This window comes from Scyliorhinus canicula, chromosome 17 (genome assembly GCF_902713615.1).
Source record: "Scyliorhinus canicula chromosome 17, sScyCan1.1, whole genome shotgun sequence".
Taxonomy (NCBI): domain Eukaryota; kingdom Metazoa; phylum Chordata; class Chondrichthyes; order Carcharhiniformes; family Scyliorhinidae; genus Scyliorhinus; species Scyliorhinus canicula.
The window spans coordinates 24,851,216-24,981,151 of NC_052162.1; the positions used below are offsets into that span (position 1 = coordinate 24,851,216).

A 129,936-nucleotide genomic window follows, 5' to 3' on the forward strand; every position below is an offset into this window, starting at 1 on the left:
ATTTTAAGGGCCTCCATTAGATCAGCCTTCATCTGCCTTTTTCAAGACAAAAGCGACACAGCCTGTCAATCCTTTCTTGATATGAATACAGGCACATTTCTGGTATCAGTCTTGTAAATCTTCTCTACACCCTTTCCAGTTTTACTATATCCTTTTTATAATATGGCGCCCAGAACTGCATGCAATACTCTGTGCAGTCTAACCAAACTTTGATACAGATTTAGCATAGCTTCCCTACTTTTCAATTCTACCCCTCTAGAAATATAACACAGTGCCTGGTTTGCCTTCTTTATGGCCTTGCTCACCTGCGATGCAATATTTAGTGATTGATTTATTTGTACTCCCAAGGTCCCTTTGTCCCTCAACCCCCACTTAGACTTGCACGTTCTAATTAATAAGTGACTTCCCTACTCTTTATACCAACATGTAGTACCTCTCATTTATCTCTGTTGATTCTCTTTTGCCAATGATTTGCCCATTGTGTAAGTTTCTGAATGTTCTCTTGCAATTTGTTAACGTCCTCCTTAGGAATGATTATCCTCCCACCAAAAATGCCTCTCCCTATTTCCCCCAAATCTGATGACATCTGCAAATTTAGAAATTGTGTTTTTGATGTCAAAGTCCAAATCATTCATGTAAACTGTGAACCGCAGTAGACCCGGCACTGATCCTTGTGAAGCACCACTTTCCACATTCTGTCATTCTGGATAACTACCATTTATTCTCAATTTACGCTTTCTGTATTGACGCCACTCAGCAGTCCATTCTGCCACTTGTCCCTGACTCCATATTTCCGGACCTTATTCATTAGTCTATTATGGGGCACCATATGGAAGGCCCTTTGAAATTCTAGATTATCCTCCTAGTTTCTCGGAGTCTGAATCAAGCGACCAATGAAACAAACAAGTGTATATGTGAACACAGGTTACAACTTTGGCTGCTGAAATACAGGCTCCTGTGAAGGCAGTGAATATAGAATTCTGTCTGTCAAGTATTTTCAGTGATATTGCGCAGAAAGTGTAACTTGAAGATAGTGTACCAATTGAATATTACGTAGATAACAGTTCATTGTGCAGTACACTGCGCAAAATGTGTGAATGAGAAAAGGTTGAGGATTGACCTTGGTGGCTCGAAACAGGTGCTGAAGACAAAGAAAATCTCTAACATTAAACAGATCCTGGAGAGGGTTGTCTCTCAATGTAATACTTTGAACAGAATATGGAAGGCATTAAAAAAAAAATAAAAAAATTTAGAGTACCCAATTAATTGTTTTCCAATTAAGGGGCAATTTAGCATGGGCAATCCACCTAGCCTGCACATCTTTGGGTTGTGGGGGCAAAACCCACGTAAACACGGGGAGAACGTTCAAACTCCACACGGACAGCGACTCAGAGCCGGGATCAAACCTGGGACCTCAGTGCCGTGAGGCAGCAGGGCTAACCCACTGCGCCACCGTGCTGCCCTATATGGAAGGCACTTAATAAATTTTTGTTTTAGTTTAAAGAGAGAGAAGTTAATCTGTCACTTGGCATGTAAATTGAGTTTTTAATTGTATACTGATGGTCGGCATTAGCTGGGGATTTACTTGTGTTCCTATAAATTGCAGCAGGCAGAAACTGACTATTGGGTTAGGAGAGGAGTCAGAAACTTTACCTGAAACTTTTTTATTAATAAAAAGCCGAACTATTGCAAGGTGCGAGATGTTGAGTACCCTTTATCTGTACCACTCGGGAGTGATTGAATTTTGGATTTCAGATCATTTCTGGTATTGGATACGATGTATAAATTTCCATTGCAATAGCCTAAGCCTCGGCAAGCTGGAATCTAAAGTAAATAAGATGGCTAGAAAAGTTATACATATCACTGAATAATAAATACAAGGTACCTGAAAAAAAGTTTCCTTTTGACCACAACAAATGTATAAGTAAACAGTGCAGACAAACAAGTGGGCCTCCCGCTCTAAAGGTCAATGAGGTTCAAAAAGTGTGCGGTTTTGGATATATTTGGTTTTTGGATTTAGGGATAAGGTATGTGTAACTTGTATGGCATTTCTAAACCAAATACGTGGCAGCGCCTTTGTTAGAATGCATAATTTTCATATACAGTAAATTAAATATGTATATATAATTTGTATATCAATAGCTTTTAAAAAATCAATTGTAAAAAGACCGAACTCTTGATCACATTTTTAAAAAACCATTTAGAGTACCCAATTCATTTTTTCTAATTAGGGGGCAATTTAGCGTGTTCAATCCACCTACCCTGCACATCTTTGGGTTGTGGGGGGCGAAACCCACGATGACTGGGAGAATGTGCAAACCCACGATGACTGGGAGAATGTGCAAACTCCACACGGACAGTGACCCAGAGCCGGGATCGAACCTGCAAGAGTCCCCCACCTTTGCTATAATCCCAGTTGACATTATGACTGGACGAGAAGATTCCAGAATAGAACCCTGGTTCAAAAGACTGTAACGTTTACTTTTCTTTAATAAAACGCGGAGGAACAGATTCTCAGAATCACTAATTAGTTTTAATAACAAGAAAAAAGCATATTAACATTAAAAAAGTTGGATTATGTTACAATACTCCTTTACCTCCTGCGTTGCTTCACAAATACACACAGATTTTCAGGATAACACAGAATGTAAAGTATTTATTTTTCTTTATTCATTCATGCGACATGGGCGTCGCTGGCTGTGTCAGCATTTATTGCCCATCCCTAATTGTCCTTGAGGGGGCAGTTAAGAGTCAACCACATTGCTGTGCACCTGGAGTCACGTCTAGGCCAGACCAGGTAAGGATGACAGATTTCCTTTCCTAAAGGACATTAGCGAACCAGATGAATTTTATGACAACCGACATTGGTCTCATTGTCACCATTGGACATTTCAATTCCAGATATTTATTGAATTCCAATTTCAGCCATCTGCAGTGGCGGGATTTGAACCTGGGTCCCCAGAGCATTACTCTGGGTTTCTGGTTTACTAGTCTGGTGACAATACCGTTCTGCTACCGCCTCCTCTATAATGGTCTCAGGGGAGGTGGATTTAAAACAAATTTAAAGTGCCTAATTCTAGCTTAGTCACTGAGGAGGGCGACAGCAGCACATTCAAGCGCCTCCTAATGTTGGCTGACACTTGCCGGCCCTTGACAAACCTTGTCTGCTCCTCCGAAATCACACCCCGGCAGACAAGCTCCAAATGATTTGCCAGCACCTTGGCCAACAGTTTAGCATTATCAACAAAGGAATGGGTTGGTACAATCCACAGTCTGCTTGATCTTTGTCCTTTAATCAAGATCAATGAGGTTGAAACCTGTGCCAGCATGGAAGATCTCCAAAGTGGAACCAGCAGCCCAATATAAAACGCGACAGGAAATCCATCTGGAGCCGGTGACTTACCCGTCTGCATTAGACGAATATAGCTCAAAATTCCGTCCTGCCCAATCGCTGACTTCTCTCCCGCTCCACCTCCACAAAGGTCAACTCTTCTAAAAATTGTACACTGTTGATTCCTCCTCCAGAGGCTCAGACTGATATAGCCCACAGTTAAAGGTCTCAAACACCTCATTGACCTTTTCTGGGGCAGAAGCCAACCCCCACCTGAATCCCTGATCTGAACTATCACCCGGGAGGCAGCCTGCCACCACAGCTAGTGAGCCTACAAGCGGCTGGCCTTCTCCCATACTCATAAAATGTTCCCCTCGTACGACGAAGCTGATACACCGCCTTCCCCGTTGACAATTCAAAGGTAATCTGAAATGATCACAACTGAACACAATATTCCAGATGTGGTCTCACCAACACCCTATACAATTGCAACAATATTTCTCTACTTTTCACTTCAGCCCTTTTGTAATAAACACTAACATTCCATTTGCCTTTCTTCTTACGTTTTGTACCTGCATACAGACTTTCTGCGATTCATGAGCAAAGGCACCCAGATCCCTCTGCCGAGATGCATTTTGAATCTACTTTTCATTTAGATAATAATTTGCCTGGTGGACTGAGCTTTGTCTTTCAAAATGTTGTCATCTCATCCTTAATGATTGATTCCAACAACTTCCCCACCACAGAGGTCAAGCTAACCGGTCTAGAGTTTCCTATTTTATGCCTCTTTCCCTTTTTGAATAGGGGTGTCACATTAGCATGTTTCCAATCCACCGGGACCTTTCCAGAATCCAGGGAAGTTTTGAAATGTCATAACCAATGCATCCACTATCTGTGCTGCCACCTCCTTTAATACACTAGGGTGCAGGCCATCAGATTTAGCTGCCTTTAATCCCATTAGTTTATTCAACACCGTCTCTCTAGTGATGGTTATTGCACCAAGTTCCTCTGCATTAACTACAAGAATCGAACAATGATCCGCTAATCTAATTATTCCCCTAACACCGTTCCAACCTCCACCCACACATACACAAGACACAAATACAGTGGGGTTGGGAAGGATCAAAATAATGAGGATTAAACTTCCCGGGACGCGGAGTGTTGAAACCATCAGATGATTTGGAACTTTGGCTGGAACCTTCATTTAGAACTCTCAGGTTGTAAAACAGTCACTTTCACTTCTACTGATGTGGGCCTTCACACAGGAAATTCCCCTCACGTCTGTGCCTTCAATTAGAACTCGCAAATGTGGAATTTCCTCTGGGGGGTACTGGCCCAGAGCAGATTGGCTCTCCGTCTCACTGAAACAATCTTGGAACTCTCTAACCTGAGTATTTTAAAGAGGGTTTACCGCCCACTCCGCCTCTCAAATGCTTGTCTGCTCTTTTTGCAGGTATTTGTAACTGTAGTGGAAAAAGGAAAAGGGGTTTTCCAAACCGTTAGAGGTCTAGGAGAGAGCTGTTCGAGGTCTAGGACAGAGCTATCAGCACTTCACCTTCCTCAGCCTTTCAAACAGAGGTTAGGCTTTCACAGACCTTACTACAGAGACTGCTTGCAGCCTTTTAACCGAGAGGTTTAACTTTCACAGGACTGGTTGGAGAATGTTTTAGATGGCCAGCCTTAGTGTCCAAACCTGCTCCTTGCTGCCTTCCACCTCTAAGCAGAACTGAATGCAAAAAGTGGAGATCCCCTTCTTCTAAAAGCTTCTGAAGCGCCCTACCAATCAAAATTGAGAACTGAATAGGTCCCGGAATTTCAGAAGAGTTGATTGGCTGCTAGCCCAGTCCATCAAATGACATCACTGGACTATGCCACATAGCACTGCAGTTTAAAACCAAAGTATGCAGAATGGTGGAATCCAGCATTTCAGGACATAAAGGGGATTACACAGGAAAGCAAAATTTAAACATGAGGATCCTTACGTAAGATGATGCAATTGTCCTTTTTACACTTTGTTAGGGAAGAGTCACCATTTCTGACAGGCGTCCAATACGTTAAAGAGTGCATGTGTGGACATCTATTGAGCACACGTTGGTCTTTGACCTCACTTTGTTGAATTGCCTGCTGATGTTTGCTGTCTAGACATAAATCTGGATGAAGTACTATTACAGTGACTTCACTGGCATAACACACTGATATTCTAAAATGGCTTCTCTCCATATGTGGAGTGCCAGAAATGAGGAGATCCTGTGCTAAGTGCAGAGGAGGGAAGAAGCTTCTCCTAGAGAGAGTAGGAGAGAAGTGATGATTAAGTCAACTCGCTCACTTCAAGATTGATGGTTACATCAGCATTGACCGAGGCCTCTGAAAAGCATGCTCACCTGCTGTCTGTCAATGAATTGTGATGGTATTAGGATGGGGATAAATAATCCTCCGATGTGATAGAGGGTGAAAAATGGGTAGTGGTGGCCAGAGTTTTATGTGGACGTGTATGGCACATATTAGCCAAAGTGCTACTTTACCGTCACTGCAATCCCAAAAATTAATCCTGCAATAGCAACCTTAGATCTGCAATTTTAGATTGTTTCTTTTATTTCTTAATGAGAAAAATACTCACTTACTTTATTCATTCATAAGATGTGAGCATTGCTGGTAAAGCCAGCATTTATGGCCTGCTCCTGATTACCTAATAGAGAAGGAGGCGATGAGCCATCGTCTTGAATTAATCAGGGTGACTTGCGAGGCCAATTCAGAGAACAGTTAAGAGTTAGCTGTATTACTGTGGATCTGAAAGAAGAGAGGGGAGGAAAGACCCCTTCAGCCTGGGTATATTTCCCCGAGCCTATGCGTTTTGTTTTGCAAGATATATACCTGTATCCACAACGTGAACAAAACTGTATTTTAAAACAATTATTTTTTAAAAGGGAGGGCATAGGGGGGGGGGGGGGGGGGGGGGTGTAGGTCAGGGAGAGGGGAGCTTGGGGGGGGGGGGGTGGAGGGATGATTGTAAGCTGAGCCAGACGGCGACAGACTGTAAATAGAGAAACCTAAGATGAAGCCTTTGTGCAATACTGTACAATAAATGAAAACGAACGGCAATGTATGTAATTTTGAAAATGCCAATTAAAAGATGTTTTTAAAAAATTACTGTGGGTCTGGAGCGATGTTGACACCAGATTGGGTAGGAATGATAGATTTCCTTCCCTATAGGACGTTAATGACGTTAAAAACCAGAAGGGTTTTTAACAACAATTCGATAGTTTAATCATCACCTTTACTGTGCTGGCTTTTTTTAGTACACGTTTATTTAACTGAATTTAAATTCCCCAGTTGCGGAGGTCCGATGTGAACTCATGTCCCTGGTTCATTAGTCCAGGCTGCTGAACTATTTGTTCAGCAGCTTAACCACTGTGCTACCATGCCCTGAAAGCCTTAGTGAATCTTCTGTTGCATTTACAAAATTGGAAACATTTTGCTTTTCCACGCGTTTCATGTGGCTAATTTCATTCCTGGTATTTTGTAATAAGTAAACTTATTTGGTACTTTTGTTTATAAGTTACCAGACAGTACAAATAGGATTTATCAGCCTCAGATAACAAGTATTGACAGGAGTGCTTTGTTTTCCAAGTTGATTGAATTTGCAGTACAGAGGATGATTTTATTTTTCAAAGGCTTCACTTAAACAAATGCAATATGGGCAACATTCTACCAAATGTCCTTCTGATAAGTCTGAGGAAAACAGCCCTTGCCCAGTGGGCTGGTCTATCACATGGCCACAGCTCAAAATCCTAAAAATCATAGAATCCTACAGAGCAGAAGGACAATATTCGGTCCATCGAGTCCTCACCGACCCTCTGAAACAGTATCTAGCCCATACATCCCTATACACTAAGGGGCAATTTAGCATGACCAATCTGCCTAACCTGCAGATCATTGAACTGTGGGAGGAAACCGGAGCACTCGGATAAATCCATGCCGACATGGGGAGAACGTGTAAACTGCACACAGACTGTCACCCAAGACTGGAATTGAACCCGGGTTCCTGGCGCTGTGATGCAGCAGTGCTAACCACTGTGAATCCTCATTAATGAAGTAATTTAAAACAAAACAAATAGCAGGAGGTTTAGAGTTTTGCAGATACCTTGCAAGTGTGAGTCCTTCTTAATTACTAATGTTCGCTAAAGATCAGTTTAGTGGATGGCAGATGGGAGGCCATCCAGGGGACCATTGAAATAGTTGAGTCTGGAGGTAACTAGGGCATGAATGAGCAGCGGTTAAGCTGAGACGGGGGCAGAGGTAGGTGATACTACGCAGGTGAAAATGGGTGATCCTGATGATGTCGAGAATGTGATGGCGGAAGCTCAAATCGGTCAAATAGGAGTCTGGAGGTTGTCAATAGTCCAATATAGCCTTGGACAGTGACTGGGAGTAAAATAAATGCTGGAAATCTGAAATAAAAGCAAAAAATGCTGGAAATATTCAGCAGGCCAGACAGCATCTGTGCGGAGAAACAATCAACGTTTCAGGTCGATGACGTTCCGAAAATTACTTTTCAGGAGCGTACCATGTAAACAGTGGTAGAAGTTTGGAAAAAAGCAAATTACTGCGGATGCTGCAATCTGAAACCAAAGAGAAAATGCTGGAAAACCTTAGCAGTCTTTTGGGGGGGGGGGGGGGGGGTCATCTGGACTCGAAACGTTAGCTCTTTTCTCTCCCTGCAGATGCTTCCAGAGCTGCTGAGATTTTCCAGCATTTTCTCTTTGGTAGAAGTTTGGAATTCTCCCCCCCCCCCCCCCACTCTCCTCCCCCCCCACTCCCCTCCTTCCCCCCCCACTCCCCTCCTCCCCCCCCCACTCCCCTCCTCCCCCCCACTCCCCCCTCCCACTCCCCCCTCCCCTCCCACTCTCCCCCTCCCCCCCTCCCTCCCCCTCCCCCCCTCTCCCTCCCTCCCCCCTCCCCCTCCCCCCCTCTCCCTCCCTCCCCCTCCCCCTCCCCCTCCCTCTCCCTCCCCCTCCCCCTTCCCCCTCCCCCTCCCCTCCCCCTCCCCCCCCCTCCCCCCTCCCCCCTCCCCCTCCCCCCTCCCCTCCCCCCCCTCCCCCTCCCCCCTCCCCTACCCCCCTCCCCCTCCTCTCTCCTCCCCCTCCCCCCCTCTCCTCCTCTCTCCTCCCCCTCCCCCCCTCTCCTCCCCCCTCCCCCCTCCCCCTCTCCCCTCCCCCCCTCCCCCTCCCCTCCCCCTCCCTCTCCCCCCTCCCCCCTCCCCCTCCCCCCTCCCCCCCTCCCCCCTCCCCCTCCTCCCCTCCCCCCCCTCCCCCCTCCCCCCCTCCCCCCTCCTCCCTCCTCCCCCTCCTCCTTCCCCCCTCCTCCTCCTCCCCCCCTCCCCCCTCCTCCCCCCCTCCTCCTCCTCCCCCCCTCCCCCCTCCTCCCCCCCTCCCCTCCCCCCTCCCCCCTCCCCCTCCCCCCTCCCCCTCCCCACTCTCCCTCCTCCCTCCCGCCTCCCCCCTCCCCCTCCCCCTCCCCCTCCCCCCTCCTCCCTCCCTCCTCCCTCCCCCCTCCTCCCTCCCCCTCCTCCCCCTTCCCCCCTCCCCCCCCTCCTCCCCCTCCCCCCTCCTCCTCCCCCCCTCCTCCTCCCCCCCTCCTCCTCCCCCCCCTCCTCCCCCCCTCCCCCTCCTCCCCCCTCCTCCTCCTCCCTCTCCCCCCTCTCCTCTCCCCCCTCTCCTCTCCCCCCTCCCTCCCCTCCCCCCTCTCCCCCTCTCCTCTCCCCCCTCTCCTCTCCCCCCTCTCTCCCCCTCTCCTCTCCCCCCTCCCTCCCCCTCTCCTCTCCCCTCTCCCCCCCTCCCCCTCTCCCCCCCTCCTCCTCCCCTCCTCCTCCTCCCTCTCCCCCTCCCTCTCCCCCTCCTCCTCCTCCCCTCCTCCCCCTCCTCCTCCTCCCCTCTCCCCCCTCTCCTCTCCCCCCTCCCTCCCCTCCCCCCTCCCTCCCCCCTCTCCTCTCCCCCCTCCCTCCCCCTCTCCTCTCCCCCCTCCCTCCCCCCCCCTCTCCTCTCCCCCTCCCTCCCCCCCCCCTCTCCTCTCCCCCCTCTCTCCCCCCTCTCCTCTCCCCCCTCTCTCCCCCCTCCCTCCCCCTCTCCTCTCCCCCCTCCCTCCCCCTCTCCTCTCCCCTCTCCCTCCCCCTTTGATCCCAGCTATATCTCAGATCTTTGTTAGCTACAGCAGAAATACAATTGGGAGTCATGAGCAGTGTTCTTGTGTGGCTGCATTCCTTTGATGAATTAAGAGTTGTGGGAGGCGTCAGTGAAACATAAAAATACATTTCCAGCACTTATTTCTCGTCAGCCACCTTCACAATCTTTGCTTCAATTGGTTTATGATGGCGAAGTATAAATTATTATGCAGTCCATTTGTGCTATGATTTTAATTCTATAGATTTGAGTTTTAGAAGAAGGTAACATGGGAGTTAATTAATCTTTATAAACAGCACACGGTGTGCATGGAATTTCTGTTTGATTGTGAAGGTAACCAGTGCAAAAGATCACAGAATGCTATGCACAGATATGTTCAATGCCGATCGAGCCTCTGCGATTATCTTGTGTGAGTTTAGAAAATAGCGTGTTAGAAGCCGGCCCCACCTAAAAATGCTTTAGTCACATCCCTAGGCTGCATTAATCATATTTGGGAGATTCCATTGATTAAGCTCATTTGAAGAGCTTCAAGGAGCCGCTAAAATTTAAACTGATTCGTTGGGGCACAAGGGTGCATTTTAAGAGCTTTTAAATATTTAAAAAATTAATTTACCTAGACTGACTACAGTACCCCAGCACTGTTAGTTTTAGAAGTATTTTCAGTTATTTAAAATTGGGTTATTCAGAGGTGGTGGATTGGCTATGTGATTAGAAATGAAGATTGTTCTGTGGTTAACCCATTTTTAGTCACATTCATCAAATTGCACCAAGTTACTGTTCTTAAATACATTAAGGAAGATATGATACAAGCGTTTAAATGCAGCGCTTTGCACATTGGAACTTCTTAAATACCACACGTTCTCAAACCCCCATTGCTGCCCAAGCTGTTAGCATCTGGTGCAACTACATTCCTTTCAGGAACTGCAGTTATGTCATCTGTTTGATCGTGCATGACTATAAACGCACTATAAACAACACCCTAAGATTTTGGTGCTTTTAATGTTATTTTTCTGTGACCTAGTACTCTCTCTGAATTCTACAATAGTAGCCTCTGTTCGCTTAATAGTTGGGTAGTGAAATAGCCCAGAGTGCAGAACTTCCCGGTAGTCAGAATACCGGAGTGATTTTGCACCTGAAAGCCATTGTACTTAGATATTCGTCCATCTGCCCTGCTAAAGTAGATAATAGCAATATCATCAATTATGATATTTCCTTACACAGCAGCAATTTAGGGTAGATTGTCACGCATGCAGCTCCAGTGGGAGTAGAGACTTATTGGCTTTCGTTTCTATCTTCCCTGAATCGAGGAATACGGCGGTCAGGTGGAGTTGAGGTGGAAGGTCAGCCATTGCCGTAGAAAGATCTTATTGAATGGCGAAGCAGGCTCAATTGCCTGTGTGATCTATTCCTGCTCCTAATGATTTTGTTCTTCTGTTTGAGCTGTTTACTTTAAGTTATTTGAAACGGATGAATGCCTTTGTCAAAATAGCAGTGACCAGAAAATATGTGCTAATACTGCAGGATGTGAAAATCCCAGACATCGTAGTCGGGCCTCACGGTAGCATGGTGGTTAGCATCAATGCTTCACAGCTCCAGGGTCCCAGGTTCGATTCCCGGCTGGGTCACTGTCTGTGTGGAGTCTGCACGTCCTCCCTGTGTGTGCTTGGGTTTCCTCCGGTTTCCTCCCACAGTCCAAAGATGTGCGGGTTAGGTGGATTGGCCATGCTAAATTGCCCGTAGTGTAAGGTTAATGGGGGGATTGTTGGGTTACGGGTATACGGGTTACGTGGGTTTAAGTAGGGTGATCATTGCTCGGCACAACATCGAGGGCCGAAGGGCCTGTTCTGTGCTGTACTGTTCTATGTTCTATCTCATTCTATGACCAGATCTATCTGACAAACCATAATAAGACAAGTGTAAATGTCTATTTTGCCATATGGCGATCACCAATTTACTTGTGCTCACGCACAATCAGACACACGCATCTTTTGTAAGCAATAGATAGTCCAGGGTAATCTGTAATTTTGATTGCTCCTCACCCCACATTGGGCCAACTGATAATCATCTGGAACTTGGTGTGCCTCAACCCTTTCAGCATACTACCCATTATCCATAGGCTGGGTCCTGAATGGGGCAGCAGGCACTCTCAATCGCGAGTCCCTACCTCTGGAGCCGATCCCAATGTTACCAGGGGTCACTAGAACTTCTTAATCTCACAATTGACTGACTAGCAGTCCCTGGAATCAGTAAAATAAGGGAACCCCATTGGACACGATAATGACAGGAGTCCAGCACAGCCTCTAAGAAGATTGCATCATTTACCCTCTGATTTTTGTCATCCCTCTCTGGAAAATTGATTCCACAGCTACCAGCTGACCTCCAGATCCAAATCCCAGCGACCATCTTCACGTTTATTCTCTTGTTAGTAAGTGCTAGCTCTTTGATCATTGGGACACACAATCAAATCCAAGGAAAAATTACCAACTACTAAAATCGGTCTATTTAAACTCCTAACGTCTGCACATGACTCCTTTCTACAAAACTTTGTTTCCTGCTGTCATATTTTTGTCAGAATTTCATGTCAGATTTTCTCTCTCTCTGCATTTCAGTGCAGACTGTCTCTATAAACATGTCATGTGGGAAAGGAGTAGGTCAATTAGCCCCTTAGGCTTGTTGCATCATTCAGTCATAGTTAGACCATGGATGATCTGATCTTGATCTATTACATCCTCCTCCTAGTTTTGGGAGTAAATAAAAAATTGGTTGAATAGCAAGGCCACTGGAGGCTTGTGTATATATTTGTGTATGTGATATCATTCAGCTTATTTATTGAGGCGATGTCAATTCATCTTTTTCAATAGTCGTATTCTTTGGTTTCCTCCTTCTGCTAAGATGAGGCAGACCAATTTGATTATTTCAACTATTTTAATTACAACTGCACCATTTTGACTGTGTTCACAGGCAGCACGATAGCACAGTGGTTAGCACGGTTGTCTAGGGTCATCACTAGGGTTCCAGGTTCGATTCCCGTCTTCGGTCACTCTGGGCGGAGTCTCCCCATGTCGGCGTGGGTTTCCTCCGGGTGCTCTGGTTTCCTCCCACAAGTCCCGAAAGACGAGCTTGTTAGGTGAATTGGACATTCTGAATTCTCCCTCTGTGTACCCGAACAGGCGCCGGAGTGTGGCGACTAGGGGATTTTCACAGTAACTTCATTGCAGTGTTAATTTAAGCCTACTTGTGACTATAATAAAGATTATTATTATATATGCCAAAAATAATCTAGGAAATAGTGAAAACAATCTGAATTGGTTCAAATCTACATTTTTGTTCTTGCTTTTGGATTTAAACAAAGGACCCCAAAGAGATGAGAACCAGTACAAGCTCCCACCCGTGCTGTGTCCGCAGGGGTCTGTATTAAAATGTGTAAAGAGCAAATTATAAATTACAAACTGAAGATTATTAAGTAAAACCAGGCAGTGTTTCCTGAGTAAAAGTTTAACTATCTTTAGGACCTTGTACTTTTCAAACTACCACTGGACTGGTATTGCAAAAGCAGGGTTGACATTTGGTAGCCAGCCTTCACCTTTTTAGTGTTTGGCACAAAATTGGATTTAGATCATCACCAGGCAGCCTGTCTTCCCTTTCCCTCTCTTCAATTCCTTACTTGAACTCTTCCAGCTTTTATTCTCTCTGGGATAGGTTCTGCAAAATTTCTCCATGAACCCCAAAGATAATAAAGGAAAACATCCATCCTGAAACCCAGCCAGTTGTATTCCTCAAACAACTTTCATGGTTGTATCAAAATGAAATGAAATGAAAATCGCTTATTGTCACGAGAAGGCTTCAATGAAGTTACTGTGAAAAGCCCCTAGCATCATATTCATGGGATATTGGATCATTTGTCTGTACTTAACAATATTGTTACAGATACAAAGTTTATAAGATAGTTCTGGTTTGGGATTGTACCTCTAATTTAGATAAAATGGAGGCACGTGACCAGTTCTGAATTCTGTTCGACAACATCTTTGTGTTGATAGGTTAAAGGGTTCCCAGGTCATTTTACTGGGAGGAAAGTACGAGCTATTCGTGTCTGTAAACAAAGACCAGGGCAACTGTGCTGACAGTGGATAGACTGTTAATCTCCATGTTCCAGAAACGTATAGGGAATGTCAGGTTTGTAAACGGTTATAGAACATAGAACATAGAACATAGAGCACAGAACAGGCCCTTCGGCCCTCGATGTTGTGCCGAGCAATGATCACCCTACTCAAACCCACGTATCCACCCTATACCAGTAACCCAACAACCCCCCCTTAACCTTTAGGACACTACGGGCAATTTAGCATGGCCAATCCACCTAACCCGCACATCTTTGGACTGTGGGAGGAAACCGGAGCACCCGGAGGAAACCCACGCACACATGGGGAGGACGTGCAGACTCCACACAGACAGTGACCCAGCCGGGAATCGAACCTGGGACCCTGGAGCTGTGAAGCATTTATGCTAACCACCATGCTACCGTGCTGCCCGAATACTTTAAACTGTCTATCTAACATCAAGAAAAAATAAAGTTTAAGATCCAAATGATAGCCAACTAGTATTTCTACCTGGATACAAGACCCATGTGATTCATGCTGTCATGGAGATGGACATTGAGAGGGGAAAAGTCCAGAGGAAGCCATTGTACGATCGGGCTGCAGGTTTTCCTAAAATATCTCTGAATCTTACAAACAGGAATAGTCCGCAAGAATTCCAAGAGAGAGACAAAGTCGAGACTTTTCTGTTTTTCACCACACAGGATGTAGGTGGAAACTTTGTGCTTGGATTATAGAGACCAAGTTCAACAGGATTTAAATTAATCTGAAAGATTTGCCAAACTTTGGCTAGAGGGAAGGTTCTCCAATTTCTCTCTCATCATGAAAGACAGTTTGGAAAGTAGTATTTATCCAACTAGAAAAGAAAAAAAAGTGGCTGAGAAGAATTTTGGATTGGTTTCTGGAGAATGAAGGGAGATTTTTAGTTATCATAAAGATTAAATGGTGATCCTTTTTGCAATTTAATTGAGGGGCTCGTTGGTCTCGGGGTATGATGCTCGCTTTGGGTGTCTCGGGGTCAAATTTATGAGAGGTCCTGGGTTCAAATCCCGGACGAGTCCTTTGATGGTGTTTTCTGTTTTCTTTTTGCAATTTAGAGTATAAATTCTGTGAAACGTTTTATTGACTGATTGACCGCCAGCCCTCCAAGGCAGAACTTCCTTCCAAGGGCAGACGGATGTCCCCCCCTGCTGCCGATCAATGCTAAATTGAACGTGAAATGGCAGTGGACTTGTCAGTGTTGGCAGGGACAGGTTACGCACCGACTCTCCTTGTCATGTTGAAAAATCCAGGCCGTAGTGTTTTGGGCACCAAGTATTCGTGGCTGTTCCATTTATTTATTTAATAAATGCAAATCTCCCAGGTTAAGCGTTCGCCCCCTCATTTGATGAATTAAGGTGATTAGTCCATCACTTCGTCTGGAGAGGGGACACTCCTCGCTAATGTGCAGCACATCTTGCTTCTCTCCACAAATAAATTGGGGGTTTGTACAGAGGCCCTATTGGTGGAGGTTGGCAGCTCAGGGGTCCTGGCCTGTCCTAACGTGTTTAACAAGGACCACTGTCATCGCGGCAGTTCAAAGTCTGCCATTCGACAGATGGGGTTTGTCACGAGGAAGTTGCCCATTCCATAACCCCGGCACAGGGCCCTTTCCAAAACCTTTAAAGCGCGACCAGGTTAGCACATTTAAATCAGCATTTCAATATGCCGAGACTGTTTGGATTCTCCCGGCTCCTGATATTCTCCCCTCCGCTGGCAGGAATCACGGCTGGTCTCCACCACCGGAGACCAGACGTGATGAGCCCCCGGGGAAGGGTACTCTGAGGACGTTGTAATCTCCAGGTGATCAGGGACGTGGCGGGCAATGCCGTCGTGTTTCCCCCTGCCACCCGGGTAATGCCAGGTTAGCACTGCCGAGGGGTGGGGCCTGAAAGAGATGGGAAATGAAGGGCGAGGCATGAAGGGGGTGGAGAGATGAAGGGGGGGGGGGGGGGGGCGGTGATGGTGTTTTTAGGTCCAGCCCCTCTCCATGTCGGTGCAGAACCTGGATTGCGCCAACCCACCTGGCGGGCATTGGAGACCACTTTGAAATTTTTTGGAAGAGTTGCACCCCTTATTTTTAAATGGAATATTCTAATCTAGTGAACGAATGCAGCTTTTCCTGTGATATAATGAATTTTAATGGAAGCCGCATATATTTGACTATGACCATGGATACAGTCCCTTGTGTGCATGTTTAGATCTGCCCCGGGCACCATTCATCTATGTGTGTCACTTTAGGAAGGACTTGACCCTCTTTTTAAGACACTGCTTTGTACAATGCTTTAACTAGTACATGACTTGACAAGAAAATTAAGTGGAAATACCTTGGCTGAGTGTGGACTTCAATTATTAAGATTGTAATTCTTAGGCTGTGTTTTCGAATTTGCATGCTGCTGCAGCTTAGTGAATTCACGTGACAGCAGTAGGAAGCCTTGAGCTGCTTAAAGTACCTAACCATTATAACTATGCTGTTGTCTGATACAGAACTGGCAAACCAAACAGGGGCTGGTTTAGCTCACTCGGCTAAATCGCTGGCTTTTAAAGCAGACCAAGCAAGCCAGCAGCACGGTTCGATTCCCGTACCAGCCTCCCCGGACAGGTGCCGGAATGTGGCGACTAGGGGCTTTTCACAGTAACTTCTTTGAAGCCTACTCGTGACAATAAGTGATTTACATTTCATTTAATTTCATTGGTTAATTGAGATACCCCCCTCCCCCCGCTGGGGTGGGGGAGCATGGGGAGGACGAGGTTTCCTACCCCATAGGCGCCATGCGGGATGTTGCATTCCTTCTCCCCCCCCCCCCCCCCAAAAGGTCCACAGGCCTCGATGAATAATCATGTTGAGGGGGGGGGGGGCAGGTAGGGGATGTCGGAGTCTCTTCGGCTGCAGCAAGTCATCGTGAGGTGGATAGGCTGGATCTGCCGGCTTATACCTCGCTGGTGAACGCCGTCTGCGGCAGAGTGGCGGACGATTGGCAGGAGGTGAATGAACTATGGTGTCGGTGTCTCAGAATACACAACTTCGGACATGTCGGCTTCGAGAGAGACTTGACGCGTCGCAGCAGGCTGGTTCGGCAATGGAGTTGGAGGATCCAGGATAGGCGCTTTCCGAGGCACCGTACGAGGGAGCAACCTCCGTGAGAGAATGTGATCCTGGTGCCTTTCCATCAGTTGCCCCCAAACCTGAATTTTTTGTAGGACTGGTCCTGTTTGACAGATGCCAATCCCAGAGAGCCAGTGAGTACCATCATTGAAGTTACAAACAAACACCTCATCGTCAGGCGTGAAATGTCGAAGAGGTCGGCGTCAAACTGGGCAACTCCTTACAAATCTTGGTTATGGCACACCTTTGCGCTGATATCTGGTAGAATCAAACTCGGTGTGTTAAGCCTACGACCTATTAATATCACAGCGGGGGCCATCCCAGTTACTGCGCGCACAGTGAATACAAATCGTGCCAGTCTTGTGTCTACTGGGCGGACGTCTGTTTCCTAAACCCTCGTTTAACTGTCTGCACAGCCCTCTCTGCCAAACCATTCGATGCTGGATGCTGTGGTCAGTGTGAACGTGGCGAATCCGGTTGTTCTTCACAAAAGAGGCAAACTCGTCACTTGTGAAATAGGTCCCGTTATCGGTCACGAGTACCTCAGGAATTCCGAAGGTGGAAAAAGAAGTGGTCAATCGCTCGATGGTTGCCCGGCAAGTGGTCATCATCACCATCTTATGAACCTCCAGCCACTTGGAGTGGGCGTCCACCAGGATGAGAAACATTGAACCCAAGAAAGGACCGGCAGAATTGGCGTGTACGCAAGCCCAAGGGGACTCCAGCCACTCCAAAGGTGTTGGGGTGTTAATGCCGGAGGTTCCTGGTTCTCTTGACAGATGGAGCACCACTGGGTCAACGTCTTGATGTCCATGTCCAAACCCACCCATCAGACATAGCTTCTAGCTGCTTCTTCGTTTTGGACACATCAGGATGTCTGTTGTGAAGATCCTTCAACACAATACCCTGTCCTTTGGCTGGGACAAAAACCCTGGTGCCTCACCCTGATACCCCACAGTCAGCTCTGACAATTTTGTGGAGAAACTCTACAACTCCCCTGGAGTCACAGCTGCGCACCGTATCGCGCACGATGTGGCACCCTGGCAAGTATAGCATCGGTTTGCGTCCAGTCATGAACACATGAGGCAGTGACGGGCAAGGAGTCCATGCAATTCAGGACAGCAATCACTTTGTCTGTCATAGGAGGGTTCACCGATTTGATCTGAAGGGGAAGAGGGCTCAATGCATCTGCATGTGCAATCTGGGCCCCTGGTTGGTGCTTAAAAGAGTATTCGTAAGCAGCCAATAACATAGCCAACCGCTGATTCCTCGCAGACGTTGTTGGCGGAATCGCCTCGTCTATATGGAGGACGTTTAGGAATGGCTTGTGATCGGTGGCGATAAAAAAAAATGGCGGACATAGACCTAATGATGAAATCGCTTAACACCGGATATCGCTGCCAGACCTTCTTTTTTCGACCTGGACATATCTTATTTTGGCTACAGCCAGCGTCAGGGAGGCAGAAGTGATCAGTCACGGCCGTTGCCATCTGATGGGACAGCAATGTCCTAATGCTATACGGTGAAGCATCTAATGTGGTGGATAATGGTTTTGAAGAGTCAAAATGTGTCAATACCGCTGAAGAAGCCAACTGCTGCTTCACCTTTTTAAACGCCGTACCCTGGGCCTTGCCCATGCCCAAGTGGAGAGGAGCTAGGATAGTAGACAAATGTGGAATAAGTTGCCCATGGTAATTTACTAGTCCAAGAAAAGAGTAAAGAGTAAAGTTGTGTGGCTGCCCAATCAGCGAAGCACATAGACCGAATAATGTTCAAACTTTTCAAACGCCAAAGTTTGGTCTCAACCTTCTCCACCATAGCATTACCCTGTATAAGTGGCCAACGAAGCGGCCGTGTAAGCCAAAGACAAAGTCTGCATCGCTTGTTTGATAAGATCAAATGTGCTCTGCACCACCACAAATTCGGCTGCTCCCCTGTCCATCTCCATTTGGAGCATATGAGCATTCGCTGGTATCGGAACACAAATAGAAGCCACATGGGGTGCGCCCAAACAGTTCAACTACATCTTGCTCTCATCCTCTGCCTATTCTGGGTCATGGGTCATCCAGATACAAGGCCTGGCCCTGGGGCTGGCTCTTACCTCGACCGAGATGCCTGGAGCGCTGGCCCTCCTGCCTGCGGGTGCGCCAGGTCCAACGTCGACGTATTGCACACAGGCCGGAATTGCCTTCAGCTGAGTTCGGGAACGTCGCACATCTTGGTGCCCGGCTCTTCGTCCAGAGGCCAGAGTCACACAGGCGTTCGGTCCGGGCTGCGGGATACAATGGGAGGGGGGGTGGAATGCTCCAAAATGTTCACTTCCATCCCCTGTATCTCCTGGGCTTCACGTTCCGTGCTCTCTTGGGACAGGGAGATCTGTAGCACCCACTGAAAAGTTAGGGAAATGTCACCCAAAATGTTTTTCCGAGTTTCCATCTTATTGATCCCACAGACCAAGCGATCGTGGAGGACATCGAACAAAACAGTTCCATGCTTGCAAAACTCGTCTGTCTTCCGTAGCCGAGGTACAAACTCAGTGATGGAGTCACTGGTGGACCTCGCTTCCATATTAAAACAATATCTTTGAATGATTATCCATGGGGTTGAGTTAAAGTGTTACGCCACAAGTGCCATGAGCTGGTCGAATGACAGAGTTTCTGGTGTGGCCGGGTATGTGAGATTCTGGATCACTCCGAACATTTGCGGTCCACAAGCGTTCGATCTCCGTGATACTGTGGGCCCGGAAGTAATAACGCATTAATTCAGTCTATTGGTTCTAGTCTTCAACACCGGTGTCAAATACATCTCGCCACCCAACAGAGGCCGGAGAGTTAAAGAAATCCAAACCTGGGTCCAGAAAATCGGGGAGGTGGCTCTGCTGAGTAGGTCGCAGCGTTGACAGCAAACCAGTTTACTCCTCGTCGCCAGTTTAATAAGGACACTGAGAGTCCACACCGAGTAAAATAAGATCAACATTTTATTTTGCATCCTAGGAGATCACTACCGGGTTCCTCTCTGGTCGGTGCTTTACTGGCTGACCTTGTATACAGTGATTGACTGAGATACCCCGCCCCTAGCGGCTGAGCTCATACTCGGCACGGAGCACGGGGAAGACGAGCATTCCCATCCCGTCGGTCCCGTGCAGGATAATACAAGTTGCTTCATGTTTAATGCAACTCCTATCTTTTCTTGACTCCATTTCTTGACATCACAATTTCCTCATGTCTCAAATGGGACTCGCATGTCGTCATAGCTAAAACTAGTGCAAACTTACTTAACCCCCTGATACCATTGCCCCAAACACTCATTTTCTCCTCAGCAACTCTTAGCTTTCTTAAAAAGCTCAAGGCATCCAAGGTTTGAAATGTGTTTGAGGAAACTCTTGCAACCTCTGTGGCATTCCTGACTGGAAGATGACAAAAAGATTGATGTCTGACCGACTAGGCTCCTGGTTAAGCAATGCCTCAATTTTAAAACTCACATCCTTCTTTTCAAATTGATCGCTGGTCTCGCGCGCACACCCCATCTCTGTGATCTCCTTTAATGTGGCTTGGAGTCAAACTGTGTTTTTATAACGTCCCTGGGAAGCACCGCAAGACATTTTATTACTTCAAATTTATATTGCTTTTAAATTCATGATGGGATGTGGCCGTCACCAGCTCAGCAGCATTTATTGTTGATCCATAAATGCGCTTGCATGAGCAATAAATGCTGGTCTAGCCAGTGACACTCTCAACCCATAAATGAATGAAAAAAAATATATGTACAAGTTGTTATTGGTTTAAAGAAAGCCCTGTCTGAACCAAGTGCCAAATCCCATAGGAAGCTCTATACTCCAATGAAGACTACTGCCTTCAGGAAAGAGGAGAGGTAATATTCAGAACTGTTTGCATTGATAAGGATGTGTATCGCTCAATTGTAAATCTGGCATTGAGAGCTCTACATCTAGGTGGTGCAGTTTCTGATGGCAAACTTTTAATTTAATAATCTTTATTGTCACACTTTAACACTGCAATGAAATTACTGTGAAAAGCCCCTAGTCGCCACACTCCAGCGCCTGTTTGGGTACACTGAGGAAGAATTCAGAATGTCCAATTTACCTAACAAGCACGTCTTTTGGAACTTGTGGGAGGAAATCGGAGCACCAGGAGGAAACCCACGGAGACACGGGGAGAACCTGCAGACTTCACACAGGCAGTGACCCAAGCCGCGAATAGAACCTGGTGCTGTGAAGCAACAGTGCTAACCACTGTGCTGCCGTGCCGACCTATTATCTGTTTTTAATTTTCCTGTAGATCTATACTTAAAAATCCATTACTTTCTCAAAGCGCTGAAATTCTTGCTCAGCTGTATATTGTCTTAGCAGATAAAAACGCACGTTTAATTTCCTGTTGACTTTTAACTTGGACAGTGCAGTTACTTGCATCAATAATTGTCATGTCAATGCAATCCATTGTGGTCATTTCAGGAGAATGTGAATGTCAGCCTTAATTGATCCCGACAATCTCACAGGTCTGAGCAAGTTTAAATTGGAAACATGCAGTCTCTAGCTGGGACTGGAAGTGCACCCAGAGCTCTTTATGGAGCAAACTACAAATTATGCGAGAGCAGGCTGGGACGGTCTGTACAGTGGGTGCACATACTGCCCTTTCCAAGTACTGAAACGTGAACAAAGAAAGGCAAATGCCAGAGTTTAAAGCTGTGTGGACCAGTTGGACAGCAGAGGTGCACCTGTGGTAGCACAGCTGCAAGTCCCATGTACAACCTTAAACACAAGTGGGAGAAATGCGCACTGGAATAACAGCCAGAGAATGTTCTGGACTGTTGGTGCCTAAAGTGGAAAATGGAAGCCTGTGGAAACAAATAGCACTCTGTTGGAAGAAAAGTTTTTACATTTTGTGCAACAATGGACTTGTTCCTGACATTAAGAGAAAAGCCATTCCATTAGCAGCGTGGAAGCAGCCAGGGCTGATTATTACTTGGCCTTTGATGAGGTCCTTAGAAACACATAATCAAATTCCTCTTCAGCCTGAGGCTTTTAAGATCTTGGAAGCACTTTTTGCAATTAGTTGATGAAAAGCCGCTATACTCTGCAGACAGCATCCTGCTTGAGACCCCCTGCTGGATTGTTGAACCGAGCAATTCATGCAAGACTCTTAAGTTGAACAAGGACAATTGTAGCTCTCTGGACAATGCGCAGTTGGCCTGTTCAGATTTCACATTTTAGGAATTGGATTTCTTTCTGGTTTAGTTGTGTGTGTTTTGAGGTAATTTGTTTATATCTTTTCAGCCCAACTTAGCACAAAAAGTGCAGATACTGAACTTGTCCTATCTAATGTTGCACTTAGTAATGAGGCACAGCCATTGCAGCAAAGACTTTCAGCTGATTTAAAGCTGCCCTTTCTCACTTCCCCATCCCCCAATGCCCCCCACCAAGAAGTTTTAACCACTAAAGTACTGAATCTAATATGGAAAACCAGAACTACACTGCCTGCCCATCACCCAATTGTCTGACAAAGAGTCATCCAGACTCAACACGTTAGCTCCCTCCTCTCTCTGCACAGATGCTGTCAGGCCTGCTGAGATTGTCCAGTAGTTTCTATTTTAGACCCAATCCTAAATGTCAAAGAGCCAGATTTTAAAAGATGTTGGGGTGAATTCTCCGAAGATGGGAATCTCTGTTCCGCGGGCAGTGCACCCCCACCCAGGGGTTTCCCAGCTGTGTGGGGTGGCTACAATAGGAAACCACGTTGGCTGGCGCGGGAATGGAGACTCCCGCTGCCGGTGATGGCACGGCGCCGAGGAACACCCGGCTGGGAAGGTGGAGAATTCCGTTGTTATTTGCTTCATATCTGTGGGTTGAAGCAAACTGTTCCAACTCGCTTTTTAACGAGAGCCTACTTTTCTCTTTCTGTAGTGTTAAATTACTCTTCACTATATCCAAGATTTAGGACCTGTCAAAGGAGGCTAGGTCTTGCTACTCTTTAGCACTTGGAAAATCTTGCAACACCAAGGTTGCCATTGTGGCCTTGTCCAATGGGATGCCCAAGGATACATATTTTGACACCAAGCTGTTATCAGTAATCCTTTTCTGATATCTTGATCCACGGTCTGGCCCTTCAGCTCCTCCAAGAACTTCCAGGCACCTCCTTTCTAGTTGAATTTCAACGTTTGAACCATGTTTGAATTTCATAAATTACTGGAAACCTCAATTCAAAACCTACTAGCTTTATGACATGCACCTCAATGGCCCTTCGAGAAACGCTCCTGATCTTGGTGCTTATTATGTTATATTATTCAATAGGATTACCCCAAATTGGGGTCGGTTCATCCTTTTCATGGGCTCACCTTTGACTAGATACAGTGTAATATTTATACATTTTTGAAAATGTAGGTGAACAGTAGCAGGTCTAAGGACGAACCTTGAGATTTAATTACATTATGTATTGCTATCTTGGTTTATCACGAACCCACAAGGCGTGCTATTAAAACAGCGTGTTAAAGCACATCATTAAAGATATCTTGGCGACCCAGCTACCACATTCCCAAAGTGAAATCCTGCATCATGTCAGTTGCATATCCTTAAATCCTAAGAAAGGTTCATTGTATTGGATTGGATTTGTTTATTGTCACGTGTACCGAGGTACAGTGAAAAGTATTTTTCTGCAAGCAGCTCAACAGATCATTCAGTACATGGGAAGAAAAGGGAATTAAACAGAATTCAAGAAAATACATGAGAATACATAATAGGGCAACACAATATATACAATGTAACTACATAAGCATTGGCATCGGATAAAACATACATGGGTGTAGTGTTAATGAGGTCAGGAATGAGGTATTCCTGGTGGCCGGTAATCTCGGACTATTTTGCTGCACAAAGTCATCGGGACGAAGGGCTACCGATTTAAGTAGACTTTTATATTGGACACCGGAAAATCATCGATAACCAGTTTGAATTGCAGATTTGATTTCTCCAACACTTTCTTTGCTCTTCCTCGGAGATCTCACCTACATATAGGCTATCCTGTACTATATCCTGCCCTTTTCATGGGCTCACCTTTGACTAGATACAGTGTAATATTTATACATTTTTGAAAATGTAGGTGAACAGCAGCAGGAACAGTAAGGGCACCGCTGCCAGTAGAGTTTTAGGGGCAGCACGGTAGCATTGTGGATAGCACAATCGCTTCACAGCTCCAGGGTCCCAGGTTCGATTCTGGCTTGGGTCACTGTCTGTGCGGAGTCTGCACATCCTCCCCGTGCGTCCGTGGGTTTCCTCCAGGTGCTCCGGTTTCCTCCCACAGTCCAAAGATGTGCAGGTTAGGTGGATTGGCCATGCTAAATTGCCCTTAGTGTCCAAAATTGCCCTTAGTGTTGGGTGGGGTTATTGGGTTATGGGGATAGGGTGGAGTTGTTGACCTTGGGTAGGGTGCTCTTTCCAAGAGCCGGTGCAGACTCGATGGGCCGAATGGCCTCCTTCTGCACTGTAAATTCTATGATTCTATGATCTATGATATTCTGCTCAACTGTCACCTCTGTTCTGACTAGCCTCCACTGACTTTTCCTTCCTAAATAATTGATATTAAAACTCTCTTCCTAGATTGTTGGACTTTTGTAATCTTCACCAACGTTATGGGCCGAGATTTTTATCTTTGAGGCGTGTGATGAATGTCCAAATTTCAGATATATTGCATTATACGTATTTGGTGCAGTAGGAGCTAAAAGCCTGGGTTAGAGTGTGTATGACTGCTGCAGTAGTATTTTTAAAGATCTTGGTTTGAAAGACGGCTGGGCTTTTTGCAGCCAGAGGTGCAATTAAAGCATTGTAACGTTTGGGCTAATGGACTTTTATTTATATTAATAGGGTTCACAGCAGAATAGCTAATTAGTGACACTTTGTTCAGCTTTGCAAGATGATGTAGTTAAATGGAGGAGCCAGGGATTGAAGCAGTCAGGTGTTGAGGTTTTCAGAGTTAGCTTTTGGCTGGAAGGTGAGCTGAAAAGGTTTATGAAGAAATATAGCCAGAGATTCTGCATTATTCTGACGGGGTCAGGTCTCTTTCTTTAAGCAGTCTCAAAAGATCTCTCTTTCTCAAAGTGGAGTATTCAAGATATCTCTATACAGCAAATATTCCTGAGTGCAAACTGTATTTCAAAGTGGATTGGGATCTGAGATGGTTTTGTTGTTTGAGTGGGAATAAAGATGGCAGTTAAGGGTTATGTCACGGTATTGATCAGCATTGTTTAAGGGTAATTGTAAGCTATTTTCTTATGTGATGTTAAAGATATTTTAATACTGTGTCAGTAATAAAGTAAATAAAAATAAATAAAATAAATAATAATAAAAACAATAATAAATAAAATAATAACAAAAAAAATAATTTAAAATAAATAAAATAAATAACCTTTATTGTCACAAGTAGGCTTACATTAACACTGCAATGAAGTTACTGTGAAAAGCCCTAGTCGCCACATTCCGGCACCTGTTCGGGTACACGGAGAATTCAGAATTCTCAGCTGGTACGGAAATTGAACCCGCGCTGCTGGCCTTGTTCTGCATTACAAACCAGCTGCCTAGCCCACTCAGCTAAACCAGCCCATAGTTTGTTTTAATATGCCGTATCCCCATTTTGCGTGAAATCGTTCCTGGAGTGAGGTATCCTTTCCACACAGTCTAGCAAAATTGAAATAAAATACTCTGTCCAGTATTGAAGCCACTTTTGGGGTCTGGTCCCAATTGTAATAGGCGAGTAATGGGAGTAAGACAATTTCCCAGTTCCGTCTGCCCAGCTAGGGAGAAATTGTCAGCAAAGGCAGAATTTTTGTTTTGGGAGGGGATGGTTAGCGAATACTACCAGGATCCTAGAGAGTTCAGAGGCAGCAAGAGGAGCTATCCGTTGTTGAGGTGGGCTGTTTAAACGGCCCAGCATCGTGCTCAATAATGGGTGCCTGGGCTCCCAGACAAGAATGCATTCTGAGGCTTTAGCATGTAGAATATGAGGGACCATGGGGGGGGGGGGGGGGGGGGGGGGGGGGTGCATAGCTTGCATCGGTGGCATGCATAAAACCGTTTGAATATATCTTTCAAAAGGTCCCCTCTCCAGACAATAGTTCAAAGTACCTCTTGAGATGCCGTGAACCACAAGTCCTTTAAAAGCTAGCCCGACTCCTTGAAAATCCCAGAGGACTAGCAGATGCCTGGTGGAGCCAGCCAGGTGGGAAGTGCAGGATGTGAATTTGCACCAGTCCACACCTTTGACAAGCACTGGTGAAAATTGTGGCTGCTGGAAATGGGGTCTGAAATCTGGAACTGGGTGAATACAGAGTGGAAAGTGGGTGAATGGGCATGGAAGTGCCATAGGTTGGCATGGAGGAGATGAGGAGGCCATGGGGTTGGACCGGGTCCCGGGCACCATTTTTTACACCTCCATGGCTGTCTCCCTGCCTCAGTGATTATCTAGCATTATCCCTTCCTCCCTGCTGAATCTGGCCCACTCTGTGATCCATGCATCCCATTGCCTCCAATCAACATACACCAGCATTCTGGAATCCCCTCCACCATGCTCCATCTCTCCTCAGATGGAGCTGTTGACCACACCGTTGCTTATCCCACCACCATCCAATTCCTTTTGATTTGTGCCTCTTATCCATTCTCTCGCTCTTTATAGAACAGTACCCGTAAATACAGAGGCAAGTTGTCATTGTTACAACATATTAACTCATTTGACTCTTCGTGCCTGACCAACCCGCCTCCGACCATTGAAATAAATCATGGTCGATCATCTACCTCACTTCACCGCCTTGCAGCGTCCCCACATCCCCAATATAAAAAATGTCGGTCTGAATATACTCAACAACTGAGCATTTATAGCTTCGTGGGGCAGAGAATTCCAAAGATTTACAACCTTTTAAGTGAAGAAGTTCCTCCTCTTTTCAATCCTAAATGGCCGACCCCTTTATTTTGAGACTGTGATCCTGGAGATTCCGCAGCCGGGGAGACATTTCCAGTGAGCGGTGAGGCTGTGGAGCAGTGGGTTAAGTGGTGGAAGGTGCCATCAAATCCTACAACCGATTAAAACTATTTTCCTGTTTCCTTTTTCCTTGCAGCCTGGGTAGGTGCAGTCTCAATGGGGATGATTTTCTTTTGTTCTCCAATTGTCAGCATTTTCACTGACTGGTTTGGATGCAGGAGGACGGCAATGGGCGGTGCAGCAATGGCTTTTATTGGACTTCTTTCCAGCTCCTTCACAAAGTAAGAATGGATTTTTGTCTTAATACACACACACATATACACACACACACACACACACACAATAGAACATAGATAGAACATAGAAAAATACAGCACAGAGCAGGCCCTTCGGCCCACGATGTTGTGCCGAACTTTTGTCCTAGATTAAGAACAAATTAATCTACACCCCATCATTCTACCGTAATCAGTGTACCTAGCCAATAGCCGCTTGAAGGTCCCGAATGTTTCCGACTCAACTACTTCCACAGGCAGTGCATTTCATGCCCCCACTACTCTTTGGGTAAAGAACCTACCTCTGACATCCCCCCTATATCTTCCACCATTCACCTTAAATTTATGTCCCCTTGTAATGGTTTGTTCCACCCGGGGAAAAAGTCTCTGACCGTCTATCTATTCCCCTGATCATCTTATAAACCTCTATCAAGTCGCCCCTCATCCTTATCCATCCTAATGAGAAAAGGCCTAGCACCCTCAACCTTTCCTCGTAAGACCTACTCTCCACTCCAGGCAACATCCTGGTAAATCTCCTTTGCACCTTTTCCAAAGCTTCCACATCCTTCCTAAAATGAGGCGACCAGAACTGCACACAGTACTCCAAATGTGGCCTTACCAAGGTTTTGTACAGCTGCATCATCACCTCACGGCTCTTAAATTCAATCCCTCTGCTAATGAACGCTAGCATACCATAGGCCTTCTTCACTGCTCTATCCACTTGAGTGGCAACTTTCAAAGATCTATGAACATAGACCCCAAGATCTCTGTTCCTCCACATTGCCAAAAACCCTACCATTAATTCCGCATTCATATTTGTCCTTCCAAAGTGGAGAACCTCACACTTTTCAGGGTTAAACTCCATCTGCCACTTCTCAGCCCAGCTCTGCATCCTATCTATGTCTCTTTGCAGCCAACAACAGCCCTCTTCACTATCCACAACACTATCAATCTTCATATCGTCTGCAAATTTACTGACCCACCCTTCAATTCCCTCATCCAAGTCATTAATGAATATCACAAACAGCAGAGGACCCAGAACTGATCCCTGCAGTACACCACTGGTAACTGGGCTCCAGGCTGAATATTTGCCATCCACCACCACTCTCTGACTTCTATTGGTTAGCTAGTTCGTTATCCAACTGGCCAAGTTTCCCACTATCCCATGCCTCCTTACTTTCTGCATAAGCCTACCAAGGGGAACCTTATCAAATGCCTTACTAAAATCCATGTACACTACATCCACTGCTTTACCTTCATCCACATGCTTGGTCACCTCCTCAAAGAATCCAATAAGACTTATGAGGCAAGACCTATCCCATACAAATCCGTGCTGACTATCCCTAATCAAGCGGTGTCTTTTCAGATGCTCAGAAATCCTATCCCTCAGTACCCTTTCTATTACTTTGCCTACCACCGAAGTAAGACTAACTGGCCTGTAATTCCCAGGGTTATCCCTATTCCCTTTTTTGAACAGGGGCATGACATTCGCCATTCTCCAATCCCCTGGTACCACCCCTGTTGACAGTGAGGACGAAAAGATCATTGCCAACTGCTCTGCAATTTCATCTCTTGCTTCCCATAGAATCCTTGGATATATCCTGTCAGGCCCGGGGGACTTGTCTATTGTCAAGTTTTTCAAAATGCCCAACACATCTTCCTTCCTAACAAGTATCTCCTCGAGCTTACCAGTCTGTTTCACACTGTCCTGTCCAACAATATGGCCCCCCTCATTCGTAAATACTGAAGAAAAGTACTCGTTCAAGACCTCTCCTATCTCTTCAGACTCAATACACAATCTCCCGCTACTGTACTTGATCGGACCTACCCTCGCTCTAGTCATTCTCATATTTCTCACGTATGTGTAAAAGGCCTTGGGGTTTTCCTTGATCATACCCGTCAAAGATTTTTCATGCCCTCTCTTAGCTCTCCTAATCCCTTTCTTCAGTTCCCTCCTGGCTATCTTGTATCCCTCCAGCACCCTGTCTGAAACTTGTTTCCTCAGCCTTACATAAGTATCCTTCTTCCTTTTAACAAGACATTCAACCTCTCTTGTCAACCATGGTTCCCATGGTTAAACAATGTTTAATACGATTTATTGTTAGTGCGGCTCGGTGGTGCAGTGGGTAGCACTGCTGCCTCCCTGCGCTGAGGACCCGGGTTCCATCCCATCTCTGGGTCACTGTCCCATGTGGAGTTTGCACATTCTTCCCGTGCCTGCGTACGTGTCACTCCCACAACCACAAAATATGTGCATGGTAGGTGAATTGGTCATGCTAAATTGGCCCTTAATTGGAAAACGAAAGAATTGGGCACTCCAAATTTAAAAAAAAAAAAGATTTATTGTTGAATTATGGAAGTGTCTCTCAGTGAAAGCTGTTTGGAAGCCGTGTCCGCAGCTTTGATAACTGAATGTTCAATGCCACCATGTCCTTAACAAGAGGCTGGGATGTTACTGGAAACTTGAAAGTTAGCTGACTGGAATTTCTTTCACTCTTGAGTGTTGTTGTTATTATGCATCTTCTTATTTAAATCCATCGCTGATGTCATCAGTAAGTGCTGCGTTGTCATGATGTCCTTTGTTCTCTGTTGTTGTTGCCTGTGTATATTCCTATTTAACTGTTGTTAGTTCTGATACTGTTATTGCTATATTTAGCGAGTTGCTCCCGTATTTTAAACATCATTATTTTTATATATTAAAGAAGATTGACTTTATTTATTAACCTTATTAAAAACGCGTATCAACTACCCTTCTGTGGTCAAGTTACCATTGGCGGGATTCTCCGTCGGCCGATGCTGAAATTGCGAAACGCAATTGGACAGAGAATTGGTTTTGATGCAGACATCATGGCAGGCGCTGGGTTCACGCCAAATCGCAATTCTCCGGTGCCTTGACAGCGGCATCAATGCACTCTATTCTGCATGTACAGTAAACTCCGTTTGCATATCATTAGTGGGCCTGACTTAGTATTCTCTGGAACCTCTGCGATTTTCTGCCTCCACTGGGGGGAATTCCCAACGCCGATGTTAACTTGGGCTTTTGAAAATCGGGAAACAGGCACAGTGACTGATGAGGGAAGGAGAAGAGGTAGGACATGCTGAGGCGCAACCCTGGAATGCCGGTCCTGACACTGGCGAGGCTGGCTGTAAGGGGCGGGGGGGGGGGGGGGGGGGGGGGGCTCCTGGGGTGACTCCCCAAGTGACTGCGGCGATGTCCAGGCACGGGCCGACTTTGCCGCGGCCTGCAAGGCAGCCATCTTGCTGCGCACGCCATTGACCACCCTCCTTGGCCCCTGGTTCTGTAGAGTGCCACTGGCTGTATGGTTGCCTCCCCAACCAGCTGCCACCCGCCAGCAGGGCCTCATGCAGCCCTCCCAAGGGCAAAGCCCACAGTAGCCTCTACAGGGGAGTGCCGAACAGGGGCCACGGAGTGCAGAGCTGGCAAGGGCTGTGCCAACCGGGGCCACTGTGTAGCCTAGTGGACATGATTGGACATGGTGGCACGCACCATGCTAACATGTCAGTACCTTTCACCACTTGTAGATATGGGAATACAACCAGCAATGGTGGCCTTACACCTAGTCACCGTAGACGTGGGGAATCCCTGCAGCTCTTTGAGCTGGAGCTGATCGAGGAGGAGGGAGATGCAGCGGGAGCCTGCCCCAGAGGAACAGGAGGCAACCAGTGAGGCTGGAGAGCCGGCCGTCCAAAAGGCCAAGGAGGAGGAGGTGCAAAGCAGGTGCCGCATGAGACCTCGCGTGTACCGGCAGCACCTGTCACTCGAGGACCTGCCAGACCGGACATGCCGACAAAGACTCCGGCTGATTAGGGGGGCAGTGCGACGTATCTGCTGGATTACGGTGCACCTGGCACCGTGGGGGAATGGGGGAGGACACCCACTCCTGGTAGCTGGCAAATTGATGGTTGCCCTGAACATCTACACCAAGGGGTCCTACCCGGCGCTGACAGAGCTTCGTGCACAGCTCTGTCCAGCTGTCATGAAGGCCCTTTATGCCAATTGGCACAATATCTCCATTTCAATATAGACCAAGCCTACCGGGATGCCCGGGCAGTTGGGTTCACTGCCATTGCCGAAAGACCCGGAGTCCGGGGGTGATTGATGGGATGCATGTCGCGCTACGAGCACTTGCAGATGACAAGCCGGTCTTCACAAACCGAAAGTGGTTCCTCTCGTTGAACATGCAGCTGGTGTGTGACCATTGGCTGCATATTATGCACGTCTGCGCCTGATACCCGGGCAGTGTGCATGATGTCTTCATTCTGGCACACTCAACGGTTCCTGGCCTCTACGAGGTGCAGCCCCGGCTGGGTGTTTGGCTCCTGGGAGACGGAGGTTATCCACTGCGGTTGAGGGCTGATCATGCCTATCCAGAGGCCATAGACCGACATGGAGACCAGCTACAATGAAACACTTGCAGCGACCAGGGGCGTGATCGAATGGTGCTTCAGCATCTGCAGATGCAGTTCCGGTACCTGGGCCACTGTGGAGGGGCCCGCCAGTATAGCGCTGGAAGGGTCGCCATCATCATGGTGGCCTATTGCATTCTCCACAACATTGCGCAGAAGAGGAGTGATGTGCTGGAAGTGGAGGAGGATGAACGCCAGGCCTTGTCGAACGAGGAGGATGCAGGGGAAGGGCTGGCAACGTGTATGCCACGGGTCGCCCTGATTGCATCCAGGTTCGCTGACTTTGGGGGGATGGGTGCAATTGGCCAGGGGCACGGACACTGCATCCCACCCCCACCCCCCTTCCCCCCCCAAGGCTCCCTGCAACCCCTTCCATGATACCTACCTGCCTCACTACTGGGTTTGGGCCCTGAACTGACAGTAACAGCAGGTATGGACCATGGGGTGGAGGATGATGACTAGTCGCTCCGGGATGAGCTCTGGTACTCCACATCATTTCACAACGTCTGACTCTTGCCCACGGTAGCACTTCCCATATTTCACCTGGCTGATCCCTGCACGCGAGCTGGCAATTCCATCGTGCGGCCCTATCGATTCTCTGGGGTGGTGGAGGTGGGAGGGGTTGGTAGGGGCACTGGGTGACCGGAGCAGTGAGCGCTGGCTGAACTGTGATCCCTGGGCTAAGCCAATCCCCAACGACCACCCATTCTCACCTGCACCCCCTCTGCGGTCAGCCCAGACCTGCCCACCCCTCACACCCTTCTGACAGTGCACCGAGGCAGGTTGTAACGTTGTGCACAGGTGTTTAATGTGAATAAATTATATACAGATTTGTGCCCTAGCCCTTAACGCTAAACAGCACCCTGCACCCGTGCCAACGTAACTGGTGTCTACCTTTCTGGCTACGTCTAGGTGGATCCCCAGATGGTACATCAGGAGTGGAGGCGGACTGCTGTGATTCCCGCCCTGCGGCCTGGATCCCCTGTAGCGGGGATCATCTGGGACGGCTGGACCTGGATTGGTCCTGCTGTTGCTCGGGTGTCCCAGGTGGCATGGTGCTGCCTTGTTCTGCCCACTGCCAATGTAATGCGCTAGGGACAGGAGGGGAGGGGTAAGGGTGGGAGGTCCGAGGTGCTGCAGTGTTCCAGCACCTCCCCTGCGGGAGTCACTGACATGGGCCTCATTGCCACCTCCTCCTTTGGGGTCATTTCTGACTCCTGGGCTATTCCATGGGATGGGGGTGCGAGCGGAGATTTCTCCTGAGGCTCCCCTGTCACCTGGCACTGGCCAGTCACGGAGGCCCGCTGCAGCCTCGGTCAGGATCGCAATGCTTACGGCCATGGAGCGGACCATCTCCGTCTGGGACTGCGCCAAATCACGCTGCAACTGTGCCACCACCTTTTGGGTCTGTACCACATCGACCAGTGACTGTGCCATCTCCCTCTGGGACTGCGCCAAATCACGCTGCAACTGTGCCAAAACCTTCTGGGTCTGTACCACATCGACCAGTGACTGTGCCATCTCCCTCTGGGACTGCGCCAAATCACGCTGCAACTGTGCCACCACCTTCTGGGTCTGTACCACATCGACCAGTGACTGTGCCATCTCCCTCTGGGACTGCGCCAAATCACGCTGCAACTGTGCCAACACCTTCTGGGTCTGTACCACATCGACCAGTGACTGTGCCATCTCCCTCTGGGACTGGGCCACCTCCCTGCCTGTGCTACATTGGCCAGCACCTGGGTGATGCCGCCGCCGATCTCAGCCATGGCCCGCTGTGACTGGGCCAAACTCAGGAACTCCGCTGCGATGTCAAGGTGGCGTTGGGGGGAGGTGAGTGTAGGGGTGGTTGTGGTGGTGGTGGAGCAGAGGTGATGTGGGGGAGGGTTGACAACATGCCATGGGGAATGGCTACCCAGCGGGTTTCACTTCCTCGCCGGACGCCGACCTCCACTCCAGCGACTTCCCTTTCTTCAGCCCCCTCTTCCAGTGCCCTCTGCTCAGCTGCAGTGAGGGGCTGCAGTTTCGGCAGGTCCCCCTCCAGTCTTCTGCTTCCGGAGGTTATGTGTGGCCTTCTCCTGTGGGAGTGGGGCTGGGAAACAGAAAATGCACAGTGTTAGAGTATCCAATGCCTGCAGCCCAGGGGGTGGGTAGCTGGTGAGGAAACCTGGCCAAGGTGACCAGCATGTGGTGTAGGGTGGGAGTTCAGCCGCCCTCCAGATGTGGGCGGGTCAGGGTTTGTGGGGTGGGGTTAATGCCAGGGGCAGAGTGCTGCCAACTAACTCTGGCCAACCTGAGGAGGTGGTGCAGTTTTTTCTTGCACTGCAGGGCAGTGTTGTCCCTGGCGTGGGCCACCTCTGACTCCTGCATCCAGGCCTGGCGAACGGCGGCTGGCAGTCGGGCCGCATGCGTCTTTATGCGGCCCACCAAGATCAAGTCACATTTTTTTATTTTTTTAAATGTTTTTAATAAGGTTAATGGGGGGGCTGTTGGGTTACTGGTATAGGGTGCATACGTTGACTTGAGTGGGGTGATCATTGCTCGGCACAACATGTGTTTCATGTGAAGTTTCTACTTTAAAATATTAATTAATAAAAATTAATTGCTTTTTTTCCTTTAAACTGAGTTACTTTGTTTTTCAAATAAATGTGTTTCATGTAAAGTTTCTACTTTAAAATATTAATTAATAAAAATTAATTGCTTTTTTTTTCTTTAAAAACCTTTTATTTTGGCTATTTTAAATATTAATTATTTTACTTAATATACTATGCGGCCCTTTAAAATTGTGAATTTCTGAATGTGGCCCTTGCACGGAAAAGTTTGCCCACCCCTGGTATAGCCTGTCCTCCAAGGCATCTAGCAGGGTCTCCAGTTCCATGTTGGTGAACATTAGGGTCGCACGTCTTGCTGCCATCTTGTTGGCTGGGACGGTGTGTGTGTGGGGAGTGACGTGTGTATATGCTGCTGCAGCTTGTCAGCCTCCCGAGTGTCAATCACCGACTGGTGCGAATCCGGCACCATTTCTCATTGGAATAGATTGCGTTCCACGTGGCACCGGTGCTAGCCCCTTAACGGTCACTGGATCGATCGAGGTGTGGCCCTGTTCTTAAAAGTGATGGTACTGTGCCCATATGTGGGGATTACAAACTCAGCATTAATCAGGTTTCCAAGCTGGATGGTGTTGCTGAGGGTAAAAGATATGTTCTCAACCTTTGCAAGATGTTTTCAAAACTGGACACACCTATCAACAACACTTGAAAACTCAGAGCAGTATGTGATCATCAACGTGCATAAAAGGTTGTTCAACTATAATCGTTTGGCTTTTGGTGTATCCTGCAGTCCGACGATCTTCCAAACGAGAATGGAAATTTCTCATGTTGCGGTTTACTTTGATGACATTTTAATTTCGGGTCAGATTGAGGAGGAGCATCTCAGCAACCTGGATCGAGTTTTTAAAAGGTTTTCCGAGGCGGGACTGTATCCGAAGCAGAACAAGTGCATTTTTCAGGTACCGAGCGTAGAGTATGTAGGCCAGAGAATCACTGTACAAGGCCCAACTGATTATTTGACCAATTAAGGAAGGTCTAGAGCCCAGGAATGTAGCCAAGCTCAGGCCATCTGTAGGTTTGATGAACTATTAAGAAAGTTTTTGCCAGACTCGTTCACAGTGTTGGTTCCACTATACTTCCGTCTGCACAAAGAAACCAAATGGAAGTGGGAGTTTGCACAGAAGAAGGCTTTGAAAGATATGAAAGTGCAGTTCAGTCAAAAAATCTGATAGTCATAGATTTTATATAATCGCGACAGTGCAGAAGGAAGCCATTCAGCCCAAAGGTCTGCATCGATCCTTTGAAAGAGCACCCTGCCCAGCTCCACTCCTCTGCCCTATCCCAGTAACCCAACCTAATCTGCACGTTTTTGGACTGCGGGAGGAAACCGGAGCATCCGGAGAAACCCATACAGACAGGGGAGAATGTGCAAACTCCACTCAGATAGTCACCCGAGGTCAGAATTGAACCCGAGTCCCTGGTGCTGTGAGGCAGCAGTGCTAACGATCGTGCCACCCATTTTGATCTCGACAGGGAACTTATTCTGTCATGTGGCGCCTCGCCCTACGGTGTGGGGACGGGACTTTCTCATGTAATGGAGGCCAGATCCGAAAACCCATAGGTTTTGGATCTAGAATACTGACAATGGCTGAAAAAGGTTAGTCACAGTTCGACAAAGAAGGTCTAGCTATCGTTTTTGTGGTTAAAAAGATTCCATCAGTACTTCTATGGTCATTTATTCACCATGTGTACCGACCACAAGTCGCTGTGAGTCTTTGCAGCGAGTCAAAATGTATTCCTTCCATACCCTCAGCAAGAATACAGCGCTGAGTGTTTACACTGTCAACGTATCAGTACAGCATAGTGCACAGGGCAGGGAAGGACAACGCTAACAAGTTATTTCCCTTTTGCTGGCAATTGCTCTGAAGGCTTCAGGGGGTTGGAAGGGGCTGGTTTGGGGGGGGACGGACGGCGGAACATAGGGTTTCATTGTATGCAGATGACCTGCTTTTGTACGTTTCAGACCCGATGGCGGGGATGGATGGAATCATGGCGACCCTGGGGGAATTCGGCCAGTTTTCGGGGTATAAATTGAATATAACGAAAAGTGAAATGTTTGTAGTCCAGGAGAGGGGCCGAGGGGACCGACTGAGGGAGTTGCCGTTCTGGCTAGTTGGGGACAGTTTCAGGTACCTGGGAATACAAGTGACACGGGAATGGGGTTGACTACACAAGCTAAACCTGTCCCGTCTGGTAGATCAAATGCAAGGGGATTTCCGGAGGTGGGATGCGCTCCCGTTGTCGTTAGCTGGGAGAGTTCAGACAGTTAAAATGACGGTCCTCCCGAGGTTCTTATTCGTGTTCCAGTGTCTCCCCATTTTCATTCCACGTTCCTTTTTTAAGAGGGTAAGCAAAATCATTTTGGGCTTCGTATGGGCAGGCAAGTCCCCGCGAGTAAAGAGGGTGATGCTCGAGCAGAACCAGGGGGAAGGGGGGCTTGCACTGTCGAATTTCAGCAACTATTATTGGGCGGCTAACATAGCCATGATAAGGAAGTGGTTGGTGGTGGGGGGGGTCGACTTGGGAGCAGATGCAGGCAGCCTCATGTAGGGGCACCAGTCTGGGGGCGTTGGTGACAGTGCCTCTGCTGTTCCCGCCGGCGCACCTCTCCACCAGTCCTGTAGTGGTGGCGGCCCGTCAGATCTGGGGACAGTGGAGGAGGCATGTGGGAGCAACGGGAGCATCGGTCTGGTCCCCAATATGTGACAACCATCGGGTTGCTCTGGGAGGTTGGACGGGGGGTTTCGGGTATGGCGGAGGGCGGGGATTGAGCGGATGGGAGATTTGTTTTTGGAAGGGAGGTTCCCTGGCTTGAGGGCGCTGGTGACCAAGTTTGGGTTGACGAGGGGGAATAAATTCCGGTATATTCAGGTGCGGAACTTTTTGCGCAGGCAGGTGCCATCTTTTCCACTCTCGCCACTAAGGGTGATCCAAGATAGGGTAGTGACTAGAGGATGGGTGGGGGAGGGAAGTGTCTCGGGTATTTACAAGGAGCTCATGGGGGCAGAGGAGACGCAGACCGAGGAGCTGATGCATAAATGGGAGGAGGAGTTGGGAGGGAAGATTGGGGAAGGCCTGGGTGGACACGCTGAGCAGGGTTAATGCAACTGCAACATGTGCGAGGCGCAGCCTGATTCAGTTTTAAGGTCGTCCACCAGGCCCACATGACAGTGACCCAGATGAGCAGATTCTTTGGTGTAGAGGACAGGTGTGTAAAGTGTCTGAGAGGTCCGGCAGACCATGTCCATAGTTTTGGGTGTGTCCAAAACTTAAGAGATACTGGCAGGGGTTCGAGGACGTCATGTCTAGAGTATTGAACATAAGGGTGGCTATGGGTCCGGAGGTGGCGATTTTTGGGGTTTCAGAGGCCCCGGAAGTCCGGGGGGAGAAAGAGGCCGACGTTTTGGCATTTGCTTCCCTGGTAGCCCGGAGACGGATACTTCTAGCTTGGAGGGACTCAAAGCCCCCGAAGTCGGAAGCCTGGCTATCTGACATGGCGAGTTTCCTGGGCTTGGAGAAAATCAAGTACGCCTTGAGAGGGTGGTTGTTAGGGTTCGCCCGGAGCTGGCAACCATTCATTGACTTCTTTGCGGAGAATTAATCGTCAGCAGGGGTGCGGGAGGAGGGGGGTGGGTTAGGGGAATGTAGTATAGGGGGTCAAATAGTCAGATCTGGGTAGGGTGGGTTAGGGCAATTGCACTGTGTACTTTGTTTATTGTACAGTCCTTTTGTTTTCACGTTCTGTAATTTTACTGTTTACAATGCCAAAAAATACATCATTGAAATTGTTTATCAAAAAAAAAGTTGTTTCCCTTTACTGGATTGGCCAAACCAGGTATTGTATCCTCCCGACACTATGTTCTTACTTGAGAGACTTACCCAATCTGCGAAACAAAGTAAGCAGTGGCCGGGCAGAGATTCTATTCTGTCACAAGTTCGAAGATTTCTGATTATGATGGGCATCTATCATAGAAGATGGTGGGTCGAAGCCTCGTGTGAGGAGCAAAGACAAATTAAATGTGCAGGATGTTTGCATACTGTGGAGATCGAGAGTGGTTGTTCCATCCCCTGGTCATTTGCTAGTAATGGATGAAACTCATGAGGCTCAACCAGGTGCCTCTTGAATCGCGAGTCTAGCCAGGTTGTATGTTGGTGGCCTAATAGGGACCAGCATTTGGAGATCAAAGTGAAATCCTGTTCTGCATGTTAATCTAACTGGAAGGTGTCACCACTAGCACCATTAGATCCTTGGGATTGGCCTGATCATCCTTGGTTGAGAATTCAGAATTTGAAATTTTGCAGGCCCTTTCATGGGTCGCATTTTTAATCTTTGTGGATGCACATTCCAAATGGTGAGATGTGTACATCATGAGCTACATTACAGCTCCTCCCAGTACCATAGAGGAGCCATGCCAAGTCTTTGCAACTAATGGGCTACTGTATTAACTTGTTTCTGATAACGATATAACATTTCCAAGCGAGTTGTTTCAAGAGTTTATGCAAAGGAGTGGAATGCACCATGTGCGTAGCATGTCTTTTCATCCAGCTTCAAATGGTTTGGCAGAGCGAGCTGTTCAGACATTGAAGGAAGGATTGAAGAGGATGGCAGACGATACTTTAGGGACTGTGCTCTCAAAGTTCTTATTTCAATATCGTATCACACCACAAACAACTACGGGACTCTCGCCAGCTGAATTATTGATGGGTAGAAGATCAAAGTCCCACCTGGATCTGCTACATCCAGGTGTCAAAAAAGTGGGAAGGAGACCAGGAAAGCAGAAGGAGAGACATGATTATCACGCTAAGGAGGGGCGTTTTAACCTGCATGATTGTGTTTATTTCAGGTATTTTGGCAGTAACCAGCATTGGCTACCTGGAGTTATTCTTAACTCAAGTGGTCCAGTATCTTTAGTAGTGAAATTGAACAATGAAAGAGTTGTTTGCAGGAGCTAAGATCATATTTATCTCTGCATTAACTCGGACACAGCAAAAGTTCTAGGCAACACAATAGAAGGAAATGGGCTGTGAAAATTCAACAAGAAATGGTTCCTGTTGTACCAGGACTTCAGGAGAGGCACACTCATGCACAGATACTCAGTCTACTCCTGCATCCGCAAGATAAGTTGAACAAAGTCCAGCAACACCAGAGTTGACAGGGTGCCAGTGGTACTGCGAAGATCGTAGCATAGTCGCAAAGCTCCTGAATTTGTTTCATTTATTTCTGTCTTTAAAATAGGACTAAAATAAATGGGGGGTCAAAAAGGGGACTAAAGTGTAACGGGGAAAGACGTGTTATTATTATGCATCTTCTTATTTAAATCCATGTCATGATGTCATTCGTAAGTGGTGTGAAGTCATTTGATATTGTTGCCTCATGTCATGATGTCATTCGTAAGTGGTGTGAAGTCATTTGATATTGTTGCCTGTGCATATTCGTATTTAACTGCTGTTGGTTGTAATTCTATTCTGTTACTGTTATTTTGATGTTTAACTAGCTGCTTCCTTTCTGAGACCATACTATATTTTATATATTAAAGAAGATTAACTTTAACTTTTTTAACAACGTGTTTCGACTACCTTTTTGTGGTCAAGTTATCCTTTCTGGACATCCACCTGATTTACTTAAGTTCACCACACGTTATCATCCATCCAACATAATACTATCCCAAGCAGCCTTTGTATCTGAATACCCAACTTTGGCCTTAGTATTTTATTCTAACCAATACAAGTTCACATGTAACTTTTCATGTAATTGTCTTTAGGTGGTCTATGTATTATTCGTCATCCCTGGGCAATGCACACCCTGCTTTTCAACCTGCAGAGTGCCACTCAAAACCAGCTACCAAGAAATGCTTTAAAGCAATCTGAGATAACTTGCCTTCTAATGTTTTCATCTGAACTTGTGCATTTGACTTGTGCAATGGCTCACCCTGCAGTAATATTACTTAATGAGAAAAGGATTGGGGACATGAACCCGTTTCTTCCTATTTTGTGTTCCTTCATACTAATTCTCCAGTAACCCTTCCCAGGTGCTGAGCTCAGATGACTTAACTGATTATCTTTTTTGCCAACAATTAACCAGCTAGGCGACCCGTGTTACGTCAGAGGATTAAGAGGACAATATTCACCCTTTGGGCATATGGACTAAATGACTTAGCACTAAAGCTGAAAATCCGACCACAAAAGTGCTTCTACGAAGTAATTTATTTTCAACATTTCTTTTATCCAATGGATTTTGTACAAAAATTCACTTAATTGCCTTCTTTCGCACAATTATTTTAATTGATCATTTTAATCCCACAAAGGTGAAAGCAAATATCAAAATTATACTCAATAAACATTATTTCACAAAAAATATTTTCACAGTGAATATACATACTTTCATTTGCTTTATTTTATTTTACTTCATTCTAGTTTAATTAGATTTACAATTTTTACTTTGTGATCTTTCCTAATCATTCTCTATATCCTCAGTGTCACACTCAAAATGCTCAGGGTTATAATCTAAATCTCCACCGGTTTCTTCCATGTTTGTTAATACTCTGAATATTTCATTATCCCTGTCAACGGCAACATCTGCACCATCACTCTCTACATTTTCCTTTTTTAAAAATAAATTTAGAGTACCCAATTCATTTTTTTTCCGAGTAAGGAGCAATTTAGCGTGTCCAATTCACCTACCTTGCGCATCTTTGTGTGGGGGCGAAACCCACGCAAACACGGGGAGAATTTGCAAGCTCCGCACGGACAGTGACCCAGAGCCGGGATTAAACCAGGGACCTCGGCACCATGAGGCAGCAATGCTAACCACTGTGCCACCGTGCTGTGCTTATTCTCTACATTTTCAATGTCACTCTGCATTTTCAGTGTTTGTTGAAACTTTAAATATTTAATGATAGACCACATTCAAAGTTCTTCTTTCTTGAGCCAGAAGAAAGTGATTTCTTGGCAATACTGTTACATTTTCTGATGTTTTTTCAAGAAATGTTGTGATTTTGATGTTGTCTCAAGAAAAGAACATTCATTGAGTCTGGTGGCTCATTTAAGGGGGGCAACTGTACGTTGCAATTTTTGGTGTGAAAACCGATGTTTACCGCCTTCATGTCTCCCTGCCAAGCATCCTTGAAACAGAGTTTTGAAAGTCCTACTGGCTCCGGTAAACCCGCCATACAGAAATTCCTTGGGTATGAATCTTTGTTTCCATCCTGTAAACATGCCCAAGCCAGTAAAGCTGCCTCAGCTCGATTGGGTGCCAGCATAATTGGGAGATTCGTTTTTGGCAGGCTTGCTGCATTTTGTGTTTTTGTCCTTCTCGAAGATCCAAAAAAATATGCAGCAAGCAAGAAAAGTAAAGGTGTTGAGCTTCTCTTGATAGCTGTTTAGGTTGTCAACGTTTCATAAATGTACAACAGTTGCCTGGACTGAGGGATTGACGAGCAAGAAAGCTTTAAATACTGTGATTAAACAGCTGCTTCCTTGCCTAAGTGAAATACTTCTACTCACGGTACTTGTTCTGGCAGTGTGTGTTGTCATGTGAGAGTATCTTTAAGAAATGGGTGTTTATCAGTGATGTCAGAGTGTGGGTGGAGCTGGGCTGTCTGTCAGCTTTTTAAGTTTCGTTTTAGGTTGTTTGCTGCAGGGTGTGTTTTAGTTTCATTTTCATACCTGGATAGCTGCAGTCACAGCCAGATGGTGTATTAGAGTCTCTCTCTGTAATCTAAAGAATGTAAATTGATCCTCTGGTGATTTAAAACTAATAACTGCTCTCAGTAGTGACTTTAAACTGATTTAACCGGGCCTACTTCAAGATCCGACCCCAGGGGGGGAACAGACCACGGGACCCAGCCCAACCTGCCTCAGGAAGCCCCTGCCCACGACCCAGGACCCCCGAAACGGCGGAGACCCCACGCGAGGACCCAAACGTGCTGCAAGGTATTCCCGTGCCCGCAGAACGCCGGGACCCATCTGGATCGCAAACATGCCCCCCTAGCAACCCCTCTATCGCAACCAGCGCCCGGGACCCTGCCAGCCGTGATCCCGGATACGTGAACAGTGCCCTGGTCCCCGCCAGCTGCCTGGACCCCGCCAGACGCAACCACCTACCTTCCACAAGGGCTGACGTCTCCCATCGGATCCCAGGATCATCAAGCTGCAGCCGCCAACCGAAGAAGCGAGGGAAACGCAGCGGTCTGCAGGTTAGACTGAAGCAACGCGGTTTCAAGACTCCTCTCCCCAGCATACTCCTGGCAAACGTCCAAGCGATCGAAAACAAGCTGGATGAACTTAACGTCAGACCTACCTCTCAGAGGGAAGTAAGAGACTGCTGTGTGCTCTGTTTCACAGAGACATGGCTCACCCCCGCCTCACCGCACTGTGCCATACAACCTGAAGGCTTCAATTCACCGGGCGGATCGCACAGCGTCATCAGGCAAAGCGAAGGGTGTGGCTACTCTGGCGACCTACTGCTCTTCGGACCTGGAATACCTGACCGTGAAGTACCGCCCATACTATCTTCCACGTGAGTTCACGTCAGCCAATATCACAGCGGTCTACATCCCAGGCAGAAGTGAGGAAGGCGCTGGACGAACTGTACACAGTTATAAACAACTACGAAACAGAACACCTGGAGGCCTTGTTAATCGTGGCCGGAGACTTCAACAAGGCCAACCTCAAGAGTGTACTGCCAAAATTCCACCAGCACATCTCCTGTCCCACCAGGGGCGACAACACTCTTGACCACTGCTACTCAAAAATCAAGGGTGCCTATGGTTCCATCCCCCGACCGCACTTTGGGAAATCAGACCATAAGACGGTCCCGGCATACAAGCAGAAACTCAAGCGGGAAAATCCAGCTAAGAAAGTTGTGCAGTGCTGGTCCGAGGAGACAGAAGAGCTCTTACGTGACTGCTTAGAGACAGTGGAGTGGTCCACATTTGGGAACTCAGCGACCAAATGAGTATGCCACCACCGTCACAGACTTCATCAGCAAATGTGTGGACAAATGCGTGCCAAAGAAAGCAGTACGTACGTTCCCCAACTGGAAACCATGGCTCAATCGCGAGATTGACTCCCTTTTGAAGGACAGATCTGAGGCGTTCAAGGCAGACAACCCTGACCTATACAGGAACTCCAGGTACGACCTCCGCAAAGCCATCAGAGATGCCAAGAGAGAATATCAAACCAAACTAGAGTCACAGACAGAGTCTCGGCGGTTCTGGAAAGGACTAAACAACATAACGGGCTACAAAGCAAAGCCGAGCAGTATCTCTGGCAGCAGCGCATCCCTCCCCGATGAACTCAATGCATTCTATGCTCGGTTTGAGAAGATAACCAACAATCCGCTGTCGAGTGCCCCAGCAGCCCATAACTCACCCATACCCACCATCACAGCTTCCAAAGTCAGATCGGCCTTCCTGAAAGTAAACCCTCGGAAGGCGACGGGCCCGGACAGGATCCCTGGTCGTGCACTCAGAGCCTGCGCGGACCAGCTGGCAGAGGTGTTCGCGGACATCTTTAACCTGTCCCTACTCCACTCCGAGGTCCCCACCTGCTTCAAGAAGACCACCATTATACCGGTGCCAAAGAAGAACCAGGCAACGTACCACAATGACTACCGTCTGGTGGCCCTGACTTCAATCGTAATGAAGTGCTTTGAGAGATTGATCATGAAGCGCATCAGCTCCATACTCCCAGAACATCTTGATCCACTGCAATTCGCATACCGTTGCAACCGGTCCACATCAGACGCCATTTCTCTGGCCCTACACTCATCCCTAGAGCATCTCGAAAACAAGGATTCCTACATCAGACTCCTATTTATCGACTACAACTCCGCCTTCAACACCATAATCCCAGCCAAACTCATATCAAAGCTCCAAAACCTAGGACTTGGCTCTCCACTCTGCAACTGGATCCTCAATTTTCTGACCAACAGACCTCAATCATTAAGAATGAACAACAACACCTCCTCCACAATAGTCCTCAATACCGGGGCCCCGCAAGGCTGCATACTTAGCCTCCTACTCTACTCCCTGTACACACACAACTGCGTGGCAAAATTTGGTTCCAACTCCTTCTACAAGTTTGCTGACAATACGACCATAGTGGGCCGGATCTCGAATAACGATGAATCAGAATACAGGAGGGAGATAGAGAACCTAGTAGAGTGGTGTAGCGACAACAATCTCTCCCTCAATGCCAGCAAAACTAAAGAGCTGGTCATTGACTTCAGGAAACAAGGTACTGTACACACTCCTGTCAGCATCAACGGGGCCGAGGTGGCGATGGTTAGCAGTTTCAAATTCCTAGGGGTGCACATCTCCAAAAATCTGTCCTGGTCCACCCACGTCGATGCGACCACCAAGAAAGCACAACTGCGCCTATACTTCCTCCAGAAACTAAGGAAATTTGGCATGTCCACATTAACCCTTACCAACTTTTACAGATGCACCATAGAAAGCATCCTATCGGGCTGCATCACAGCCTGGTATGGCAACTGCTCGGCCCAGGACCGCAAGAAATTCAGGGAGTCGTGAACACCGCCCAGTCCATCACACGAACCTGCCTTCCATCCATTGACTCCATCTACACTTCTCGCTGCCTGGGGAAAGTGGGCAGCATAATCAAAGATCCCTCCCACCCGGCTTACTCACTCTTCCAACTTTTTCCATCGGGCAGGAGATTCAGAAGTCTGAGAACACGCACGAACAGGCTCAAAAACAGCTTCTTCCCCACTGTCACCAGACTCCTAAATGACCCTCTTATCGACTGACCTCATTAACACTACACCCTGTATGCTTCATCCGATGCCGGTGCTTATGTGGTTATATTGTATATCTTGTGTTGCCTTATTATGTATTTTCTTCTATTCCCTTTTCTTCCCATGTACTTAATGATCTGTTGAGCTGCTCGCAGAAAAATACTTTTCACCGTACCTCGGTACACGTGACAATAAACAAATCCAATCCAACCCAATCCAATGTGCTTCTGTTAAAAGTTATTTTTTTAAGTCTTATGGAATTTAAAAGGACAGCTTAAGAATTACTTAGTGTTGTATTCTTTGGGGGTTGTATTTGAATTAATGGTTGCTAAGATGTTCACTGTATGTTTTATAAAGGTTAACTTGAGTTCATAGAATAGACATTGTTTTGCTTCAAAAAATACTTTACGTTTCTGCTGTATCACACCTGTAGAGTGGGCCGTGTGCTCCCCATACCACAATCTAGTAAAAGTTGTGGGTCAGGTGAACTCCATGATACACTTTGGGGTTCTCTAAACCCTGGCCCATAACAGTGTCCACTGTTTTACAGGTGATTTCCAAGACTTTAGAGACCTGCCATTTCTGACACTTGGATGGTCTTTGCATTTGATCTATAATTCCCATCTTTTGGCTTTCACTGCATCATGGGAGTCACCTTTGCAGCTCGAGTTGAAACGCTGATGAGAAACAAAAGGATTAGCAGCTGCCTTATCCTCAGCCACCTGCCACTCCACCTGAGACTGGGGATGAGCAAAGAGCTCCCGCTCGCAGGAGGCACCCACCACACAGCGCTGACAGGCAGAGGATTGATTTCTGGACATGACCGAGCACCAGTATCTCAGGACGTTTTCCATCAGATGGTACCTGACACTTGCTGCGCCCAGGTAGGAGACCATCGCCCAAGTGGACCAGATGGGCACACATATTTCCAATGTCGGCCAACATCACCACAATCCTTAATTCCTTCTTTCAACAATGGAGCTGAAACAGGCTGCAACGTCTCTCATTCTGGTGGCCAGCTCCAATTAGCCGCAAAAGCAGGAGGTTGGATATAATGATCGTGGGTGGGTTAAAGAACCAATGACAAACACACTGTTTAATATTCTATTTTTCGGACACCGAGCCAACCTTCCCATCTGTGAGCTGGTGGAAAGTTACAGGGTTTGATAGGTTAGATGTAAAGAAAATGTTTCCATTTGTGGGGGAGCTGAAAATAGGGATCATAAATATAAGATAGTTACTAATAAATCCAATAAGGAATTCAGAGGAAACATCTTTAGCCAGAGTGGGGTTAGGACGCAGAATGGAATATTTGAGATGAATAGCATAGGCGCATTTAAGAGAAGGCTAGATATGACTCATAAGGTTAAGAAAATTGGGGTGGGTGGAGGTTTGTGTGGAGCATAAACACCGCTTGAGGCTAGTTGAGCTAAATGGCCTATTTCTGGACTGGACTTTCTCTGTAAACATGACGACAATACCTCATTAAATGTAACAAGCATCCCCTGTAAAATCGTGCCAGCAGAGTCAGATCATTGAGGGGGAGCACAAACCACCTCCGGGAATCCTGGGAGTCATCATTATGTGAATCAAATAAAGAATAAAGACAATAAAGGACAAACTGCTTTTGGCCATTCTAAGCCATTCTAAGCTCAGTTTAGTTACAAGTCATTGTCTCAATTATCTGACAACATTTCTTTTTACTCCTTGACCTGGAACTCAGCATATTTCAAGGCGATTAAAGCCACAGTTTACTTCTACTCGTGTCTCTGAATGAATTGATGGTCGCATCACTCTGGGAGTGACTGCCCTTGTATCAAGGCAGCATTTGCTCAGCCAACCCCAGCCAGCTCGCAATAATGGCACCCAGGAATGCTGACCGAGACATGGTGGAGGCCAGGAGGGATGTCCTGCTCCTCTGAGAGTCCCGGAGGGTGAGCTACAGGGCAGCCAGTGCTGCCTGGGATGAGGTGATGTCAGCTCGGGCAGTGTGACCAGGAGGACTGGCCTCCAGTGCCAGAAGAAGGTCAACGACCTACACCTGGCAACACAAGTGAGTAGACACTAATGCCCCCACCCCCGCCCCTCCCCCTCCCCCAGGGATCATCTGCCCCCCCAACTCCCCATGTGAGCCCCAACCCTCCCTTCACACCCCACCACTGTGAACCAGGCATGTGGCTAACGATGCCCTCTCTGTGTCTCCACAGGAAAAGCTGTCCTACAATTGGCAGGAGAGGGCCCAGACTGATGGAGGAGTGCCAGACTTGATAATCTTCACCTTGGAGGTGCGTGAACTGGAGGCTGGCAGATGCCGCAGAGGTGAGGAACCACTGGGCTCCACCCGGAGGACCTGTCAAACGTGAGTACTAATCACCTTACTGACTGACCCATCCCTCTGACTGACCACATGTCCATCCTCCCGCAGGTCCCCACCCAACGGCGCCGGCCCATCTCCAGCGGCAACCTCTCCTGACTCTGAGGAGAGCTCCGAGGATGTAACTGATATAGTCGTGGCACAGCTGTCATCCCCACCCTCCACCATCTCTGATACACACACCTTGGTGGGAAATGTTAGTGGTCAGATGTCTAGGACACAACCTAGTGAGCACCACACTCTGATGATGAATATCAGGTGGAGGCAGGAACTCCATGTGAGACAGGATCTCAGCCTGATGCTAAGTCTGTTGTACAGAGATACTCGGAGCTGATGGAGACGATAGGGTGCGCCCGGTACATTTAGAGAAAGATGTCAACGTCATTCCAGCATAACCGATTGGAGGAATCCCAGAGGCTACGTCGCAGGAGAGGTCGCCGGCAATGCGTGGCACCGAGGCTATCACTGCTGGGGTGGCGACTCGAGTGGAGAGCCTGATGCACAACGTTGGCACCAGTAGTGATCAGGAACGAGGTATTGTACCTCACATTAAACACCGTTTTGCACAACCATTATTATGCCTCTGTCACTTCCTTCTGCAGTACGTGCTGACCTCCGGACTCTTTGCTCATCTACCCAGGCATTCCCTCCCCATGGCACTCACCCACCCTCTGGCCCTGGACATGTCCCTGGAGCTGTGTCCCATCCACTGGGTGTTCAGATTTGGCGTGTGTGGTTGCCTTCCACATTGTTCAATCACACTGCCCAGGCATCAGGGTGTGATTGGGATGCTCTGCAATGACCATCACATGCAACATGACCCACTTACCCACGGGAATCCACTTGGCATGTGTGAAGTGCTGAATTATCCACGATTGCCAATTCCCTATTAGCGAAAGCCTTCCGCCCACATGGCCAGAGGCCTCAGCTGTCGGTGGGGGTTATGTGTGATCGTTGGGGCAGACAGGCAGGAATAAGGGTTGCCCCCAAATGGGTACACATGATCGAGGGGTTGGCATGGTGGTGCCCTGAGCCTTAAGTGATGATAATTGGTTTCTTGCCACGCTACGGCAAATCCCGATTTTGTCTATTGGAGCGAACCGGTTGGCCTCTCCCTCTATTCACTGGCCTCATTTCACTCAAACGAGAGCACAGTGAGATCGGAGAATCCCGCCCCAAATCTTTTGTCTGTCCCACACAGACCGTGACCCAGCAAGGAGGCAGGCGAACTGCAACCAATCTTTTGCGAACATGCATTATTGAGGGAGTTCACTGATCCGTTGTTCTAAATGGAATTCCGTTTGAAGGAAGTGCAGGTTGGAGAAGCCTCAACACAGTATTGTAGCCTATTTCCAACCCACATTTGAGTGTGTGTTGGGTGTGCAGCATTTATGAATTCATTCCAATAACTCAATTGCAAAATAAAGTGCACAAGAAACACCTTTTGAGTCAGTGCGCCCATTCTTAAGTGGCTGCATTCGACCTATATATAATGCATCACTAAAGCAACGTGACTTAGCAGGGAATTATGTGTGGGAGAGGTTGTATTCCCTTCTAGTCAGTGAGATGTTTCAGTATTCGATATCTTGCCAGTTAATTTATGTTACAGCTAAAAACAAAATGACACCAGGAGCTGGATTCTCCGGTCCCCCCAGCTGCATGTTTCTTAGGGGCGCACCATTCGCTGGCGGCGGGACCCTCCACTCCTGAAACCATTCCATGCCCCCGGGAAACCCATGGACAGGGCGTGCGATGCCGGCGGGAATAGGGAATCCCAATGGCCGGAGAATTCTGAACAAGATCTCATAGAAATCCTTTTACTCCCATACAGTGCTATTGAATCTATTTTTAAGTGAAGATTTCAGATGTTTGGGAAGAGGGCGACTCCATACTGAAGTTCGCTCTTTCTTTCTTACCTATCATTATAGATTATTCCTGCGGCTCTTGAGCTGGAATGGCTCTAATTGGTCATAGGATCCCAACAGTGCAGATGGAGGCCATTCAGCCCCTAGAATCTGCATCGACCCTCCAAAAGAGCACTCTACCTCGGCCCACGCTCCCGCCTTATCCCTGTAACCCCGTCTAATCTGTTGGACAATTTAGTACGGAAACAGGAACACCTGGAGGAAACTCATGCAGACACGGGGAGATCGTGAAAACCCCACACAGACGTTAATGAAGTTGGGAATTGAACCCGCGACCCTGGCGCTGTGAGGCAGCAGTGTTAACTCAGCAGTGCTAACTCTTAAAGCCCTCCAGTTTTAAGAGCTCGCCTGCCGTTTGGATGGCAATCCTGCCTTCAGGCATCAATTGGCTTTGGGGAAAATCATAGGCGACTATTTCCACCCCTCTGGGTGGGTTTTGGACCCAGAAACAGGCTAAACCGCTGTTTCTTGGCCCGGAGAGGAAATCCAGCCCCGGATTTCTGACAGGAAAACACTTCAGGGAGAGAAGTAAAATATCTTTTGTTGTGTTTTTCCTCTTGTCGCCCCTCGCCATGCCGCATAGCATCCATTCAAGCAAGGCCTATCCCTAAACCTTCACTCACTGCGAAAGATTAGTCTGTGAAGAGAAGTGACTGGTTTATAATTCTTCCCATACCTCCATCCCTGCTTTCCCACCCTTCAATTTGGTCCCGATAAGAAACTGTCTTTCCTCTCGGTGCTTGTCTCCAATAATACAGCAAAGGTTAGGGTCTCAGCAATGCTCAAGTTCATCTCCTATCCTCCGGTGACGTTGTATGTTGCCATGGTGATGCACATTGCTATTACTTAATCATTCAGGGCACTAGCCCCACACTGAATAGTCGGTTGTTATGTTCTACTACTGCAGACCCCGAAAGCTTTTACCTTGCAGTGCGATGCACATATTCTGACTTATTATTGCCTCAACTGTTGCACAGTTCTGTGAATGCCGCTGCTGCAGCAACAAGTCCTTTGCTTTGTAAACAAAATGTTCGGCTTAGCAGCCAGCAAGTGATTTATACTTTCCTTCCTCGTCCCCCAAACTGGCCTCTCGCGCACACACACAGTAGTTCAGTCCACAAAGCACTTCCAGGACTCTTGTTTTTGTGAATTCCTTTGTAGAGTTTTAACTCCTGGTTACCAGGAAGGCTCTTTAACTAAAGATTTATCTTCTTGCTGTCAACTACTTAACAAGTAATACCAACACAGAATAAGGCGAACTGTTTAAATGGGCAAAATGTAGGTCATGCCCAGCCTATTGCCCCTCTGCTTGCCCGCGAATAGCAATTTTTAAAATTTGCTTGCACAGCGGTCTTGCAAGTATTGTGCACAAGAGCTGATGTGTTTAATGGTGATGCCAGCGTGTTCATATTTAATAATTTACCCAACGCTATCCAATTGTATAGTTTGTCATCCACCTGAATCTGCTGTTAAAAGTCTGAGAGGAGCTATGTCCTAGAGTCTGACCACCAGAGATGCTGCTGCTGAAACAACTCTACCAGGATTTTAAAAAAAAATCTTTATTGTCACTTCAAGAGCTCTGGACCTGTTTCCCCAAAGGGCATTGGTGAATCAGATGGGTTTTTATGACGGTGGTCATCCAGATTTATTAAATTCAAATTTCTGCCATGGTAGGATTCAAACCCTGACCTCCAGAGTCTCCTGGTTCTCTGGGTCACTTGTCCAGTGACAATACCACTCCGCCCATGCCTCCCCCTTGTGAATACAAAATAGTCACTGCCACAGCAATGACCACACAGCTACAACCCACAATGAATTGGGCAGATGATATCGTAGAGGCATTTGAGAAGTTTAAATGGAACAGCAGACTGACATTCCGTATCTTCCTAAAAAGGAAATGGGGGCAGCACGGTAGCATTGTGGATAGCACAATTGCTTCACAGTTCCAGGGTCCCAAGTTCGATTCCGGCTTGGGTCACTGTCTGTGCGGAGTCTGCACATCCTCCCCGTGTGTGCGTGGGTTTCCTCCGGGTGCTCCGGTTTCCTCCCACAGTCCAAAGATGTGCAGGTTAGGTGGATTGGCCATGATAAATTGCCCTTAGTGTCCAAAATTGCCCTTAGTGTTGGGTGGGGTTACTGGGTTATGGGGATAGGGTGGAGGTGTTGACCTTGGGTAGGGTGCTCTTTCCAGGAGCCGGTGCAGACTCGATGGGCCGAATGGCCTCCTTCTGCACTGTAAATTCTATGATAAAAGACGCTAGTGAAGAGGAAAGGATCAGGTGCAACATTTCGGGGGCAGGAGAGAAAGGGTTCAATTTGTTTCACAGCCAGAAGGTGACTGAGGACGAGTAAAACCTCAGTCAAAAGTTTTTTTCGAATCCAGAGCACATCTCCAGTCAAAAGTCAAATCATTGGATCCACCGATATGAATTTCCAAAACCTGAGGCAGGAACAACAGGCAGGGCCTGTTGACAATTTCTTAACGAGTTTGAAAAACGCAGTCAGAAAATGTAAGTTCAAGGAAATAATAATATAATAATTGGAGTGCTACATGTCCTGATATACAAAAGGACAAATTCACAATATCACAGGCTGTACACATTGCCAGAGCACATGAAGCCACAAGTAGACGATTCGACTTCCGGCCAGCGAGCGACGGGGCTTGGTGGCGGCAGCGACGGCGACAGAGGGACTCGGCGGCGGCGACAGAGGGGCTCGGCGGCAGCGGCGGCGACAGCGGGGCTTGACGGCGGCATGTCCACCCCCCCCACGCAGGCCAGGAGCGGTGCGGCAGCGGCAGGCCCCCCCCCCCCCCAACGCAGGCCAGGAGCGGTGCGGCAGCGGCAGGCCCTCCCCCCCCCCCCCCCCCCCCAACACAGGCCAGGAGTGGTGCGGCAGCAGCAGGCCCTCCCCCCCCCCCCCCCCAACGCAGGCCAGGAGCGGTGCGGCAGCGGCAGGCCCTCCCTCCCCCCCCCCCCCCAACGCAGGCCAGGAGCGGTGCGGCAGCGGCAGGCCCCCCCCCCCCCCCAACGCAGGCCAGGAGCGGTGCGACTGTGGCAGGCCCCCCCTCCCCACCCCCCCCCCGCCCCAACGCAGGCCAGGAGCGGGGCGGCAGCGGCAGGCCCTCCCTCCCCCCCCAACGCAGGCCAGGAGCAGTGCGGCAGCGGCAGGCCCTCCCTCCCCCCCCCCAACGCAGGCCAGGAGCGGTGCGGCAGCGGCAGGCCCCCCCTCCCCCCCCCCCGCCCCAACGCAGGCCAGGAGTGGTGCGGCAGCGGCAGGCCCTCCCTCCCCCCCCAACGCAGGCCAGGAGCGGTGCGGCAGCGGCAGGCCCCCCCCCCCCCCCCAACGCAGGCCAGGAGCGGGGCGGCAGCGGCAGGCCCTCCCTCCCCCCCCAACGCAGGCCAGGAGCGGTGCGGCAGCGGCAGGCCCTCCCTCCCCCCCCCCCCAACGCAGGCCAGGAGCGGTGCGGCAGCGGCAGGCCCGCCCCCTCCCCCCCCAACGCAGGCCAGGAGCGGTGCGGCAGCGGCAGGCCCGCCCCCCCCCCCCAACGCAGGCCAGGAGCGGTGCGACAGCGGCAGGCCCCCCCTCCCCCCCCCCCGCCCCAACGCAGGCCAGGAGCGGGGCGGCAGCGGCAGGCCCTCCCTCCCCCCCCAACGCAGGCCAGGAGCAGTGCGGCAGCGGCAGGCCCTCCCTCCCCCCCCCCCAACGCAGGCCAGGAGCGGTGCGGCAGCGGCAGGCCCTCCCCCCCCCCCCCCCAACGCAGGCCAGGAGCGGTGCGGCAGCGGCAGGCCCTCCCTCCCCCCCCAACGCAGGCCAGGAGCGGTGCGGCAGCGGCAGGCCCCCCCCCCCCCCCCAACGCAGGCCAGGAGCGGGGCGGCAGCGGCAGGCCCTCCCTCCCCCCCCAACGCAGGCCAGGAGCGGTGCGGCAGCGGCAGGGCCTCCCTCCCCCCCCCCCCAACGCAGGCCAGGAGCGGTGCGGCAGCGGCAGGCCCTCCCCCTCCCCCCCCAACGCAGGCCAGGAGCGGTGCGGCAGCGGCAGGCCCTCCCTCCCCCTCCAACGCAGGCAAGGAGCGGTGCGGGACCGAAGGGGGGGCCAAGCTGGAGGCAGCGACCAGGAGGTCGCGGGGTGCAAAGTGCGGCAGCCGGGACGACCCCCCCCCCCACCCCCAACGGCAGCGACCACCACGTGGCAAGAACAAAGGGGCTGGGCAAAAGCCTCTCTCTCTCTCTCTCTCCTGGGTGAGTGAGGAGAAAGGAAGGGGGAGAGAAAACAAAAAAAAGACTTATATTTCTGTTTTAAAAAAAAAACCCAAAGGAAAACTGGTAAAGAGAAAGGGGGGGAGTATATATTATTTTCTCTCTTTTTACACTCGCTCCCAGCAAAAGTAAGCCCATCGGAGAGGAGTTGCATAAAAGCGGGGAGGAGGAGAGAAAATAATTAAGAAATAAATAAATAAAATAGAGGGGTAAAGGAAAGAAGGGGGGGGGGAAAATAAATTTAAAAAAAGAATAATAATAAATAAAATAAAAATAGGGTGCGGAAAAGGGGGGAAAAGAAAATCAAGGGGAGAAGAAAAGATGAAAGGGAAGGGGGAGAAAAAAATGCCAGAAGGGAGCCAAGAGAAAGGGGGCACCAGAAGTAGACGGGGCAAAGGGCAAGCCAGCTCGGGCGAACGAATGAGCACACGAAGCGGCGGGAAGGATGTATCGCCGCATCAAAAAGAGCTGGACAGACAGGTACCCTCTCCCCTGGGGTTAGAGGGGGGCGTGAACGGGAAGGCAGCCTTTGCCGAGGTGGTGAGGGAGCAGCTGCAGGCAATCAAGGCAGAGTTGAAAGCGGACGGAGAGGCCGCAGTACAGACAGCAGCGGCCAGGGCCATGTCAGGGGTGCAGCAGGCTCTGACCAGATTGGAGGAGAAAGTGGATGCCCAAGGGGAGAAACTGGCAGCCCATGAGGCAACCATTAAAGAGCTGGAGAAAGCAGCGACAGACATGAGCAACCGGGTCACGGCCCTGGAGAGGGAAGTGGCGAGACTGGGTGCAACACAGGGGAGCCTGAAGGGCAGGGTAGACGACCAGGAGAACAGCCCGCGAAGGCAAAATGTTAGGATAATGGGCCTGCCAGAGGGGATTGAGGGCGGAAACCCCACAACATTCGTGGCTGCGATGCTGGGCTCCTTAGTGGGGGGGGGGACACTTTTCCCACCCCACCGGAAGTGGACAGAGCCCATCGGTTACTGCGCCCGAAGCCCAAGACAGGGGAACAACCGAGAGCAGTCATAGCCAAACTGCACCGGTACCGGGATAGGGAGACAATCCTGCGCTGGGCCAAGGAAAATAGAGCCTGCAAATGGAACGGGCACGCCATCCGAGTCTACGAGGATCTTGGATCGGACATAACTAAGAGACGGGCTGAGTTCAACAGAGCGAAAGCAGCTCTCTACAAAAGCAAAGTGCGTTTTGGTATGCTGTACCCAGCAAAACTCTGGGTCACATACCAAAACAAGGAATATTTCTTTACAGCCCCTGCTGAGGCGAATAGGTTCGTCGAGGAGCACGGGCTGGAAAAACGCCATGAGAGGTAGGGATGAGGGGCCCATGGCAAGGAGAAACGACATGCCGACGGGGGGGTGGGGAGGGGCGAGACAAAGCCAGCCCCCTCTCCCCCGGCAGGAACACCCAGAACAAAAAACAACCCACTGCCCAAGGGACCGCTCCAGGTGGGAGGCTAGGCCCCAGCACAAGGGAACGGGAGTATTGGAGAAGGGAGAGGAGAAGCGAGACAGTAACCTCCGAGAGGGGAGCCACTGCGCTAGCAGGAAAGCTAGCGACGGGGGCACGCAACAAAGCAGGGCCGCAGAGCACCCCCAACAGGGGGGAAGGCGCCAGGCAGGGGAGGGGGGGGATCACCCATCAGAGACGGGAGAGCAAATGGGGACAGGAATAGGGGATAGAGGAGCAAAGGAGGGGTATACAGGGGAGGGGGGAAAAGGGAGAGAGCGGGGGGGGGGGGGGCACTCGGGGTGCGAGAGACCAGGGAGGGGAAATGCAGGGACAAAGGGACAAAAGAGGCCAGAAAAGGAACAGGGCCACAAAGTGCCACAACCAAGGGCCCGAAACAGGGAACCGCTGCAAGCACCCACCCAGTACGGTCTGTGAGCGAAGAGGCCCCCCGGAGTGCAGGGGACTACCCGCGTGGCGGACACACAGTGGACGGCCATGGCGAGTGCCCCCGGGACAAGGGGAAACCCCGGAGCGCAGAGACCCGACCGCATGGGGAGAGCAGTGATAGTGGCCATCCTGGACGGCCCCCTAACAAAGGGAAACCCCAGAGGGCAGGGGCGCGTCCACCGGACAAATATGGTTAATCCCACAGGAGCGAGGGGGCAGAAGCCCCCCACCAAGATAGTCACCTGGAACGTAAGGGGACTTAATGGCCCAGTGAAGAGATCTAGAGTCCTCACCCACCTCAGAAACATGAGGGCCGACATAGTCTTCCTCCAAGAGACGCACCTGAGGGAGCAGGACCAACTGCGGGTAAGAAAGGGCTGGGTGGGACAAACCTATCATTCCTGTTATGGGACAAGGGCCAGGGGGGTGGCGATCCTGATTGGCAAGAGGACAATGTTTAGGGCGACAAAGACGGTTACAGACCCAGGGGGGCGGTATGTCATGGTCAGCGGGGCCCTGGATGGGGCGCCGGTAGTTCTAGTCAACGTGTACGTGCCCAACTGGGATGACACGAGCTTCATCCAAAAGACCATGGCAGAAATCCAGGACATAGCGACGCACCGACTAATCATGGGGGGGGACTTCAACTGTGTACAGGATCCAAAAACGGACAGATCAAACCCCAGAACGGGGAAAACCTCAAACATGGCAAGGGAACTCAGCCACTATATGGAGCAGATGGGAGCAGTGGACCCCTGGAGATTCGCCCACCCGGGGGAGAAAGAATTCTCCTTCTCCCCAGTACACAACGTGTACACCAGAATTGACTTATTTGTGGTGGGGAAAACGGTGCTTCCAGGGATAGACAAGGTGGAATACTCCGCAATTGTGATATCAGACCACGCCCCACACTACATGGACGTGCGGCTGGAGACGGGAAGGGCCCAGCGCACTACATGGAGGTTGGACGGTGCCTTACTAGCTGACAAGGCCTTCAGCGAAAGGATAGCGCGGGCCATAGCGGAATACACGGAGAACAACCAAAACGGGGAGGTCTCATCCTCCACGTTCTGGGAAGCGCTTAAGGCCATACTAAGAGGGGAAATCATTGCCTACAAAGCGCAAAGAGATAGGGAGGAAAGGGTGGCTAGGCAGAAGCTGGTCGACTCCATACTGGAGGTAGACCGTAAATACTCCGAGGCCCCGACCGTAGAGCTCCTGGCGGAGAGAAAAGAATTACAAAGGAACTTTGACCTGCTCTCCACCAGGAAAGCAGTACACCAACTCCGCCAGGCACGCGGGGCCCTGTACGAACACGGAGACAAAGCCAGCCGCCTGTTGGCACACCAGCTGAGAAAGCAGGCAGCCAGCAGAGAAATTGCGCAAATCAGAGGTACCAGAGGCACGTGGGAAACAGAACCAGAGAGGATTAATGAAACCTTCAAGGCCTTCTACCAAGAGCTGTACACTTCAGAGCCCCCAACGGGGAAGGCTGGGATGAAACGGTTCCTTGATGGACTGGACATACCAGTCGTGGGAGAGGGCAGAAAACGGGATCTGGAAGCACCACTAGCACTGGGAGAGATCATGGAGAGCATTAGCTCCATGCAGACGGGGAAGGCGCCGGGACCGGACGGATTCCCGGTGGACTTCTACAAAAAATTTGCGACAGCGCTGGCCCCGCACCTGCGGGGAGATGTTCACAGACTCGCTAGCTAGGGGCACACTGCCACCCACGTTAGCACAGGCCTCAATCTCGCTGATACCTAAGAAAGACAAAGACCCAACGGAATGTGGGTCATACAGACCCATATCTCTGCTGAACGCAGACGCCAAAATACTGGCCAAAATCCTAGCCAAAAGGCTAGAAGACTGTGTACCTGAGGTGGTCACAGAGGACCAGACGGGCTTCGTCAAAGGTAGACAGCTTACCGCGAACATCAGGCGCCTGCTGAACGTGATAATGACCCCCTCCGGGGAGAGAACACAAGAGGTGATCGTCTCCCTGGACGCAGAAAAGGCCTTCGACAGAGTCGAATGGAAATACCTCATAGAGGTACTGAAGCGGTTCGGGCCTGGAACAGGGTTCACCGCTTGGGTAAAGCTCCTATACAATGCTCCCATGGCGAGTGTACGGACCAACAATACCAACTCCCAATACTTCCAGCTGCACAGGGGCACCAGACAAGGATGCCCACTGTCCCCGCTGCTGTTCGCACTAGCAATCGAACCGCTAGCAATCGCGCTCAGGGCAGCAAAAAAGTGGAGGGGATCCGAAGGGGAGGTAGAGAGCACAGAGTCTCACTCTATGCGGATGATCTGCTCCTCTATATCTCGGACCCACAAAGCAGCATGGACGGAATCATCGCGCTCCTGAAAGAGTTTGGAGCCTTCTCGGGCTACAAACTCAACATGAGCGAAAGCGAGATCTTCCCAATACACCCGCAAGGGGGGGGGGGGGGGGGGGGGGGCAGCACTATAGGGGCTGCCGTTCAAACAAGCCCAACATAAATTCCGCTACCTGGGGATCCAAATAGCCCATGACTGGAAAGGGATCCACAAATGGAACCTCACCAGCCTGACGGAGGAAGTTAAAAAGGACCTGCAAAGATGGAACACACTCCCGCTCTCCCTCGCGGGGAGAGTCCAGACGATCAAAATGAACGTACTGCCCAGGTTCCTCTTCCTGTTTAGATCCATTCCGATCTACATCCTCAAGGCCTTTTTCAAAGCGCTGGACAAACTTATCACGGCGTTCGTATGGGGGGGGGTAAAAATGCTAGGATCCCAAAGAAGGTCCTACAAAAAACAAAATCCGGGGGGGGCTAGCCCTCCCGAATCTACAATTCTACCACTGGACGGCAACAGCCGAGCGAGTAAGGGGATGGATCCAGGAGCCAGAAGCCGAGTGGGTGCGTGCGGAGGAGGCCTCCTGCATGGGAACCTCCCTCCGGGCCCTCGCCACGGCAGCACTCCCATCCCCACCCAAAAAACACTCCAGCAGCCCAGTGGTGACAGCCACCCTCCAATCCTGGAACCAACTGCGGCAGCAATTTGGCCTGTACAAAATGTCGGACAAGGCTCCCATCTGCAGCAACCATAGGTTCAAACCAGCACTGACTGACGCCACCTTCAAAAGGTGGAGACAGGACGGGGGGACACTGACAGTCAGGGACCTATACACGGACGACAGGATCGCAACACTGGACGAACTGACAGAGAAATTTCAGCTAGCTGGGGGGAACGAGCTACGGTACCTGCAGCTCAAAAACTTCCTACGAAAGGAGACAAGGACGTACCCACAACCGCCACGACAGACACTACTGGAAGACCTACTGGACGCAAGTATCCTAGAGAAAGGGAACTGTAGTGACATGTATGGCCGACTGGTAGATAGGGACGACACCGTACTGGACGCAACAAGAAGGAAATGGGAGGACGACCTGGGGATGGAGATAGGGTGGGGACTCTGGAGCGAAGCACTGCATAGGGTCAACTCCACCTCCACGTGCGCAAGGCTCAGCCTGACGCAACTAAAAGTGGTACATAGAGCCCACTTAACGAGAAACCGTATGAGTAGGTTCTTCCCGGAGGTGGAGGACAGATGCGAGCGGTGCCAAAGAGGCCCGGCCAACCACGCCCACATGTTCTGGTCTTGCCCCAGACTTGTGGAGTACTGGACAGCCTTCTTCGAGGCTATGTCCAAAGTGGTGGGGGTGAGGGTGGAGCCATGCCCGATAGTGGCGGTCTTCGGGGTTTCAGACCAGCCAGATCTATTCCTGGGGAGGAGGGCGGACGCCCTTGCCTTTGCCTCCCTGATCGCCCGCCGTAGAATCCTGTTTGGCTGGCGGTCAGCAGCACCGCCTAGAGCTGCAGACTGGCTGTCCGACCTCTCGGAATCTCTCCAAATGGAGAAAATCAAATTTGCCATCCGAGAGTCGGACGACGGCTTCAACAGAACGTGGGAGCCATTCATGCAACTGTTCCGGGACCTGTTTGTGGCCAACGTACAAGAAGAAGAATAGCCGGGTGGCCAAGAATCAGGGGAAAATGGACGGGAATCGGGGGAGGGTAGCTGGGGGGGGGGGGGGGGGGGGGTTACGGGCTCGTTGTGGGGGTTTGATGGCAAGCCAAGGCCCAAAACCAAACTATAAATAAAGGCCTATAAACATGTGCCTCGGCCATATTGGGGAATGTAAAATATGTATGCTGGCTAAAGGGGGCGGCCACAATTGTTGTTATGAAGATGCTTACCTGTAAATATTCATGCTAAATTTTTGTGTTTTCTTTTTTTGTTCTCTCTAATAATTTGTAATTTTTCATATATAAAATATGAAAACTCAATAAAAAACATTTATAAAATGCCAAAAAAAAAAAAAAAAAAATGAAGCCACAAGTAGACAAAGATTCTGACCACCCAAACAGCTAACTGCCAGTTAAGTCATGAGAAAGGCAGCAGGGTCAATCCAGGAGTAACAAGGCATGAACATCATAATAATAAATAATCTTTATTATTGTCACAAGTAGGCTTACAGTAACACTGCAATGACGTTACTGCGAAAATCTCCTCGTCGCCACATTCAGGTGGTGTACACAGAGGGGGAATTCAGAATGACCAATTCACCTAACAAGCATGTCTTTCGGGACTTGTGGGAGGAAACCGGAGCACCCGGAGGAAACCCACGCCGACGTGGGGAGAACGTACAAACTCCGCACAGACAGTGACCCAAGCCAGGAATCGAATCAAGGACCCTGGCGCTGTAAAGCAACAGTGCTAACCACTGTGCCGCCCAGACAGGGAGTCAGATCTGCAAGAACTGTGGACAGCCATTTCAGTTCACGGACAGAAGCATGTGGATCAAACTGCAGACTGTAAGGAAAACCCCAATCACTGGCAAAAGATATTCAGGACAAAGGAAGAAAATGGTCAATGAGACTGAGCGATAGGGCAAATGAGAAGTAAAAGAAAACGGCAGCGATCAAACCATAAAACCAGAATCCGTCCTGGGTGGGATTAGAGGAGTCGTTCTGGCGCTAACTGCACTTTGTTTCGGGCCTCAACTGGTAACATCCTGCCGAGGCCGCACTCGGGCACATTTCCTGCGCTGACGATCTAGCCCCTCAGTCCAGCAAAATGGCACCCTGATCATTTGACTCTTTCTCTGCTGCACCCCCCCCCCCCCCCCCCCCACCCCACCCATGCAACTCCTGGAATTCCCTAACACCCAACTCACCTTTTGGGGGATCCTCAAGCCCCCCGCACCCCACCTCATATGGGCAGGGCACCCCTGCGCCCGATCGCCAGCGTGGGCAAAATTCCACCTGGGCAACTTGGCACTGCCAGCCTGGCACCCTGACAGTTCCAGCTGGGCACCCAGCCAGCGCCAGGCTTGCAGGATCTACAGGCCCCGTCCCGGTTTCGGCGGGACTCGGTTGGTAAGTCGCGCCCAATAAAACTTCCATAATCTGGAAGATGACGGTGAATTTGAAAACTCAATAGGCATCGGTACCATGAAATGGCTGGATGTGACGGTTCCTAAAGAAAATAGATTCACACAACCATTCAGTTCAGGGAGAGGGTAAGAAATAAGTCCACACACGAATAAATCTGAACCTGAAACTTGATGGAAAATGAAATGAAATGAAAATCGCTTATTGTCACAAGTAGGCTTCAAATGAAGTTACTGTGAAAAGCCCCTAGTTGCCACATTCCGGCGCCTGTTCGGGGAGGCTGGTACGGGAATTGAACTGTGCTGCTGGCCTGCCTTGGTCTGCTTTAAAAGCTAGCTCTTTATTCCCATGTGTCTTCTGCCCTTGTCTGTAGCGGTTGTGGGTTTGCAAGGTGCTGTCTAAGGAGCCTTGGTGAGTTCCTGCTTGTAGATGGTGGACAGGCTTTGGGGAGTCAGGAGGTGAGTTATGCGCCATGGGATTCCTTGCCTCTGATCTGCTCTTGTAGCCTCAGTATTTCCATGGTTAGTTTCTGGTCAATAGTAACCCCCAGGATGTTGATACTGTGGGAATGGGGAATGGGGAAGGGGGGGTTGTTAGTGACAGCAATGCCATTTAATGTCAAAGGATGATGGTTAGATTTTCTCTTGTTGGAGATGGTTACTGCCTGGCACTTGTGTGACACAAACATTATTTGCCGATTGTCAGCCCAAGCCTGGCTATTTTCCAGATCTTGCTGCATTTGGATATGGACTGCTTCAGTATCTGAAGAAGTGCAAGTGGTGCTGAACATTGTGCAATCATCAATGAACACCTCCACTTCTGATCTTATGCCGAAGCAGCTGAAAATGGGCTTATGTACCTTGAGGAACTCCTGCCGTGATGTCCTGAAATGATTGCCCTCCAACCACCACAACCATCTTCCTTTGTGCTAGATATGACTCCAGCAGAGTTATGCCCATCATTCCCAATAACTCCAGTTTTGCTAGATGCTACACAATCAAATGCTGCCTTGATGTCAAGGGCAGTTACTCTCACCTTACAGTAACATCACCCACTCGGACTATATGAGAAGATCTTCCCTTGAAATTTGAAAGAAAATAGTTACCCATGGAAAGACGCTCTGAAACTGAGCAATGTCATGCTAGTGGCATACGAGGGAACAGAGATTCAACAGCCAGTTTGTTTCCAAATCAGAGGGACACACAAAGTGAAAGACATTAACTGTGTGTTCTACATCACTGATCCGGGTGATCCTGTTATCCAGGGGTTGAGGATTTGCGAAGAGCTTCAGCTTATTTCACCTGAGATGAAGAGGTTGCACTGAGGGTTAAAGTTAGTATACCCATTGAAAAGGGCCCTCTGATTAGAAGTGAGGATGCTTTGAAGATTTTGAGTATCACATCACTTTTGATCCAGTGATGAAACTAGCGATCCATCCCCTGAAAAAAGTACCAGTAGAACTAAAAGGAAAGCTTGGAATCGAAGAGTAGTTGATTGCTAAAGTCACAGATTCCAAAGATTCAAGCAATAAAGAGGAATCGCTACCCCATCCCAACGCTGGAAGTGATCGCATCAGCAGTGATAGGAGCAAACGTTTTTAGCAAGCTACTGTACAATGGCTAGTGTAATGTAAAACTGAATGAGAAATCTTCGCTGTTGACACCATTCAACACACCCGTATGTCGGTACAAAATCCTGGCATATCTTTTAAAATGAGCCAGGATGAGTTCCAGCAGAAGGTAGACGAGAGATACAGAGAATGTAAAGGAGCAGTTGCCATAGCTGACAATATCCAGATGTAGTGAGATCATGGTTGTGTTGTAATTCACCAACTGACCACTAGGAGTTCCATTAGTATATAAGTGCATGTTAGAGTCAGGTGACCTCTGACTGACTGAAGAGCTGGAAGAAAGAGATTGGTTCTGCATGATCATACTGTTATTCATCTGTTGTTTTGTATATAGTTGACTCACAGTTACTGTTAATGCTACAAGTGTTCTTGTAATATAAATCAGGCCATCCGACAAGAACATTACACAGATATATGGTGTTGATGACAAGGATCATGGCTGCCATTTTTGTGAAGCCATGGAGAGAATCAGGAAAGCTGGGATCAAGTTAAATACAGGCAAATGTCCTGTGAAAGTGACAGAATGCTAGTTCTTTAGAATGCTGTACACACATGCAGGAGTATACCCATGTTTTGGAAAAGTCACAGTATTCTCTGAAATGGAAGCTCTAAGGGACAAGAAAGAGTTGAGAAGTTTCCTTAGTTTGATCCAGTGCAAGAGTTCTTTCATGCCTCACGTTGGATTAAACAACAAAATTATGAGAGCTGATGAAAGAAGATTTTGAGTATCAATGGCCAGAGTCACACGAGGGAAGTCACAACAAACTCAAAGTAATAGTACGCCAGGAGACAGGTCTGCCATACTGTGACAGAAAGAAACCTGTCACTCTGCAAGTAGATTCTTCTGCAAACAGACTAGGAGCAGCCCGGGTACAAGAGCAAAAACTGATAGTATTCACATCCAATATGCCAACATCAACTAAGACCAGATATACCAAAGCAGAAAGAGTTTTGGGCAGTCATGTCTGGATGTGAGAAGTTTCTTACATATTTCTATGGTGAGTGATCATTGTCTATGGAGCAAATCTACACAAAAAAATCTGGGTAGAGCTTCACCAAGATTGTCGAGGTTACTCTTGAGGCTTCACAGGTATGATTTTTCTCTTAAATACAAGCCAAGGTACTGACAGATATACTATCTCAGTTGTAGCCATAGTAGAAACATGAGATAAAATATCAAGGTATAAAGTTACAGTTCTCTCAGCAAATGATTCCGGGATGGCCTGACATGGTAGTGTTCTATCTGTCCGATTCAGATACTTCCAACCAGTGTACTTAAACTGTTTTATTTTGGTGCCTTTAATAGCGAGGAGGGTATTGGACAAAAAGTACAAGTTCAACAATCTTTATTAAACAAAGTTTACCCATAAATTAACCCACATATATATGCAAGAAACACCCAAAATTCGGTTATACTACCTACAGAGATGGTCTGGTTGAAGGGTGGGTCCGATTCCTGAGTCCGTCTGGTCCGTCACCGCAAAGGTGGGATCCGCTGGCAGATTCTTCCTTCCTTCCTGCTCTGGTCAGTCTTCGGATGGTCAAGGTCACTTCCCACGTCGGGTCTTCACTATCGATGTGCCCCAGGTGTCTATTTTTACACTATTTCCTTCGTGCCCTTTTGCCACTTCCCCTAGCCTGCCAATGAGGCCTCGGGAGGGAGTCCCAGCACCCAATGGTCCACTTGACGGCCTGTTGACAGGACACCTGTGCTCACCCTGTGTGTCCATTTTTGATAATGCGGCCTGCAAATAAGGTAATGGCGGGAACTCGGAGCACCCAGGAGTATGGCTCATTCTCGGCTGCGGACTATAGACTGGCGCATATCAATAGGGTGCGATGATCTCTTGATGGGTGGTTGACAAGGCTGGTCCAGACATGCCCAGGCAGCCTGTCTGAGTTCTTTATATTAAAACTTGGCCAAGACCGAATTCCCAGCAGGCCATTTGCTGGAGCTGACTAGTTCAATTTAAAGTGTCCAATTCTTTAATGTATGATATCCAATTTTATTCAGGCTCAAAACTAGGCCCGCTAGGTCACCACAACAGTAAGCACAGCCAGCAATGAGGCAGTACTGCCCTATCAGAGGTGACATCTCAATGGATATTGGTGTTCTAGCCAGATCCAGCATAATCTCAAACCCAAAACGATGTGAAAGACATTTCTCCAGAAGATGTCTGAAGGCCACATGGGAATTGAGAAGTGTAAACTCAGAGCCAGAACAACTGTGTACTGAGGAGGCATCTACAAAGATATTGAAAGGATGGTGCCTATATGGTGTATGCCGGAAGGACAAAAATACACAGCAGAAAGAGGAGTTGGTAACTGCTGAAATACCACCCAGAACATGGCATACTGTGAGAGTTGATTTATCAATGCACAATCAAGAGTAGTATCTCATAGTTATGAACTAAAGGTGCCTTTTATCCAAAAGGTAAAAGATTTGAGAGCTACCACAATTATCTCAGTTGTATGAGTTTGCTGAGATGATCATAATAATGGAACCCAATTCACCTCCAGAGAATTTGCTAAACAGTCTGGGATTGGCATCATGCGTCCAGACAGCCTAAAGAACTCTTGCGAAATGCAGCGAGACAAAGGAAGACCCAAACCTTGCCTTATTGTCACTCCGATCTTCAGTCTCAAGGCTGACATGAAATCGCCTGCAGAGTTATTGAATGAAAGAAAGTTTCAGACAATTTTGGCAAGCAAGATGCTCCCCCCCCCAGTAACCAGGGGGAAATAAAATGACAACTCACTGATGCGCAGGTTAAAAAGACTTCAACGCTTCAACAAGCATGCCAAATCCCTGCCTCAGTTGTTGAAAGGATAGACTGTACGTGTACAAAATCCAATCATGACAGCCTGGAATCCAGCAACAATGGTTGAAGTTGAGACTGCCAAATCATACAACATCTTGCCCTCACCAGGACAAACAGAAGAATGCCAAATTTCAAATGATCACCACAATTTATACTACAGGAGAAAAGGGTGCTGACAAGATGGTTGACAAGATGACTCTGATTGGTTGAGGCATTGCCATGGAGAAAGCAAGAGGCTCCTTAGGAGAGTTCTGGATCTGAGAGCATAGCTCCTGCACCTCCAGCTCTACATAAAAGAACTTGCTCTTTATTGATAGCTGCTGGTTAGGCTGCGGCAATCACTGTAAATTCCATGCCCATGCACACTTTGCTCAGCTCAGTTGTACAGTGCATAAGCAGACATTAACCCTCTCATGAGCAGAGGCAAGGAATCCAACATGTGATTAAGGTTGGCACAGAGGCACCTAAATGCGCCAACGGGAGCATTCGAATGCCCACGGTGTGCCCAAAATCAGCTCGCCTTGGTGCAGTATGACCGATGGAAGCCGGGAGACCCCCACTCTCGGGGTCTACCCGGCTTGCAATGCTTCGCAAGATCTAACGCGATCCGGCACACGTGGGGGTCTCCCAGGGGATCAGAGGCCCCATAGCTGCATGCCCTTAGGGCAGGGTGGTACCCTGGCACTGCTGATGCCACCTGGGCACCCAGACAGTGCCAGCCTGGCACTGCAAAGGTGTCAAGCTGGTATTTTTTGTGTTCTGCCGATCAGGCCAGGGGAGCCCTGCCTGGGTGTTGGGGGATGTGGGGAACCAGGGGAGTGCGGGGTGCTGGGGGGGGGGCGACCTGCCCGGGTTTTGGGGGAGGCTCTGCCCGGGTTTTCGGGGATGCGAGGGGGTCGGGGTGCGGGGACCCTCCCATAGTGTGTGGGGGGTCACTTCGGGGGCCTTGGAGATTGGGTGCCATTTAAAACTAGTGCCCCAATCTCTCCCTACACTGATATTTTCCGGTGAGCAGAGCTCCTCAGTGCGCAAAATGGGGATACGTGTGGCCTCGGCGGCACATTCCCAGCTGTAGCCTCTTCTCTAATGCGAGTGGTGTTTTCTAACAGTGCCGGGAAATATGCGGGTAAACTCGCCATGGGACTTTGTTCTTTTTTTAGCGAAATTGCGGGCAACAGATGCTTTCAGATGCTTTCAGGATGTGGGACATTGCCTGGTGGAAATGGTCAACCGTCGCCCAGTTTATTTCCGAGAAACATGTGAAATTGAGTCCATGTCCTAGGCCAGTGTCTCCCAGCTAGGTATTTTCAATTTTGTCTCAAATCTCATTTTCTTCCATGAACGTGTCAACAGTAACCATGCTTTAAAAAGTGGGACAGATTTCAAAGGCATCAGCAACATGTGCAACAAATTGATGGGCAATGAATGCTGGGTGTGCCAGCAACTTTCACATCTTATAAACAGATTAAACAATTTAGTCCTGTGATTTATTGCTTCAAAGCCCCCAGTTTTTGCTGGTGGCAATGCACAGTCACACAGCACATCTCAGTTTATTGTAGTGCCCATGTCAGTGCTCTGCAAATCAACAGTATTTAGATTAAAGGATTGAACTGCCAATTGGAACAAAGGATGAATTATGTGCTTAGGATTTCAACCACTTCCTAAAATGTTTCGGCTTAAAGCTCTGAATGTCTCCATTCTAACTTATTGCACACAATTCATCACCACTCATCAGTTGCACACCCAAATAAAGACAAATCTGTTTACGTAGATCACAGAGGCTGAATAACAGTACAATCTAGTAAACTAAAGTTCAGTGAGCCAGGGCAATGAAGGAATTGATGTTGAGTCACAAGGTCTTTGCCTGAACCGTCAGTCTCCCTCAACATTCTGGACAACATCTATTAAAAAATAACGTATACACAACCACAATTCTGCTGAAATGGTTGTTTCTGTGATTGGAATCGTGGAATCACAGAATGGTGTAGCAGAGAAAGAAGCCATTTAGTCCAACATGTCAATCAGCCCTTTGAATGAAGTACCAATTAGTCTCTTTCGCTCACTCATTCCCCACATAGCTCTGCAAAATATTTCCTCTTCCCATCACATTCTCTTTTAAAAGTTATTATTTAAAGCTGCTTCCATGATTCTTCAGACAGTTTGTTTCTCATCACAACAGTCTGCTATGTTTTTCAAAAAAAAAGTTTCCTCATTCCACCTCTGATTTTATTGCTGGTAATTTTATGATTTACAATGTGTAACTCTTTGTGTAACTCCTTTGATAACTTTCTGCCACCAGAATTTCACTCTCAACTCCATTTAATTGAGCCTCTTTAATAAATTGCTTTATTGATTCAAACATTAATTGTTTGTGGAATATATTTGAATCTGATAGCAGCAGACAAAGATTGCTGATAAGGTTTAACAATTACCAATTGTAAGGACTCTTCCTGTTGCTTCCTTATTTCCCACAACTTTCACTTTGTTGTTATCATTTTTGATTCATGGAGGTTTAATGGACATAAGTTGAGCAGAGGAAGTCACAAAAGTTACAAAATAGCACACTTTTCTAAGATTTAGATTTTGAACAGAAGAACTCAGACTTTCTGGTACATGATTCCTATACCTGAAAACAATGATTAGAGCCTATTGCCATGAATATCCAAGAGAGTGGGACAAGGGATTGGATTTTTTACTATTTGCCACCTGAGATCCTCTGAGTGAATTTAGAATTGATGCATTCAGCTGAGGAAGGAGCAGTGCTCCGAAAGCTAGCGATTTGAGACAAACCTGTTGGACTTTAACCTGGTGTTGTAAAACTTCTTACTGTGAATCTATTGGGTTTAGCCTATTTGACTTGGTTGATGGCTATGAAATACGGGGGTCCATTACAATTGAGGAAAGAGAAATTTCTAAAACAACAAGGATTTGTTTATTTGGATTTGTTTATTGTCACGTGTACCGAGGTACAGTGAAAAGTATTTTTCTGCGTGCAGCTCAAAGAGATCATTTGTACATGAAAAGAAAATACGTAATAGGGCAACACAAGGTACACAGGAGATAATAGGATTGTATATAATCATTGAGAGTGGGAGACCAACAAATAGAATTTCTGTTTGATACTGGAGCTGAATTAACCTGTCTTCCCCCAAAATATGCAAACTTGTTTCCCTTAAAAAGACAGGTGATTGAAGCTTATGCAGCAGGAGGTGATCCATTAACCCTTCAACAAACAGAGCCCATGTTGCTTGAATTTGGCCCACATGAACTGGTTGCCTCCATCTGGATAGGCCCAGTAACTCAGGCCCTTCTGGGCATGGTGTTGACTTATTTATTTCTATGTGAACCACAAGCTGTTTCTTATATTGACCGAATGACCACACAACCAGTATATTCGTCCAAAAGACAGTTTAATAACAAACACAAGACTTATTTCTATAGGCAATGATACGCACGGATACACACTAAACTAAACCTAATAACTAAGATAACCTTTACTTAACTTCAGGGGGAGTGGCTCTGTGCGGGAGATAAGGCCTTTATCTGCGTCCAAGTGGGTCAGTTGGAAGTGTTCAGGTTCGGCTCAGCTGGGCTCGTCCTGCAGGTAGTGATCGCGGGTCCTTGAACGTGGCTGGTTGATATGTTGCAATTGGTCGCACACATGTCGGTCCAAAAGAGGCCGATCCCTAGTGCACTGGGCTTCTTATCCTTCTTTTTCGCGCCCTTTTGGGCGGTCCTAACTCCAGCTCCAATGGATCAATAGGGTTTCAATCACCCTCATTGATCGTCGCTAATTAAGGGGCGGATACTTTGGTGGCTGGGCGGGTCCTAGCTGTCATTGTTCTAGGCACGTAGGCCTTTCTAAATAAGGGGAAGTGGCGCCAGTTAGTCTGCTACTGTTATAGGTCCTTAATTTGAACTCTATTGTCCTGGGGAAATGGTGATTGACTTTTAATGGGTGCAAGTTTCTGGCTTCTTTGCACAATGCACAGAGGCTGTGTACTTGTCTGTGTCCACGTTGACCACAATTCCCATGGTCCTTTACAGGTGGCAATTTTAGATGGCTACATTGGATATACTAGCACAATTAAATTGTTCTCTTAATTTTGAGAATGGAAAAGTCACATGGTCCATCAGACACCTCAAAAAGATCCAACTTGAGCTCCACCCAATTTGGGCCAAGGACAAAAATTACTGTGGCCTAGTAAACATGGAACCAGTATCCTTCACAGTACCTCATTAACCCTTCCTCAATTGAGGGAATACTACCTGTAGTGAAACAATTGGAAGACAGAGGAGTAGTGGTGCGAGTTCATAGTTCCTCAAACAGTCCAGTGTGGCCTGTCAAGAAGGCTAATGGCGCCTGACTATTGACTATAGAAGCGCCAACCAATGCATTGTCAGAAAACATCCTTTGGTAGCCGATCCATCTACTATCTTTAATGCCTTAACACCAGACCTTCAATGGTTTTCAGCTATAGACATGGCCAATGGCTTTTGGTCAGTACCACTGACAGAGGACGTGCAACCATGGTTTGCTTTCACCATCAAACAACACCAGTGCACGTGGACCAGACTACCACAAGGGTTTCACAACAGCCCTACTGTTTTTCACATGGCTCTACAGGACCACCTAAGGGAACTACCTGTTATGCCCTCCACCATTATTCAGTACGTAGATGACATCCTGGTGGCCTCCATTGATGATGGAGACCATGAAAGAGACTTTTGTGTCCTTTTAGACCACCTTAACTACAATGGACACAAAGCCAGCCTCACCAAAGCACAAATTTCCCAAGATGAAGTTGTCTACTTAGGTCAGAAAATATCTAAAGGCAAAAGAGAACTTACCCAGGACAGAACGGCTGTAATCAAAGCCGCCAAAGAGCCTACAACTGTCCAGGAGGCGAGATCCTTTTATGGACTATGCAACTTTAATAGAAATTAGAGTTATTCATTTACTCAGATGGCTCAACCATTAAATGACCTCTTAAAAGGCAACCGAAAATCAAAAGACAAGGTTGACCTCACAACGGAACAGAAAGAGTCATTCTTGAACCTGAAACAGACCTTGTGTTCAGCACATGCTCTAAGAATTCCAACCAATGGAAAGCCTTTTACCATGTTTGTTCATGAGAAAGAAGGGTACATGACAGCAGTACTAGCCCAAGAACATGGTGACCAGCTAAGACCAGTAGGATTCTACTCTGTCAAACTGGACAACGTGGCCCTGGTATAAGGCAGCTGCCTCAGAGCCATGGAAGCCACATGTTGAGCCGTTATGGCTACAGCAGGCCTTGTCCTAGACCAGCAATTGACCATCAAATGTCCCCATGCAGTCCATTCTCTACTGTCCATGAACAGAATATCATAAGTCACATCAGCCAGTTGGGCCAGATGGACAGCAGTTTTGGAAGCACCTAATCATTACTTCCATCGTGCAAGCCCTGTAAATCCATCATCTTTGCTCCTGCCTCCCGAGGAGCAAAAGGGGGGAGAAGAAGAAAATGACTGTGTGGAAGTAACAGAGGAAATGGAGGAGGCACGCCTAATAGAAGAACCACTACAAAATTCAGATTTGGTTCTATTTACAGATGGTTCCTCATTTATTGACCAGGGTATCCGAAAGGCTGGATGGGCAGTCATAAGTCTGTACGAAGTTATGGCAATAGGAAGTTTGTCCCCAGGAACATCAGCTCAACAGGCCGAATTGAGGGCACTGGCAGAAGCATGTCGTGTGGCAAAAGATCAAACAGCTAACATCTATACAGACTCCAGATATGATTTTGGAGTAGCCCATGATTTGGGTCATTTGTGGAGAAAAAGAGGATTCCTCACCACAGCAGGGACACCTATCCGAAATGGGAAGGAAGTACAAGCCCTCCTTCAAGCCATAGCTTTGCCAAAAGAAGTATCCATTCTACAGTGTAAGGCCCATACTCAAAAAAACACTATAGAAGCACAAGGAACGCCCTTGCAGACCAAGCAGCAAAGGAAGCTGCCTCCCAGTGGGATTCTTCAGCAGAACCAAGACACATCTACAAATTGGGGGTGACCAATTTATTACAAGATCTACGTGAAATGCAACATAACTCTTCATACGAATAGAAATGGTCATGGTTAGACTCAAGTATCCAGTTGTTTGATGATGATGATATTTGGAGACAAGTTCAGACTGATAAACCAGTTGCAGCAGAGGCACTGGTGCCATTTCTGGCCCAACAGATCCATTCATGGGGACATTATCCCCTCAACAGATGATGGCTTGATTCCAGAAAAGTTGTTGTGACAAAGGATTCAAAAAAACATGCACAATTGGTATCAAACCGCTGTGTAACCTGTCAAAAGAACAACTTAGGACCTATAACATGAATGCCTCAGCGAAAAGCTTCAGCCCCTGCAGTACCATTCCAGAACATACAAGTCAATTACATCACCCTTCCTGCATGTCAAAGATACACTGACGTTATTGTAATAGTGGATACGTTCTCTCGATGGGTAGAGGCTGCTCCAGCCAGGAGGGCTACTGCCACCCATACAGCCAAAGTCCTATGCAAAGACTATATTCCCAGATGGGGAGTACCAGCCAGCATTGACTCAGACAATGGAACCCACTTTACAGGTGCTGTTTGCCAGGAGGTATGCAGGTTACTGAACATCGATTGGAATCTACACTGCCCTTATCATCCCGAATCATCAGGACAATTGGAACGCATGAATCGTACTTTAAAAGAACGGTTGTCCAAATACAACCAAGAAGGCAGGAATTGGATTCAAGCCTTGCCACTAGTATTGTGCAGTATCAGAGCAACCCCAAACAGAACCACAGGCCGAAGCCCATTTGAGGTCATCACTGGCAGACCCATGTCCCTGCCAGGAGCTATTGACTTAAAAAAGGCAGACTGTCATCTGATGAGTGATGCTTTACTCAGTTATTGTCAAAACTTAACAAATGCTGTCAGTTCTGCTTCCCAACAGGTGTCGGCGGCGTGGGGCCACCCTCCTGAGGGGGGCCATGACTTGGTGCCCGGCGAATCGGTATACGTAAAGAAAATCCATCGCGAACTGTTAGGAGCCAAGTGGGAGGGCCCTTATCAAGTGTTACTCACAACCCAGTTAGCTGTGAAACTCCAAGGATGAAATCCTGGATTCACGCGTCACATGTGAAGCGCGCGTACCTAAATCAGAATCTGTAAAAATGTTTGCCACAGTATTGATTTTCAGTTACATGTTTGGCCTAGCAGGCCTTACCCAGGAGTTCAATGTTAACGTGTTCCTTTACATGTCCTATACCTATGCCAAAGTCTTTAACCTCTCTAAGTGCTGGGTGTGTTCTTCTATCCCTACCGATTCCCAAGTTGGTATCCCACTACAGCCTGTTCCTTTTACTTTTTGCCAAATGCAGAATGGTACATTTTCCAAAATCACGACTATGCCTTCCCCAATGTGGACACCAGAACCAAAAAAATGATAAACGATGAGGTTAAGAGATGGCGATCTGCAGGCCACCCATTAAACACTTCCAAGAGACGGTACCAACAGATCCATGATCGGAGACAGAAACTACCCCAAGTAATCCTTCCAACTGCTCATAATCATACTGGAACATATGTTTAATCAACTATAGTTATAGAGCATGAAATGCAGGATACAGTAAACGTAAATATTATTTGGATGTGAGTAACAGTAAAATGTGCATTTATGACACAAGAAAGGTAGTGGTCTATGGACATGAAGGGAATCCCATCGACTTTAAAGGGCTACCTAATTACACCGATGGGACAAATTTTACAGAACGTTGGTACCCACAAATGGTTGCCCAATATTCTACCTATAATGGCACCTATCACATCTGCATAATACTGCATACCCTCTCCAGTGAGCTGGAGAGGAGCATGCTATTTAGGATTCATTATCCATCTGTCATTCGCTTTCCCTAGCCGATGCTATAAACGCAGACTCAAAACATGGGCATCTCACCCCACAGTTTGAAAGATGTCAACCTACCACTATCATCAAAAGGTCTAAACGCGAGATCACAGGGGCTGAGAAATTCTTTTCTGTTCTCATCCCTGCCTAAGGCGTCACCATATTGACCAGAGAATACATTAAATTGGCCACAGCCTTAGAGAAAATAGCCAATGACATTGCCCGAGCCCTAAGTAGCATTTCAGCTGAGATGCTAGTCATTTCAACTGTGGCTTTACAGAATCAGATGGCACTTGACTATTTGCTGACCAAAAAAGGTGGCACCTGTGCCTTGATTGGCGCAGAGTGTTGCACCTACATCCCAGATAATTTAGAAGAAATCAAAAGTGTGTCAGCACATATTCAAGAAGTAGTTAGGAAACTTTACGAACCCTCTGACACCACTCTTTGGGGATGGCTCTCTGGATGGGTGGGTGGCACAGGAATTTCCATTATTCAGGGACTTCTCTTATTTTTCATATTTGGGCTTATCATTTACGTAGTGGTCTTGCTGATCAGATGCATTGGCCAATGTATGGCTACTCATAATACCCCACCAATCAAAGTGGTTCATAGTGGTCCAACTGCACCACCAGCCCATGATATTTAACAAGGCTCATACAATTTAAATGTTATTACTGCATTATTATTGCCTTATTACCCAATTATTACTGAATCATATAATCAACTTCCATTATTACTGAATTGTTATTGTACTATATAATCACTCTTTTTGAATAAAATACTTCCAGAATGCTTGTAATGGTTGCAAAGCTTTGCCCGCTCCATTGTTGAAGGCTGTTCTCAAACAGGTGAACCATTAAAGACAATGTGAATGAGCTCCTCCCCGCGCTTACTTCTAATCTGTTGCATTTCTTCCTTACTTCCTAATCCTGTGTATTTTCGTTATTTTAATTCATTATGTTAATCATTAGAAGAACCAAAATGGGGACTGATAGAAATTGACTTTTCTAATCAGCTATAACCATGATAGGAAGGGGAGATGACAGAGGTTTAATTGAGAACTTGTTAAGAATAAATTAATATCTATTAGGCATTATTTCAGTGCAACAATAGCTGGGAATCCGCTAAGGGTTAATCCAGATAATGCTTTCAATTTCTCACATTTTACAAGTTATGTGAGGTTGTAGTTACAAGTTACTCTCAATTTCTCACATTTTACACGTTGCTTGAGGTTACAAACTCAGTCAACTAGCTAAAAGGCCCCATTGTGTTGTAAGAAGTGGTAGTTCAGTTTCTATGGAAACAGCCAGTCTAGAGATACTTTCTGAACAAAAATTGGCAAGCGATGGTATGGGAAAGTTGCACCAAGATATTTAAATACATATATCTCTTAAAATTTATAGACAGACAGTTTGGCCGAATTGAGTGAATTATAAATTAGTTAAAGCCAAACAGAGGTGAAAAGAAGGCGAGACCTTAAGATAATTATCTCCTTAAGAATAACTTATCCAGGATGGAAAAACTCATTCTGTAATGAATCTCTCTCTATTTTTCTGAAACCTATGTCTTTGCTGCTTGCCTTTGCTAATTGCCATCTTTCTTTTGTTTAAATCACTTACTTATGTTATTCTGTGTGTTATGATTTGAAGAATGACCATGATCTGTATTTTAAAACTCAACTACTGTATTCGCTAAAGACAATCAACCTGACTAGCTTGCGAAAGGGCTAGTCGGAACTCTCGTATTGTTGTACTGAAAGTAAGTTTACCAGTGGGCACTACAGCTGACTAAAAAAGTTCAAGTGGACTTTGCCAAAAAGCACAGACTTGACCTCTGTTATTTGGAAACTGAGAAGGGATAACGGATATCCAGGGTTCTGAACAGACAGAGATCCTTCACTATGCAGGAACTCTCCTCCATTCTCACCCATTATTCTCCTAACTCCTTCACCCATCCCCTCACTCTTTCTGCTGTGGGCTCCCAGTGGTAGAACTGTAGGTTTGGCAGGGCCTCTCATGTTTCTCCTCCTTTGTAGGACCTACTTTTGGATCCTCACGCTCTTCCCTCGCCTCTTCCCTCCCCTAAAAAAAAACCAAACGGCGTGATTAGATTGACAACTGTGTTGAAGATGGCCTTGGAGATATAGATCGGAAAGGATCTGAACAGTAAGAGGAACCTGACCAGTACGTTCATTGCCCCCAAATAGTAATAGAGATGTGGAGGAAGAAATTGCAAAACAGATTATAGATAGGTGTGGAGGTCTCAGGGTAGTTGTCATGGGTGACTTTAACTTTCCAAATATTGATTGGAACCTCTATAGGTCGAACAGTTCGGATGGGGCAGTTTTTGTACAGTGTGTGGAGGAGGGTTTCCTGACACAATATGTGGATAGGCCGATAAGAGGTGGGGCCACATTGGATTTGGAACTGGGTAATGAACCAGGTCAAGTGTTAGATTTGTTTGTGGGAGAGCACTTTGGAGATAGTGACCACAATTATGTGTCTTTCACTATTGCAATGGAGAGGGATAGGGCCATAGGGCAGGGCAAGGTTTATAATTGGGGGAAGGGTAATTATGATGCAATTAGGCAAGAATTAGGGAGCATAAGATGGGAACAGAAACTGTCAGGGAAAGGCACAAATGAAAAGTGGAGCTTGTTCAAGGAACAAATACTGCGTGTCCTTGATAGGTATGTCCCTGTCCGGCAGGGAGGAAATGGCCGTGTGAGGGAACCATGGTTCACAAAAGAGGTTGAATGTCTTGTCAAGAGGAAAAAGGATGCGTATGTAAGGATGAGAAAACAAGGTTCAGTTGGGTCGCTTGAGGGGTACAAGGTAGCAAGGAATGAGCTAAAAAAGGGCTTAGGAGAGCTAGGAGGGGCATGAGAAGTCCTTGGCGGGTTGGATCAAGTAAAACCCCAAGGCTTTTTACTCTTTATGTGAGAAATAAAAGAATGACCAGGGTGAGGTTAGGGCTGGTCAAGGACAGTAGTGGAAACTTGTGCATGGAGTCAGAAGAGATAAGAGAGGCGTTGAATGAATACTTTTCTTCAGTGTTCACCAAGGAGAGGGGCCATGTTTTTGAGGATGAGAGTGTGATACAGGTGGATAGGCTGGAGGAGGTAGATGTTCTGAGGAAGGGTGTATTAGCAATTTTGAAAAACCTTAGGGTAGAAAAGTCCCCTGGGCCAGATGGGATATATCCCAGAGTACTTTGGGAGGCAAAGGATGAGATTGCAGATCTTTGGCTTTGATCTTTGGGTCCTCACTGTCTACGGGGATAGTGCCAGAGGACTGGAGAGTGGTGAATGTTGTTCCTCTGTTCAAGAAAGGGAATAAGAATGACCCTGGTAATTATAGGCCGGTTCGTCTTACTTCGGTGGTCGGTAGGAACTTTCAAGCGGTTATTGGATAGGCACATGAGCACACCAGAATGACAGGGAGTGGGATAGCTTGATCTTGGTTTCGGACAAGGCTCGGCACATCGAGGGCCGAAGGGCCTGTTCTGTGCTGTACTGATCTATGTTCTATCTGCACTCTCTGTCAGCGAGAGCAGGCGTGTATCCCACCTCTGCAGGTCCATTTTGACTTCCTTCACCAGACTCCTCAGGTTCCACTTGTATATCCGTGTTCAGTCACGGGCAATTTGGATCCCCAGGTAACGGAATTTGGTTTGGTTTGGGCTTGTTTGAACAGTAGTCCCTCCATCTCTGTCCCTCCCCCCTGTGGGTTCACTGGGAAGATTTCACTTTTTCTCAGGTTGCGTTTGTAGCCCCAGAAGTTCCTTTAGGAACTTCCCCTTAATCGGAAAAATTAGGAAACAATCCTGGTAAAAACCTTGGCTAAACAGGGAAGTGTGGCTCTTTCAATGATATTTCCAGCCTCTTTGTCCATGTGAGTCACTGAACCCATCGTTAAGTTAAAAATAGGAAGTGCTGGATATACTCAGCAGATCCTGGAGGCAGCATATGTGGGGAAAGAAACAGTTAACAGTCAAAATCTTCTGGACTTAATAAAACTCACAGGTGTTGGGACCATCTCCAAATCCTGACCCCGATCATGTCAGCAGTTCCACCTCTGGCACAGTCTTATGGGAGGCAAACAATTAACCAGCCATCTCCACATCTACCATCCAATTAGGACTGGCATGTGGGGCATCAGGTTGACAGCACAAGTGAGAGGGCGATATTTAAGAATTAATGAAGAATCATTTATTTTGAACCCTTTTATTCTGTCTCAGGTTTCCAGCTGATTTATGCTGAGGGTAGTTCTACCTGGAGTATCGCTGTTGAGGAAGAGCATGGTACTTGATACTTTCTACTAGTAATAACGAGGACATCCTTTTATTACATTAACTATATTGGGCCTCGAATTCTGCTTTGTTTACATCTCTTCACTACTTCCCTTATATTGTGCTGATGAAAAACTAACCTATTGTTATGTTATTTATCTCCAGTTAGAGTTTTTACAGATTCTTCTTTGACCCTCTGTTCATTCTCTCATTTTGTTTCTGGATTTCCTGTTTTGAATTCGGTGAATTCCTTCCACTTTCTCCTTCCAGAATTTATATATGTTGTTCTTCTGTCTCATTTGCTCCTTATTGATTTGTTTATTCATTTAGCCCTCACTTGGGCCTATGCCACTTTGCCCGTCTGCTGACCTGAATTCCTATTGGGCGACAACACCTCCCCGCTGTAATTTTGCTTCCACTGAGCTGATAGGCAGCACGGTGGTATAGTGGTTAGCACTGTTGCCTCACAGCTCCTCCCACAGCCCAAAGATATGCAGTTTAGGTGGATTGGCCATGCTAAATTGCCCCTTAGAGTACAAAGATAATTTCGGGTTACAGGGATAGGGTGGAGGCATGGGCTTAAGTAGGGTGCTCTTTCCAAGGGCCGGTGTAGACTTGATGGGCCGAATGGCCTCCTGCAGTGTAGGGTTTCTATGATCAGCTCCTGACACAGCATGGGACTAAGTCTAATGATGACCATGCAGCCATTGTCGATTGTCGTAAAGCCTATCTGGTTCACCAATGCCCTCTAGGAAAGGAAATCTTCCTCGGTCTGGCCTACATGTGACTCCAAACCCACAGCAATGTGGTTGACTCTTAACTGCCCTCTGAAATGGCCTGGAAACCACTCAGTTCAAGGACAATTAGGGATGGGTAATAAATGCTAGCCCAACCAGCGACGCCCTGGCACTCTCTTCCCAACAGCACTACCGGTATACTTGCACTGCATGAACTGTAGCCGTTCAAGTAGGCCGCTCACCACCACCATCTCGAGGGAAATTGAGGGTGGGCAATAAATCAATAATATAAACGGAGGGAGCTTCCAGGCACTGGAATCTGAAATGGGTCAGAACACCTTGATTCACAAACTCAACACGGTGTAGTCCTGGTTTTAGCAAAACTATCTCCTTTAGAATTGCAGTTCCATTATTCAACGCAACAAAATTTCATCTATTTTATAACCATTAAAGTAATCAAACTAAAACAGTGAGTACAATTGAGTCCCACCTGAGGAATTGAAATTTGCTGAGGCAACGCACTGAACATGAAACTGTGCAGCCAGCCATGCCTTCAGTGTACTGATAAGAACTTGTCACCAAATGCCATATTTGAATGCACGAAGAGGCAAGGAGAGCATTGGTATTTGGGGGCATGTGTTTCCCGTTCTGCTTCCCTCCTCGCTTGCAAATGTTGATTCACTGTTCCACAGGTACCACCTGCTCACCACCTCTCCCAAGTGGTCTTCCTACATGTGTGACCCTGGACAATATCCAAATATGAAGGGGTCATTATCACCAAGCCCAGTATTGTATTTACCGGAAATCCACATACAGGAGTATCTGGCAGGGGTTATTGCACAATAATCCACAGCAGCCCAGCCTGGCTGACACTGTTTTAAAGGTGATATTATTAATGAAGAATGAATCCCCACCCTCTTATTTTTGACTTCCTGTGCCAAAACCCCAGGTTCATTGACAGACAATGAAGCTGGTAATAAATGCTGGCCCAACCAGCGACGCCCTGGCACTCTCTTCCCAACAGCACTATGGGTGCTGTTGGGAATACCCCTGCTCTGCCTTACCGATGACACCCAGTGGCTGGAAGAGGAGTTTCCATAGTTTGACAATATTAATATATATTTTTTAATTGATTGTTTCTGATGTGTGTTTAGATTGTCTTCATTGTTTTGTGTAGGCTTCACTGATTTCAAAAAATAATTGAGCAAAACAGAACAAACCGAAAAAAGTTTTACAGCCGAGAAGACTCGGCTAGAATTCTCCAGTCCCACCCGTGGCAGGTTTGGTGACGGGTGGGAGCAGACAGTCCAGTGGGAGGGGACAAATGCAGAAATCATCCAGCGTAAAATCGCATAGCAATTCTCCCAAAGGCGAGCTAATGCCGGATTGGCCTTCCCGCTGGCATGACGTTATCTGCATGCTCATTTAAACAGGGACCCACCAGCATCCCGTCATGACAGCATTAAATTATGTCGATCTAAAACCTGATTGCTAAAGAATGGCGTGCAGAAAGTAGTCCTTGGTCGGCAAGAGACTTCTGGGTGAGTGCAACAACGTCCTTCCTGCCATTGTGCTGCTCTCGATGGGCTGTGCACAACACTGCCGGGGAAGACTGGTTCCTGGGGTCCATCCCCTAGGCAGCATGGCAGCACAGCAGTCGGTCCTGTTTCTTCACAGCTCCAGGGTCCCAGGTTCGATTCCCGGCTTGGGTCACTGTCTGTGCGGTGTCTGCACGTTCTCCCCATGTCTGCGTGGGTTTCCTCCGGGTGCTCCGGTTTCCTCCCACAAGTCCCAAAAGATGTGGGGCTGGATTCTCCAATCTCCGAAGCTGAAATCGCGTACGGCAACGGGGTGGAGAGTCCCCCTGAAAAGCAGTGTACTCTCGGAGTGCACCGCATACCGTATCCACGACCTCAGGCCATTGCCTGAGGCCCGCTCCAACCCACGATGCTCCGTCCCCGACCGGCCGCGTTCCTGACGGTGTGGGACACATGTGGTCTCACCCATCGGGAACTCAGTCCAGCGCCGCCACAGTCGGGGGACATTATTCGGGGCTGGGGTCACTGTGGCGGAGCAGTCCGGAGCACGCGAGCTGGCCGAAGGGGGGCTATTTTTGCGGGCCGGGTCCGCGAGAAGAATGTGCCATGAAGCACGGCGCAGCCGCTGCAGGCCGGCGGCATGCGCATGCACGGCGACTGACCCAGCAATGCTCCGAACCGTATCGGCAGTTAGAGCTGGGAGCTCTACGCTGCCTCCCTGCTAGCCACCCCCCCCCCCCCCCCCCCCCCCCGGGATGAATCTGGATTCATCCAGATTGTAATGTCTGATAACCTGGTATTTCACTCGATTCATTTGAAAGGATGAGGAAGAAATTTGACTCAAGTTTACTTTGTTCCATCCTGAGGAGATTGGATAAAAGTTGGTGCCGCCTTGATTGCCGAAGTTGATTGATGATATTTAATCTTTTCTTACCTTCCTCACTTCTTTGCCTTTCAAAGAGGAAGAATTAGTTTGTCAATATGTAATCAGTTGTTCGGACTGCAGTACTTGGGCTGAAATGTTACTGCTCTTCCCATCCCGCCAGTGGCAACCCCTCACTATTGGTTCCCAAGCGGCAGTGAGTGCTAACAATGGGAAAGCCCATGGCTCCCGCCGCCACAAGACACATCTCGGGTGGGGGGGGGGGGGGGCGGAATCCCACCCTTGGTCTCATTAATTTTTTTTGTTATGCCTGTTTAATTTATGCCAGTCCTTCCTATTTGCACTGATGGTTCAAACACAAATGCAGATACTTCATTGCAGCACTGATGTGGTGCTGCATTGTTGGAACTGCTGCCCTTTCCTTCAACTGCGATATTAAATAAAGCTTCATCTGTCTGGCCAGAGGACACAGATGTTGAACGATTCTAAAGAGGAGTAGGAGGTTCTCCTTACTTTCTGGCCAACATCTGCCCTCAATCAACATCAGGAAGGATATATTTTCATTGGAGACGGTACACCATATTGTTCCTGGATGAGAGGATTGTCCAGTGAGGAGAGCGCGAGTAGAATGGGCCTATACGCAAAAGAGTTCCGAAGAATGAGGGGTTATCTCATCAACATTCTGAAGGAGTTTGACAGGTTAAACAGTGAGTGGTTGTTTTCCCTGGCTGGAGAATCTAGAACTGCGGGACTCAGGGTAAGGGATCAATCATTTAGAACTGAGATGAGGAGACACTTCTTCACTCAAGAGATTTCACTCAAGGATGCTACATCGAGTATATTCAAGGCTGAGTTCGACAGATTTTTGATCTCTCGGGGAATTGATCTGGGGAGTGGGCAGAGAAGTGGAGTTGAGGCAGGAGATAAGCCATGATTATATTGAATGATGGAGCAGGCTGTAGGGGCCTTGTGGTCAAATCCATTCTATTTTATCTGTTCTTATGGTAATGCTGTTTTTGGGACCTTGTGCCCAAATTGGCCACCTCGTTTGCCTATAAACCAACAATGAGTGCACTTCAGAAGTGTGCATTCCCAGCAAGCAGTGGAGGTTGGGTCATTGAATATATTAAAGGTTGAATTAGAAAGATTTTGATTGACTGGGGGGAGGGGGGGGGCAGGTAAGGGCTCTGGGGGGGGGGGGGGGGGGGGGGGGGGCGGTGGCAGACATGAAAGTGGATTTAAGGCCACAATCAGATCAGCCACAATCTTATTGAATGGTGGAATGGGCTTGAGAGGCCAAATTGCCTACTCCTTTTTCTTATGTTTGTCTTCAAGCTGTGTAAACATTCCCTGCTGGGTTAGGTGGATTAGTCATTCTTGGAGCTCAGCAAGGCATTATAATGAGGCCGAAAGAGAAAATGCTGGAAAACCTCAGCAAGTCTGGCAGCATCTGTAGGGAGAGAAAAGAGCTAACGTTTCGAGTCCGATGACTCTTTGTCAAAGTTTCGAGTCATCGGACTTGAAACGTTAGCTCTTTTCTCTCCCTACAGATGCTGCTAGACTTGCTGAGATTTTCCAGCATTTTCTCTTTCGTTTCAGATTCCAGCATCCGCAGTAATTTTCTTTTATCATAATGGGGCCATCTGGCAAATGCGTCAACTGAAGTAGATATCTGTTTTTTCAAGGAAAGCATAAATGGAGAAATGTGCCCTTATCCTCCACCTTAGGTGGCCGGGAGAGTCTATAAGGTCCAGAATGAAAGAGACAGCAAGCGATCACATTTCTGTAGATACCTGAAGACAACATTGTCATTCTCCAGGCCCACAGGGCTGGAATGAGCACATCTGGTCCATGGACATGCACTGCCCCAATTCTAAAGGTCACACAAAATCATAGCGGTCTATATAAGGTCTTACACAATTTCAACATTGCCTCCTTACATTTGTTTTTTGCTCTTCTAGATAAAAATACCCAAGGATTTCAATTTGCCCTTTTTTGTGGCCTTATCTTTGAGCTGTGAAACTCACCCGAAAACTTAATTAATCCTCTGCTCCATTTAAAATCTAACAGGGTACGTTTGTTCTTAAATGCCTGAGCCTGTATTTTTCTACTCCCCTAATTTGGTGCCATTAGCAAATCGTTGCTCTCTTGATTCCTAAATCCAGGTTATTTATATAAATAGTAACTAAGAGCAAAGGCCCCAATAGAACACGGCACTACTAACCATGGCTTCCCAGCTTCCCTTCACTCATATACTTTGCTTTGTGAAGTTTCCTGTTGTCCCTTACTCATGATAGTCAGCTGATTTGGAGTCCGTAGTTTGTCAGTGGCATTTAAATGAGTCCCAAAGCCAAATTTGACTCTGGCCTCAGACCAAGTGTGGAGCCATCATTCCGCAGAGATTGCACTCCTTTTGGATGCAGGTTAAATCTCTCCTTCACTCCACATGCCATTAGATTTGCCCCAAGTTGTTTTAAATGGTGCCATATGAAATATTATAAAATATCTCTAAACCACACCTCTATTTCCTTTATCGTTCCTCTGTTCTTCAAAGAGTTCTATGATTGGGCGTGCTGTACCAGGCTCTTGGAAAACATTTGTTTCCCAATGCAAACCCTGCCCTGCTTCAGACCATTCTATTCTCCCATTAACACATTCTGATATCTTACCTTTATGTAACTACAAACACCGTCTCCTGCCATTGACACTTCCTCTGTCTCGTATCCTACACATCTTTGTTACAGTCTCTCCAATCACTGACTGTCTACTTTGCTCCAGCTGCTCCATCCCCTCTTATACGGTATCTAACCTTCTCCCTCTCTTTAGCTCCAAAGAAGAGTCACGTGGACTTGAAACGTTAACTCTATTTTCTCTCTGCAGAGGTGCTGCCAGACCTGTTGAGTTTTCCCAGCGTTTTCTATTTTTATTTTGGAAAACTGTGTTGACAGGCCCCAACTAAAATTTGTGTACCTCCAAATATTTGGCAACTTCATCCTGACTTTGTTGGGTTACTGAGAACTGAAGTTAGACAAACTGGCGTATCAGTTTCTGGCTTATCTGTCTCCTTTTTGTATCAAGGTTGAACATAGGAGCGGGAGTAGGCCAGTCAAACCGACTGTGCCATGCAAGTAGACCATGGCTGATACTCTACTTCAACACCATTTCCCTGCACTATATGTCCCTTGATATCTGTAATATCTAGAAATCTATCGATCCCTGTCTTGACTATACTCAATGAATGAGCCTTGATTTGCACACTTTCTCCTCTGATAGTTTTGCAAAATTGTAGCCAGAGCCGCCACCATTTCTTCTCAAAATTCCTTCAAGATGCTAATACTTCTGTGTCTTTCTGACAGGAGGAAACAGTTTGTCAATAAATTGTTTAAATTACAATACATAGTCTCACTGTTTTTTTAAATCATGTTGGCCTCTACTATTTATTCTCTAACCTCCTTCAAGATCCTTGGACTGAAATGATAAACTCCATAAACTGGACTACAAGATGTCTGATGGTTTAGTTCTAATATCTATTTGCTCCGTCGCAGACGAAGAAAATGATCTATTTAGTATTGTTGCCATTCCTTCTCTCTGCACTGCAGAAACCACAGAAATAAATGAGATCCCCATTCTGATGGTATTCTGTTCTTGAAATGAGTTTTATTATAGACTGAGAAAGGAGAGCATGAAGTTTTTGGTTCTTAATTGCAGTGTTCTTAGTGAGATGTTTACCATGCAGTAATGTCTGCTTTGGAATTGGCATCTGACTTTGCTTTCTTTGCGCCAAAGCTCTAAGAAACACCCTCGAGGGACGCCGTTTTCTTCTCACGCCAGAGAGAATAGTGGCAAACGTCCAGATAGATAAAGAAGGGAGCAGCTGAAGTTCTTCCTACACGTGACTTGCTGAGCCGGGGCTGTTTTTTCCTTTTTGACAAAGTTTCTAGGCTCAATTTTGTTTTTCCACTTCAAGAGAGAGAAATAAATATTTTGAGTAAGCGGCCTCATTAGAGAAAAGAGCAGGGTAAAAGGCACACTGCAGGGTGAAGGTTGAATGAGTTGTCTGCTAAAACCCACAAAAGGTAGTGGAAGTTAAGGTAGCATTTGTAAAAAATATTTGCAGAACACAACTTGTCATCATCCCTATAGGAATGAAATCCATGAAATGCAGCGTGTCTATTAGGTTATGATAGACACTAGTCTTTTTTCAATTGTCTGATTGTAGCTTGGGACATTTTACGACATTAAAGGTGCTATATAAACACAGGTTGTTGTAATGTTGGTCCATTGTACTCGAAATGGTGGAAGTAGTTAATGCTCCATGTTTCCATTCAACATACACATACTCGAAGCTACAGATATGGGAGATTGGAAAGCTTGTGGTGATGTAAATTTACATGATTTTTTCAAATGACAATACATTGAAAGGACGAGAACAAGTAGAGTCTCTTGAATTGATGGCACTACCTCTGATGATACAGCTTCAATGACAGGAGCAAAGAATCCAATTCTCTCCAGACTAAAACCAATAAATCTCACAGTTAACACTATCGGATGCCTTTCTTATTTGCCAGATATTCACAGTAAAGCAGGCACAAGAGGTTACGATACAAGAGATTGTGTTCCACATGGATTGTGTAATGTCAGAAATGCAGCAGCCAATTTGTGCACAGGAAGGTCCCACAGACAATATGGTGAGGTCATTTGTTCTTAGGTGCTTGTTGAGTGATAAACATTGGCCAGGACACCAGCGAACCCCCCCCCCCCCCCCCCCACCCCAGCTCTCCCCTGACATTGCGCCAGGGGATCTTTAACATCCACCCCATAGGCAGGTGTCTCATCTGAAAGATAGCACCTCCAAAGTACAGCATTCCCTCAGCACTGCGCTGGAGTGTCAGGTTAAATGTTGTACTCAAATCAGTCTTGGTATTGTGTTGCTTGGAATTCATCCCTGACTTTGTGTGGTGCTTTAAGTAGTTACTCCTTTGGATGAACCAGTTTCTCGAGTGTTTCAAGTGAACATAAATTCAGTGTAATTAAGTGCAGGAGATGTTAACTAGCAGTAATGAACAATGTTAATGTCCTGCCTGCACCTTGAAGGATAACTCATCTTGCAAGACAATGGGCGAGATTCTCTAGCTGCGTTGAGTTCTTGCTTGAGTGCAACACAGCCGGAGAATGCCAGGAGAGGCTTGCAGCGGAGCCTCCTGATTGGTTCCGTGCCTCCCGGGATTCTCCGAAGTCCAACGAGAGGTCAGAGTTGAAACCCTGCCCCAAAAGGGCGGGACCGAATAATGCTCGCGGAAGGAGGTCTTAAACCTACCTGCGCGTGATCCAACAGCCTCCTTTGATTAACCGGCCTCCCCATGGAGGTTGCATCCGGGCACCAATCAGTTTTTTTCCACACAAACGTGGAACAGGGGCAACGGCACCTGGGGGTTTCCCGGATCACCGGAGACCCCAAGGTGGTCGGGATAAGTGCAGTTGGCTCCTTTGCCCTCTCCCTGGAATGCCGGTACCTTCACACTACCACCCTGGCACTGCCAAGGTGCCCAAAAGGCACTGCCAAGCCAGCAGGAACACTGCCTGGGTGCCAGGGTACAGTGCAAGGGTGCTGGAGTGGCCCTGCCAGGGGGACCATGCCCATGAAATGAAGGGTGAAGGGTGGGGGAGTGCAGAGCAGGTAAGTAGGGGCCTCTGGGTGATTGGTGGGGGGGCCGAGAAGAAAGGAGCTGTTGTAATGGAGCTTGGGGGGTACTGAAGAGGGTGGACCCCACAAGGACCCCATAACGGGGTGTCCTCACTTGGGGGTGTGGGGTAGTGTCCATGTGTGTGGGGACCCACAAACGCACTAAGAGATCGGGGCACCCTTTCAAAATATCAGCCTGATCTCTAACTTCAACTCCCCAGTGCTAAACAAATTCTAAGTGTGGCCCGCCTCGATGCCGGATGCTGGAATCTCCGGCGCTGGTGTTTCAGCGGGGGCAGAAATCGCGTCGCGCCAGTCGGGGGCTGTTGGCAGTTGTCCCCCGGCGATTCTCCGCTCTGCGATGGGCCGAGTGGCCACCCATTTTCGCCCAGTCCCGCTGGCGTAAATCAAACAAGGTCCTTACCAGCGGGACCTGGCTCTCCGGGCGGCCTGCGGGGTCCTCGGGAGGGGGGCTTGGGGGGATCTGGCTCTGGGGGGGCCCCCACGGTGGCCTGGCCATGGGGGCACTTTCTCTCTGTGCCGGCCGCTGTAATGGTCCACCATGGCCGGCGCGGAGAAGAATCCCCATGCGCATGCGCTGGGATCAGGCCAGAACACGCTGGCACTCCCACGCATGCGGCAACTCGTGCCGGCCAGCGAGGCCCTTCGGCGTCGGCCTAGCCCCTGAAGGTGCGAAGGTGCCTAACGCTGGAGTGGTTCATGCCACTCCTCGGCGCCGGTACGGCCCTCCCCGCGGATAGCGGAGAATCCCGGCCAATAGATGCACCGGTAGTAGTCTTCCCAGAATCCTTAAATTCTGGAAAAGTCCCTGTGGATTGGAAAACTGCCAATGTAATAGCATTATTTAAAAAGGGAGGGAGGCAGAAAACAGGTAACTATAGGTCACTTAGCTTAACATTTGTCATTGGGAAAATGTTAGAGTCCATGTTAAAGGATGTAATGGCAGAACATTTAGAAATGCATAATAAAATCAAGCAGGATCTACATGGCTTCATGAAGGGAAAATCATGCCCCACAAATGTTTAGAATTCTTTGAGGTGGTAACAAGGGGGATAGATATAGGGGAACCAGTAGATGCAATATACTTGGATGACCAAAAAACGTTCGATAAGTTACTGCACAAAAGGCCACTTACTAGGATAAGAGCCCATAGTGTTGGGGGTAGTATATTAGCATGGATAGACGATTGTCTAACTGATGGAAGACAGGGAGTTGGGGAGGGGCATTTTCAGGATGGCAACCAATAGTGTTACAGGGATGAGTGCTGGTTCCACAATTATTGACAATATATATTAATGACTTGGGCGAGAGAATTGAATGTACTATTGCTAAGTTTGCAGATGACACAAAAATAGGAGGGGGCGGGGGGGGGGGGGGGGGGGGGGGGGGGCAACTGTCGAAGTGTTGTGGCTGCAGGCGGGGCGGGGGTGAATTTTCTGAGTCTATAATATCCTTGCCGTGACTTTAAAAATGTAGGCTCAGCGGTAATTGTGCACACCGGTAAAATTTATTGTTGTTAACTAAGCAAATAAATTGCTCAGCCGTTGAAATGTAAAATTTGAAGTTCATGATAAATTTTAATTCAGGAGGTTTTAATTATCAGTGCCAGAGGCAGTTAAACAATGTCTCCCACTGCTGCTGCATGTGACTTCATTGCAGTGTTAATGTAAGCCTACTTGTGACATCAATAAAGATTATTATAGAATAAAATAATCTTAGGGATACAAGAACTGCCACAGAAGAGAAAGGACCATTCAGCTCATCCAAGTGCAGCCTAGAAGTTGGAAGTCCATAATGTGTCTGGCTCCACTAACTGTTGGGATAGATTATTCAATGATGAGCACACTGTAAATTTATATTTCACTCATTTTTATCTACATTTACATTTTTTGGTCCTGGAATCCTAGCTTACTCCGAAGCATCTTATCTTGCCATTTAAAAACATCTGTACTTCAGTGACAAATCCCCACTCCTTTATCTCTGGAACTAAAGATTCAAATCCATATTCCCGGGAAAACCTGTTCAAATGTTTCTTACCATTATAACTTCAGATGGCAAAGGAATAAAATCCTGGAATGTATATCCCAGTGCCCCGTGGATGATTTTAATACCATGGATTTCACCTAAACTCTTCACCTTCTTTAATAGTTCACTCTGAGAGACACAAATTGAAGATTCCATTATCCTGCGCTGGAGTCAATGAAGATTGTGTGTTGTATTTAATGGTTACACAGTGAACAAGTATTTCATAATTTAATCACACAGGTACTTTCAATTTGGGCACTTTGCAGAAACATTCTTTATTTTATGTACCCTGGCTGTCTGGTTCAAGTGGAGTGGGACAGTTAGTGTCAGTCCCCATTTCCCTGTAACTGAATGGGTTCTTCATACAATTCGATAAAATGAAATCTGGAGTTTTAGTAAGTTTATCTGGGGGAGCTCGTGACCTTAAATAGGAGCGGAAGCTTCATATAAGGAGCCAAGTTATCTGCTGTAATACATTTTTCCGTTATCTCCAACAGGTCCCTGGAACTGAGGTATTTCACCTATGGAATTGTCTTTGGATGTGGATCTTCTTTTGCTTTCCAGCCTTCACTAGTCATTCTTGGTCATTACTTTAAACGTCGGTTAGGCCTCGCTAATGGAGTGATGACAGCTGGCAGCAGTGTGTTTTCCATCACCATGCCTTTTCTCTTAAAGAAGATTGGAAAGACGCTGGGCCTAGCTCATACGCTGCAGATTCTCAGTGTATTCATGTTCATACAGATACTTTTATCCTTGACATATAAACCTCTGTTACCGTTGCCTTCTGCTGAAGAAAGAAGGACACCTGACAAAACAGAAAATCTGAACTGCCTTCACCAATGCAGGAGATACCTAAATCTGAGAGTATTCAGGAAGGTAACATACAGGGTTTGGGCCTTTGGAATCGCCACTGCGGTCCTAGGTTACTTTGTACCATACGTTCACTTGGTAAGTACAGCAATCTTGCTACTGTTCTTCAGTAATAAACCTTTTCGAAATGGTTCTTGGCACAGAAGATCTGGTACTCTTCTGCCCAATTGGATGAATGACAGACACCGCCAATCAATTGAATTGATACTTTAAAATGTGAAAACATAATTAATCTGCACACGACATAAGGATTTGCTTTAACAGATATAATGTGACACTACTTTTACTTTGCAATGACTGCAGTAAAATGCGAGCGGATTCAAAGCAAACTTAGTATTTTTATGGGTTGATGACTATTCCTTGTTAACATTAACTAGACAAGTGGGCAGAACTCCACATGTGTGCAAACACTCAATCCCAAATAAACTTGGAGCTGAAAATGTGAATGCAGCAGCTAATTTGGATGTGGTAAGGCCCCACAACAACAACGAGATACATAATCAGATATACTGTTTGTGGCGTTGGATAAATGTTGATCAGGACATTAGGAGAATTGCCAGCTCCTCTTGAACTAGCACTATGGATCTTTCACTTCCATCTGAGAGATGGTGGATGGGACTTCAGTTTAATATCTTACCCCCAAAATAGTACCTCTGATAGTGTAACACTGATGTGCCAGCTTAGAAAATGTGTTCACATGTTTGGTATGGGGCAGAACACTGAGATTTTTGTGTAAGAAGGATGTTAATATGAGTTTCCACAAGAAATAATGTTTAAACCTCGCAGAGATCCACAAAACATTAACAGACACATGAGCATCTTTATGGTAATCCTTTAACTACAGGATTCCTAGCTATACTTTCACCAAAGAGATTTTGACAGAATCAAAATTTCTCTCTCTGGAGAACCTAAATAAAGCTGCCGTAACATCGTAAGGAACAGGAATACACAAATTAGGAGCTAGAATAGGCTGTTCAGCTCCTCAAACCTGGTCTGCCGCCTTTCAATACGGACATGGCTGACCAGGGCTGTGGCCTCAATTCTACTTTCCCCCCAACTCCAGTATCTTTTGACTCCCTTGTTAGTCTAGAATCTATCCACCTCTGCCTTAAAAAATATTCAATGATCCTGCCTGGGGAACAGAGTTCCAAAGACGTTCGACTCTCTGAGAGAAATCATTTCTCCTCATCTCCATCTTAAATGGGAGACCCCATATTTTAAAAATGTGTCCCCCTCATTCTGGTCTCTCCTACATGGGGGAACGTCTTTTCAACATCCACCTTGTCAAGATGTTCAGGATCTTAAATGGTTTAATAAGATCACCTCTCATTCTGAACTCTGATGGTTGCAAACCCAGCCTGTCCAACCTTTCTTCATAAGGTAACACCCATCCCAGGTATTATTCGCGTGAACCGTCTCTGAACTGCTCATAACACATTTATAACCTTGCTTAGATAAGGCGACCAAAATTGCACACAGTACTCTCGATGTGATTTCATCGTACAACAGTAGCAAAACGTTCCTACTTTTGCACTTCACCCTCTTTGCAATAATGGACAGCATTCCATTTACCTTCCCAATTACCTGTAACATTTTGTGACTATGTACAAGAACACCCTGATCCCTCTGTATTCTAGCATGTTCCAGTCTCTCCGTTTAAGTCATAGAACCATAGAATCTCAACAGTGAAGAAGGTGGCTTTTTGGCCCATCGCGTCTGTACATACCCTCCGAAAGAGCACCCTACCCATGTTCACTACCGCATCCACCCTGCTCTATCCCCGTGACATTTTTAATTTATTTTAAAAAAAATTATTTTTTAAAATTTAGAGTGCCCAATTCATTTTTTCCAATTAAGGGGCAATTTAGCATGGCCAATCCACCTAGCCTGCACATCTTTGGGTTGTGGGAGCGAAACCCTTGCAAACACGGGGAGAATGTGCAAACTGCACACGGACAGTGACCCAGAATCGAACCTGGGACCTCGGCGCTGTGAGGCCGCAGGGCTAACCCACTGCGCCACCATGCTGCCCTCTTTTGCCATAACATAACCTGCACATCCCTGGACGCTAAGGGCAATTTAGCATGGCCAGTCCACCTAACCCGCATATCTTTGGACTGTGGGAAGAAACCGGAGCACTGGGAGAAAACCTACGCTGACTCGGCGAGAAAGTGCAAACTCCACACAGTCAGCCGAGGCCGGATTTGAACCCGAATCCCTGGCACTGTGAGGCAAGAGTGCTAACCACTGTGCCACTGTACCGTCCCTAACTGTTTATGCCAATTTTAGCCTGATAGGTATTCTGAAAGAGTGAGAGGGAAACAAAATAATTTTTAACCGGGGCAACTATTTAAAAAGCCCAGACCCAGCCTTGCACGGGACACCCCCAACAAACATGGCCCATCACGCCCCCCCCCCCCCCCCCCCCCCCCCCCACCCACCTCTGGCTTGTGCCCCCTTTCTGGTACCAACTCCCACCATCCGGTCTGACCTCCACCCCCCTCTTTGGTCCGACATGAACCCCCCCCCCCCCTTCAGTCTGATGGACATTACCCCACACCCACCCCTCAAATTGAATGTGAAATTCTATCGTTATTATCATTCTTGCCTGGACGATCCTTTACAATGAGGTCATTAATTAACATTATACATGTCTCATTACACGACTAGGCCTACATTAGTCTGTTCCCTGGTTGATTCCAGAACATATTGTTTTAAGAAACTGTTGCAAATACATAGAATTTACAGTGCAGTAGGAGGCCATTCGGCCCATCGAGTCTGCACCGGCTCCTGGAAAGAGCACCCTACCCAAGGTTAACACCGCCACCCTATCCCCATAACCCAGTAACCCCACCCAACACTAAGGGCAATTTTGGACACTAAGGGCAATTTATCATGGCCAATCCACCTAACCTGCACATCTTTGGACTGTGGGAGGAAACCGGAGCACCCGGAGGAAACCCACGCACACACGGGGATGATGTGCAGACTCCGCACAGACAGTGACCCAAGCCGGAATCGAACCTGGGACCCTGGAGCTGTGAAGCGATTGTTCTATCCACAATGCTACCGTGCTGCCCTTAACTCTATAGCTGGAATTCTCCGGCCGTTGCGATTCATTTCCCGCCGGCAGCGCACATCCGCCCGTGGGTTTCCTGTGGGGTGGTTTCAATGGGAAATTCAACAGACTTCTTAGGCGCTTTTAATCAAAACAACAAGCTTTATGTGAAGAATTTAGTTAACATTTGTATAAGCACACACAACAAGAATTTTTATCAATTACGAACATTAAAACCCCACGCAGCTACAGTAATCTATGTATAACCCTTAATGAATTCCCCCTTAACTGCTCCAATTCAATAACAAAATCCAAGTAAACCAGAAACCCCTTTTCAAAGGCTTGACCCAGCACACGGCATCCTCACTGGTATAAGACTTGCTATTGATAATCTGTTCCCTTTTCAAACAGCCGATTTTAATTCCTTCTAGAAAGCAATTATCTCTTTTAAGTCACCAAGCAGTCTGGAAACAGCTTTTAAAATGTAGAGAGACACTTCCTTCAACCTGTGCAGTTCAAACCAGTCCAAACTCAAAGCGAAAGTAAAACCTCACAGATCCACACCCAGCTCCACCCACACAATGACATAACTGAAGCCATGTGATAAGAATAAACATTTCTTAAAGGGATACTCTCATGATACAAGTAACAAACTGTATCGAATAATTTCCCCTGATACTTAGTCAATTTTTAACCCAACACTTGACCATCTTGTGCCATCCCGATTGCATTCCATTCCCATTCCTCCCATTAATCCCGTATCATTCCTGATGGAAACATTCTCTCTTGGCAGCATAACTTTACTGTTGGGTTCTCCTTCCCTTTGTTACTTTTGGCATCCCCACCCCATCACCACTGCCATCAACATTGGGCCTTTGCAACATTCACTCCAATCCCCAGTGTGCCTCACGCGCCTCCGTGTGCGCCAGGCATTTCTACCAACTAAATCCGCCAGCAGTCACGGCCCTTAAATTGACCAATTAAAACAGCTTGGACAGACAAAATGAGTGTTATGTATTACATATTTATACATGCTTAACCAAAACATCTATGTTCTGTTGTATCAAAGATTAGTATCCTTTCTTAACATTGAAAGAATTTGACTCTGAAACATGGGAAGAGGACGGATAATCTCTCTAGACTTGGTCTATCTAGTGACATATTAGCAAGGTTGGAAACCCACCCAGACACAGGGACAAAGTGCAAACTCCACACAGACAGTCGCCCAAGGCCAGAACTGAAGCTGGGACCCAGGCACTGCGAGGCAGCAGTGCTAACCACTGTGCCACCGTGCTGCCCATGAGCTTAAATTAGATGTGCAGATTCCCAAAATGAAGTATAAATGAATTATAATTAGTTGTATGAAATAGATCCCAATGCCTCCGTCTTTTCTAACGCTCTTTACTGGACAGCTTATGCTTATGAATAACAAGTGCAGCTAATTAAAACAGATAGTGGCCTAGAAATTAATGGATGTTCCTGGATATCCTGCTAAAAACAGAAGATCAGTGGATTGCCTGACGAAGCAGTGCCAAGAACAACCTTTCATGCCATTTCCCCTCGGGTTAAGGCAAAAGCCTGGAAGAACCCCCACATAGTTTCCAGACATTATCTCCTGGACAATATGATTGCTCAGTTTGTCAGAAGCCCCATAGTAGCTTGTCATATTGATTCTAACATCCTTTGCATGATTTGGCGGCAGGTAAAGTATGTCGAACAAGAGTTCAAAGAAACAGAGAAAGATTGGATACTATTGGTCTGCATTGGAGCTTCGTCTTGTGTTGGACGTCTGGCCTTTGGGCAAATTGGTGACAGTATCCCTGGACCCAAGAAGATCTACCTGCAGGTAAATCAATCCAAACCAAATGCTTCATTGTCGGGAAGAAGAGTTAAATTTTCTATTCAAAGTGTATGTATCTCCAATGTTCATCGTTACAGAGCTGTCTGGATTTCCCTGGTGAAAATTTTTAAAAACGATTTGCGTAAATTAATCCAGATTGGAAAGTCATGAGCCCATAGCCTTGTTTTTTTTAAAAAGACACTCCAATTAAAGATATATTAGCAAACTGGCATCCACAAAATCATTTAGGTCAAAGTCATAAAAGAGTTGCACCTCACACAAAAACTGAATGAAGAGGAAGAGATTGGGGCAGCATGGTGGCACAGTGATTAGCACTGCTGCCTCACAGCACCTGGGACCTGGGTTCAATTCCAGCCTTGAGTGACTGTGTGGAGTTTGCACATTCTCCCCATGACTGTGTGGGTTTCCTTCCTCCGTGGGCTCCTGTTTCCTCCCAAAGTCCAAAAATGTGCAAGTTAGGTGAGTTGCAGTGCTAAAATTGCACCTTAGTCTCCAAAGATGTGCTGGGCTACAGGATAGCGGGTATAGGGCATGGGCCTAGGCAGGGTGCTCTTTCAGAGGGTCGGTGCAAACGACTGCGCGGTCAAATGACTGCGCTGTAGGGTTTTATGGTAAAGTTGCTGGGTCCGAGTACAAACAAAGTGAATATAAAAGTATGACTGGGGCTCCAGATCAGGGCCTGAATAGCCATGGGACCAGCGTTCAGTGATTTTTGCAAAATTTGGTGGCTTTAAAAGGGTTCTAACTGTACCAAGCTGGGATCAGTTACTATGTTTTTCACCAGAGAGTATGTTAGAACAGGAAATATCATCAACTTCCTAACACGAGAATTAATATATGTATAATATATAAATAGTTTTAGAAAGTTGAATGGAAAGTCATCAAACTCATTCAAGCAAGAGTAGATTCAGTTATCAATTTAACAAACTCCGCCCAGGTGCTAATCAAGATCACATGTTCAAAGTCAGTGTGATAAGTCAAGAACAATAAACAGTGAGATTATTACAATGCGAGCCATTTTGAAAGTCAATATTCATGGCTTTACAATCCCAGTATAATAATAATAAAATCGCTTATTGTCACAAGTAGGCTTCAATGAAGTTACTGTGAAAAGCCCCTAGTCGCCACATTCCGGCGCCTGTTCGGGGAGGCCGGTACAGGAATTGAACCCACGCAGCTGGCATTGTTCTGAATTACAAGCCAGCTGTTTAGCCCACTGTGCTAAACCAGCCCAGACCATAAGAATGCAAGAAACAAAAGCAGGAGTATACTCCTTTTCATTTGAGCCTTCTCTACAATTCAATCTGATTATGGCCGATCCTTTGCCTCAACTCCACTTTCCTACTCGCTACCCGTTTGCCTTGATTTCCTATTTGATTTCCTATTTCCTAAATGTAGTCGGTGCAGAATGATTACGGTGAAATTGCAAGTTATACTTTAGGATTTTTGATTTCTATTGCAGTATTAAAATTGTAAATACAGGCAAATCCCATTTTTAAAAATAAATTTAGATTATCCAATTCAATTTTTCCAATTAAGGGGCAATTTAGTGTGGTCAATCCACCTAGCCTGCACATCTTTGGGTTGTGGGGGCGAAACCAACGCAAACACAGGGAGAATGTGCAAACTCCACACGGTCAGTGAACCTGGGCTCAGCGCCGTGAGGCACCAATGCAACTCACTGCGCCACCGTGCTGCCCGCAAATCCCATTTTTGATGGTATCATTTTACCAAAAGTGCTGGTTTTACGGACTGAAGGTTATTGGGTTGTGAACTGAGAGTTGGCGCTGGCTGTTCCCCTCAACCACATGAAATCACGAGAACACGCTTCCTTGTTCAATAATTTGCGGAGAGAAGCAGGGAGATGTGTTTTTTTAAGGATCACCTTCATGTTTAACAGGAGTGAATCCCTGGATAGTTTTTTTACAGGTTTGGGCAAATAGAACATAGAACTAACAATGTAGAACAAGGCCATTCGGCCCATTGGGTCTGCACCAACCCTTGGAAAGAGCACCCCACTTAACCCCCACACCTCCACCCTATCTCCAGAACCCAGTCTAACCCTTTTTGGACACTAAGGGCAATTTAGCATGGCCAATCCACCTACCCTGCACATCTTTGGACTGTGGGAGGAAATCGGAGCACCCGGAGGAAACCCACGCAGACACGGGCAGAACGTGCAGACTCCGCACAGACAGTGACCCAAGCCGGGAATCGAACCTGGGACCCTGGTGCTGTGAAACAACCGTGCTAACCACTGTGCAACCGTGCTGAGGTGATCTCTGAGGTGAGAGTGATTAAAGACATAGATGGGGAGAAATGATTGGCCAATGATAATCTAACTGTGGAAGCACAGGGCTGGGAAATGAACAGATCTTCATCTCTCTCCGAAACAATAAGACAAGAAAGCACCTGTAACTGAAAGGAAGGAGGTGTAGTCGAATAACATGTCACTGATTATAGGAGCTGTGTCCTCCATAGTTGCTGCCTCCCCTGCTCCGGAAACAGCCGTCTCCCCAAGATTCGTGCTGCCTCGAGCCACAACCATGACATCTGACTTTTTCTCGGGGTAGTTGCCAGGATCTGCCACCCGGGCCACTACTAAATTGAGAGATTTTAGGTTCATCGCCTCCAGTGCACCCCGAGCATCCTCTTTGTTTTCGATAGTGGTGAAGCCAGAACCGCGGGACGCCATTGAACTTGGCATGGGTGTAGGAGAGAGTAGATACTAAGGGGGAAGAACGTGCATGTTGCAAAGAGTCACCATTGAACACTTTTGCACCACACGTCCAATTTACCCCTAACCTATGTCTCACGGGTGTGAAGGATGGGCTGGGTCTGGGTGTTGTGCAGTGGTCGGATGGGCCGGGGGTGGGGTGCAGGACACCCACGACACATGAACGTCCCCATGTTTACACCCTCTGAAAGTGGCAGGGCATGGGGGCAGCAGTGTGAGCCCACCTTGTAATACAGCATCCCCAATGAGTGAGCTGCAACCGTTCACCATCTACCACAAACCCCCCCCCCCCCCCCCCGTCGCCCTTCATATTTGGACCCGTGAGAAGGAATTGTCAGCACATATGCAGGGATCATACCGGCGGACAATGGAATGTTATCTCAAAGACTTTGTCAGACAATGAGGAGCACCAGCGCTCATCTCACAGAAAGTTGTCATCATCCTCCATCCCATGGACAAGAACCACTGATACTGCCAACCCAGGGCCAACACCCTGTGGTGATGCTCGTTGGACCCTTGGAGGGAGAGGTGTGGTAATGGGAAGGAGTGGAAGGATAGGAGGAGGGAAGGGGTGGAAGGATTAAGGCAGAAGGAAAGGTGTGATGGGGAGTTGGTGGGGGGAGTGGAAAAGGCTTTGCACAGGGTGGTGGAACTGCTGGTGGCCTGACCTCCTAGTTGGTAATTCGGGAGGTGTTGAGGTTGACCCATTTGTGGCGGCCCTGGATCGCACATTATGTGGACTACCATGCCAGCTCTGGAGCCTCGCCTGGATCTTCCTGGAAACCATCATCATCCTCCTCGTCAGCTGAGGCTTGCCGTTCTTCCTCCTCCTCTAGAATGTCACCCCATTGCTGCACGACGTTGTGTAGCGTACGATGCTCGGGACCCTCTGGAGCGCCCCACCGGACTGGTTCAGGCATCAGAAGGGCATCTACAGAACGCCGATGCATCACTGGATGACTCTCCTGTTGCTGAGTGAGCGTCACTATAACGGTTCTCTGCTTCAGTATGAGGCTTTCGCACAGGTGTTGTTAACCATGACCTCAGTGGTTGACCCTTGTCGCCCAGTAACCAACTCCTCACTGAGAGAGCGCTTCGAAGGTGCCAAGAACCAACTGCGCGTTCATGGAGTGGAAGCCCTTCCTGTTAATGAAGGGCACCCCATACCGAACCGGTGCTCGGAGGGTGACGTGTGCCACCAATCGCCCCTGGACCTATGACATACCAGGGATGGTGGAAAATCCAGCTTCTCGGCCATCCTGTTGGGCCTGGTCCAGGCTGAAGGTAATGGATGTAGATGTCCGGTGCATAGGGCAACCTGGATAGCGCAGATGTACCTGCACGCGGAGGTACCACACAGGGTCTCTCTCAAGCCTTGGTTTGAGCCCGGTGCATAGAGGTTAAGGCCGCCCCCCCCCTCCCCCCTTTCCCCCGGGGCCCCTTTTAAGATGATGTAGTCCATATTGCATCCCTGTGATGTGGGGAGCTTCTCTCCTCATCACCCAGCCCTGCAATTGCGTTACTAGTGGCTGCTGCAACTGGTGTTAGCGATGGTGTGGCCCGTGCTCTGTTTCTCCCAGTGCGGCCTACTGTGGGTCTACTCACTGGGTGAATCTTGTGCTCTCCCGCCAGAATGGTGGCAACTGGTTGTACGGTGGAGACGTTCGTACTGTGCAGACATGTGGCGCGAAGCTAGGAGACTGGTCTGGGGGTGAGTGAGGGATGTGTGTGCTTGCTGGGACCTTAGCTGTGGTGTGATGTGGAGCCTGGGCTTTACACACACAAGTTGTGACAGAGAGCTGGTCCGGCTTCTTGGCCGGCGATGGGATGGATGGATGGGGTCAGGAGCGTGGTGGACCTGCAGGGCTTGGGGTCAGCTCATCATCCTCAGGGGTGGGCTAGCTGATAATGTCACTGGTGAGGTAAACATTCTCCTGGTTGCTGAGTGAGCGTCACTATAACGAGAGGGGCTGTGAGCCAGAGAGGGTTCCAATGGCCCAGTGCATGTGTCCTTTTTTGGGGCTGAGCTATGCTAATTCCCTGCTTCCTCTGTTATGGGGCTGCGCTTCTGAGGAGTGCATAGAGAGTGCAACACCTGGTGGGCTGGTGTTTGAGCACAGTCATGCCCATGCCTTCATGGTGCTGCTGGGGTACGAGGGTGTCCAGATGGGAGGGCAGGGTGGGTTGCCACATGACCAGTAGTCCTCAGAGCATTTGCAGCATTCTGTGAGCAGTGAGTAGTTTCAACGTCAAGGAGCCGATAAGCAGTTAAGTGAGTGGGATGGGTTTAAATGAATTTATAGTAGCAATGGGGGTATCAGCCAGGGTAACCTGATCCCAGGGGAACACCGAGAGTCCACACACTTGTTCCCCACTACTCCGAGGTCCAGGCTTACACCCCCCCACCAAGCCCGAAAAGTTTCAAAAGTTTGTTTTCCTTCATGCTCCCCCTCAACTGCTGTGGTGCCTGGGTCCCGCTTGTAAATACTTGCACCAAATCATGCCCGTGTGACACCTGAGTGTGAGGGGTGGGGCATAACTGGAGGGGGGGGGGGGGGGGGGGGTGGAGAATTGAGGTCCCAGCCGTTAATCAGATTTAGATACAGGCGAATCGCTGCCACTGACGACGGAGGATCCGAGCATCGCAATGGGTTTGGCACCGGGTGTTGATCCCGTTTTTCGGGCAACACTCCATTCTCTGCCCAAACGGGAATCCCGATACTCAAGTCGGGCAATTGGGAACCCACCTCCAGATTGGCACAGGATCAGCTGTGATGCCCTATAAAATCAAATAGCTTGCCAACATTCACTTTTTACTAGTTGTTGCAGTAGTAGAGATAGCATAAAAGGTGCTGTGGGCATAAACTGTTAAGAAATATTATAAACCCTGTGAATTGTTAGTGTGCCAACGTGAAAAAATATCGTACAAGGAAAAGCTATAAGTTAAAGTGGTTGTTCAATGAAAGATCTGTGCCTCAATTCTTTTTCTTATAGCTTCTATGCAGCACAGACCTTTGTGAAGGTGCTTTATTAAGTGTATAGCTGTTTAATGGTAATCTACCGTACTACTTGGGCTATTATTTTTAATGTTCACTTTAGTATATTCATTTCTGATGAATAATGGCATAACTGGAAGTAATTCTTTTGTTTTCCACTTGTAGGTGGCATCTTTTTGGGTGTTAGGGCTTATGTCCATCACAATACCACTGTGCAATGTTTTTGAAGGTGTCATTGTTGTCTGTATTTTCCTGGGACTCTGTGACGGCTGTTTCATCACCATTATGGCCCCTATTGCTTTTGAGCTTGTTGGACCTCTGGAGGCATCACAGGCTATTGGCTTCCTTCTGGGACTTATGGCTATTCCTATGACTGCAGGACCACCCATTGCAGGTTGGTGACAAACAGAAGTGGCATTTGTTTCAACACTTATTTCTTGATAGGTAGCCTAAGACTAGTGTAAAATTGAGATACATTTAGGGTTGGAGTAAAATTTAGGGTTGGAGTAAAAAGACACAAGATATTCACATCTTCTGTTACATTTTTTTAAAAAAGTTCTTAATCCCCATTTTCTTTTTAATGCTCAAGTAGAATCCAAAAAATTTAGGATAAGATTTATTTAATCTGGTAATCGAAATGCCCGGGCATCATTTGAAGGAATTCCCAATCTCTGTATTTGGAATTTAAGCTAATCCACTATTGATACGAACCAATGATAATGCCTCAGAACAAGAATGGAAGCTACTTTAAGATTTTGTACATTGGTTATTCACTTAAGTAAACATGAAATCATATAACACCTTCAATAGAAACAAAAAAGGCTGGAATTGCACTGGAATGGTCAAGCTTAGGCTACTCGTTCCTATATCCTGACACCCACTTGAGCAGGCAGGAGGGGGAGACAGAAACTGCTGGAAACACTCGATGGGTTGGGCAGCCTTTGTTAAGGGAACAGGTAAACTAATGGGCCAGATAATAATAATAATCACTTATTGTTACAAGTAGACTTCAGTGAAGTTACTGTGAAAAGCCCCTTGTTGCCACATTCCGGCGCCTGTTCGGGGAGGCCGATACAGGAATTGAACCCGCGCTGCTGGCATTGTCCTGCATTACAAGCCTGCTGTTTAGCCCACTGTGCTAAATGTGACTGAGAAAATAATGGCACAGGAACAATGCCCTTAATGCGCAATTCAGTCAGCAGGTTGTGCTGAGGGAGGGTTAATCCTTGAATTGTGCTGGCCAGTTTGCATCGCTCCATTATTACCTTTTCAAAACAGCATCTCATCCATAACAACAACACGATTTTCATGAAGTTGCTGATCTGCGCATTAATTGCCCGGTTAACTCGCCACAGGAAGTTATGTCCTGTAAATAATAGCATAAGTATCCTATTAACATGACAATTGTCAACAACTGCCAATCAACCTCTCTTCATCAGAAAATGTTAAATTATAACAGGAATCTCGTTCCTTCAGGTTTTGACTTGTTAAGATTTTTAAAATGTCAGATTTCTAAAAGTTAAGAAAACGTTCTCGCTGTCCCATTTCTCATTCTCTTCGAATGCAACTTTTCCTTTTCTTCAGTTTAATTTTCACTTTAATTTACCATCCTTCTCAGTGCTTCTTCTGTTTGTTCCCCATTCCTTTCACCCCCCCCCCCCCTTTGGTAAAGGAGATATCTGGGCCGTTGTTCACCAGTGTCACTGCTGACCTGGTCTTGCTGCGTTGTTATCACATCGCACTTCCAGAAATTGCTAGGAGCAAGTCCGAGAAACAGCTGCCCTGTTCCAGCCACATCTGGCCTGTTGTTTCCAAATGACTGAAATCCGAACATCTGTTATCTGCCCGATCTGTTTGGAGTGCGAGCAATATATTTCCTGTTCTTGTCCCGGATTTCCAGCATCTGCAGTTCTTTTTGCTTTGTTGTTGGGTATCTATGTGGGCTGTCTGCAGCAACCCAATGAAACAGCCTTAGGAGAGAGGGCAGTATCATGAAGGTGAATTTGAGGCACACCATTTGTACTGGGGAGCATCTGTATAATTCAAGTACCATTTTAAAGTCATGGGATCCGGTCCTTATTTTTTATAGAATATTTCATTATACGCTTACAGCCAAGTAGCAAAAGTTACAACAATTTGGGAAGGAGATAACTAGAATTGGTTATAATCTAGGACAGACAGGGCGGCTCGATAGCGCAGTGGTTAGCACTGCTGCCTACAGCGCCGAGGACCCGAGTTCGATCCAGGCCCCGGGTCACTGTCTGTGTGGAGTTTGCACATTATCCCCTTGTCTGCGTGGGTTTCACCCCCACAACCCAAAGATGTGTAGGTTAAGTGGATTGGCCACGCTAAATTGCCCCTTAATTGGAAAAAATATAATTGGGTACTCTAAATTTATTTTTAAAATAAATAAATAATCTAGGACATATTCTATAGCACAGCTAGAGGCACCATAGTGGTTTATGATTAGAGCTTGAAAAAATTACTTAGGCAACTTCCCTTCTTGGAGGAGAAGGGGGATAGGCATGGTAAAATTGGCCTTTGACAGTAATGAAAGAGTGGCCAATTTGAATTAGCCCCCAGCTTTACAATGCACCACATTCCATTTTCTAGCCATTAGAAAAGAAGATTGCATAGGGTACAAAACGCGATTCACTATTGTCCACTTTGTACTTCTAGCAAGAACTAACTTCACTCCCAAGGATTTCCAATGGAAGGCACACAGATGGATGTAAATCCACACACTGCAAACAGTGAGAATGGTCAGACTCCGTCACCAGTGTGGTATGGAAAACAAAATCCACACTGAAACAGCCTATCCATTCTTCTGGAAAATTACCTAATTACTCGAAGTAGAGGGATGTCAAAGTTTATGGGGAATGTGCACATGGAGAAAAACAGCGGCACAAACATGGATAGGCTGAATATCATGTTTCATTGTAGGATTAGCCACACCTGATGCACATTTAAATACCCTTTAAAAATCCATTGGCTGTAATGTAGGATCGGTATAGGAATGGACAAGGTGTCTCATTCGACCTCCTTGTCCTTCAGGCAGGAACTAGACTCCATTTGATAGCATGCCCAATACCCAGGAATTCTTCAGGTGGGAGCAATCACAGCCTGAATCTGTGGTGCGGAATGGCTAGTTCTACCAAATTTTAATGTTCATGCAATTGGTCTCGATTCCAGCAGTAGGAACCCAGAGTAGAAACTTGGTACGTCCTTGGAGCAAATAATAAAAATAAAATGGTTTAATAGATAAAACATGTGAGCCACTCCCACAGATATTCCATCAGCTTTATTTCCAGAACATTAACATTGTCCTTCGGTCATTTTCGTTCTGTAGAAGTGTTATGGGCCAGGATTTAGAGAACCCCATAGTGTATCATGGAGTTCACCTGACCCACAACCTTTAATAGATTGTGGTTATGGGGAGCACAAGGGCCTACTTTGCAGGTGTGATGCAACAGAGATCTAAAGTACTTTTAAAACAAAACAATGTTTATTCTGTGAACCAGTTAACATTTTGTAAACACACAGTAAACATCTAAACAACTATTAACACTAATAATCCCCACTGATACAATATTCTACAAGTAACCCTTCATAACCTTCCTAATAACATCCATATATTAAACCCTTTTCAAAGAAAGACAGCAGGTTTAAATTCTCTACAGAAACAAGTATTACTTTGAAATCCTCAGATGAGCTGAAGACAGTCTGTAGCTTTTAGAAAGAGATCATTATACAGCTTATTGCTTTGCCTGCAGCTAACCAGCTCTGAAAACAAAACTAAAACACCCTGTAGCTGCCAGCTCAAAACAAAAGTGAAAGACAGACAGCCCAGCTCCACCCACACTCCGACATCACTGCAACTATTTGATAAACACCCATTTCTTAAAGGTACTCTCACATGACAGAAGAGTCGTAGGGACCTGAAATGTTGCCTCAGTTTCTACATCCACAGATGCTGCCAGACCTGTTGAGTTTACCCAGAATTTTCTGTTTTTTGTTTAATTTTCCTGTTCATTGTGCTGCTTCACCTTTTCATTCAGGAATTGAAGTCTTTTTTAATAGAATAATCAACTTGTAGTTACGCCTCTTATTCTCTTTTAAGCTTGAGGAAAGATTATTGGTCAAATTAACCGACAGAGAAAAAAAACTTTGTTTTGAGTGAACATTATCATTGTTCTTTATGCAAAATCCTTTCAATTTGACAGATGCAATGTTTTATGGTTCCATTAAATTGAGTATGAGTTTTACATCAAATTCAGCGCTCAGGACAGAAGGAATGGGGGGGGGAATGATCACTGATATTTGGATATGTATAGACCCTGCCAGCTCGCACATTCATTACTTGACTAAGCAGTGTTGCCAAAACTGTGTCTTTCCAGATAGATTAACGGCTTATTAAATTTAAGCTCCAGCTTTGATGTTGAAGTGTAATACTAACTTGCTCAATCTTTGGCCTGTTTACTCCGTGCAGGAATTCTGTTTGATTGCTTAGGCAACTATCGAATGGCCTTTTACTTGGCTGGAATTCCACCGATCGTCGGGGGATCAGTTTTGTTCTTTGTCCCTCTAATCCACAACCGGATTCGCCAGAGACAAGAGAAGGAAGAGCCTGGCACTGACAGGATGTTGTTGGCTTCTGAAGGAGTATTAAATGGGGAAATGCTCCCTGGCAACTCTAATACAGATGTGCCTGCATAGACAGTGATGCCAACCAACCCTCTCCTATTCCAGAATGGCATCCTCACCAGCACACACCCTGATATTTCCATTTAACATATATTTATGTAGTCTAAAATAACATTTTCCCACATTTACAACGTGAGGATTAGATGTACAGCATAGCAAATGCCATGCAGGCAGGAGGGTGCAAATCTGAAACTTGGCTAAGGTGTTTTAACATAAGGCACCAGGTTTATACCTGCATTGTAAGTGCCACATTGAATTTAGCCACAGACTAGTTGCGGTGATTGCATTTCAGCACACTAATTAGCGAGAAATTATTCCAGCAGATACATTGCAAAATCGATGGAATTAAAATTGTGTAGTTTAAGAAAAAAGTTACGATGCATGTTCATAAAAAACTAATTTTAAAATATTTTTCCTTTTAGCAGGAGCTCTTAAAATTAATGAGTGCTCATTATAGTGCGTGGAGAAAGAGCAGATTGAAAAGGATTAGTTTCATACCTTAATTGGGTACCATCCTCGACCACTAGAACTTTTGGGGTTAGGATAGGAGACAGCACAAGAGTTGTTAATAAGAGTAACTTTGGTCATTGAATATTCAACTGATTTCTTGGTCAAATGCTCATTTTTGTGCCTACTTTCCTGTCTGAATGGTAGAATATACAGGACAGTTGCACACCTATACAAATCATTACTGCCCCAATCTTCTTGCAGTAATGTGTTTGACCAATTGATCCTGGCAATAGCTGATATGATGCTGACTCAAGGAGTTTCACCTCCTCAATCTCCATTACCTCGATAACACCACTTCCCAAACGCCTTTCTGTCGGTCTTTGCCAGCCTCTGCCTGTGTCAAGTCGGCGCATCAACATCCCGCGTCCGCTTGGCATTTGCCACTTTAAAAATATTTTCCAATTCTAAAGAGCATTTTGGCCCACCATGTTCCCCGTGCCGTTTGGTGGAATTAATTCAGTGGATCCAGGGCATTCCCATCAGTGCCTCAGGATTGGGAAGTCTCCTCCCACCGTTGCCATTGCTGCTCGGGAGAGGGGAAGTTTGCGACCCCAAATGTGACCTCTGCACCCATTATCGGGGTCGTGACCCATAGTTTGGGAACCAATATTTTACAGGGTCCTCCAGTATGTGGCGACTGCAAATGAATAAGAGATTGATCAGCATCTTTCTTTATTCGTTCTCCACACACACCACAGTCTCACCTGTCCATCAAGCAAAAGACTGTGAACCAGCAAGTAGCCGTGTGTGATATTGAGTCCCTTGGCATTCACGATTCTTCTATGTCAAGCACCACAACTCAAATTGTTGTAGGTTTCCCAAAGACTGTAGGAAGTGTGTAACGGACTGTGTTAAAAGACTTTTCTTTTGCAATTGAATGCAAGTATCAATATTTTGTATCAAAGGCCCTATTCTCAGTTCGAATAACATTCATGAACCACATACCTACAAACAGGATTGGAATTCAAAGGGGTGAAAGTTATGTTACAGTTGTACAAAAGCTCTGGGTTCAGCATCTGGAGTACATTCAGTTCTAGACACCACATCTTAGGAAGGATACACTGAACTTGGAGGGTATGCAGTGCAGATTCAGCAGAATTACAGCAGATTAATAGTGTTAAATCTTGATGACCAGATGCATAGACTGAGCTGGCATTTACTTAAGTATAGAAAATTAAGGTATTACCCACTTGAGGTCTTTAAGAATATTAAGGATTTAAGAGGTTAGATGGAGATCAATATTTTCCCCTTTATCACAGTCTTACACCTCCATTCAATCTCCTCCCATAGCCTCTCTAACCCTTGAGCATTTGCTGCTAGCTAACCAAATATCCTGCACATTCAATTGATATCAGTTCTCCACAGTTGTGATACTCAATTGTAGACATATCTGTGCTGTGCCAGTTATGTTTCATTAGCCCGGTTGCTTGTCGTTTATTTTTTTTTCTCTTTCAGTGGTTAAAACATTTTATTGTGAAGCCGGGAAAGGCAAGATCACCGACCACTGCACAATTAGCACACAAAACACTGGAGAATCAGACTACATCAGTAAAATGATTTTGACACGCAAATTTTCTTAGTCAAGGAATATCCTATTTGTTTTGTTCATAAATAAGTATAAATTATTTCAGTGTTCTTCAAAGTCGGGAGCACGACCCGGGGTGGATCGCGGGCGGGTGTCGGGAGGGTCGCGGAGCCGTTGTCCGCGGCGCTCCCGATCGCACAAATCCCCACGCAGCAGCCGGCTTTTCATAACGCCGTCTGCAAGCGGCCGCGAACATGTGGAAGAAAAGATATTCGGCCGCATTGCGTATGTGCTCCGATCATCGGACACGCATGCGCAGTGCGGCCGCTATTTTTTTAAACAGTTGCAGCTTTTTATTTTACAAGTTCTGTTGTGGTTTTTATTCATTCATTTTATTCATTTAATTTTTATATTTTTCATTTATTTTGTTTTTTACAAGTTCGGGGGGGGTTTTATTCATTTTTATCATTTATTTTATCAATTTTTTTTTAATAAGTTCGGGGGGGGGTTTTATTCATTTTTTTTTAAATTTAGAGTACCCAATTATTTTTTCCAATTAAGGGGCAATTTAACGTGTCCAATCCACCTAACTTGCACATCTTTGGATTGTGGGGGCGAAACCACGCAGACACGGGGAGAATGTGCAAACTCCTCACTGACAATGACCCAGGGCCGGGATTCGAACCCAGGTCCTCAGTGCCGTAGGCAGCAATGCTAACCACTGTGCCACCGTGCTGCCCTTTTTTCATTTATTTTATTAATTTTAATTTACAAGTTCGGTGGGGGGGGGGGGGGGGGGGGGGGGGTTATTTGATAGAATTTTACAGGAAAAAAATTCAAAACTCTGGACAGATGGAGACTCCATACTTTCTGACACCGGAAGGCTTCACCTTCATCCAACAGGTTCCATTGGAGGAGCGTGTACGGGGGCCAAAGGGACCCAAAACCATTTCCTCCATTTTTATCAGCAGCAAACAAGGTCAGAGAAAATAGTGGGTCGCTCAGGTCGGCCGGCGTGGGTTGCGAAGGTCGGCCGGCGTGGGTCGAAGGTCGGCCGGCGTGGGTTGCGAAGGTCAGCCGGGTTGGGTCCCGAAGGTTGGCCGGTTGGTAAAAATGGGTCCCCGGAAAAAAAGTTTGAAAAACACTGAATTATTTTATACCTGAGCTCATTAAAATATATGAAACTTCCCATTGAATCTTTACCGTGAAACATAAAAGGTAAGGGGACAGGGACATCACATTTTCCTAAAATTAATCATATTTGCTCCTCTCTCTCTCACTCATCCTCGTAGAATTTACAGTGCAGAAGGAGGCCATTCGGCTCATCGAGTCTGCACCGGCCCTTGGAAAGAGCACCCTACCCAAGCCCACACCACCACCCTATCCCTGTAACCCGACTTGACCTTTTTGGACACTAAGGGCAATTTAGCATGGCCAATCCACCTAACCTGCACATCTTTGGACTGTGGGAGGAAACCGGAGCACCCGGAGGAAACCCACGCACACACGGGCAGAACGTGCAGACTCCACGCAGACAGTGACCCAAGCCGGGAATCGAACCTGGGACCCTGGAGCTGCGAAGCAACTGTGCTATCCACAATGCTACCGGCTGCCCACAAGTCAACTCGTCCATTAGGCGTAACCTACCTGACATTTGTGGATCTAAACTGTAGGCTTTTGTGCCAGTTGTAATTTTGTGGGCAGATATACTAAAGCTATTGAAACTTTACTTCTAAGTTGCAGGTGTAAATTCACAGCCACAGGACTATTGTAAAAACTCTGATAGCAGATTTTGGTGCCATTTTGAGTCAATCCAAACTAATAACCTGGTGGCACAAACTACAAATCATCCAATGACACAAGCTGCTATTTTTAATCTGTGGTCAATAGTACTTTTGACGATTTTGCTTCTCTGGGACATATCAAAGGCTTCCAGTTACTGATTACCTCAATTCCAGCCAATCACAGCTGACATTACAATTGAATTGGAATATCCCAACACAAACAACAAAGTGCGAATGTTGCTGAAAATCTGATGAGGGGGCAGGAAGAAAAGTAAGTTTTCACTGGAACTAATTTCCGAAGACATGCAAATTGTGCACAATACGGGAAGCGTCCTCTCCCACTGTCCCAGTAGCTGGGTCTCAGCTCATTTACCTCTCTTTTGGATGTGTGTGTTCCGCAAGAAAGACACTTTTATTCCTTTTCCTTTGAGATATATCTCTCCCTCTTTTTATTTGATCTCCACATTTATTTCCAAATGTCAGAACAGGTGAAATGACTAAAGCTGGTTTTGTATTGTAACCAGCTTCCAGGAGATTTATCTTGATCAGTCCCCTTTCACTTCGCACAGTAAAGCATTGATGTTGGTGTTCAGCTTCCTCTTACTCTACCTGGAATCAGAGGACATTCACCAAGCATCGAGTTCTGACTTAATAAGTGGTAGCACCTTCTAAATCCTTTGAGTGTGTTATAAGTAACTTTTTGCACAGAGATTTATAGTATTTACATCTGCCAAAACATGTTGAAAATTCTTCACCAGTATTTATACACAAGTGAGATTGTCAAATGATGATTTAAGGATGTCTTTATATAAAGTACAAAATAAACATTGAAACTTATAAAATGAAATGATTGTGTTTTATTTTACACCTTCAAATAATAGCCCAGTTGCCATTTATATTTGACACAATAAACATTGACTGTAGTTATTATGAATGCTCAGCTACAAATTCTGAGAATCAGGCCAAAGTGAGTTGTGGGGTGCAATTTTCCCACCACTTTGCGCTGATCCCGTTGTGCTGGATGCACGGCAGGAGAGGTTAACAGGTTTCAAGCCAGCACCGAGACACGCACGATGCACCCGACCCACCTCCCCCGGCGTGAATTAGTACCGGTCTCCAAATATGGAGACTAGATGTGATGGCCACGCCAGGGAGCTCGGAGGCCATTGGAGCCTCGGATGGTCAGAGACAGGGCAGGACAAATCCATGGCAGTGCCCCTGGTACCCATGCAGTACAAGCATGGCACCCTGGCAGTGCCTGGCTGACAGGTTGGCACTGCAAAGTGGGGGGGGGGGGTGAGGGAGTCATGCCATTAACAGGGGGTGTGAAGAGGGGTATGAAGGGTTGGAGGGGCGGTGAAAGGGGCTTATGAGGGACTTTCGGTCCCCACTGCAGAAAATAAATTTTAAATGGAATTCTCCAGTGAGAAACTCCAGAAAAAAAATAATTCTTTACTCGTTTATGGGATGTGGCCATCGCTGGCTGGGCCAGCATTCATTGCCCATCCCTGAGGGCATTTAATAGTCAGCCACATTGCTGTGGATCTGGAGTCACATGTAGGCCAAACCGGGTAAGGACGACGGATTTCCTTCCCTGAAGGGCATTAGTGAATCACGTGGAACACAATCAAATGAAAAACGGTGCGGGATTCGCCGGGTCTGTGGTCGACACTCGGGAGGCTGACAAGCTGCAGCCACATATACCCTTTCCGCACACACTCATCCCAGGCAACGATGGCACTGGTTGTGCTCGAGCATGACCATACAGCTGATGGGTCGACCAGGGCCAGAGGGCTCCCAGGGGGTGCCCTGGAGGGACACCTATACAACCCGTGGCACTAGGTTCAAAGTGGACTGTTAGCGGCGTGCGCAGCTGCATGGCTGCCTTGCCGGCTGAGGCAATGGTGTTCCATGCCCATCCACCCTGACCCCACAGCCCACTTCCTGGCCACTACCCACCACTCCGAACCTTAACACTGATGTTGCATTACTTTGTGTGAGAGATCACGCCAGATTGCATAAACCATAGATTCACCAGGTGTTTTACCCCAGTTTTGACGGCAAAGTTAGGGGGAACGGCAATTTTGATGAACAAAAGAATACAGTTCTCCCTCTTAAATATAATCACAAACCCTGGTGGATGTTATACAATAGTTAGTGGCATACTTTTTGAAACCCCTGTAGTTTTGGTGAACATTTACGCCCCTAACTGGGACGATACAAAATTTATCACATCTTCCCTTCCTAAACTAGACACCTGCCATCTTATTTTCAGAGAGGATCTAAGCTGTGTAACAGATGCAAAGCTGCATCGCTCGAGTCCAAAGGTTTTGTACCTCTCTGGCGTTGCCACCGCTTTTTCCATCTTTATGACTCAAATGGGTTGTGTGCACTCTTGGCGTTTCCTCCACCTGGTCACAAAGGACTTTTGCCTACTTCTCTTACTTACAGTGTTGGCTTTTCTCGACACTTGATAGTCACACAAGCAGTGTGACCGGGTGATAAATATTGCAATGAGTATTCCTCTCCTTGGAAAGAACAGTTGACCAAGGATCAAAGACAATTGGATACTGCTTCTAAACCCAACAGAATTCAAGGCTACATGGCGATGTTTTTAGAAGCTATTTAATATTAGTGTGGTGAATCACAGTAGCATAATTCACAATGTATTACACATGTACTATGTCTCTGTAAGCTCGGCACACGAGCAGTTGCGCTGCTCTGCCACTAGGGGGAGATGCACTGGGAGCGTACGGGAGTTTGTACTGGGCTCCACACTTGGCTCCACCCATGGCTCCTCCCCCTAACCTGAAGTATAAAGGTTGATGCTGAGAGCCTGCCTGCCAGTTCATCTGGAGTTCATCTTGTCACAGGCAGGCTCTGTTGTAAGACGATTAAAACCACTGTTCACTTCTAACCACGTGCCGCGAGAATTGATGGTCTCATCAATTAGGATCCTGAACTTTGGTGGGTTCTCCTGTTTCAGTGCCGTAACTTTGATAGGATCTCCTGGCGAAACAGCTGTCAACCAAGGGTTGTGCCGAAACGATGGCGGATCAGTTGAGCTGATGCAGATATTTCATTTGAGCAGATGTGTATGACTATTCCAGGATTGTACGTATTCTAAGTGTGACATGAACTGGAAATAGAATCTACGATGATGCCAATTGTGATTAAATCTATCCCTGGAGATTTTATCACATGACCTTTCCCCCATGCTCCAGTCTTAGTTGCCCAACATATTTATCCTTGTGACGGACACACTGCCTACGAGACCAAATGGAAAGCACAAAGACTCAATACCTGATTGGATTATGCTGGATTGTCTGCCAAACAGCCATTTGTTTTTCAATTTTCAATATTTTCATATCTGGTAAAGAGAAATGTTGAAAGGAAATGACAAAAAGCAACAATTTGTTTTAATGTCCTGATGATTTTACTCCAGGACTGCACACAGCAGTGTCCTGGAGATGGGTCTTCAATTCTTGGGAGACTTCAGAGCAAACCTGGAGGGTTAGCAATCCGACAGGAATGTCCGTCATATATCTAATAACTTTCCTCTTATATGTTTGTTAGAAGAAATGGAAAATCCTGTCATCTGCCTTTGCCTAAGCATCAAATGTACAAATTCACAGCAAGTTTGCCATAATGGCATGTAAATAGCCCCAACCTGAAGTACCCCAAGCAAATCCATCTCCACTACTTCCTCTGCTTCAACCAACTTTTAATCCATTACAGAAGAGTTCCACCTATATTGTACCCTCCAGCTTCAATATCAACCTCCTATGTGGCACTGTTTCAAACGTTTTGTTGAAACTTAAATATCCACTCAGTTCCCCTGGGCGGAAATGCTATTTGTCTTTGTACTTTGTACTACCCGCGGATACTGGGAAAGGGCTGCGGCCAGAGTCGAAAATCACAATTACAACTTTGGACATTTTTTTTTGAAGCAACTACTCAGGGTTGCTGAGGCACTTTGAATTCGATTCCCGTGACTATTATGTGTATAAAATTAAGCAATGCTTTGGCTATTTGATTCTGCAGTTTATTGTCAGTGAACTAGATGGAGAATTAGCACCTTCCAGTCTCCACCTTGTGGCACAAGCTTGCTTAACAGTAGCTGGACAATGATTGCTATTTCCAGGTTGTAGCCGCTTTCATCTCCAGTAAGTCTCCAGCGCACACTCAAGAGACTAATACCTGCTGAACCTGGACAGCAAAAAACAGCAAGGCACTAAGCAAATGTATTACAAGATGAAGATCGAAAGTGCTGAATGCCATATAACAAAAGATATTCCAGCTTATAAATTCAATTGCTGTGTTGCACTATATCTCCTTCAGTGCATTTCCAAGGTATCATTATGCAAGCAATCACCAGAGTTGTGGTCACACCCACTTCGGCAGGACTCAAAGCATCATCTTCCCTAACCCTCATCACGCTGTTCTTTCAACATCAGCTTTACAATCACCCAGCCCTTCCAGCCTGCCACCATATCACCCAGCCCTTCCAGCCTGCTCCACCATTCAATGTGATCATGGCTGACCCTCGATCCTAATGCTATATTCCCGCTTTCTCCCCATACCCCTTTGATGCCGTTAAAATCTAAAAAATATCCCACCTATTTTTTGAATACATTCCGTGACGTGGTCTCCAGATTCTTCTGTGGTAGAGAATTCCACAGGTTCACCAACCTTTTGAGTGAAGAAAACCTTCCTCATCTCAGTCCTAAATGGTCTACCCCATTTCCTGAGACTGAGGGCATGATTCTTCTAAAATTTCTAAGTTCATTTGTGGCGGGTTTTTCAGAGTTTCCTGCTGGCGCTGCCGACGGGTTCCCCACCGCTAATCAATGACAGTCACATTTTTGGGCCTTGTGGAGTTTCTCACTGGTTTAGCCCGCACTAGACTTTTTTTTAAGCACTGGGGAGCTGAACTCCAATCGAGTCGCCATTTTGAAAGGGTGCTCTGATTTCCAAGTGAGTTTGTGGGTCCCCCACACCCCCACCCAGTGCTGAACGGAGGCTGGCAGCTGCCCCGCTCAGGAGGCCGGTGGATCCCGGGTAATCTCACCAAAGTCGGTTTTAAACCTGCTTCGACAAACGCCGTTTGGTCAAGCCCCTTGTGGCCGTGTTTCTGACTCGGACGCCTAGTGGGGTCCCGTGAGGCATGAAGGCTGCCGGGAAGCCCACGAGAGGCCTCTCACGGCATTCGTCGGCCGCACCAAAACGTTCGAGCGAGAGCGCAAGGCGGCCGGTGGATTACACCCTGTGTCGCCTGGTTCTAGATTCCCCAACCAGGGAAAACGTGAACCCTGCATCTAATCTGTCCAGTCTCATTACAATTTCATACGTTTCAATCAGATCTCCTCTCAACCTTCTAAACTCTAGTGAATAGAGCTTAGAATTTACAGTATAGAAGGCCAAGTCAAACCAATCTCCCCTCATCGGACAGTAATGGCAACTTCAGTATCAGCCGAATGAACGTTCACTGCACTGCCTCTCTGGCACTTATATCCTTTCTTAGGTAGGGAGACCAAAACTGCACACAATTCCAGGTGTGGTCTCACCAAGGCCCTATATAACGGCAGTAAAACATCTCTACTTCTGAACTCAAATCCTCTTGTGATGAGGTCATATAAAAGAAATAAAGCCACCAGTTCCATTTGAATATGCATTTGTGCCTAAAACAAAACTTTTGAGTGGATCTCCTGACGGCACCAGCTCTCCTCACTTATGGAACAATAAAAGTAATTGAGTCACTAGAAGATCATTGTTCTAGTTCCCCACATTCTCCCATTATAATATCACGTGGAATTTTGAATAGTTCTAATGTTTATGTCTTTAAAAAAAAATTAATAAATATGTGGGGTAAAGTATATTTCTTAAGATTTTATATTTTAACAAACAATGCAACAAAACCACAAGAATGATACAGCACAGCAAGCAAAGAGAAAAGGCTCAGCATCATGGATCCAGAACAGCAGTTTAACCAGTTCGATCCAATCATTAGACAGAAGTAGGTGCCTCAGTAAGTTAACCAGAGAACAAGGAAAAAACAAGATAAGGCAATGAAAACATGGTAAAATGGCGCACATCTTTCCACGTAGCGATTGCTTGCAATTGCCGCGAGAGTTCATAATAGATTTTGAGCCATGTTTGGGCCGGCACCAATATATAATAATAATAATAACCTTTTATTGTCACAAGTATGAAGTTACTGTGAAAAGCCCCTAGTTCCCACATTCCGGCACCTGTTCGGGTAAGCTGGTACGGGAATTGAACCTGCGCTGCTGGCCTTGTCCTGCATCAAACCATCAACATCTCGCTCAACTCCAGCACCAGAGGCACCAATGACACCCCTGTGGTGAATCACATTCCTCGTAATTCACACTTGTTATATGGTATGTGTTGTGTCTATGTAAGCTTGGTATACGAGCAGTTGCGCGGTTCTGCCCATAGGGGGAGATGAGTAGTTTGTACTGGGCTCCACCCTTGGCTCCGCCCATGGTTCCGGCCATGGCTCCTCCCACTAACTGGAAGTATAAAGATCTGCGGTTGTGAGCCTCCTGCCAGTTCATCTCGTCGCAGGCAGGCTCTATTGTAAGACTATTAAAACCACTGTTCACTTCCAACCACGTGTCTTGTGAATTGATGGTCACATCAACCCCGCAACCTCCTCGGATAACAGACCCATCTGCACCCATGCAGGAACCAATCTTGGATTCTTTACAGCCACACTTTAAAAAAAACCAGAACGATACAAAAAAGGAACGATACAATGAAAATACACAAGAACCCAACTCAAAAAGTGTGTCAAATATAAATCACACAACACAACATTACCCCAGTTTCAGGCCCAGAACAGAACCAACATCATTCCACATATTTATACAGAGAGGGCCAGCAGGAACATATTTGGGATATGATCAGTGCTGTCAACACCTCCCAAGAAAATAAAAAGGAAGGAGAACTGGAATTAACAGGAGTGGATGACAAGATAACAAAGAATCAGGACCTCATCATGGGCCCATATTCCCAAGGCATCCGCCCATCACCCATTAATGGAGAAGAGAACAAGCTGTTCATTCAAGCAAGAAAGTGTCCTGTCCATTAGGGGGGCAACAGGATATCAACCGAAGTACAGGACTCGGTTCAACCCCAGGCCCCCGTGCAAGAAGTAATACCCAGCCTCTCAAGTGCCTTCAAGACGGGACATCCCAAGCTTCAGGGGCAATAGGATGCCAATCACAGCACCGGACCTGTCCTAGTTCAGCACATGCTTACACACAGGAATCAGTACCCCCATGGGCCTCCAGCACATCCCAAAAACTACAGCCCAGTCAATGCCGCACCTCACTAACCACACCACACTGTTTCCACATGGAAAACCCAACCAAAATGAGGAGGCCACTCAGGAAAGTACTATGTAAGACCCCTTGGAGGAGGGCACCTATCTCCCCATCAAATCTAGGGGAGTGGTCCAAATGTAGCGGCATGACAGAGTCTCTGGGCGCGATTCTCCAGAACCATTCCTAAGTGTGGTAGCGGCCGGGAATGCCGCAAGCTTCCTGGTGCTCAGCCCAGCCAGGACGGCAACACTAGTCAAAGTTAATTGGTACACTTAACAAGGCCTCAAGGGCTTCTTGCGCCAAATGACGGCTCACCAGCTGATTCGCCGGGAATGCATTCATCAGCCCCCCGCTAACAAGGTCGAGCAGCACTCCCATAATTGGCGGGAGAGGGCCCAGACTGTCAGTGGGGTGATGGACTTGAGAATCCTCACCTCCTTCGAGAGGCGGACCCTGCAGGTGACTGGGGTAGTCGAGGACAGGGCGGTCACACACGCGGAGACTGGCGAAGCCGCAGCAGTGAGGAACCACAAGGCTCCACCCAGAGGACATATCAAACGGGATTACTGATCACCTCACTGACTGACCCATCCCTCCCACTGACCACATGTCCATTCTCCTGCGGATCCTCCAGCCGACGGCGCCGGTCCATCCCAAGCAGCATCCTCTCCTGACCCGGAGGACAACACCTCGGAGGAGAGCTCCTGGGATGTAACTGTTACAATCGGGGCACAACTATCACCCCCACCCTCCACCAGCGCAGATACACGCTCCTCAGTGGGAAATGTTAGTGGACAGCCTTCTGGAGCACAATCTGGTGAGCACACTGCTGCTCTTGCACATCTGCTGGAGGCAGGAACCACCAGGTAGACAGCAGTCAGACGCTAGGTGGATCCCAGGACCCAGCTGGGTCCCATCTTGATGCTGAGCCTCTGGAACAGTGTTACTCAGAGCTGATTGGAACAATAGGGAGCAACTGGGACATTCAGAGGAAGATGTCAGCGTCACTCCAGCAGGTCCATAGCCGATTGGAAGTGTTCCAGAAGCTACGGGCGCAGGAGATGGCGATGGCAATGAGTGGCACCGAGGCCAACACTGCTAGGATGGCGACTGCAGTGGAGAACCTGGTGCACGACATGAGCACCATGAGTGAAGGTGCCCAAGGTGTGGCTCAGTCAGTGACGGCCATGGCTGAGGGTCTCCGCAGAATGTTCGCCTCGCTGGGGGATGTGACCCAGTACCAGGCTGACCACGACGAGGTTCTCCAGGACATGTCCCGCTATCAGTTGAGCATGGCCAAGGCACTGCAGAGCTTGTCCCAATCACAGGTGGGCATTGCTGAGGTGCTGCAGAGGATAGCCCAGTCACTGAGGAGCATCACCGAGGGCATCGATACCATGGTGCAGGCATTGGGGAACCCTGAGGGTTGGCAGAGCCAGATGATGCAGGGGCAGCCGGGGCTCCAGCTAGTTGCCTCTCCATCCTAAGGTGGATATTGGGCCCTATGGGCACCCACCTGGAGGAGGCACTCGGTACCTACCCGGACCCGACCCATGAGGCGGCGACTGAGGCCACCAGCTCGTCCGAGTTCCATTCCTTTGACGACGCCACATCTCAGGGTCTGCACATGGGACAGGGAGGTTGTGCATGTGCCGTCGATAGAGCCCCTGGTAGATGCCCGGCACTGGCATCGTAGGCCATGGGACATGGTAAGCAGCTGGCTGCCTCCAACTCTGATGTGCATCGTTGGGGGGATACCTAGATGTGGTTGTAGAGCTCAGAGGACCAAGCACATCGAGGATCACCGGAGGGAACCAGGGGAGTGGGTGTTTGGAGGATGGGGATTAGGAGAGGCGGCACCATCGAGAGAGTGGGGACCTGTATTGAACAATAAACACCCTGGTGAACAACCAGTAGGATGCCTCTGTCAATTTCTTCCGCATTGCAACCCCTTTCTGTTAGCATAGGTCACCCCAGATGGCCCAAGGTGCAGGGTGGCATCTATTACCCACTGGACCTGGGGCATCCCTGCAATGGCGGAGAAGCCTGCTGCCCGGTCATCTTGCTGATACTACTTGTATGTCAAAGACGATGTAGATTGCGCAGCAGTACTCAGCTCCCTGCGGGTTATCATCACCCCTTCCCGCTCTCGACAGTGCCCACACAGTCCCAGCACACTGGAGTGATATGACACATATCCTGGGCGGGTGGGAAATGGGGGTGGTGGGTGGGTGGGTGGGTAAGGTAGCGATAACGGACCAGGCCAGGTCCTCAGTGAAGTGGCCCTCCTGGCTTGGGAAAGAATGAGGGTGTCCCTGGCCCTCTTGGCTTGTCGGACCCTCACCGCTGTCGCCTGTCCTGCAGGCTCCAGCTGGGCCTCAGGCTCCTAAATGGCCTCGTCCATGAGTCCCTGCTGGTTTGGCACTTACATATCATCCTCGTCCTTGACCTCCTCCTCCTCCTCGGAAGTAGCCACATTTTCCTCGTCACCAACCTCTAGCTTGCCACCCTGCTGCTGTGCGAGGTTGTGGCGGACACAGCAGCCCACCACAAAGCGGGTGATCCTCTGGGCAGTGTTCTGGATTGCACCACTGGAGTGGTCGAGGCATCGGAACCGCAGTTTGAGGAGTCCAATGTACCACTCAATGACAGCTCGGGTGGCTACGTGGGACTCCGTACTGGCATCAGGTAGCCAGGTCCTCAGTGGATACACCTGATCCGCCTCCAACCCCTCACAGTGAGCATCGAGAACAAGATAACATAGAGCCAGTGGTCAGGAGGGAACCAACCGACCCCAGATCTCGAAGACCAGATATTCTGTGCTTCATTGAACTGGAGGCCCCCCAACTTCCAGATCAAGGTTATGAATGAATGGCAGCCAATTTTCAAACTCAATCGGGAACTTGCCTTTGACATCCCGCCAGGACCGGGCTCACAGACACTCCTTGACCGGTCCCTACCTCCTGAACCTGTCAGGATGGATGATATACCATGCAGCAGGATCTCAACAAGTCGAAGATGGGCCCTCACCAGGGAAGGTGCTCTATTGAATACAGGGATTTACGCCTGCACCTCCACCATTCTCCTACAGATATCACCCGGTCCTCAAAGTGAGCTCCAAAGACCTGCACCATGGAGCCGGGATCCTCATCCAGAACAGCATTCTCAATGGTGGCCACCATCCTGATGCATGCAGCACAGCTGAGGTGAAGGCTCGCTCATCGACAACAACGCCACTGCAAGCTGAGCCTCAGACAGCCCATTCCAACCTCCATGGTCAAACAAGGATTCTCACCACAAATCTCCAATCAGGATCAGCCAGGGGCATAGCGCAAGACAGACAAATATGAAATGTGCACGAGGATAAAATAAAGGATTAAAAGACGGGCATTGCCAGAGCTCGAACAAACGCATCCATTCCCGCGCTCACATCATATGACGCCTCATTGACTATTTTCAAAAAGTTCTTCTCAATATTGGTTTCAAACTTACCGTTCAGTAACTTATACTGAGATCTTCTGGATCAACGTGCCTGACTTAGTTTGAAATAACAATACTTTGTCAGTTTGATTTAGTTACTTTAAATCTCTGAATGACATATGGCCAAAGTACCAGAACAAAACAAATCGTTCAAGTTGGAGTGTAATGAGAAACGGTGCTGCACATTTTTGGAATTATTCTTCAGCAATTTAATACTTAAAAAAAGTATACATAAAAACAGAATTTACAGAAACAGAGCACAAAGTGGCGAGTTAGGACAAAATGTGAACGTTGGAACTGTTATTCTTTAGGACTGAGGTAGGTGTTTTTGTAAATCAGCAGATTGTCCTGTCTCGCTGATTTTCTGATTAGGATACAGTGTGTCACTGATTGCTTGATGTTGCTTTTCAACTATACAAAAGCTTAAGAATTAAGAATTGTTACCTTTAGAAGACAATTTGGCTCAAATATTTCATCGCAATCAGCGCTCTGTTCCTCTTTCTGCAATGTTTATATCAGTAGGTCATGATCTTCTCTCCCTGGGACATTAAAAACCTTGCTTTGCTCAGTTCCCCTCAAAGTCTCTTGGAAGTTGAAGCACAGCTGTAACTTTCATAGAATCATAGAAGTTACAGTGCAGAAGGAGGCCATTTGGCCCATCCAGTCTGCACCGGCTCTTGGAAAGAGCACCCTACCCAAGCCCACACCTCCACCCTATCCCCATAACCCAGGAACCCCACCCAACACTAAGGGCAATTTTGGACACTAAGGGTAATTTTGGACACTAAGGGCAATTTAGCATGGCCAATCCACTTAACCTGCACATCTTTGGACTGTGGGAGGAAACCGGAGCACCCGGAGGGAACCCACGCACACACGGGGAGAATGTGCAGACTCCGCAGACAGTGATCCAAGCCAGGAATCGAACCTTGGACCCTGGAGCTGTGAAGCAATTGTGCTATCCACAATGATACCATGCTGCCCTTCTTACCTTCATACATGTCTTTCACCCTTGCATAAGCTTGTTACTGTTCACAAGAAGGAAAATGAGCTTTTCCCAGCCATGTTTGAAGGTTGTATTCAACAACCAATTGCATCAGGTGACAGTAAGCTGTCCAAATCAGTCTGATTGGCTGGAAGGTAAAACACTCCAACAGACATCATTTTCCCCCCCAGTGCTCATTGGTTGCACAAAAACATGAGAGCAAACATTTCAGATAAACTGAAATTTCTAAAGTCTGTCCATTGATGCGGTGATTATTTGTTCTCCAATGCTATACACAAAGTTTAAAAGTTTGTTTTTACTTTTTGGAGCATGCTTAACTATTTTCTTTTAATTTAGAGACCCCAATTCTTTTTTTCCCAATCAAGGGGCAATTTAGCATGGCCAATTCCAGACTCTCTCCCCACCAGCCCCCTTCCTTTCCCTTCTGTTGAGGCGAGGGTATCTGGTCTCTCCAGCGCAAAGTTTAATGCTTGTGTCATATTTGTAGAAATGTGTGGTGAGCTGTTTTAATAATCAGACTCCCCCCCCCCCCCCACACACACATTGAGGGGAGGGTACCCTGTTTCTTCAACACAAAATTAGTGTTTGTACCATTTGGCCTTGTATATAAATTTTTTACTGTTTTAATAAGAAGATACTCCACTGCATCTTTTGTATGGTCTTGAGCTGCCAGGCAGTTCAATTTTCAAATACACAACTCAGTACTGCTCGGATGTATCGGTTTAGACAGTCTTCTGATTCGAGACGTTAAGTGTCACCAACACTACACGGTAAGGAGAGAAGTACAAATGTACAGCACGTTAAGTCATAAACTTGAAGGGATGAATTATAAACTAGGTGGGGCAAAGAATGAAATCACAAGAAAGGAGTCGACGAGTAGTAAGATGTGAGGGAGCATCGACTCCACTTTTAATCACAATCTCTGAACATCATTCAGCAGTGGGTGGAGACCATTGGACAAGATATATACACACACACATACATTGTACATGGCTGGAATAATAAAGTTTCTGATTACAATATAACTTTCATATTAATTAATCTCATTGATAAAAGACATTTTGTCAAAGCTTTTCATCTTGCACTGATCAGGATAAACACAACAGTATCAATGTCAGGGAAGCAACAACTATATTCTGTATGAGAAGAGGACATTTGCATGTATTGGAAGCTGCATATATTAATACACAAGGCCCTTTACTTCTGTAAACAGAAAGAACATGGACAGTCATTGTACCGGTTTCAGCAGGCAGCACTGTGGTGCAGTGGTTAACACTGCTGCCTCACGGTGCCGAGGTCCCAGGTTCGATCCCAGCTCTGGGCCACTGTCCGTGTGGAGTTTGCACATTCTCCCCGTGTTTGCCTGGGTTTTGTCCCCATAACCCAAAGATGTGCAGGGTAGGTGGATTGAACACACTAAATTGCCACTTACTTGGAAAAAATAAATTGGGTACTCTAAATTTATTTATTTTTAATTGTACCTGTTTCAGCCAAATAAAATAAGGATAGCCATTTGCTAATTCATTCCACAGGGGCAATGCCTTAACTAAAGTCAAGCTGCCTGGTTTCAATTTCAAACAATGCTTGGCTGTTGTCTGTCAGTTAACATCAATGGGTGTGTTCTCCATGGCAACACCTCCACCAATCAGAATCCACTTGCCACCCAATCGGCACCCTCTTCTCATAGTTTAAAGTTGTTGTTTCCCCAACATTGGTATTCTTGTGATTGTCCCAATGAGTGCAAGGCAAAAGGCTTTGATGAAACATTTTAAAAACAATGTTGGGTGGCACAGTGGTTAGCACTGCTGCCTCACAGTTCCAGAGACCAAGGTTGATTTCCGGCCTCGGATGACTGTGTGGAGTTTGTACTTTCTCATCGTGCCCGAGTGAGTTTCCTCAGGTTCTCTGGTTTCCTCCCAGTCGAAAGATGTGCAGGTTAGGTGGATTGGCCACGATCAATTGCCCCTTAGTGTTCAAAAGGTTAGGCTAGGTGGGGTCACTGGGTTAAGGGGATAGGTTGGGTACCCTTTCAGAGGGTCAGTGCAGACTCGATGGGCCGAATGGCCTCCATCTTCACTGTAGTGATTCTATAATATTTAAGTTCTGGACTATCAAATTAATCCATAAATTTAGAAGCAGTTCATGTGGGTTTGCAAGTACATTAGTGTCATATTAGATCCACAAAAACATATCTATATCCACAAACATTAACCGTAAATTTAGGCACACTTCATGGCAGCCTTTCCACTATTATTACATTTCTGTGTACACTTAAAATTAATGCAGCCTTTGTAAACACTTCCAAGGTGCAATTAAACCTTTCCCCAGTGGTGAGAATGCAGCATATAATTACTGTGACAACTTTAATGAAGACATTTCTATTACAAATGTGGACAGAGACACCGGTAACAGAAATATGCATGAAAAAATAAATTTATAAAACAGTAAATTAATTACGTAAATGTTATGTCAACATTTCCCATTACCTCCTGTCACACAAGGTATAGGCTCTGGCTATAAGGTTTCTGAAAACCCTCTTCTAACTTTGTTGCCATCTACGCATTTGAAATAAGTATTACCTTTAAAATCAATCTGACCACGAGCACAGTGATTTATTAGTTTCGCTTAAAACTAGGACATGTACGAGTCATCGCATAAACACTTAAGTCAAGTTTATTTTGGAAATGCTGCTGCAAATGTATTGAATACCACTTTCTATTTAAAACTGAAATTAATTTGTTCTCCTGTGTGCATAAAACAGATTGGGCTAAATTTTCTAAGTGGCAATCACTAATGCATTGCCAGTCCGCTGCCATTTACTTACCTTGCACTGGAGCGCCACATTTGTCGCCCTGACCTCCGAACTTGGCCTCTTCAGATATGTGGAGCATTGAGGCCTTCTTCAGCGCAGGATTGCCAGGGGGAAATCCAGCATTTTAATGGCACTACATCTGCTTTATTCCATTAAGCTAAAAGGTCTCAAAACTACTGAGAAGCTACGAAGAGAAGTTAAGCATGTCGGGTGAGTGAGTGAGGGGTTAGGGTGTCAAGTAGGTGGGTGAAGGAGTGGGATGGCAGCGTGCATAAAGACAACTAGGAGGCAGTCAGCAGCATCTAGAAGAGATATCCAACCGAGTCCAGTGTGCGCCTTCAGAGCAGAGACGTTGTGAAAGAATTTAAAGTGTAACATCACAGGAATACAGATAAGCAAGTGGTGGTTGAATATTTTGCTCATTTATCTTCAAAACTCTGTAATTTAGGAGTAATTTGTAAGGTTTTCCTAGTTGTAGCAAAGTTTGCTAGCAGTAGTAAAGGTCATTGGGAGTAGCAGTATTTATTAATTATAAATTAAGAAAAATAACGCAATAAAGATGGCAGGGCTGCAGAATGTGGGAGCTCCTGGACAACCGGTGTGGTTGAGGACAACTCAATGTTTTATAAATTGCAAATGGTAGGGTTCTCAACTGGGATTCGAATACTTCTCTATCTTAACTCATCACATCTTTCCAAACTTGATCCCTTGCCCCCACTGTACAGTTTAAAACTCTCTATATCTACCTAGTTATTTATACAACTCGCCAGAACACTGATATTGTGGTTTAGATGAAGACCATCCCAATGGTACAGCTCCCAATTTCCCCATTAAATGGATTTACAACACAAATAAATAGCTTTTCAGTCAACAGTTCTTAAAACCAAAGGAGTTCTAACATCCTTCTTAAAGCTGCCACTAAATATTGGAATTAAGCAAAGCAATATAGCTTAAACACCAGTTAACAGCCAGGTTGGACTTGTATTTCTCTGTGCAAAGTCCTTGGAGAGAACCTTTCAGGTGCAAATTGAAGACACTTCTTGGCAGACTAAAATCCTATGGGCAGCACGGTAGCACAAGTGGATAGCACTGTGGCTTCACAGTGCCAGGGCCCCAGGTTAGATTCCCCGCTGGGTCACTGTCTGTGCGGAGTCTGCACGTACTCCTTGTGGCTGTGAGGGTTTCCTCTGGGTGCTCCGGTTTCCACCCACAGTCCAAAGATTAGGTGGATTGGCCATGATAAATTGCCCTTAGTGACCAAAAAGGTTAGGATGGGTTATGGGGAAAGTGAGGGCTTAATAGTAGGTCGGTGCAGACTTGATGGGCCGAATGGCCTCCTTCTGCACTATGTTCTATGTTCAATGGAAAACTGAAACTACAGACAGACCTGGCTCCTCCCCTTAATTTCATCCTCCCACAAGATGTCCCATGACCTATTTAGCCAGGACAAAACACACCATCCCTCAAATTATCTACACCCCAGGAACCTATAAACAAAACAATATTCAATTAGCCACCTCTTTGTAAACAATTTAATGCTTATGCTTCTCAAATCTGTCAGCAGAACATTCCCCCTTAAAAATCAAAGATTACCACACTTTTCCGACATCATAATCACAGCTTTAGCAGACAATGTCTGTGTGAATCTTACCCAGGCTACTTTAATAACACTACTGCAGAAAATATAAAATAAAACAATTTCTTACATTCATCATAGAAGACATAGAAAAAGGGCAATGTAGGAACAAGAGAAATGATTATGAAGATGTGGGAGGAAGAGACGTGTAGAAACCGGAGAGTGCACCAGCAGATCAGGCTAGTGGTAACAAAAATAGTAAAAAGAACTAAAGGTTCTGTATCTGAATGCACATAGCATTGGTAACAAAAAAGATGAATTCACAGCACAAATAGAAATAAATACTATGATCTGACAGCCATTACAGGGACATGGCTGCAAGTATCAAAGACTGGGACCTGAATATTCAACGGTGAATGCCATTTAGGAGGACTAGAAGATAGGAAAAGGTGGATGAGTAGCTCTGATAATAAAGGATGACTTTGGTACAAAAGCGAGATTACCTTAGTTCTGGAGATCAAGATGTAGAATTAGTTTGGGAACAGATCAGAAAATAGTAACATAAGTAGTCACTTGTGGGGGTGATTTATAGGCCCCCAACAATACCTACACTGTAGGATGGGGTGCACATGAAGAAATAAGGGGGGCTTGTGAAAGGGAGATGGCAATAATTACGCATGATTCAAATCTACATAGATTGGGTGAATCAGATTGGCGAAGGTGCCCTGGACACTTAGTTCATAAGAGCAATTTTGAGATTTCTTAGAGCAGCACATTCTAGTACCAACCAGAGGACAGGCTCTAATAGATCTGGGCATGTGGAATAAAACAGGATAGATTAATGACCTCATTGCAAAGGTGCCCCTCGGTAGCAATGATCATATTAAGATTGAATTTCCCATTCTGTTTGAGGGAGAGGACGGTGTTTTAAACTTAAATAAGGGCAATTATGAGGGCATGAAGACAGAAAAATTAGGAAATCAGGTTAAGAGATAGGTCAGGAGAGATGCAGTGGCAGACAATTAAGGAGATATTTCAGAATACTCAAAGGATACATCCCACTGAGAACGAAAGACTTTAAGCAAAGGACGCAACATCCGTGGCTAACTAAATGTGTTAAAGATAATATCAAATGGAAAGTGTATAATTCTGCAAAGATGAGGGGTAGGTCAGAAGATTGGACAGAATATAAAGAGCAGCAAAGAATGACTAGAAAATGAATACGGATGGAGAAATTAGTGTACGAGGGAAAGCTAGTAGAAATGTAAAAAAAAGCATGAAGTTCAACAGGTACTATGAAAGGAAAAGTGACCATTGGTCTTCTGGAGAGAATCTGCAGAATCAATGACATTCAAGTAATTTTTTTGTGTGTTTGTCTATGGGCTGTGGGCGGCATTTATTGCCCAGCCTCGAGGGCATTTTAAAAGTCAACCAAATTGCTCTGGATCTGGAGTCACATGTAGGCCAGACCAAGTAAGGACGGCAGATTTCCTTTCCTAAAGCACGGCAGATTTCCTTTCCTAAAGCACATCAGTGAACCAGATGTTTTTTTTTTCCAACAATCGACAATGGTTTCATGCCATTGCCTCCCCATCTTGGGCATCAGGAGGCGAAAGATGAAGACTCTAAACAATTCCCTGGTGATAGAACTAAAAGCTTAAAAGTCCCCAGGTCCTGGTGGTCTTCAGACTAAAGTCTGAGTGGCATTTGTGATAGCATTCGTTTTAACTTCCCCCAAATTCTGGATTTCTGAAAGGGAAGGTCTCATAATTGTGAAAATAGTAAATGTGACTCCTCCATTCCAGAAAGTAGGAATACAAAAAGCAGGAAACTGCAGGCCATCGGTCGTAGAGAAATTGTTGGAATCTATTTTTAGGTTAGGGTTATGACAGGACATTTAGAAAATCTCAATACCACCAGGCAGAGTCAACATGGCTTTGTGAAATCATGTTTGATTAAATTATTAGAGTTCTTTGAGGAAGTAACAAGCAACGTGGATAAAGGGGAACCTGTGGATGTACTGCAATTAGATTTCCAAAAGGCATTTGGCAAGATGCAACATCAAAGGTAACCAAGTAAAATGAGAGTTCCATGGATGGAGAATTGGTTAGCTAATATGAAACAGACAGTAGGCATAGCAAGATGTGAGGAATGGAATGCAACAGGGATCAGTATTGGGACCTCAACTATTTACAATTATATCAGTGACTTGGATGAAGGGACAAAGTGTATGGTTGTTAATTTTTCTGATGACGCAAAGATAGATAAGAAAGTAAGTTGTGAAGAGGACATAGACAGGCTAAGTAAGTGGCAAAGATTTGGCAGATAGAATGCAATGTGGGGGAATGTCAACGTCCATTTTCGCAGAAAGAATAGAAAAGCAGCAATTTATTTAAATGGAGAAAGGTGTAGAACTAAGCACAGAGGGATCGGAGTGTCCTGAATCACAGAATGTTAGTGTGCAGGTACAGAAAGTAATTAGGAAGTCAAATGGAAATGTTGCAAAGGAAATAGAATATTAAAGTAGGGATGTTTTGCTACAGTTTTACAGGGCCTCAAGTGAGACCATATCCGGACACTGCGTACAGTTTAGGTCGCCTTATTTAAGAAATGATATAAATGTGTTAGTAGTAGATCAGAGGTAGTTAACTCAATTGATACATGGGATGATGGCAGTGGTGGTGGGCAGAAGAAAAAGAGGTCTGTAGTTACCCTATGAAGAAACATTCACCAGGCTGGGCCTGTATCCACTGGAATTAAGAATGAGAGATGATCTTATACAAGATCCTGAGAGGATTTGACAGGTGCTCGCTCAAAGGTTGGAAAGACTGGGGGACACAATTTAGAAATAAGCAGTCTCCTATTTAAGACGAGGATGAGAAGAATTTTCTTTCTCCAAGAGGGTCAGAAGTCTTTTGAATTCTCTTCTGGGCTATTTTAACATAAGCTGTTTGAGACTTCTAATTATATATGGACAACGTTGTTGCAGTTAAAATTGACAAACTTTTTTAAAAACCCATTGCAGGTTTGACCCAAGTATTGTGGTTCAGAAAAGGTCAAGAATGAGATTTCAATACCTTACCGCCCAATCAAGTCTCAATCGAAGAAGAAAGATGCATTATAGGCCATATCTTGCTGGAAAAATAACAGCAAATCTGCAGTTTGTTGATTATGCTGCTCTGCAAAAGACATCTCTCCCTTGGCCTCTCATTTAAATTTAATAACTTTCAAAGATATAATGAAGACACTTTAAACAATGCGATAATTGAAAATTAAATGACAATCAACCTCTCTGGCACACTTCAAGGACATTGTAAATTATTCAATCTACTTCCCACAGGTAGGCAATTGAGCGATGACAAAATCCTCAAAAGTAGTTTTATTGGAAGGAAAAATTCTACTTTTCCTTGGTCTTTTTCCTAATCCAATTTTCTATCCCTTTTTTTATATCTGATTTGTCTCAATTCACCCACTCTATTTCACTCTCCTTCGGTGGTTCCAGCGGTTTCTCTCAATTGTCTTCAGATTCCATTGTCTAAAGAGATATCACTGGCCCTACAGTTCACCAAGCTCCCAGATGCCGTTGTGACATTATCGGCTTGCAATCCCAGCAAGTTAGAGCACAAATTAATTTTTGAGTGGAAATGGTAATGCTGCTAGATGCCCTGCTCCAGCATGATCCCGCCTGTTACCTTCTCAATGAGGGCTGCTGAGGCTGGACAAAGGTTCACAATGTAACCTTATAATCTTATCCTGTTTTCCCATTCTGCAATCTTATTTCAAGTGCAGAAATTCAGGGAGAAACAAATTTTCCTGCATTTACAGGGAAGTACTATAAAATGAGGCTCAAGTAGCATCGTCCATAAGTGACATTGCCACAGAGTTAACTATCTTAGTGTGAAGAATTACACAATCTTTTTGGACACTTTAATCTGAAAGTGGGACTGTCGAATGTCCAGGCTCATGGAAAAATAAACGTATTATTTGGAGGGAATGAGCACATTAGCGGCAGGTAAAGACTGTATAAATTATTGCATTGAAGGCAAATCAGTCCCATTATTGTTCAGTTTCAAGCTACCTAGAATCAAAGGCACAAACACAAGTTCCACCACCCAGTAGTTGCAGTGTGTTTGAGCATTACTGAGTGAACCATTACCAAAAGTGATTCCCTTCCACACAGATGCAATTTACAATATCCTTTTGATATCACTTTTCCTTACACACCAACTTTACTGAATTCAGCAGAAGCTGCATGAAGAATACCAACCTCATGAGCAAGACATGGGTAACTAAACTGGTGACGGAGATGGTAGTAAATTGAAGGCAACTAACAGCACCAATATGCTCCATTGTATGTTCGGCACCCAGATTTAATCTTTCAGCTGATCGATCTTGATAATAGAGCACCTTTATTTTAATATAAATTGCTTTTGCATTGAGCACCATAGGTTAAAGAGCAATTAAAAAGCCTAAGGTGATAAATATTTAGAATTTAAATGTTATTTTCCCTTCAAAGACATTAGCATAAAATTACAATAATGGGTGGTAGAATTATTTTACAGTTCAAATTGCAACTTAAAATGAGAGCTCCCCCCCCCCCCATCTCTTCTTATACAGAGCAGCAGCCACATGGAAACATCACCAAGTGGTTCCTCTCCTAGTGGCGCACCATCCTGACTTGGAACTATATTGCTAGGTCAAAACCCTGAAACTCACTCCCTAAGAGCAGTGTAGGTGCACCTACACCTGAAGGAATCAGCAGATCACATCAACTTCGCATGGTCAAGGAGGGATGGGCAACAAATGCTGGCTATGTCAGACTTGCTCAAATTCCATGAGAAAGTTCAAAATTATACAGTGGCCATCATGCAACAGTTTCACTAAACTGTGGCTTCTTTTGACAATAGCCGTGTCCTAACAACTAGCCATGTTAATTTACGCAGGATGACAGGGGCAGCAAGGTGGCACAATGATTAGCTGCCATACAGAGCCAGGGACCTGTGTTCAATTCCGGCCTTGGGTGACTGTGTGGAGTTTGCACCTTCTTCCAGTGTCTGTATGCCTGGGTACTCTAGTTTCCTCCCACAGTCCAAAGGTGTGCCGGTTAGGTGGATATTCCATGATCAATGCGTGGGATTACCGGGATTAGGCGGGGGAGTGGGTCTACGCAGAATGTTCTTTCGGAAGATCTGTGCAGATTCGATAGGCCAAATGCCTTCTTCTGCAATGTAGAGATATTATGAGCATTTACACTGAAGCAATGACCCAGACATCTTGATTTAAAAAAAAAAAATCTTGCAGTTAGCTTGGCACAAGTACTTGAAAAGAAATGCAGTTATCAAAATTCCCAATTTCAGCTTCCACATAAGCAGATCTTTGACCTGAATCATGTTTTGAA

General features: G+C 46.8%; 1 protein-coding gene across 1 annotated transcript; it reads left to right on the top strand.

Annotated features, from left to right (window-relative positions):
- Positions 1 to 26,825: 26,825 nt before the first annotated feature.
- LOC119952401 (monocarboxylate transporter 8-like) lies at positions 26,826 to 106,944 on the top strand (the record flags this gene model as incomplete). The annotated part of the gene is made up of 5 exons (XM_038776121.1): positions 26,826 to 27,001; positions 88,768 to 89,218; positions 93,901 to 94,044; positions 99,958 to 100,186; positions 104,282 to 106,944. Coding segments are annotated over 5 exons (1,227 nt in total), but the record flags the coding sequence as incomplete, so codon positions are not given.
- Between the last annotated feature and the right edge of the window lie 22,992 nt (positions 106,945 to 129,936).